General features: G+C 33.8%; 16 protein-coding genes across 22 annotated transcripts; 6 read left to right on the forward strand and 10 right to left on the reverse strand.

The window, feature by feature from the left end:
- Positions 1 to 341: 341 nt before the first annotated feature.
- Positions 342 to 9,466, reverse strand: LOC101250491 (ribulose bisphosphate carboxylase/oxygenase activase, chloroplastic). Of its 4 annotated transcripts, none has more exons than XM_004235825.5 (12): positions 8,795 to 9,466; positions 8,622 to 8,707; positions 8,509 to 8,518; positions 7,571 to 7,633; positions 7,022 to 7,135; positions 6,262 to 6,323; positions 4,907 to 4,961; positions 4,534 to 4,735; positions 3,437 to 3,543; positions 3,093 to 3,148; positions 1,481 to 1,573; positions 342 to 639 (listed from the first exon to the last, which is right to left on the reverse strand). In XM_004235825.5, the coding sequence occupies exons 1-12, from the start codon at positions 9,129 to 9,131 to the stop codon at positions 529 to 531; spliced, it is 1,296 nt and encodes a 431-aa protein (XP_004235873.1). In that variant the 5' UTR covers positions 9,132 to 9,466; the 3' UTR covers positions 342 to 528. The 4 variants fall into 4 exon arrangements, with proteins under 4 accessions (XP_004235873.1, XP_025885953.1, XP_069151727.1 ...); XM_026030168.2 differs by having other exon boundaries at positions 342 to 1,053; XM_069295626.1 differs by lacking the exon at positions 8,509 to 8,518 and having other exon boundaries at positions 8,615 to 8,707.
- Positions 9,467 to 9,603: 137 nt separating this feature from the next.
- Positions 9,604 to 10,775, reverse strand: LOC101250202 (E3 ubiquitin-protein ligase RSL1). Its single transcript, XM_004235824.5, has 2 exons — positions 10,093 to 10,775; positions 9,604 to 10,017 (listed from the first exon to the last, which is right to left on the reverse strand). The coding sequence occupies exons 1-2, from the start codon at positions 10,518 to 10,520 to the stop codon at positions 9,945 to 9,947; spliced, it is 501 nt and encodes a 166-aa protein (XP_004235872.1). The 5' UTR covers positions 10,521 to 10,775; the 3' UTR covers positions 9,604 to 9,944.
- Positions 10,776 to 12,425: 1,650 nt separating this feature from the next.
- On the reverse strand, positions 12,426 to 16,092 carry 4CL (4-coumarate--CoA ligase). The gene is given in 5 exon segments (NM_001346841.1): positions 12,426 to 12,745; positions 12,838 to 12,940; positions 13,050 to 13,263; positions 13,900 to 14,098; positions 14,843 to 16,092. Coding segments are annotated over 5 exon segments (1,638 nt in total). The 5' UTR covers positions 15,845 to 16,092; the 3' UTR covers positions 12,426 to 12,625.
- A 12,128-nt stretch (positions 16,093 to 28,220) lies between these two features.
- LOC101249904 (uncharacterized) lies at positions 28,221 to 31,512 on the reverse strand. Its single transcript, NM_001308289.1, is given in 10 exon segments — positions 28,221 to 28,518; positions 28,628 to 28,696; positions 28,815 to 28,920; positions 29,046 to 29,101; positions 29,420 to 29,479; positions 29,586 to 29,670; positions 29,766 to 29,860; positions 29,974 to 30,096; positions 30,193 to 30,250; positions 30,887 to 31,512. Coding segments are annotated over 10 exon segments (864 nt in total). The 5' UTR covers positions 31,036 to 31,512; the 3' UTR covers positions 28,221 to 28,455.
- Positions 31,513 to 33,729: 2,217 nt separating this feature from the next.
- LOC101249061 (mitochondrial protein pet191 homolog) lies at positions 33,730 to 37,096 on the forward strand. Its single transcript, XM_004235820.5, has 3 exons — positions 33,730 to 33,936; positions 34,019 to 34,123; positions 36,669 to 37,096. Exons 1-3 carry the CDS (start codon positions 33,868 to 33,870, stop codon positions 36,708 to 36,710), a joined length of 216 nt encoding a protein of 71 aa, XP_004235868.2. The 5' UTR covers positions 33,730 to 33,867; the 3' UTR covers positions 36,711 to 37,096.
- Positions 37,097 to 37,744: 648 nt separating this feature from the next.
- LOC101248961 (FRIGIDA-like protein 2) lies at positions 37,745 to 42,087 on the forward strand. Its single transcript, XM_010320383.4, has 3 exons — positions 37,745 to 38,872; positions 40,678 to 40,850; positions 40,949 to 42,087. The coding sequence occupies exons 1-3, from the start codon at positions 37,960 to 37,962 to the stop codon at positions 41,861 to 41,863; spliced, it is 2,001 nt and encodes a 666-aa protein (XP_010318685.3). The 5' UTR covers positions 37,745 to 37,959; the 3' UTR covers positions 41,864 to 42,087.
- Positions 42,088 to 42,275: 188 nt separating this feature from the next.
- On the forward strand, positions 42,276 to 50,121 carry LOC101248468 (protein FRIGIDA). The gene is made up of 3 exons (XM_004235818.5): positions 42,276 to 43,524; positions 48,786 to 48,961; positions 49,056 to 50,121. Exons 1-3 carry the CDS (start codon positions 42,585 to 42,587, stop codon positions 49,905 to 49,907), a joined length of 1,968 nt encoding a protein of 655 aa, XP_004235866.2. The 5' UTR covers positions 42,276 to 42,584; the 3' UTR covers positions 49,908 to 50,121.
- Positions 50,122 to 50,944: 823 nt separating this feature from the next.
- Positions 50,945 to 54,987, forward strand: LOC101248760 (U2 small nuclear ribonucleoprotein A'). Its single transcript, XM_004235819.5, has 8 exons — positions 50,945 to 51,219; positions 51,330 to 51,370; positions 51,459 to 51,588; positions 51,685 to 51,890; positions 52,992 to 53,162; positions 53,983 to 54,033; positions 54,166 to 54,339; positions 54,689 to 54,987. Exons 1-8 carry the CDS (start codon positions 51,138 to 51,140, stop codon positions 54,692 to 54,694), a joined length of 861 nt encoding a protein of 286 aa, XP_004235867.1. The 5' UTR covers positions 50,945 to 51,137; the 3' UTR covers positions 54,695 to 54,987.
- A 345-nt stretch (positions 54,988 to 55,332) lies between these two features.
- LOC101248184 (chaperone protein ClpD, chloroplastic) lies at positions 55,333 to 62,126 on the reverse strand. Of its 2 annotated transcripts, none has more exons than XM_010320381.4 (12): positions 60,958 to 62,126; positions 60,224 to 60,381; positions 59,920 to 60,149; positions 59,668 to 59,776; positions 59,464 to 59,594; positions 58,857 to 58,958; positions 58,496 to 58,777; positions 58,290 to 58,393; positions 57,882 to 58,176; positions 56,394 to 56,627; positions 56,040 to 56,276; positions 55,333 to 55,865 (listed from the first exon to the last, which is right to left on the reverse strand). In XM_010320381.4, the coding sequence occupies exons 1-12, from the start codon at positions 61,641 to 61,643 to the stop codon at positions 55,539 to 55,541; spliced, it is 2,895 nt and encodes a 964-aa protein (XP_010318683.2). In that variant the 5' UTR covers positions 61,644 to 62,126; the 3' UTR covers positions 55,333 to 55,538. The 2 variants fall into 2 exon arrangements, with proteins under 2 accessions (XP_010318683.2, XP_004235865.2); XM_004235817.5 differs by having other exon boundaries at positions 59,920 to 60,152.
- A 2,371-nt stretch (positions 62,127 to 64,497) lies between these two features.
- On the reverse strand, positions 64,498 to 74,516 carry LOC101248663 (uncharacterized). The gene is made up of 13 exons (XM_026030169.2): positions 74,484 to 74,516; positions 73,145 to 74,008; positions 72,829 to 72,963; positions 72,525 to 72,669; positions 71,688 to 71,990; positions 70,419 to 70,671; positions 69,762 to 69,928; positions 69,563 to 69,673; positions 68,081 to 68,132; positions 67,884 to 67,990; positions 67,669 to 67,797; positions 67,309 to 67,398; positions 64,498 to 65,357 (listed from the first exon to the last, which is right to left on the reverse strand). The coding sequence occupies exons 2-13, from the start codon at positions 73,891 to 73,893 to the stop codon at positions 64,800 to 64,802; spliced, it is 2,799 nt and encodes a 932-aa protein (XP_025885954.2). The 5' UTR covers positions 73,894 to 74,008; positions 74,484 to 74,516; the 3' UTR covers positions 64,498 to 64,799.
- A 1,287-nt stretch (positions 74,517 to 75,803) lies between these two features.
- LOC101247901 (poly [ADP-ribose] polymerase 1) lies at positions 75,804 to 85,363 on the forward strand. 3 transcript variants are annotated; one of them, XM_004235816.5, is made up of 20 exons: positions 75,804 to 76,207; positions 77,110 to 77,159; positions 77,255 to 77,438; positions 77,881 to 78,058; positions 78,157 to 78,496; positions 78,797 to 78,992; positions 79,142 to 79,306; positions 79,432 to 79,492; positions 79,575 to 79,638; positions 79,713 to 79,964; positions 80,547 to 80,784; positions 80,953 to 81,068; positions 81,139 to 81,215; positions 81,324 to 81,484; positions 83,142 to 83,333; positions 83,635 to 83,743; positions 83,893 to 83,975; positions 84,110 to 84,247; positions 84,387 to 84,569; positions 85,062 to 85,363. In XM_004235816.5, the coding sequence occupies exons 1-20, from the start codon at positions 76,064 to 76,066 to the stop codon at positions 85,107 to 85,109; spliced, it is 2,979 nt and encodes a 992-aa protein (XP_004235864.2). In that variant the 5' UTR covers positions 75,804 to 76,063; the 3' UTR covers positions 85,110 to 85,363. The 3 variants fall into 3 exon arrangements, with proteins under 3 accessions (XP_004235864.2, XP_010318682.2, XP_019068687.2); XM_010320380.4 differs by having other exon boundaries at positions 75,879 to 76,207; positions 79,557 to 79,638; XM_019213142.3 differs by having other exon boundaries at positions 75,879 to 76,207; positions 79,560 to 79,638.
- Positions 85,364 to 100,685: 15,322 nt separating this feature from the next.
- Wfi1 (whitefly-induced gp91-phox) lies at positions 100,686 to 106,421 on the forward strand. Its single transcript, NM_001247342.2, is given in 12 exon segments — positions 100,686 to 101,529; positions 101,669 to 101,831; positions 101,936 to 101,984; positions 102,104 to 102,217; positions 102,299 to 102,727; positions 102,847 to 103,230; positions 103,324 to 103,419; positions 103,724 to 103,839; positions 104,018 to 104,120; positions 104,363 to 104,436; positions 105,067 to 105,641; positions 105,833 to 106,421. Coding segments are annotated over 12 exon segments (2,817 nt in total). The 5' UTR covers positions 100,686 to 100,925; the 3' UTR covers positions 105,943 to 106,421.
- Positions 106,422 to 108,433: 2,012 nt separating this feature from the next.
- On the reverse strand, positions 108,434 to 114,692 carry LOC101248375 (uncharacterized). Its single transcript, XM_010320379.4, has 12 exons — positions 114,429 to 114,692; positions 114,124 to 114,258; positions 113,863 to 113,986; positions 113,585 to 113,724; positions 113,234 to 113,378; positions 112,397 to 112,575; positions 111,582 to 111,822; positions 111,135 to 111,218; positions 110,826 to 110,971; positions 110,232 to 110,339; positions 109,796 to 109,884; positions 108,434 to 109,175 (listed from the first exon to the last, which is right to left on the reverse strand). The coding sequence occupies exons 1-12, from the start codon at positions 114,495 to 114,497 to the stop codon at positions 108,680 to 108,682; spliced, it is 1,956 nt and encodes a 651-aa protein (XP_010318681.2). The 5' UTR covers positions 114,498 to 114,692; the 3' UTR covers positions 108,434 to 108,679.
- Positions 114,693 to 115,051: 359 nt separating this feature from the next.
- On the reverse strand, positions 115,052 to 118,118 carry LOC101247600 (inositol polyphosphate multikinase beta). Its single transcript, XM_004235815.5, has 2 exons — positions 117,739 to 118,118; positions 115,052 to 116,242 (listed from the first exon to the last, which is right to left on the reverse strand). Exon 2 carries the CDS (start codon positions 116,183 to 116,185, stop codon positions 115,301 to 115,303), a length of 885 nt encoding a protein of 294 aa, XP_004235863.2. The 5' UTR covers positions 116,186 to 116,242; positions 117,739 to 118,118; the 3' UTR covers positions 115,052 to 115,300.
- An 821-nt stretch (positions 118,119 to 118,939) lies between these two features.
- LOC101247307 (ribonuclease TUDOR 1) lies at positions 118,940 to 130,783 on the reverse strand. The gene is made up of 17 exons (XM_004235814.5): positions 130,481 to 130,783; positions 125,211 to 125,364; positions 125,029 to 125,103; positions 124,812 to 124,925; positions 124,620 to 124,721; positions 123,852 to 124,058; positions 123,554 to 123,769; positions 123,370 to 123,477; positions 122,482 to 122,652; positions 122,199 to 122,396; positions 121,758 to 122,111; positions 121,455 to 121,685; positions 121,188 to 121,376; positions 121,035 to 121,112; positions 120,710 to 120,904; positions 119,691 to 120,068; positions 118,940 to 119,394 (listed from the first exon to the last, which is right to left on the reverse strand). The coding sequence occupies exons 2-17, from the start codon at positions 125,346 to 125,348 to the stop codon at positions 119,212 to 119,214; spliced, it is 2,937 nt and encodes a 978-aa protein (XP_004235862.2). The 5' UTR covers positions 125,349 to 125,364; positions 130,481 to 130,783; the 3' UTR covers positions 118,940 to 119,211.
- A 2,367-nt stretch (positions 130,784 to 133,150) lies between these two features.
- On the reverse strand, positions 133,151 to 140,696 carry LOC101247006 (ribonuclease TUDOR 1). Its single transcript, XM_004235813.5, has 17 exons — positions 140,304 to 140,696; positions 139,562 to 139,715; positions 139,378 to 139,452; positions 139,169 to 139,282; positions 138,978 to 139,079; positions 137,775 to 137,981; positions 137,474 to 137,689; positions 137,291 to 137,398; positions 136,695 to 136,865; positions 136,414 to 136,611; positions 135,972 to 136,325; positions 135,666 to 135,896; positions 135,396 to 135,584; positions 135,243 to 135,320; positions 134,918 to 135,112; positions 133,944 to 134,321; positions 133,151 to 133,675 (listed from the first exon to the last, which is right to left on the reverse strand). The coding sequence occupies exons 2-17, from the start codon at positions 139,697 to 139,699 to the stop codon at positions 133,493 to 133,495; spliced, it is 2,937 nt and encodes a 978-aa protein (XP_004235861.2). The 5' UTR covers positions 139,700 to 139,715; positions 140,304 to 140,696; the 3' UTR covers positions 133,151 to 133,492.
- Between the last annotated feature and the right edge of the window lie 84 nt (positions 140,697 to 140,780).

Below are 140,780 nucleotides of genomic sequence, written 5' to 3' on the forward strand. Positions count from 1 at the left end.
TTCTCTTACCAAAAAAAATCTTATTCGAATTTCGAGAATGAAAAAGTCTTTGGTAGAGAGTGACTCCCTTTACGGTAGATTGCAGACAAGTGGATACCAAATACTTATTATAAAAATAAATTCAATGAAGTGAACCTAATGAAAGAAGGGCTCCATCCCAAAAGTACCAAGTACAGTTAGCATCATTCTATATTTCATCAAACAGTAGGGTTAAGGTGAAGTAAATGGTCCATTTATAAACTATCTCAACTTCCATTACAGTAGATGGGGACCTTGATCTTTAAGAAATGAATTTGTTAATACACATTGAATAGAAGAAAAGACATAAAACTAAAAAAGAATTTGTAAAAAGGATGATAACTCCAGTAAATGAATAATTTTAGTTGAGCAATAAAGATTGTGTCTGAGATGTTCAGATTTTGGGATTCACAGTAAAACAAAAAGATTATTTACTGTTATTCACTCAATGATATACACAAAACCAACCTGAAGCCTCTTTAGCTCACATAGTTGCAGCAGCACTCCATACTATTCTTCATCCATGTTCTTCATGTATTCTTTTGAGAGTTTGCTCTCCATAATCAGCATTTGTTCTTTCGTGAGAGAGTGTCCCGATTCAATTAAGGCTTCCAGTGTTTGCTGTTCAACAAGAGTAAAACCAGTAGAATAAGTGAACTATTTTACTTCTAAGAGATCGAGTAGCTAGTCCTCAAGTTGATTCTCAACCCTGCTTATGTGTGAAGACCTAAGCTAAAAGAACTTGATAAGTTACTCCAATCTCTAACTAAAAATAGAAGGGAAGAAAGAGATAAATGGATTAGATAGATTTCCTGTACATAATTGTAACAAGAAACTGTCTAAGTAATAGGCTTGACTTGGCCCGGTTGTTTAATACTAGTTATTCATTACATGTTTGACCCAACTACTTGAACACAAATAAACTTTGGACGGATTAAGTTACTACCCCCACACTTCTATTTAATTGATCTTCCTAGTTTTGACCGTGCCAGCTTGCGTGCACATCCATTAATGCCACGAGATATATGACACCTCCTGCCAACAATAGGTATCGAAGTTATTTTCCTCATTTTTAAAAAAACATATTTTCTTAGAGAATGTTTTCCAGATATTTGGCCAGGACAATTGAAAACACTTTCTAGCTAGACCAAATACATGGTCTCTTTAAATCTCGCTTTCCCTCTAATTCCTTCAGCCCCTTATCCTTATGACCTGATGAATGTTAGTGCTTATACCACGCGGCAAATTAATCACCCCCACCCCTCCCACCCCCACCCAACAAAACCCCTTTCCATTATTTTTATCATTTTCTTGCTTATGTAAGAAAAGAGATTCTTTAGTTCTCCGACAACTTTTCTGCCAAATCAACAAACATGAAAAACCTGAAAAATTAACTTACCAAGTGAAATTAGATTTCCTCCTGCCTTTCATGGAAAAGGAAGGGAAGCAGAAAATGCCTTACCTCTGGAGGAATAAAAACTGGGAGTTCTCCCTTCTTTCTTTGTCGAAGAAATCTTCTGCCAATATCTTCAGCACCTCCGGAGTCTTCAACCCACTACATAAACGTGGAAAGCGCAAAAAAGTAACTGAAATATTAATCAAGCCTCCGAAAGTTGGTGTTAGATTAGAAACTTGTATACTAATGTAAGAAGCAAACACAAATTAATTATTTGTAATCACCATTTACAAGCAACAACAACTGATGAAGCAAATGTGTTCACTAAGGAACTGCCGTTTTTTCTATTGACCGTTTTGAGAACCTTAAAAGTGGAATTGACTACCAGCTTGAAAATATGCAGTGCTTGCTGCCGAATTTTACAAGTCCGAGAACCAGCCATCATAGAGCAATACTATAGTACATTGAATCTGTATCTTATCTTATTCACTAATTACAGCAAAGCCTCCTTATGATTTTGGCAGCAAAGCCTCCTTATGATTTTGGCAACATCTATATAGTGACTACTGATCCTGAAAACAATGAGAATTGCCTCTATGGTACTGCAATAGACTAGAAAGGCTCTACTGCATTGTTTTATGACCAATCAATAACTTAAGTCCCAACTTCCATTATAAATTCAAATTAATCCTAATATAATATTGAGTTCTCATAAACTCACTTGTTCTGCAGCTCTTCACTTTCCAGAAAAACAATAAAGATTACTCTACAACAGTAATGATAACAACTACACCTCAATCCCAAGAGACTTTATTGACATATTACTTTAGTTTCAAGATTTCTACTATGGAACAAAGAACACCCAAACTTTGTAAATTGAGAGAAGTTGAAGAGAGTAATTAGTAACTACAGAACCATGTGAATCTACTATGGATTGAAGAACACTCAACAACAACAACAAACCCAGTGTAATTCCATAAGTTAGGTCTGTCTCCTGATAAGTTTTTACAACATTAATGAACTACTCTTAAGGATTCACTATTATAGTGGCAGCTTTTGATTTTCATGGCTGCTATAGTGAGGTGATGTTACTAGTATTTGACGTAATGAAAAATCGGTTCTGGAGAAAATCAGGCTGTTATAGTGAAATGACATTATAACAAATGATTGTTATAACGAGGGTTGAATATACACAAAAGCATGAACCTTTTTAGCTATACCTCAACATGGTCATCTAGTTTTCTTTCAGGGTAGAAGGAAAATGTGGAATGTCGTTTTTCTGAGGTTACCATGAAATTTCTTTATTTCTCTTTATTGATAGAAAAGCATCTTATAGAATACCCAGCTTCAGGAACACAGATGCAATGATCATAACTCAGCAACTTGACATTTCTGTCCACTGCCCCAGACATAATAATGTCATCATTCACCAAATTACATGTTTTTCCATCATCTGAAAACTAATTCTAAGAGCTAATTAAGTAGACAGTTAACCCTGACTTTCTCCAATGACTCTGATAAAGAGAAAATTTTAGCAACATTAGCCTTTCTTTCTTCTGACAAAATGAGAGAATGTTCTTTGACCAATTAGTTCAAGAAAAATCTCAAGAAGAAACCTAGGAAACACGCTAGGCTAAAGGTTGAATAAAGTAAAATGGCATAGCTCAAATAAGATTACCTTTAAGATGGACTGGTCGTATGTTCTAGATCTCATAGCTCCATAAAAATCCAATGCTGCCAAGAGATGAACAAGAAATATGAGAGGGAAAAGGCTTTCACATCTCTGCATTTTTTGCTCTATTTATATGACAATCTAGTGATATAAACAGTTTATGATCATTAACTGTAATATTTAACCAATTCTTAGCCAATCCATAGTCCCATACTAACATATGTAAACAATGTGATTGTGTGCGATCGCAACTCCTTATTGCCAGAAGTGTGAGCCAGCAAAAAAAATTTCAAACAATTGTATTAACTTTCATGTATTTATTAAAACAACTTTCATGTATGGTTGGTCACCTTGATTTGGGAAGGTATTAACAATAGTCGCAACCTCATCCTTTGTTATGCCATCTTTCTCGTACATTCTGCAAACAATATTCACGATGTCTTCTTGGGTGGGCTGCCTATATCATGATAGAGAAAGTAGTTACTACTCTCGAGAAATGTATAACAACAATTTGTTGTCCATGGAGAACATCTAAAAATTCATTTGCAACAATATACATAACGAAATCTCACAAGTGGAGTTTGGGAGGGTAGGATGTATGCAGACCTTACCCCTACCTTTGTGTCAGACCCTCAGCTTAAAAGAAGTGTAAGATATAGCCAAATAACGACAGAAAAATAGCAAGAAAACAAAAATGAAGCATTTAGTATAAATAAAATGAAAAGTAAGATACTACGTGAATACTAAATAATACTACTAAATAAAGGGAAGATGAGAAGAAGAGACTATCCCCCTTTCTAAATTAACATTATTAACTTTGATTGAACAAGAATTTTTAGTTCAGTTTCAGCATAATATTGGAATGATTTAAAATCAACAAAGAAAAAGCCAAAGTATATACATTAATCACTATTTTCCTGATAAAAACAACAATTGTTGTAGAAAAAGTATATACTTAAATCACTGCAAATATTAGCTTCAGTGGCACGGTCTTTTTCATAAACTTGAAAGTTAGAAGTCAAATTGTGTCCGCCAAATGGACCGTCAGGTGGTTCATAAAAACAAATAGGTATTCTACCCTTACTCTGAAGTGGCCCAAAAATTAAATCCAGGAGCGATTTCCTTAGCTTTTTGTTGTATTATGGACCTTGTAAATGATGTCGACACCTTGTTAGTTGTTACTGCAAAGCTAGAAAAAAAAAGTTCTGCTCCTGTGTTTTGAATGTAACCCTCTCAGCACCCTTAGATGCTAATGATGTTAATAAAAGTTAACCTCACATGTTCAAAAGTAAAAAGTAAATCGACTAAGGATAGAACTTTTGAGGTTTCTGCACTGCACCAAACCTACAGCAACTGATAAGTTGTAACTCACCCCTATATATACTCCGAAGTTGCAAGAAAGAAGCCAACGAACAATTAGAACACGCAAGGAGAGAAGGGGGCGTACCAATAGAACTTCTCCATTCTCCCATCACGAATTAGAGGAGCATACATTGTTGAAAAATCATTTCCTGTCACAATAATGGGAATCCTGTGTGTTATATCTCCTTCTCTCCAGTCCTGCCCCACACTTACCCTTGTAGGATTATCACACAAATTCATCAGAGTTCCAACAACAATTTGGTTGTTGACTGTCACTTGTGTGTTACCTTCATAGCAAAAAAGAAAAAGCAATCTCTTTATAGGATAATGTCAGTTCATTTAATTCTTGGTCAAAAAGAGAGCTGAAAGATATAGTCATTTAGACCGAAGAGATGCGTGATGGAAACTGAAAAAACACAAGTCTAGATTAGTACATCCAAGTAAAGATACTATCTTACCAAATCTACCAAGGCCAGCATCAATGTCGTTGATCATCAAAACACTCATTTTCCCCTGTCAAGCAATAGGAACCATAAACAGTTCATTAACAGTTCACTTAAACATTATAAAAAACTCCAGAGAGAATTATAGCAGGAATTAAAATGATGTTTCAGTAAAGCACAAAAGTCATGAACTTCAATCGTATCCAGAATTAAATACGCATGCGTTTGTAACATATGTTCATGAGTGAAACAGACAATGCATCCAAATGCTAAGCTGTGAAGCTACTCTTTCCCCAGGGGACTAAGTATACATTCTCAAGAACATGGCATATCATGGATGTCTTATTCTTATTGTTTTCAATTTTCATCTGCCTCTCGATCTAAAATTGGTCTCTGTGTGTGCACTTTTACTTCTTTTTCACCTAGAATAATGAATATAGTGTGGAACAAAGGAAGGAATATATGTTTTGCATTATCGGGAGCGCTCATATTGATCACACATATATCCATTTGGAACATTGTAAACATTTTAGAAAGAAGTAAAAAGTAGAGCTTGCTAGTCATTACATAAACAAAATAAAATACACCAGAAGCACAAAACTGGACTAAACCTCTTTTTAGGAATACTCTCTTTATATTTTCAGTAGCAACATTATTCTTCCATTAATATTATTAAAGAAAACGTACTCAAAGTAACACAATATTTCAACATAGTTTTGATGGTTTTAAAAAAATCAACAATTTCATAGTCAGAAAAAGGAAAGAGACAATAAGGCCATGCAAGAAGAAAATGAAGACGTAAAGGCAGCCGGCAAGAACAACAACAAAAAAGAGTGAATGCCAGATAAGAAGGGAAAAAGAAAGAGGTGAAAAGGAAGAGTGTTGGCACGTGGCAAGGAAAAGAATTTCAAAGGAAGCGGAGGGAAATGATATTCATAACTGAATGAAGTTGTTGCTGTAGCAGATGGCCTGAATCCTAGGAAAGAACAGAAAGTGAAAGAATGATTAAAAATAAGGGAAATAAGAAACCTGTGCATTGAGGATGAAAATAAAACAGGATACAGAGAAGAAGAGCTGCTTAGATCTATAAAATAATGGGGTTAAGTAGGGTGAAAGTTGCTGTTCACTATTATTCTTCTGTATGAATTTCTATTCACAGAAAAAAAGTAACAGAGAGTGATCCAGTACCCTATGAACAATTGTCAATGGAAACAAGAAACAAGAAAATGAATTAATATGTGTCAAAACCAAAACAGATAATAAGTTATAGCATATAACATAAATCATAACATGACCTATGTAGAGAGTAACACGACCCAGACATACTAACATATACATATACCGGTAATAAAAGCAGTAAAGCTTCTAACTTGGTTCTGAACCACTTGAGAAGCAGTTCTATAACGCTCACGTATTAACTTTCCCGGTTCTCCTGTTAGAGGAAAGATGAAAAGAAAAATAAGTAAATAACTCATGTAAAAGTAAAAGATGTGTATATATAGAATTGGAAAAAGGAAATAAATATGATCATCATCCTAGATGGTCGAAATATGAGTCCTCAAATTGAGTTGGGAAGAGTTTCTGCATGTAAGCTTTTGTGTCTCATTATGGCAATGTCATCTACCATATTAACCTATAAAATTGTTGGATGAGGGTGATCTCTTGTTTATGTTTATATATATATATATATATATATATATATATATATATCAATTATACTTTTATAAAACAGCAACAGTAAATCTTGGTTCCTCTATGAAAATTATTGCTTTACCTACGCATAGCTTCGTGATAATATACCATGGAAGATAATTTTAAGAAAAGGTAGTCAGTGTTTTCTTTCCTGATATGACAGTGGGAGCAATATCAGAGGGGGGACAACAACGAGTCAGTTTTGTGTCCACATCTTGCATCAAAAATCATCAAACAGATCTAACATTGACAGGATTTTTTACATCCTAGTGTAAATTGACACCCTAGCTTGTTATAGTTCAAAATCTTAGTTGCAAGGGGTTATTTTCTTTATGTTTCTTTATCCAAGGATGATGATAAATACTCCAGTTCGAAGTTTAGTCAATAAATTCCAAACTCATTCTTGAGCAATTTTTACAGTTAAAAAAATAATGCTACCAGCTCTTTCTGATTCTAGCTCTCCTGCAGACATAATGACAGGTTCAATTCCCATTGCCTGAAAGATCAGTTCGGTCTGAAATGTTTTGCCTTGCCCTTTTCCTCCCCAAACACCTGTTACAAAAATATCAACTTAACAATATCTTCTCAAATACTCCTAAAATTCAACTTAAAAGCTGATAGAGCATAATACAAAATCTTTTGCAGCAAAACTAACAGTGTTCATGGAATAACAAGATCATGCTAGCTACTGTACTGCATGACAAAACTATATTTTGGTCTGGCATTTCATGATTGAATTTAAGTGTAAAGCAATTATCATGTACAGGAAACATAAAATAAGAGTCAAAATGTCTAAGATAATCCTACACTAGGATAAAATATGAAGTATCACGGGTTTATTCTAAAAGGAAAAGCAGTGAACAAAATGTTGCTCACACATCTCTAGCAAAAACTAAAACTTGTACAAGAAATACTTTCGCATAATAAGGTACATTTATTAAGATCCTAAAGTTTCTAACAGCAGAAGGGGAAAGAGAAATTACTTGCCTAGAATCAGGGGAACTTTGGCGTTCAAAATATTAGAAATGTAGTTCTTCACAATGTGACACACTGCAGGGATAAGATTCCACATATCATTGAAAGGTTATTACCAATGTGTTTAAATAACGCAGCTCTGCTTGAAATAACAGCATAAAAGGTGCAAGGGGGAAATAACAAGTTCACATGTTAATATCTGCATAGAACTATTACATCAATTCGTTAATACACATCCAAATCAAAGGAAAGGAAGGAGGATTGTGAGAAAACATGTAATATACATAGATTAGTTCTTTGAGTCCTCAATCAGCCATCAAGACAAATTTTCTATAGATCCCATTACTATAGGAAATTTCAGTTTGCCCACTTATTACTACCTTAGCTGGGAAAGTGAAAACGCATATATGAAATGAAACAATAGCAACACATAAATTTTTATATGAATTTTGAACAATCAGAAGTTAAAAGATTATTTAAGTCATAGCTCTCTGCAGATTTAACCCAAACAAGAAAATGTAAAATAGAAAAGGTTGCCTTTCTACTAGTAATAATAACTGTAAGGAGAAGCCAAATAGAGCAGTACTTAATCCATTAACAAAATGGTATCAGAATTTATTTCAGTTGTGAAGCTACAAATTTTGTTAGGGGGCTGTTCAAGATTTAATATATATGTATGAAAAATATTATTTGACCTGTATAATTTTCTATGTACATGGTATAATTTTTCGACGAAGCCACCCTTCCCTACTTGTAGCTACGCCACCTGATCATAAAACAAGCTGATCTCTAGTATTGACTCCAGCAAGAAAGATACCAAAGAAAGCTAAAATGCAAGAATCAAACTCATACTGGCAGACAAAACACCAGGACTCATACACAAGATACAAAGATCGCGTAGAATGGAGCTGTTGGAAGACTAAAAAATGGCTGCACTGACTGTCACTTACCAACTTTATCCTGTTCACATCAAGAAAACAAAAAAACAAGAAACGGGTGAGAAATTCGTATTTGCTTAATTTTCTCCGAACAATAAGCAAAATCCTCCAAAAGAACAATGTACCAGAAACACAGGTGCAATGTAGTAATCGCCTTGAAGGTACTGAAACGACCTAGTCACCTTCTGCCGATAATCAAACACAATATCGGCTGGAAAAAACAACGATAATCGTCAATAAACACAACACAATTTCAATGAACTAGTATAATGATAAACAAAAAATCGAAGTTGATTACAATCTTTTCCAAGGAAATTTCCGGCGAATAGGCTATCAATGACGCCAGCCCTAGCACCAACAGCAATATTCATATTATCTGCCTCAGCACCAAGCCTATACAGATAATCTTTGCCATCAGAATCTTTCGTTTCCCATGAAGACTGTTCAGAGAGTCTTTTCTTCTTCTTTGGTTCATCTTGATCGGAATCTCGAACTTCATCACTCTGTTGATTAGTAGATGAACAACGAACAGAGATAGAAGAGTAATTGGGGAATTGCTTAGTAGAAGAAAGTGGAATTGAGTGGAGAGTGAGAGGAGCTCTGAGGAGATTAGTGTTGTTGAACAAGAGAGCCATTGTTATGAAGAAATTTGGGCCTTTAGTTTTCTTTTTGTTGTATTAGCCGTTATTAACTTCACACGCTTTTTCGTTTGACGTTATCGGAACGCTATCACTTGGAGGTTTTTCGCGCCACACACGATAATAACCCGCCCTTCCTTCTTTTCTTTTCTTTTTCTGTCTAAAATTCCTTTTTAGGTTCCTAAATTAGTAAATCATTAATTATGTTTTTCCTCTATTATCTTTGCAGTTAATTCATTTTAAAGCGTTTATTGTTTATAAAATTTAAGAAATATTTTGAGATATGAATTCGTAAAATTATTTTGTTATTTATAATTTCTTAGTAGTTCGTTTAGAAAATAACTAAATGTAGCATATTGATTGATTATTAACTGCTCGCCTTTTATTCCGTGTCCCTTCTATAACTTTTGACAAAAAAGGAGAAAGAACGAAAAGTCTAATAGCTTTTGACAAGAATGGAAAAGAAATATGAGTAAAAAAGTTTGGTACTCAATAAATATGTTACTTTAAAATGAACAAGTAATAAGCAAAACAACAAATTAACGACATATTAAGCATAACAACAACTCAACGAGTGACTGCTAAACAAGGCTGATCAAGTTTGTAATAATAATACTACAACTTGAATGGCGCATCAAATTAACGACATGATTAAGTAACTTTTGTATCATCAACTCACTTTAATTAACATGAAATAAATATGGTATCGTATTTTTAAAAAATCATATATAATGAAATATTACGACAGGTTTCATTGATAAATTTTTATTGTTTGTAGTCGTATTTGTCCATCTTCATGTTCCAATTGGATTAACGAGTCTGGCAATTCCAATGCCTTTTGCTCCAAGTTGCTCCACATGCGTAGCAAAATTCCTCATTACACCTGAATCCACAACATTACTCTCTTGTTAATGTAAATTTAAAAATGATCAATGGCATAAAAAGTATTGACACTAACCTGCAAGTGATGTGTACACAGCCATCGTCAACTTTATCAACAAGAGAATTGCAATGAGGGCAATTCTTCCATTTGTGATTTTCAGCAAGTAGCTTAACCCTTAAGTCATCTTCTCTGTCTTTTTCTTCTTCCTGAAACTGTTGACAGTCACGCCCAGTGTGCCAAGGTACTCTGCACCGCGCGCACAACAGTCCTGCGCACCAAGGACATTTCCCCTTCATAACGATCTCTTCATCGTCATCAGGATCATGGCTCAGCAATTTTGCACATTTTTTATAAGGACAGTATAATTTCTCTCGATTCGGAATAGCTGACTCAATCAACCCCCTTTCATACCTTGCGAAAATTTGTAAGGACTCTGCAATAACAAATTGCTTCTGCAATTCCTCTGCCAATTTCGCATCTGATGTCAGATAATGCAGAGACATTCTGAGCTATTATAATGGTTAATGTATTTTTTTGGTATTGGGGAAATGGGAATAGAGTCGGTATTTATGCTGAATTATTAGGGACTGTTTGGACATTAAAAAAAATGCAGAGACTTGGTGAAGTCATCACTCGTACCTCCATTATGACGAAGGTCAAGTCGGGGGGGAAAAATGACTAAAACGTGCGTGATCTTTGAATTTAGTTTAAATCCACAATGTATAAAATTTAAAAAATAAATGAAAATTGATTATATTAGGAATAAAAATGGAATTTTTGTTGTGAAATAAAATGGATGACCATGTCAACTTTACTGTAGCAAACTTGGCGTTCAAGTATTATTGTGGCAAAAGTAGTAGCTAAGTAATTGACTTAGTATATCTCTATCTTCTTATGTATAATATAATGTCAGAATAGAGATGAACTCTCCATCTCTTATTAATATATTTATATATATTCATATAACGTAAATAAAATTATGATTAGTACTTATATAAAAAAAAGATTTTTTTTTTTAAAATAAAGTAAATGAGAGTTTATACTGGGAGGAAAAGAGAAGATTAAAAAAAATGCGTAAATAATTGTTCAAAGCAAGAATCAAATCCAAAAATCCTTCAAACTAACTATTAGACCACCCACTGCATCCATCATGATATTTGTTCATTTTGGGTGCTGAAAATTTTATATATTTAGATTTTAAATAATTTTATCTCAAGGTTAATGAGTGTTCAAGTATTCTAACGGCTGTATGTGGGTCTGGCAATTGGTTATGCTTCTGATTTGTTTGAGATCTTTTTTATAGTTTAAAATTCAAGATAAGTGTTGAATTTTATTTATTCTTTATTTAATGAGGCTCTAATTTTATATTTTTTAGAAAAAGAATGTCCTTGATACACGACTCAAACTTTTCTTTTATTTTTGTTTTTAAGATTATAAATTTTTATAACATTTGATTATGAAACATTACGCCATTTCCTTGTTCACTTGTGCACATATTTCAATTTATATAACGATTCAACACCTACTGGAGAGATATGAAAAAAAAATAATTTTAATTACTAAATATATGATATAATTCCTTATTTAAAAAAATTCAGATGAACCCCTTGAATCGACGTGGTTCGGCCAACATGAGTCACAAATTAGGACTTCATGAATCATGATCAACATTATACTGTTTTAATTCATGCATCTCCTTTTTGTGTTTTGGATGCTTAGCCAAAATATGGGCCAGTATGAATACAATTCAGATTAAACAGATTATTGGGCTTGGGCCATCAGTATTGGATTTATTGGTCCTCAATGAGGTTCTAAAGTAGATGGGCAAGTAAGATCTGCAGTCTGCACACCCTCAAGTACAAAAACACCACCTAAATGATTGCATGTTCCTACTCAAGACTTATAAATGACCCAATAATGGACCTCAATAGATTTTTACTATATACAAATAGTAAGCAAATAAGTAGTACTTCATCCGACTCATTTTATTTGGTATTATTTGACTTGATATGATATTTAAGATTTTTTTTTTTTTGAAACTTGTATTTTAAAATAATTGATTTATAGCATCCATAAAATATGTCTTATTAAAGTCGTACTTGTTTCTACTATATAGTTGTTAATGACCACGAAAATTCATGGAGTGATCTCACCACAAAAATTAGAGGGAAAGAGAGTTTTGGTTGGTGTGAATTGTGATGATCCATAACTCAAATTCAACGCACTTAATTTTCTTCGATCACTAAAAACTTGATCTCATAATTTCATTTTTAATAAAATTTAAAATATTAAATCTCATGACTTTTAACTAACTTCATTAAACACTAGATCATCAAAAAGTCCTTTTGTGTTTTGTAATCAACTCATATCTACACCCTTAATTATGTATAAACATAACTATTATAATATAAGAAAAATGTAAACACAAACTCTTTATATATTTCTTTCCCACAAAAAATACTTTTGATACCTTATCATCACATAATAATTTGAAAAGATGAATAAAAGAAGTCATAAATTAATTTACAGACATATTTCGTCCGTTGCCAAACTGGAAATTATGTTGATCGAACATAAGGTACAAATCAAACAACATATAGTATCTCCATCAATTTGAAATACCAGCAGCCAGTCTAGCTCTTAAGTCTTTTCTCAGAATTTTTCCTGATGGAGATTTCGGTACCGTCTCCACGAAAAATACACGCTTTATTCTCTTATAGAATATCACCTGTTTGAAAAACGTATCAAAAATGAATCAGTTAATATTTACTATGTATGCATTTTTATTCAAACACGTAATTGTTTCGAGATGAAACAAACCTGCTTGGAGATGAAATCCTTCACTTCATCCTCAGTAATGGTAGATCCATTTGATCTAACAACAAAAGCCACTGGAACTTCTCCCGCTTGTTCATCTTTCATTCTGTCCAACACAATTTAACAAATTATCAGAATTTAGACTATTTTTAGAGCTAGCTACATCGTACATTATGCATTTATAGTTGCACATTACAAAAATATAATGTACTTACGGGACAACAGCAGCATCAGAAATGTTAGGGTGGTTGACAAGAAGTGCTTCGAGTTCAGCAGGCGCCACTTGAAATCCTTTGTATTTGATCAATTCCTTCAATCGATCCACGATGAAAAGCTCATCATCATCGTCAATGTATCCAATATCGCCAGTGTGTAACCATCCTTCTTTTTCTATTGTTCTAGCTGTAGCTTCAGGGTCATTCAAGTAACCTACAACAAAATAATTATTATTTTATTTAATATATAATTAAATAAATAAAAATATGCGATAACTTAGAATTTTTAAGACTCAAAATAGAAGTAGTTGGGCAGGTGGGCGAATGAATATACACCGAATAGTTCCACAATTTTATGGTAAAAGACCAGACATGTTTCAATAGGTAGAAAGGTACTCTAAACTTTTTTTCAACTTTTTCTTTGATCTTTTAAAAAAGAATATATTTTTTATTTTTCGACTATTTTTTTAATTATAAACTTTCTGATTTAATAATATCAATCTTGTATTCAATAAAGTAAAACAGTTTTTTCGCTTTTTTAAATTAAAAAAATGATGGGAGTGGTAGGTGAGCTTTTGATGATAGAATCATTTTTTGTGGCGTTTGAAAGATCTATCAAATCAATATAAATTTTACTCTATTTGAAATATGAATGGCCCCTAATGCATCTTGATCTAGGTTCACTAGTTGGTATAATTTATTATTCTTAACAAACCGTGCTATTATCTGTATAAGTATGTACCTTATAAAAACATGTATTTTGAAAATAAATGTAAATGGTCACCTGACCAAAATATTAATTTGACACATAACTTAAGTTTACGAAGAATACGTTAAGATTTTAACATACCTTTCATGATTTGATCACCTCTAATGCAAATTTCACCGGGTTGGTTACGGGGCAGAGAGCAACCCGTATCCGGATCCACAATTTTCATCTCTGCGTTCCTCACAACGGTACCACATGCCCCTGATTTAATATCAAACGGTTCTTTCGCAAATGCCAAACACATCGCCAGCACTGGACCAGCTTCGGTCATTCCATAACCCTATTTTAATTTAATAATTTATTAATTAGTCAATAAATTTAAATTTGAAAATTTATTCTAACAATAATAAAATAATACATTGTATCGTGGCTGGCTAGTCAATATCAAGAAACCATAATAAGGCAAATATATTGTTAAAAGTCAAAATCAATGTCCACAAAGGCGTGCAGTATTCTTGTACACATTTTTTAAGAATAGACGTTTATCTACCGATATTTACTTATTCAAACAAAATCCATTTCTAACTCCAAAATTTAGAAATCTACAACGTGTAATTATATTTAAATTTTTCTGACTGGATGTTATTTCAGGATAAGAACGTGAAAATTAAGGGGTCGTTTGGTACAAAGATGCATAATGTAGGGATTACTAATGCATGAATTAGTAATGCAGGGATTATTTTTTAGCAAGTGTTTGGTTCATTATTTCCTATCTAGTCTTATGTTTGGTTTAAAACTTTAGAAAAAGTTTATTTCCAATTATAACCTTTAGTTATTGTGAGATTATGGGGAAAATAGTACCATTCGTTATATTTTATATGATTTAATTTAATTTATTATGAAGTTTAAAAAATAAAGGATTCAATGGATTTATGTGGCGATAAATTATTTTATTAAGGATAAAATAGATATTTTATAATTAAATTATTACTATATATAGGAATGTGTTATTCAAGTCAGATAAATTGAGACAAAAATAGTAATAAATTTAAATTCTAACTCCGCGTAAGAAAATAATATTTACCTGACCGAGTTTAGCGTTAGGGAATTTGGCTCGGACGGCATCTTCAAGTTCCTTGCCTAATGGTGCAGCACCAGACATGACTGTTCTTACTGATGAAAGATCGTAGTTATCAACTAATGGGCTCTTAGCAATGGCGAGAACAATAGGCGGTACAAATGGCCCAATCGTCACTTTATGCTTCTGTATCAACTCCAAAAACTGAGCAATGTCGAATTTCTGCATAATCAAAATTGCTGCTCCGACTCTCAATGCACAGAGCAAAACAGAATTGAGTGAGTATATATGGAACAGAGGCAACACACACATCAACACATCATCACTGTGCATATACAAATTAGCATTTTCTCCATCAACTTGTTGCGCAACGCTCGTGACTAAGCCTTTGTGTGTCAACATCACCCCTTTCGGAAGCCCGGTAGTACCGGAGGAATACGGCAGAGCTACGACATCGTCCGGCTGGATATTCACCTCAGGAATTTCGTGTTCATCGGATTGAATCAATTCGGAGAAATGAACACAACCTTCCGGTGCGGAGTCGACGCAAATAACCTTCAAATCGTTTTCAATTGCGTAGTCCTTCACTTTCCCCGCAAAACAAGCTTGTGTGATAACGATCTTAGCGCTTGAGGCTTTGGCTTGTTTTACTACCTCTGCTGGTGTAAACAGAGGATTAGCCATTGTTGAAATTGCTCCTAGATACGATGCTCCAATAAACGCAAACACAAACTCAGGGCAATTAGGCAAGAGGATCATGATTGTATCCTTCTGTTGGATCCCTAATTTGCTAAGCCCAACAGCAACTTTTCTCGAAGTAAGTTCAACTTCAGCATAAGTGTAGATTCGATCATTTGAACCATCAATCAAACAGGGGCGAGAACTGAACTCCGAAAGATTTTCAAAGCAATAAGAATGTAAAGGCAAATGTTTAGGGATGTAAATATCAGGGAGCTTAGATCGAAAGATGAAATCTCCTGATTGATTTGTTTCGGTATCCATCGGCATCTTTGAGAGCAAAAAAAGGAAAAATTTGGAGCACACACAAAAGCTAAAAGAGAAAGTGGATTTTTAGCTATGGTGTACTGAAGATGAATGTACACATATTGATGAATATATATGAGAAAAAAAAACAAGCCTGTGGTAGGTGAAAGGGAGTTTATGGGTATTTAGGGTTGTTCAGGGGCAATTTCATGGAAAATTGTTACAATTTTTTTCCTTTTTGGGGGATACAAAAAAAATGGGAGAGTCTTGTGGTTGGTGAGAGTAGTTAGAATTTTAGGTTCTTATAGTTAGGTGATGGATAATTGGGATTTTAAAAGGAAAAATGTAATCTTCTATCTTAATTTACGTAATATAATTTTTATTTTTATACATTTTATTTGATAAAATATACGCCTCAATCTAAAAACATATGTATAAAATTAAGCAAAGTCTTTCTATTTTTCTCAAATATCGTGTTTCATCGAATTACGTTTAGATAAATTTGGACGGAAAGCAAAAAAAAGGGTCAAAATTGACATTCAAAGTTGACATTTTGAAGTCTAGTATTTTCCACGTAGGCTCTTCAGTCCTCACCTACCGCAACTTGCTGGGAACGGGGTTTTGCTGACGATCAGTAGAACGGGACACTTTCACCTAACGAGAATTGGTCATTGGCACTTTCATTTAAAAAAAAAAAAAACATATTAACGTGCGCATAATTTTACGTAAATATCATCGATATTTAAAGTAAATAAACGAATAAACTATTATAATATAAATAATTAATAAGTGCCGTATTCATATTTTTAATTACGAAGTGAATTTTGAGACAATACTTGGGGACTTCAATAATTAATTTAACAACCATATGTTGTTGAATACTTACTCATCAATTAATAGAGAATAGGACATAAAAAGAGTATTTATTATTGTTGTCCTGCTCATTAATAGTTGTCCTTCTTTGTTTGATCTTAGTGTTAATTATTTTGTTCCATTATTATTATTATACGTTTAAAGTAATAAAAGTCGTTGGAATGTTTATTATCCACTCTTGTGACTTCTTCTTTTTTTACTATAGAGGACATGGATTTCTTGGAATGCTACTAAAATAAAAGAATTAGAAGAAACAGTAATTTTTATCTTTGTATTATAGGTTTATTGTACTTTTGATCCTTGTATTATTCGATAGGTAAAATTAACTTTAATGAATAAACTGAAATGTTATAATGAATAGTATTAACTAAGAAAGAGAGGGAAAATTTGTGCAATTTTATCTTTGATTGAGACCACTTGATTTTTTTGTGCACTTACAATTTCATCTTTAATTGAGACCAATCGAACGATTTTATCCACTTGAAAATTTATGTAAAACGATATTAGTTCAATATGCTAATTGATTCTGTTTTTTTAGCTTTTATATTTAATTCAAAATAAATAATATTTACGTAATAAAAAAAGGAAAAATTATCCTAATTTAAATTAATATTATTTTACGTAATCAAGAAGCTATAGTAAATGCTAGTATATCCATATATAATCCTCCTTAACTTTTGTGATGGAAGAATTTACTCTAATTCCTTAAATGCCTTTCGTTTCATTTGGATTTGAATATTCGAGTTCCTTTAATGTACACATTTGGAAAAAAATAAAATAAAAAGATCATGCGAATTATGAGTTCATATTGGATTCTAAGCTGGTATATTCCCTAGTCCAAACTCAAACAAAAGAAAGATATTAAAAAATGACAAATTAGTTATATCATTTAAAATAAATATTTTTAATAAACAAGTCAAAAAATTATTAGGTGAAGATTAAAATAAAAAAAAGTATAATATTGTAAACTATAAGTAAGATTAGTATTGTAGAGCCAAAATTAACATGAGGGTCTCTAGAATTTATCTCTAAACATTAAAAAGATCATTTACTATCATTACTTCCCAACTACTATAAACTGTCAAAATAAAAGTGGTTAATTGTGACTTGATATAGAGATTAAGAAGCCATAAATGATAGAGGTAATTTTATTAAATGCCATAAATGATAGAGGTAATTTTATTAAATTATTTTTATTAAATATAAATTATTTAAATATTGAAAAAATAAAAGTACTAGTTAATAGTAAATGTAAAATAGATACAATATATATGGGGAAAGATGTTTGAAATATATTTGAACTTTGATTGAAATTGTCGTAACGATATCAAACTTCGAAAAAAGATCTTTAACCCAATACACTATTTAATAGTGTATTTTAAAGGTATATATATGTCCACATGGACATCATAAATATTACATAATTATGCAGAGTAATGTGTCTACTTGGACACATATATAACTTTAAAATACACTATTAAATAGTGCAGGAAAAAAAAGGTCCTTCATAAAATTTGATATCGTAACAGTAAATTCGATCAATATTTAAGTATTTTTCATACTCTTTTCCCTAAATTATGCATTGATTATAGATATAGACTAGATAATTGTTGTTGAGCATTACTCGTTTCATCCCATATAAATTGATCATATTAAAAATATTTGTTCCATATATATTAATAGTTGATCACCTTACTAAATCAAAAAATATTAAATAGATTTTTCTATATTAGCCTTACGATTATTTATTTTTTAACGTTCTCACATTTGTTTGTAAAATATCCAAAAAGTTTTTTAAGGAGTGAATAAATAAAATAATTTTTTTATTTATAATTTCTTAATGGAAAAAGTTCAAAATTGCCCCTGAACTATGTGAAATAGATCACTTTTACCCTTCGTTACATTTTGGAATCAAAAATGCCTTGCTGTTATCCTAAGAGACCACATATACTTTCAAGAGTCAACACCCCACATATTTATTGACTTGACAAGCCACATGAGACTAATCCTTCCACCTAAGCTTCGCCAACTAGGATTCAATACAAAAGAACTACATCTTTCGCGGCGACAATAGTCGACACAAAAGCCAAAAAAATTGCACTAAAAGTTTTTAATATTAAATTCTAATTTTGTCTTTTTTAAAAGCAAAAAATAAATCAATTACATAGGAGTTTGAGGACACTGTATGTTTTATTTTCATGTCATATGTAAATGTATAAAATGTGTAATGATGCATTATATAGTAGGAGATGTGTATCGAGAAGTAATTTTCATGATTTTTCGTAATAATATTGGATCACTTCTAGAAAACATGCCTTTAGCAACAATTAAATATGTGTTGTAAAACAGAACGTAATGAAACACTTTGAGAATTAAATCGTTGCATTAGTACTGCAAGTGTTTCCATAGTATCTTTATATTGCAACAGTTCATACAAAGTGTCGCCTTAGGTACTCTATGACAACATTTCCGCCAATTATTTTTCCCTAATTATTTTCCTCCACTTATTTCACTACACCGGTCAAAAGATTTTTTTTTAATTAAATGTAAAGGTAAAATGAAAGAGCCTCATTTTTAATCCAAACCGTTGATCTCTAGTATTTAATCTCAGCCTTACATCTCTTTAAAAATCAACGATCTAGATAATTTTTATTTACCTATTTTAATCTACCAAAAGCAAAAACCATAAAAAAAATTCCACTCCCCACCCTTCACCATAGCAGCGGCGCTCGCTCTCTCTTCTTAACCCCTCTTCATCCCTGCTTTCCTTTTCTCCCCCAGCGACAAACAACAGCCAGAAGCTCCAGCGAGCAGGCTCCATTGATGGAAACAACAAGCTCCAGTCAGCGAGCTAAAGGCAGTGTCGTCTCTTTCTCTCTTCCGGCAAAGACGAGAGAACAACAACACCAGCAGCCGGCGATATCCTTAGCGCCTCCCTCCATTCTTTTCTCTTTTTCTAGCAGCTCCGGCGATGACCAGCAGCAGCACGGAGATGACCAACATCTGGTCTTCTCTTTTCCATTCTCTGATCAGCAACATACGTGGAAGCAGCTCCGACGTTGCCGCCTCTCCTCCAGAGAGTTGATTTTATCAGACATGTGTATCGATAATTCTATCCTAATTTTTAGCTGAGTTGAATTTAATAGTCAAAGTTTTGCTCTTTAAACTATTTTGGAAGTAGAATGAAAAATTTTAGCAAGTATATTTTTTTCATGGTTTTTTGTTTGTTTGTGGTGTTTTATTTTTGAAGGAAGTTGCATCACTGATTGAAGGTGGAGCATATACAAGTGAAGTGCAGAAGATATAGAGGGCTATGAGATTGACCATGAAAGTTGGGAGTAAACTAAAGGCTTCAGTACTTTTTAATTTTTTGCCTAATTTTTTGAACTTGAATGAACGTCAATTCTTGAACATTCTAGGATTATTTTTATGTTTAGGCTTAATTTTTGTGAACATCAATGTATGTTAACTCTTGAATTGTAAATCAAGATTATGCGTACTTATCTTTAATATATGGATGCGACTAGTTGAAGTATATATTTGTTTAATATGTTTTATCATTATATTATAGTTTACCATTTAAAAAGTATATTGCAATAGCTTAATAACATTGTTGCAATAGTTTAGAAGAACCTTTGTAATAGAGTAGACCGTGTTGTATAATAAAGTTGTTGTTATAGGTCTTTTGAAACGATTCTCAACTGTTACAGCAACCGCAGAAAAGTGTCGTCCTAGACTAAAGAATAAATATTGCTATAGATAGTGTGTTGCAACAATTGTAAAACCGTTACTATAGACATATCGCAACAGGCTTATATGCAACACACCAGTTTCCGTTGCTATAATGTAATTGCAGTACTTTTTGAGTCTATAACAATGATTAATCTTGTGTTGCAATAGACCTATTTTCTAGTAGTGGATGTTTTTAGTATTGATATTGCAAGTTATTTAGTTTAGAAAGTAAGTTTGCAATCGAATATTAATTGTCATATTTTTTTTGTTGAAAAAGTAGTTTTACTAGCGAATGATTGATGGAGAGCCTTAGTCGCCACTAAAAATCACTCATAAGCTTTAGTGGCAATATTTTGGAGTTTGGGGGCAACTTTATCGCTATTAAATGTCAAGTTCTATTGTAGTGGATCTTAGGTGGCAATGCTAATTATGTGGAGAGATTAGTCCCATGTGGCTTGTCAAGTCATTAAAAAATTGGGTGTTAACTTTTGAGAGTATTTGTGATCTCCTAGAATAATGACCGGAATACTTTTTATTTCAAAATATAATGGAGGGTGATAATTATGTGGAGGAATTAGACCTTTTTTTCGTTTCTTAATATGCATGAAGAAAGAAAAATGATCGATTAATATTAGACGGAGAGAACAATTACCCTTGAGATCCATCCTGGTAGGGGATAATTGATGAAAATAATAACAATCAGTAATATTATGTTATGTTCTCTGATATTCTCCACTCCTCTGTCTTATTACATGAGGCTTTTTAAGTAGGACACGTTCTTTCATAAATTTCTCACCTTAATTAAAAGGAAAAAAGAGTTTTAAAATATTTTGTTTCGATTGAAATTATTGTTATAATATCAAATATTATGGAAGATTTTTTTTAAAAAAATATTAGTGTATTTTAATAGTATATATGTGTTTATATTGACATATTACTATTTATAATTATATAATATTTTTTTATATCCATATCAGTATATATATAATTTTAAAATGTACAATTAAATAGTGCATGAGAAAAAATATTCTTTTCAAAATTTAATATCGTAATAATAATGTCAATTAAAATTTAAATACACTTAAATATTTTTTCCTAATTAAAAAGTTAGAAATATTCTTAGTAAGTGGATGCATAGAAAAAGCTAAAGACTATATATTGAAATAATATGTGTTGATTTTTTCAATATAATCTTTTAGCTCGAGATTTGTGGATAATTAGATTATGAATAAAAAAATTTATTATATATAATAGCTGTTAGAAAAATGTATTTTAAAAATTAATTATTATTTTTTCAATTTAAACGCTTAACAATTTCAACAGGAACATCATAGATCAAAAGAGTGAACAAAGTTATTCATAATTCGACTTGTGAACATTTTTAACTTTAAGATATTCTTTGAACATATCCAATTAGTTATGTGCAACCGCATAATAATTTTGATATATATAAAATTATTAGCTTGTATTTTTTTGGTTCTATTTTTAATATTCAGATAAGTCTACTTTTTTATAGTAAAATTTTCTTGTTTTTTAAATATATTTTAAAACTTTTAAATTATTGTGACTTATAGTATGTTCTACATAATTTATAAATATATAAATATTATTTTTAAAAAATTAAAAATTTCACATATAAATTTACAATTAAATTTAAATTGTTTGACTCACAAAAAAATTAAAAATATCACATAAATCAAAATAGAGAAATTAATTTTAAAAGTTATTTATGTCATTATTTAAACAGAAATGATAAGATAAGTTATTTATCTCATTTATAATAGCGAAAAGAGCCAAAATTACCCTGAACAATAGGAAAGGGTCTAAAAATACTCTTTATCCATGTTTTGGTCTAAAAATATCCTTTCATTCACCTATTTGGCTCACATGTACCCTTCGTTTCACTTTTTTGGCTCACTTATATCATTTTATTCACCTTTTTTGACTAACTTTATACCTTTATAACGAATAACCAATTTTTTTATATATATAAAAATATTTATTATTTATCATTTTCTTCTTAGATTAAATAAAAATCTCATCTCTATTAATTATTTTTCAAAATTTATTTAAATAAAAAATATATATGCCTCTTCAAGATCCCAATTTTTTTTTTAAAAAAATAAAAAAAATCTAGTACTTTTTGTATTTTCTCTAATTTATTTATTTTTTTGAAAAAGCTTATTTTTAAGTAATTAATATATCATAAAAATATTAGTAGTGCCACAATATCTATCTTCCTTCTTTAAAAATAAATAAATAGAAAAAATTATTAACTTATTTTTTTTTAATGTTCTGTCATATAAATAAAATATGACCAAAAACAAAACTTTTTAAAGAAAAAGTTTCACAAACAATTTTATTTAAAATATTAACTTATTAAAAATAAATTTTTTAAAAAAAGAAGAGGGGTGTTCGTAACAATAGGGAAAATTTAAGTAGGAAAATAGAGAAAAATATGTATAATATATTTTTAGATAAAATTATATATTGTTATGAGTATGAAACAGTAATTTTTTTTTATAAAATATTAATATCTATATCATGTTTTGATTTAATTAATTAAATATTAACCGTTAATTTTTTCTTTTGTCATGAGTCAATAGTTCAAATAAAAAATTGAGGAAATGGAGAGGAATTTGATCTAAAAATAAATAAATAATAAAAAATTGTGATACTTTTTTATAAAAAATCCTTGATCTTGAAGAAGTATATTATTTTGATTTTTGATAAATAATTTAATTGAGATGGACTCTTTATATTATCCAATAAGAGGATCATACGTAATAAATATTTTTAAAAAATAAAGAAAAAATTGTTCATTTCAAGACTATAAATAAATTAAAAAATAAATAAAAGATATTTTTAGACTAAAAAATAAACGAAAGATATTTTTAAACTTTTTCCTATAATTTAAAAATATTTTTTTGACCCTCTTCTATTATAATATAATGAATAACCATTTAATCCTTTAACCAAATGCTACAAAATTGTACATTGGGAGGTGAGCACTTGAATATATTATCAATCTCGAAGGAGATATTTATTCTTCGAAAATTGTGTTACTGCCACATACAATTAATTTTGGTGTAAATATAAAATATATCAAAACAAAGCATATTCAGCCTTGCTTTCAGAACTCATAAAACGTGTTCATTACGTTGTCGTATTACAAGTAATTACTATTTCATTCATTTTCGCTTTCACATTTTGACTTTGTATACTCGTTAAGAAAAAAATAACGAATACATATATTTTATTAAGGAAAAAAATAAATATATTCCAAATTATTGTATATGATATGCACTCTATCATACTTGTGGAATACTAATATTTTCATACCATTCAAATACTAGAACATGTATAATAGAAAATGAAATAGAATACATATCGCAATTTTATCCATCAATTTAGTATCATATCGATAGATAAAATTATGGCGTGAATATATCTGTATATAAAAAATATATATACTCTAATTTTTAAACGATAAAAATATTAAAGTTCTAAAAATATGACGAATGGTATCTGAATACAATTTAAGATATTTTGTCTTTTTCCCTTATCAAATTTATCTCTTATTATAAATGATGCCTTGGAAAATAATTTAAAAAATAATTGTACGATATTGAAAGTAAAATATATATAAAAAAATATTATTTCTCTTGATGATATACAAAAAATGACAAGTTAAAAAATTATTTTAAAAAAGTGAAAAATAAAAGTGAAGTACAAGGAATAGTTAATGTGTTATTTGGCTCTTCTAATCTTTTCACGTTTTTACGCTTAAGTCAAGTAGTCATCAATCAGGGCCCGTTTGGATGAGCTTAATAAAAGCAGCTTTAAAAAAATACTTTTAAAGTGCTGAAATTTATTTTAAAATAAGTAGTTATGCGTTTGGATAAAAGTGATGAAGTTAAAAAAAAGTTGTTGATGTGTTTGGCAAATAGGTGCTGATAAACAGTTTTTTAAATCAAAATGTCTGAAATACCCTTAAAAGCTGTTAACATAATAAAAGTTAATTAATTTATATTTTACAGCCATAAATAATTATATTTTGCTATCATTCACATATTTCTTTCTCATCACAAATTATTTATAAGAGAAATATAAATTTATTATAGATTTTAAAGATATATAATTTGAATAGATCAAAGAACGATTTAAGATTTTATTTTAGTTTCATCCATAGGTAATAATAATAGTCTATCATTCACACAATTCTTTATTATCACAAATTATTTATAAGAGGAATATAAATTTTTATTTAAGTTATATGTGCAACTTATTTTACATTTTAATAATATATAATTTGAATAGATCACTTGAAAGATTTAAGATTTATTTTATTTTCATTCATTAGTAATAGTAATTGTCTATCATCCACACGTGAAAAGGGAAAAATAGAAGAAAGAGATGTTAGGGTTATGTGGGTAATTTGGAGATTGTATAAAAATATTAAGGGTAAAAAGGTAAAAATGTGGTCAACTTAAAACAGCTTATAAGCTGGAAAAAAAACACCCCTACCCCAACTTTTGGCTTAAAATAAATTTTTTTTTTACTTAGAACAAGTTATTTTGAGAATTGTCAAACAACTAAATAAGTCAAAAACCAACTTTTAAGTCAGTTTGACCAGCTTTTAAGCTGAGCCAAACAGGCTCTCAATTTCATTTTCATCTTATTTTAATGGGAAATCGATCCATAATTCACAGAACATTCACGTACTTCTTTGAGAAAATAAATCACATAAATGTCTGTATTAAATCAATCTATGTATTCCATATGTTGACAAATAAACCATCAGAGTTAGTGTATATTTTTATTTTACTAAATCGCTTTCATTTTTGGTGTATATATGTCATAAATTGTCTTTATTTAGTTGTTTATTTTAGAAATAATATACATATTAAGATAATAATAATTAACATAGTAAAGTTACAATTTTATCCTTATTAATTATAATTTCAAAAAGAATGAATTAAAACTAAAAAAAATTAAGAAATTTAAATGATGATATAATAGAAAGTTAATTTGTTCTTTCTTCATTTGTCAAAATGAATAAGTAAATACAAACAAAAATGAATATGAACAAGTAAATGAAGACAAAGAAAGTACAAAATTATTATTTAAATAGTATTCAGAAATACGAATATATACCCCTTTTGGGAGTATTTGTGCATTTTCTCAAATTTAAATTCATTATAATATATTATACCCCAATTAAACAACACTAACTATTATACTAACAAGCAAAGCAAGTCAATAGGTCAATTTTATGGAAACAGAAAAATTTGTTGTTGAGTTTAGCAAATAATGAAGGAATTATTTTTGTATGTGAAATGAAAGAGATTGAGAAAAGTTGTGAAATTATGTTGGATAGTTGATCCCCCTTAGGGTTATTAATTATTACACCCATCTTAATTTTTTTAAACTTCATTATTGTTTTGAAAGTCTACTTTTCGTTTTCACATTATATCTTGACATTGAGATAATATCTCATGTGAATTCTTAATTTAGGATAATTTTTTAGAAAAATATTAAATTTTATTTTATAGTATTTTTTTCAATCAAACTCAGTCGAGATGGTCATAAAATACTTAAAATAAGTATGTTGTTATTGACTTATTTCTAATAAAGCATTAGCTTAAGATAAAAGACTTAATAAAAAATTAAGTAAATTGATTGAATAACTTTCAAGATAAAATATTAATAATTGATCCATTTTAATTCTTTTAAGTAAACTATCTCGCCTTTGTGCGGCTTTTTGAATTATAGATAAATAGAGTGAATTTTTCTAGCCAACTATAGTAAGTTTTGAGTAGTCATTCAAATGCTATCTCATCCACATTCATCTTTGATAATATTAGTCAAATATATATTTAAAAAATTATAAAGAATATATTGGAGGATTAAAACTCAAAAGTTAACCTTTTATTTATTATTTTAACCAATAAATTATGGTTCTTTCTTCCCTTTAAATGTGAATGCAGTAATTGTCCAAACTAGGGGCATCAAAAATAATCTAAACATAGGTAATTCGCTCAGAATTTTAAGGGTCGAGCTCATGATAATTTGAATTTCTTTCAATCTCAACACATTCAAGCTTAACTCATTTGAAGAGAATTCTCAATTGAGCCCAATTCAATCTCCAATTTCAATCTGTTTTAAAACTTTTATTAAGATACGTTCCTATATTTTTGGCATGGATTATAATCTATTTAACATCTTTTGGAATTTATTTATCAATTTGTTACCTTTTTAACAAAAAATTCTTGAATGGAAATTCAAATTGTGATTATAAAAGTTAAATATCAATATGTTAAATTATTGAGATTAATCGGGTCAAATTGAGCGGGTTAGGATCCAATCCGTTTTTAGCGCAATTTGAGCTCAAAGTAAACTTGGGCGGGTTAAGACCCAACCCAATTTCTATTCAACCCATTGTAATAACTTTAATTTCAACCCTACCCGCCCATTTGACACCCCTAGTCCAAACTATTAAGATCGTCAAATAAATGGAAATAATTTGATCACGACTAACTAAATTCGACTCAACTTCCTTTTTTAAGCCATTCACTTTTCCTCTACCCTCCTCTTTTGCCAAAATCAGGATCTGAAGACTTCGAATGCACCATATATGATTTCTAAGCTAAATTTAAAATAAAAATAATAAAATTTAGTACTCTAACTTGATTCAAAACTTGATATTGTGGTAGTTCCTCTGCCTTGTACCAACAACACAAGAACATTCTACTTCTTATATGTGTATTATTAATTATATCATAATTTCCATCAATATATATATATATATATATATATATATATATATATATATATATATATATATATTCTGGCTCCCCTACCATATTAGCAAACATAGGTGCATGTTATAAAGAAAAAGTCATTTATAAAAGTGAGATCTTGATCATAGTTTCATTTATAAGTAAAAAAAACATTTTGATATATTTGACGTTATTTTAGTTTAGAACAAAAAGAATGAAAAGTTTTTTTTATTTTATTAAATTTTGTGTCAAATCAAATTGTATAGTTCTTTCCAAAACAAACTATATGTTATTGACGTTTATAATATCATCAACAAACGTTAACAAGAATATTAAAACTTATCGTGGAAGCTAAATATGGTATAAAAAAAAAATCCACCAACAGTGAAACTAATTATAAGTTGACCAAACTATTCTAGACAACTGAAAATTACAAAAATCAGCCAAAAGAAAAAGGAAGATGTTGATGATAATTGGTGATTATTAATAATGAGAAACGTACTGATTAACAAGGAAAATAATTTAATATTGGGCAGTTAGAACACATTATCAATTAATTAGTTCCTCTGAATTAAACTCTTTTGGATGGAAATATTCTAACAAAAATAATATAAAAGACTAAAGAGATTTTGGATTTCCAATTTTGCTTTAATTATGAAGGCTACTTATCTGTCCTTCATGGCATAAAATAGTGGTCCAACTTGCACTCTTATCTTCTCTCAGTTGATGAATTTCGAATACCAAAAATTCATCAGCCACTCATTCATTCAACTTTCTCGCGCGTACACAGGTAGATTCAGAATTTTAAAATGATAAGAGCATTATTAATAATTTAAATATTTGATTGATTTAATTTTTAAATTTTACACTGTTATTTTAGATACTCTTATTTATTTTTTGGTCTTTCCCAAAGCAATCGAAGATTAGAGTACTTATTTAGCCCTCTTGAGCAAGTTCCCTCCATTTCAGTGATTCAAATAAAGCTGAAAACTCATACTTCAGGGCAGTGATGATTCATAAGCCTTAACTGATACTGAGTTGTATATATCAATGCCTCTTACCAATTTGGAAATGTTTATTCAAAGACGATGATTAGATGGTAGCATTTTACAATGTTAGAGCAGTAATGAAATTATAATTTTTTTTTTCTAGATTTTTTCATGCATGTTTCAACATACGTTTTGTAGTGACAGTTAAAAAGTGCATTGTTAAGCCAACTGATTGTCTTATCTCTCATGCTGCGATGAATTAGAAGCTTGACTCGTTTGTTGTTGGTCTCCTCAAGTAATAGCGCAAGCTGTTTGCAAGAACCTGAAAGGTTACAGATTGAAATCTGTCAAGCCAAACGTAACAAGAGACAAACAGGTAAATATGACAATGACAATCATTGAAATTGCTTTCACACAACAACATTGCGAACCTGTTGAAGGGGTTTGATGAGAGCTTTGTTCTTGTAGCTTACATGAAATTTTGCCTTAGCTAGCAGTCCCTGTAACAGAATCGATGTATTAAATCTACACGGCCACTAATTCATAATCATCACAAGGAGTATAGCTAGCTTCATCCTTCAAGTATATATGATTTAAACAACCCTGTAAAAGTCTGACCTCGGTGTCAAATTCTCCTGATATAACATCAATGTTTATTTCAGTAATGATCTTGACGAGATCAACTATTAATCCAGGTCGATCTGCTGCCTCTACACACAGTAAGCTGCAAAACAGCAATGTTTTACTATCGTCTTTCAAGTTAGGCACGCAATGACATCTTATGGCCAAGCTACTTGTTTATCAACATTAGTCTGAGAGCAACAACTATGACAATATTATTAAACGGACCTTCGTTCAGGACCATCATCATAGACATGGATATGAGTTGCTATGTCCACATCTAGCTGAAAATTGGCACAATAAACAACAAAACATAAATGATTAACATTAGACTTTTAAAATATTAAACTACTGATGTTTCTGCATCAATCATGTGCATTAGGTAGAGGCATTATTCTCAATTATTGAGCAAGCACTATACAAGCCTAAGTAGAATCTGCTGAAGATGCATCACTAATTTTATAATGTATTTCTTGAAGGGAACAAAGGATAATGAGACGTAAAAGCAAGAAGTTCCAAATAAAATACACAAAGAATAGGAAGATTGTTTAGCATGGCCGCACATGGAAAATTATGAAAAAGAAGAAGAAAGGATTTACAACCTTTTGACTTGGTTGAAAAGCACCAAAGGCTTCACCCATAGCTAACTGAGAGCTAGATTCCTGCACCAGAAATTATGCAGTAAGAAGAAGCAGGCAGCCATAAAAGACACCACAGAGGTACTCTTAACAAGTATCCACTGTGTGATGGCTGAAATTGCAGTGCTACCGGATGAAACTCCATCAAATTGTTGATAATTGTCAATCGAATTGCTTCTAGCAGCTCTGGATCCTCAACCTTTCTACCTGTAGAACTGAAAAAATCCCCGATAACAGAACAATCAGAATTCCCAGATATAATTAGATCAAGAAATGACATAAGAGCATAAAGGAATCCGACATGACTTACGCATGTGTGATGCATAATTTATTGTGCTTCCCTGATGAATCTAGATAGACATTAGCCTTGACAACATTCAGTCCAAGATTTTTTAGTGCAGTCATCTGTAAACACATTCAGTAAAAGTTAGGCAGTACTAGAGAAAGATGTTCTGCCTAATCGACTCCAGAATTTCCAGCAATAGCATTGACTTGAATCAATAGGAGATGAATCCTACTGTGTCAAGAAGAGCCCCAAGGCGATCACCAAAGGTAACCTCCACTACAGTTGTTTCTGGATCCGAATCCAAATCTATTATGACTTTGGGCGTTGGGACAGCAGTATCTTGGGAACTTCCACCCTGATTACCAGTCCCATCAATCAAAAACAAAATATTTAGTAAACAAAAACAAGGGGAAAAAGTTATTTCAATGAATTAAGGTATGCAATTAGATACCTCAACAGCTGCAGTTGAAGATGCTTTTGGAATAATTGTACTCTCAGAAAAAGCTAATCTGAAAGAGCACAACATGTAGATTATATTCCCGGTCGAAGCAACACAAAGCACTTAAATTCCAGGATAAAGTAAATTTATGAACTTTAAGAAAGTGGGATGATGCTCCAGTCATTATCATTTTGCAAATTTTCCACTACTAAACGCTCTACCAATCCATGATTATTTCCTTTGTATCGCGATTTTAATCAACAATTCTTTATTAGATTTGGAATTTTATTTCACTACCTGTTTTCAGAGATCAAGACAAAAACTTCAATACTGCTAAAAGAGAAAACAAAAATTCTGAAATGAAGATTTCATAACAGATAGCCATCAAATTAACCCGAAACCTTGGGAAGTACTTGAAGGATTAAATTCCTTAAAGGACACACAGTGCAATCTGTGGGCTCGGAATTAATTTTTAATTATCTGTCTAACCATTACAGTATCTTCTTTTAATAATTCTGGTTAGGGATACAGAAAGTTAACATCAAAAAGATTAAAAGAAACAAATTTTAAAAAAATACATTGGGGATAGGGGAAAGGGAAATGATCGAAATAGTCAATCAATTAAGCTACTAAAATTTCGACATAAAAATCAATCAACAGATTTTCTTTGTTGGGTCTGCAACTAGTCAAACAAACTCAAGATTACCTCTTGGGAACAAGGCATATTCTCTGTACAGGATCCAAACCAAAAGAACCTCTGAAGAGAACTGAACTTGAAATGGGTATTTTCTCAATTGCATTTAAATTAGCATAAACCCCAGAAATGCTCCCACAAGAAGCCATAGCCACAGCCATATCAGTTCAAGAATATTGAAAAATTGAACAAAAGCTGTATAAAAGGAAAAAAAGTTTGCGTCTTTTTCACTTAGTGAAATAGTATACTAGTAAAGGAAGTAACCAAAGAGAATCACGGAAATGGAAAGATAAGAAAAGACGCAAATTTTAAGAGAAGAAGAAGCAATGGTGTTGATTGTTCTTCTAGTAGTATCCGCCATTATAATGGAAGGTGTCCTCTTTATAATATACGTAAAAAGGTATAAAATTATGGGCCTTGTTTGTCTTTGTTGATGAAAGCTGAGCCTTAGAAATTTACTTCAATTTTATCTCATCCTTTTCTCACTTTGCAGTGTTGTGAAGCTGTGATTGTATTGAGAGAGACAAGCCAAAGAACCAATGGGCAAGATATGAATGATCCTCAAAGCTACTTCCTCATCTTTTTTACTTATTCCTTTTTATTATATAAAAAATAAAAATTACCACCTCACATTTTATTTTATTTGAAAAATCTATAAAGTTATGCCGTTCATAAATTATAACAAAATTAATTTTATATGTACATATAAAAAATATAATAACATATTTAATGTAATTTTACAATTGAAAATTGGAGCACGTAAGAAACACATACATTAATCACGTTGATAGACTTTAAAGAGAAAATTTAATGCACTAAAATTATCATTATAAACAAGATCCGAAAAAAGAAATGATCATAAGGAATTTATTTTATAAATTTTACAGTATATTTTCGATAGACTCTAAAGAATATTTTTTTCAAATTGCAATTACAAAAAGTTAAAATAATGACAAGGAAAATTGTAAAAATAATATTATTAATTTTAGTTATAAAATAATTTTAAATTACCTCCTCCTCAACTAATGATAGAGACACTATTGGCTAGCATAAATGGGACCTTCATTATCTTCTCCTATGACGTGTTCCATTTTTAATTAATATTCTCTCTTTTTCTCTTTCTGGCAATGTGACTGAATGTTGAAAGAGCGCGTGCTGAAATATCAATATCTTCTCCCTCTCCGATTTTAGGCATAATATATAGACGTCCCTTTTTAAAATTATATTTATGTTCTTCAACTTTGGATATACACAAATAGACACTTAAACTTGTAAAAAGTTGAACAAATAAACAGATATGTCCTAAATGTCATCTTACATATTATTTTTTGTCATACGTGGTGTCCTACATGTATTGTGTCATGTAGGACTGATGTGTTTATTTATTTAAAAGTTGAATAGTTAAAGTATCTGTTTGTGCATTGTGAAAGTTGGAGATCAAATTAAAATTTAAAATCAAATTTAGAATCTAATATGCGTCAAACATACGGATATTTAAATTATTTATAAAGATATCATAAATTATAAAGTAAAATACTAAAATAAAATATATTGAAAATAAATTATGAACATCTGACACGTGATATATCTCTTTATAATAAAATAATTTTTGATTAATTCATTCAAAAATATCATGATTAATAAACGGTCTTGAAGGCTATCGAAATATGAATGATGATGATAGATTGTGACGGTTTCATAGTTGTAACATTTTGGTTCATAGGCTTATTAGTAACTAGTTTTTTTATTTTAGACATTTTTTTTATCATAGCACCCTTTCTAGAAAGTGGTTATAAGAGTAGGTGTATTTGTTATTTGTGTTTATTGGTTATGATAATATTTGAATTAGTTATCAAATAAAAAAATATCCTGTGAATTGAATAACTAAAAAAATATATCTAAAGTTTAAAATATGTAATTCGAATTACAAAAGGATTCATGAAGTTTATACAGTTTCCTTCTCAAATTAGCAAGTTTTCTTGGAGTTTCATTTCCACCGTTTCAAACTCTAATACTATATCTGTTTTATTAAATTTTAAGAGTCACTATAGATTTTAAGGAGAAATTAGTTAAATATACTCTCTTAAATGTTCTCGCTTGGATATATTTCTATTCTATGCATATACATTCCTCTCATGTAAGATTGTATCACTCGCAATCCGTGGACTATAAGTTCACAAATTTCTATTAATAATTACTTTGATTAATTTACTTTAGATATTTTTTCTTGCAAATTAACATAATTTTTCTCTTCAACTTTGTAAACACTTGCCAATCTATAAGGTTTCTAACGCCCTACATTGAATAATATTTGCATGCCATGCATTTTTTAAATATAGATTTGTAAATTCTTGCTAATATATGACAATTCTCCTCTTTTGCCATTATTATTATTTATTTAATTTTTGCACTCATGAATTCATATAATTAATTATAATTTAACGAGCTATATTAGCTAATATTTGTGTTTTTCTTATTAAAAGCTTGTGTTATGATTTTAAGAGAACATCTTAATTAGATTATTATAAAATAATAATTTTCTATCAAATTAGTTGTTTAGAGGACTATGATTTGTGACAATGATAAAGACATAATTTTGAAATTAATAAGTATGTTTATTTAATATTATTGAATTGTCTTATAGTTTTTAGAATTTATAACTATAAATCATATTTTGAAAATTTTCAAGTCAATCCTTCCCTTATTCAAATCCATATTTTAAAAATACTTTAAAATTATGATTGCATCTCAAATTAAGGCTAAACATTAAAAAGGGGACCCAAAAAAAGTGGCCAAACTGCTGAATTATCTCCTCGTTTACCTAGTAAAGCCCAGGTACTATATACGGCCCAATTAGAAAATTTCACAAAGTATTCAGAGACCCGACCCGACCCTCCCAACCCCCGCCCCATTGTTGACTGGAAACATCCAAAAGAGCGGAGGAGGAGGGGTTTTTGAAGAAGAAGAAGAAGAAGAAGAGACTAATCGAAGAAATGGCGAAGTCCTGTAAGGGCCTTGCTGTGGAGTTGGTCAAGTGTCTTAGCGAATCGGATTGCGTTAAGGTATCCTTTCTTTAACTTTTCTCGTTGATTTGTTTACTTAAATTTCTGAAATCGAAAGAGCCATGTGGTTTGATTCTTCTAGGTTGAGAAGAAGAGTTTCAGGGAATGCGCGAAAGAAAAGAGTCCATGTATTCCTAGTGAATGTGTAGGACTAAGGGAAACCTACTTCAATTGCAAGAGAGGACAGGTATACTTTATCAAAATTTGCTATATGTTTTACATCTTTTTACCTGCTCTTCATGTATTCGAGTGGTTCGATGAACTTGTCTTGTATAGCTTGCCTGCTTCTGCACTATTAAATTTGTGAAGAGTTAGTTATTTGCTCATTGCTTAATGCAATTAGTTTCTCTAGTTTGATCTTTGGAAATGGTTATTCTTGTGGAAAGTTACGAGGTGTGGCTGGAAATATGGTGTATTATCGAGAGAAGAATATAAAGAGGTGGCTAGAGAGGATTCATATTGCCAACTACAATTATTGTGTGATTGAAGCATAATTGAGTATGATCAATTGATGATTATTGGATATATTTTAACAAATAGATCCCTCCCATCAATTACTCCAGTTAGGTCTTTTGAAAAATTTACCCTACTGGTCAGATTTCATCCTTCGCCTAGCTTTTCCTGTATATTAAACCAGAGGAATTTTGCAGATAGTCCTTGTATCATACCTTGATCTTTGGTGGGGTGGCAGTAGGTGAAACACGTTTTTGCAAATAGTAAATAGAGAACTATTGAGAACTGAGAAGTGTATGGAGAATGTTTTCCTTCGGCAAAAACTCGACACAATTTTGGAACGAGCCAAGATGGGAAGTAGGTCACATAAATAGGAACACAAAGTGAGGAGAAACATTCTGTCTCAAGAGAGCGAACGTCATTGTTGTGTAGCACAAAGTAAATATCAAGAGGTTCATTGCTGTGTAGCACAAATTTAAAATCACGAGGTTAAATTTGAAATGGAAGGGATATTTGTGATGTTTGACTCTGGTATGGATAATGCATCCTTTGAAGTAGACAGGAGTGTTCCACTTTGTTATGATTGATAGGATAAGCTAGTTAGTTTGTTGATTATTCCTCAAAAGATTTTTCTTCTGAAAGTTCCATGATTGGAGAAATCCAAGAATTAATCTGAGCACCTTGTGGGGGTACTCTTATGGAAAGTGCTTCCAAGTGGCACCTTGATGGTATTCCTCTGTTCCTGTAAGTTGGTCGAAACCACTTTGATATAGTCCTCCTGGGTGATCTCTTTTTTTTTTCAAGCAATAAGGTTTATTATTATTAGTCTTTTCAATCACATGATAATTTTAAAACTGAATTTTGTTTTCTAAATATAATTTTGTGGGACGATGATAATTGCTATACTGATAGCTTTGTAAGACAATCCTTTGTCCCATATTTTCCTTTTTTGTGTGCGGTGGGCGGATTAGGCCAATTTAAACTACTTACTATCACTTAAAATACGCTTGCTTGGAAAACCAAAGAGTTGGAGTTTGAAGGTAGTAGTTGGATTTTTCAGGCTCAATGCTTTCTGCATATGCGAGTAGTGATTTGATAGGGGAAATATTAACCAGATAAAATGTCAAATCACTGTCCCTGAACACATTGGTTTAAGAAGTAGGGAGCATGGCTAGTGAATAACAAAATATAAGGATTATCTCAGTAACCTATAACCTTCTATCGATCCTTGATGTAAAAAATCTAAGACAGAGAGAATAGTAACTGGTAAATTTCAGGTTATGTGGCTTGATTTAATCTGAACTTGAATTCTGGAAATGATTTCATGTTCCTCATATTTCAGTTCATTCTTCAACCTAATTCCATCATATTCAGGATGTCAATGATGTTACATCAATCTCAACAGCTGTGTTGTTTGTGTCTTTAAGCTTTTGACCTGAATACAAGGTCTTCTGCTATCCCTGCCATTTTCTCGTGATCTTTTAGTGATAATCACTTTTAAAGTGGTGCCTATATTTTTTTGCACAAACCGGTGATTAGGTATTGGACAACCAACATACCATATGAGGATAAATCATTATGTAATTATCAAATTGAATAGATCACTTATGTGAAGTTCCAAATCTAATGCAGATATGCTAATGTTTGTTATACTGGCAATTTTTTACTTCATTTTTGCCGTTTGAAGTGTCCTCCAGAAACAACCTCTCTATCTCTACGAGGTAGGGGTAAGGTTTGCATACACTCTATCCTCCCTAGACCCCACTTGTGGGATTTCACTATTTATGTTGTTATTTGCTGTTAGATTTGTACTGCTTTGCGCTGTTTGCAAGAGAGAGATCATTGTGGATTAGTTTATGAATTCTGATTTTGGTGTTGTGGACGTGAATGCTATAATTTATTTTCTTGGCCTTGGTGGTATCTCATGGATTTGCTTAGTTGTCTAAACTATAAAGCATTGTGTCTCTGTTGAGGAAGGGTGTCAGATAGTGACGAATTCTAGATTCTTCTTCTTAGTTAATACTGGATTTTGTTCATATAACTTTCTTGTATTGCCTTATCAGAAGTAAAACTAAATAGAGCTTTATTATGATGGAGGATCTGATATGACACGTGATTGTTTAAGTTAATAATGCATGTGAAGTTGTGAACCACAAATGCTTGTGATAAGTTTACATGCTTCTTCTCAGCCTGATCCAACGTACCCTTTTTGCACTGTGATATTGACATGCATCTTCATCCTATCAACACTCCCTCTGACCAACTGTTTTCTCTTTCAGCTGGACATGAGAGCTCGAATTCGTGGAAATAAAGGCTATTAATTGGTAGGACTGGCGCAAATTCCACAAATGAGAAGTACGATATTTTCCAGACTGGACTGCATGTGAAGACTTGCAGTGTTCTGTACAAATTGCAATCTACCATTTTCTCAGCAACAGTGTCGCACATATACAAGTTTCTTGGATACACCTTTTACTTGACAAACTTTGTACCTGTTGCTTCGGCCCCTTCTTAATTTTGAATACCGTTGATATTGGATGTGAAATTGTGGAAGAGGGTTTAGCTCTCATTTTTCGTCATGAATGATTAATTTGTTTTACGTATCACTGATGTGCGATGCTGGAGAGACTATTTGTTTATCTATTTTTTAGCATAGTTCTTGGTGGGATTATTTGTCCTCAATTGAATAAAATCCTCTTTGAATTTATTTTTTCCTCTTCTTTTTCAAGCGCCCCCCTCCCCGCGCTCTTTCGATTTCGAAAAAAGTGCAACACATGCCTGCACTATTTATCTAATAATGTGCCATTTCCTCTTGCTTTTTCAACCAAAATTACAGAAAAAATGACACTTTTGAAATGCTTTTCGTAAGGCGCTTGTATGTGACTTGTGAGCAACGTAGAACCAATTTGGTTTGTCCAGACATGGAACATGATTTGTTTGTAACCTCACTGAAAGAGCCACCTAATGGGTATAGTTAAACCCAAATATGACCATTAAAATACTCGAAGTACCCAATTTCAAACAAATGTTTACCATATTTTCTTACTCCCAGTTTTTAGTTGTACTGTAATATGATTTTAAATATATAATATTTATTTTTCTAAAATGAAAGTTAGTGCTCCCTCTGTCCACTTTTGTTAGTTGTTTTTTTAAAGTTAAATTGACTAGTTTTTTAAGTTAAATTAAATTTTATATTGATTTGATATTTTAAATAAAAAAAATAAAAATTCAAAAATTATTCAAAATATAGTATACTACACTTTTTTTTTTTTTGCGTATCTATAGAATAAGAAAAACGTAAAAACTTATAATTTGACTTTAAAATAGAAAATATGACTCTAAAGATGTGGAGGGAGGGAGTATAAAAATGAACAAATTTAACTTCCATTTTAGAAAAACGGAATGACAGTGTAGTTGTGTGGTTCCTTAGCAGTTATCATTGCGCTCAGTAGAGAACCATTCAACTTCACATACAACACAAAAACAACGACGCTGGAAGAATCAGGATTGCCGGAAGAAGCGTCCGTGGATCACCAGTCCGGTACCGGAAAGTCCGTTGCGCCTTCATCGATGATGGCAGATAATGCCGCAACTTCAAGTGCCAATCTCCGCAAACTCTCCGACTCCCTCTTAGCCTTGCAATGCTGCTTAACCGAGTTAAACCAACATATCAATTCCGTTCGGTCTATAATTCCCTCTGTGATACCCGGACTTGCGACTAATATCAGTACTCTTTTACCCACCTCATCACCGCCAGCCACAGAACCACTCCTAAAGTCAGAATCATCTTGGGAATCTGACCCCTCTGAAGAAGAAGAAGAAGAAAAAGAAAAAAAAGAAGAAGAAGAACTGCGATCCCGTCGTAGCGAAGAAGTGCAATCACCTCATCGTTCAGAACTGAAATCCCCTCATAGTTCGGAGCTGAAATCTAGTCGTAGCAAAGAAGTGCAATTCCCTCATCGGTCAGAACTGGAAAGCTTCTGCAAATCAATGAATAGTAGTGAACTTCGGAGGTACATGGTGATGCGAGTCTCAGATACAAATAGACTCCTCGAAGAAGTCCCTAAGGCATTGAGGCTCTCGCCCCATCCGGCAAGGCTTGTACTGGACTCTATGGGGAAAATTTATTTTCAGGGGAGAAACTCTTATACTAAAAATTCACGCATGGTCTGGAGAAGGAAGGCTGCTGTATTAGTTTTAGAGTGCTTCTTATTGATGAGAGTTGACAAAGTTGAGATTGAGAAAGAGGTGAAAGAAGAAGCTGATAAGGCAGCTTTAGCATGGCGAAAGAGGATGATTGCCGAAGGAGGTGTAGGAAAGGCTTGTGAAATGGATGCGCGGGGTTTGCTATTGCTTCTGGGATGTTTTGGGATTCCAGGAGGATTCAGCAATGAGGATATCAGGGATTTGCTTCTCATAAGTCACATCACCAAGATTTATCGTGCACTCAGGAGATCAAATGTCCTCAAGGCTAAGATTCCAGGTATGTTCTTCATCAATCCAATTTGTCTATAAGTTACATTTGCATCGAACGTCCTCTAACTAGTTACCTAGAAGCAACTTATAAGTTTTGGGATTGTTCTAATATACTACCTCTGTCCCAATTTATGTACACAAGTTGGAATTTCAAGATTCAAAATTCTGAATGTTGATGTGAATTCAGATATAGAAACTTTGAGTTTCTTGAAATAAAATTTATATATATTTGGAAACTATATAGGAATTACTATGAATTATAATAATTAATAATTTAAAATATTTAAAAGGCATATAAAGAACCAAGAAAAAATTGGTTGTCTCTCGAAATTCAACTGTGCCACAGAAATTGTGAGGAGGGAGTACTTATCAAACAAACAAACAAAATCCTTTCCCTTTTATTTACTAGTGTCTTGCACTATTTTATGTTGCTTCTCAATAGCTTCAAAGGGATTTTGTCCTTTCCTTCGTCACGCCCCAAAGACACATGAAGAGCTCTCATCCTATTCATTTATCCAACCTGAGATGACAATTTTTATTTTATTTGGTAGCACCGAGTAACTGGTTGGACTTCTTAGATTTTCACAAATAGTTGTCTGAGCATCAGAATTCCCATCTGCTAGTACTTTTGGACCATACCTTAGGTCTTTGAGGACAACAGCTTCCAAGATATTCTATGGTCCTCCTACTGTTGTCCCTCAATGAATCATGATTATAAATTTTTGTATAAGAACATAGCTGTCACGCTTATAATCATATCTTTCCTTGCTAAGATCTCATGCATAGAACTTTTTACGATAAAATATTTTTCTTGGTTGAGAAATGGTATAGTTGTAATGAAATTGCAGAATTAAGGAAGTGCTGAAATTGTGAACTATATACAAGCGAGCAGAAAAATATAAGGGATGTCCCTTTCTAATCTTGCGGTGACTCGAATAGTAGTACTATATTGCGCTGTTGCTAGTTGATCAGACGGATCATGCTTATAAAGTTTGTGATCCTGGATGATCTAATGCTCATTTTTTGGTGGTTCAGATGCATTTCTTGGTAAGAATTAGAAGCTACTCAACCAATTGAACTAATTTCAAAGTCTGTACACAGTTTCTTGTTGTTTCTTCATTCACTTCATTGTGTCGCTTGATATATATTAGAAGCCACTCAACCAATTGAGCTAATTTCAATGAATTTAAAAGTATGACCTCACTTTTTTCTGATCTAAACAAGTAAAAGAAGTTTGTATAACACTAGTAGTTGTTTATTATTGCAAATAAGTGCTTATATGTGAACATGACTGATTTATAGGCCAAATCACAATCTGGTGGTGTTAAAAATTGTTAATATCTAGCCATGGGTGGAGGACCATGCTAATTTTATTTGAGACTCGGTGACACAGATACAGAATGGAGGTATATTCAGTGTCTGAATTCGAATAACCAAAATTTAAAGTATTTGTTGAACTCTCAGCATCATTATTGGAGAGATAAATGAACTAAGCTTTTTGAATGATTAAAATAAAAAAACGACATGTACAGTATCAAGCAGTCAGCATTGGGGCAACTTCTCAATTTAGGTAATCTTAAAGTTCAATTCAAGGACCTTTTCCAATTTTGTATCTGCTTGGAAGTTACAAGTCTCCTTTCAATGTTTGTTTTCATTGTTTGTTGTTTCAGAGATGAAGCCTTTAGCTCTAATATGATTCATTTTGCATATTTTCATACCTTCTCTTTATCCCAAGTATTGCATCTGACCTTGTCGCGTAGTTGCTGTAATTTATCTGCCTGCTTAACACTGGTTTGTGTAAATTTGTAACAGAAATAATTGAAGGGATGGTGAAGCAAAATTCGGAAGTTGATGCTGTTCATATTGCCTACACTTTTCGAATTGACAGGTTTAATCCTCGGAGAATTTTGACATCATTTTTACTGAATTCCAGAGAGTCATTGAAGAAAAGGAACGAAAAATCAGAAGGTTCACTTGCTGCTGTGGTAATTTTCTAATTTCATTCCAGCACTGATAGGCCCCCCCTCTCTGATTTCTCTCACGGTCTCCTCAAGTTAACCATGCATTTTGTTATGTTGTACAGAATGAAGCAAAAAGGAAACATTTGAATGATCTGACATCTGTCATCAAATGTTTGAAATGCCACGATATTGATCCTTCAAAACTTCTTCCCGAGTGGAAAATCAATGAGAAAATAATGGCCCTGGAGAAAGAAATTCGTGGATTTGATAAGCATGCGGAACGAAAGAGAAAAAGTGATGAAACTGAGTCGTCGAGAGGGTTCAGAAATAGAGAAGCAAAACGCTCATATAATCCCCCATGGGTACGACAGCAAAGAGTTGATGATCATGTCAATAACAATAACACTTTGCCAGAAGGTCGAACTACTGGCCATCTTCATGGTTATACTGTGTCCTCAACAGTATTGCATGGGCCTTCTGCAGGCTTAATACATGAGAATATTGCAGGCTCACTTGTAGGAACTGTGGGAGGTGTGGCCATGGGTGTAGCTGGAGCAGGTATATCACCTAGTGGCAATGGTATTCATGCAGGTATATCAGCAGGCACAGATGTTGTTCAGCAAGGAGGTCCATATGCTGGAGGTCATGGAGGGACTCTAGTTGATAGTACGCCAGGACAAGTAGGGAGTCATACTGATCAGTTATATGATCGGAGCGGGAATGCAGCCGTGAATGATAGTCTGGCCTCATGCAGCAATGCTTATGTGCCATCATCGTACTTGGAGGGCTCTAAAGGGTTGCCAAACACTACGCATACTGATGCTTATAGGTCACCACCATACTCGGAAGGTTCTACAAGATTGCCAAACGCCATATCCAGTGATGCTGCTGGCCGGAGTTTTGCATCTGATATCTACCAGGTTGCTGATACTGACAAAGCAAGTGAATTACACATGAGCAGTGGCGTACGAGCAGTTGATACTGTTTCATCTGCTGCGTCTGCTCATCCTTCATCCAACTTGCACCAGCCGAAATAGATTTACCTTGGGCAGTCACTACACCTTAGTTTTTTTGTCTGTAAACCCAACCTTAGAAGTGACTACTATATGGTCTGTTAAGGCAGTCTCAGAATTGTGAATATTAGTTACTAAAAACTCTGGCCAATTGTGTAGGCTTAGCATATTAATGTCTATAATCTACCAGGAAAAAATTAATTTCTCTGGTATATAAAACCTTCCTTTTGTACTCCATTCCGTTGAAACTTGTATTGTATTTGCTTTTATGATTTACCACTCAAAATGCTATATTTTCTTATTTGGAGTTGAAGATGGGAAGGGAAGCACCCAATAATTTACTTACCAACTGCGTATTGAGCTGTTGGATCTTATTTTTTTATTTGCAGAAGCTGAAGAACAGGCTAATAAACGAACTTGTGAATTATGTGTTTTATGGCTAAACTTCAGTTGCAATAATTGTTGTTACACATTGCTTTTTTACATAATTATATTTTAAATATCTCATAGGATGTAAATGTATATTTTTCATAGTACCGGAGATAAATATTTAGTTTTATTAAAATATAGAGATAATTTTCGAAATTGAGTCAAGTTAGCATGAGGTTAACTGTAATTAAGTAATTAACCCTAATTGATTTTCACTCCGGAAAAAACCCAAATAAAAGAAATATAAAATTCATAGAGAATTGCAAGAAAAAGGTTTCTCATTTTTCTCCTTTGTGTCAATTCTGTACGTTTCGACATGGTTGAACCAGCCGATGCTGCCACCGCTGCGCCGTCTCCATCACGGCCATTGCCGGCGGTAGAAGCTCAATCGCAACTCATAGAAACAGTAAATGCTCTGCAAAACATCACCAAACAGTCTGAATTTCTGCAGCCACCAACAAATGACGACTCAATTGCCAAATTCAGCAAACTCTCGGATGCTTTCTCCGCATTCCAGGTCTGCTTTGCTGAGTTACACCGACACGTTGTTTCTATCGGGACTTTAATCGACTCTATGCGACCCCTGGATACAACTAGTACTACCCCCTTATCTGTATCCTCACTTCCCGCAGCCGCAGCCCCAGGACCAGAACCGGCAATGGAATTCGGTCCCTCTGAAGAAGAAAAAGTGGAAGTGAAATCCCCTTGTTTAGAGCTAAAATCTACTCGTTCAGAGCTAGAAAGCATCTGTAAAAGGGTGGACGGTCGTGGTCTGCGGAAGTACATGATAACGCATATCTCAGATATAAATCTACTGCTTGAGGAAGTCCCTAAGGCATTGAAACTCTCGCGCAATCCGGCAAGACTTGTATTGGATTGTGTTGGGAAGTTTTATTTGCAAGGGAGCAGGGCATATGTTAAGGGTTCACCCGTGGTCAATGGAAGGAAGGCTTCTATATTGGTTTTGGATTGCTTCTTGTTGATGGGAATCGACGAGGGAGTTGAGATTGAGAAAGAGGTGAAAGAAGAGGCGGAGAAGGCAGCTTTAGCATGGAGAAAGAGGTTGATTGCTGAAGGAGGTTTACGAAAGGTGTATGATATGGATGCCCGGGGTTTGCTATTGCTTATTGGGTGTTTCGGGATTCCAGGAGCATTCAGTAATGAGGATATCAGGGATTTATTTCTGGCAAGTCCGTTCAAGAAGAATATTTCTTGTTCCCTCACAAGATCAAATGTCTTCATGGCAAAGATTACAGGTCCTATTTTCATGAATTCAATTTGTCTGTAAGCTACGTTTGCATAAATTGTCATTTGCTATTCATGTGAGATGGCGTGCTTTTAGTAAGTTGGTATCTTTTAATTAGTCTGATTGAACAAGATCACTGATACAAGTGGTTTGATTTGGTTGTATTGCTGTAGATAGAACTTCCCTAACTTAGGATAACTTTTAAAAATGCAAATAATTTTGACACTATGATGGACTTTACTCCTTGCATACTTGAAGGGACAACAAATTTGCTCACAGTTTGGAGACCATCAGTACTTGCTTGGTGTGTTCTTCTGTAAAAAATATACTCACCAAACTTAGAACTTTCCCTTCCTATTTGTTTACTGGTGTCTTGCACCTGTCCTTCCCTTTTTATTCATCTCATTAGATTCAAGGCTTTTCTCTTACCCTTATCATACCCAAAAGACATCAGGAGCTCCCACCCTTCCCATTTATCCAAATTGAGATGCCAATATTTATTTGGTGGTACCTAGGAACTGGACTAACACCAACCTCTGAAATTTTCACAAACTGTTGCTTGTGCATCAGAATCCCCATCCTCTATTACTTTTGGTCCATACATAGGTCTTTGAGGATTACAACTTCCCAGATTCTTTAAGATCTTTCTTGTGCACGGTGCACAATGAATCATAATCCATGGTAATGATTATATTTTTGTATAGGAAGTATGATTCTTTTAGTGCATATCTTTCCTGGCTAAGATCTCGTGCATAGGACCTTTGAAGAAAAACTTCTTTTTGGAGAAATACTAGTTCTATTGAAATTGCAGCACTAAGAAAAAAGCCGAAATATGTACAAGTGAGCGAAAAAACATAAGAAATCCTTTCTATTCTTGCAGGATTATAAAGCTTTTTAAAAAGAACTTCTGTGTAACCTTTATGAAATTAATGGCACTTGAAAACTTCCGCAGAATATGCCCACATGCATGATGAAAGTCTTTCCTTGTAGTTGTAATCCAACTTCCCTCCTCTTACTACTCAATAGGAAACTTATACTAGTTACTCAAAAATCATGCTGCTCAAACAACACTGGTTTTTTTAGTCCCTTGTCTCTGATAAGCTTTGTTAACTATAAATACCTTTTTGTTGTTACTCCATCATAATATACTTCCCAAATCTAAAGCCCATTAAAGTGTGTTAAGAAATTCATGAACTCTCATAATTTCCTTTCATTTAGCTGCCTCCTAAAGGCAATGTTCCACCTCAGTGGTGTTCATAACTTTGGTATGGATCTTTGTTGGAACAAAGTTAGATTGAAAATATATGGGAGTAAAGCTTCCAAATTGCTTTTTTCATGTCATTCATTCTTCAAAAACTTGGTCTTTCTTCCAATCACCACTTTTTGAAGAATGAATGACATGAAAAAAGCAATTTGGAAGCTTTACTCCCATATATTTTCAATCTAGCTTTGTTCCAACAAAGATCCAAAGCTATAGACACCACAGAGGAGGAACATTGCTTTTAGGAGGCAACTAAATGACAGGAAATTATGAGAGTTGATGAATTACTTAACACACTTTACACCTTTAATGGGCTTCAGATTGGGGAAGATATATTATGATGGAGTAGTAACAATAAAAGGGTGTTTATAGTTAACAAAGCTAACCGGAGATAGACCAACCTAGTAATCATAATCTAATTTGACCTTGGAAATAAATTTGGAAAAATATTACACCTTACACAATATCTTGTTTCATCTTGTTATTAGCCAAAGAAGTAGCTTTGACTCAGGACAATGTGATGAAGAGAGGGATAACCTTATGCTCAATATGTTTTCTTTGTAAGGAAACATATGAGACATTGAACCAATAGTTTATACACTGCACTTACACTCTGAAGCTATGGAGAATATTTCTAAGTCTCAAAGGCATCTCTTGGACCATGCCCAAGAAAGGCTCTGAAGAGTGGGGAGGAAGCAAGAGTACATGCTAAAAGCAGAGATAGATAGAGAATTATTTATGATAGTCAACCTGGAAAGAGAGGAATTCTAGGTGTTTTGAGAGCAGAGAGAATAATGTGCAGAAGGTTAAAATAATCTTATATCCGACTATATGTTCATCACCACAATGGGTGGTCGGTACATTCGGAGCATATGAAGTATCATAAAATATATACATATACAATAAGTTTAACTTAATCCTACATCTTTTATACAAAATAAGTATATTAATAAAATGGTCTTAAAACCTATCAAATTTAAATCTTATATTCGACTAATAATGTACATCATTACAATTACTAAGTACCAAGTATAAGTGCAAAATTGTCTTCTAAACTAACCTTAAAAATATTTCCATGTAAAGTATAAATATATCTTACATGCCATTTTATCATTCTATTCATAATTATTTTCAATGTTTTCCTATTTTGGGAAAAAGATTAATAGTATTATCATTGAGCACCTAAGGGTATGATCTAGTAGTTGATGAAGTGGTTGAAAACCATGAGGTCTCAGGTTCAAATCCCAGTGGAGACAAAAATACACTAGGTGGTGTTTTCCATCTGTCCTAGGCTCCTAGCCTTGGTGGACAAAGTTACCTGACACTTATTGCTGGTGGGAGGTGATATATATCCCGTCAAATTACTTAGAGGTGCGAGAAATCTGGTTCAAACACTAGTCACAGAAATAAAAATAAAAATAGTTACCATTGATTACATCAATTTTATAACCACAGGCAAATCTAGGATTTAAGAACATGAATGCACCACCGAAAGAAAGATGGAAAAAAATGCATCAAGTGAGAATCGATTTGTAGTCCTCTTGGTAAGTAACTCAACATCCAACCAATTGCACCATTTAGCCTTCATGTAGCATAAGTCCCAACAAATAATATTATTACGATTTTAGAAAATTAGTACCTAGTTTTACGGAGAGCCCACGGGTTGTCATGCAGTCGTGCCCATTTCTAACTTAAATTGTATAAATTGATTTATCTACAAAGTTAAGAAACAAATGTTTTCTTTATCCAAAACATGATGATGAACTATATTACGCCTCTCAACTTTCTCAACATCGGTAAGGTCACTCTACCATCCTCGAACCCACCTATTGAATTACATTGGGTTTGTTGTTGTAAACTATATTATATTTCCTCGTCTCAGAATTCCTAAGAGAAAAACAAAAAGGAGGAAAAATTACCATGGAAGTCATAAGTGCTTAAGATGGTACTCCATCGGTTTCCCCGTGTCAGAATTCATAAGAGAAAAACAAAAAGAAAAGGAAAAATTACCACAAAAGTCATAAGTGCTTAAGATGGTACTCCATCCGTTCACTTTTACTTGTCCACCTTGGATTTGCACAAAATTTAAGAAATAATGATTAATATGAGTATCTTCCCATATTGTTATATTAATTGATGTATTGTTTTAGGTCTGTGCAAATAATTTGGGGAATAAGTAATCAATTTTGAGGGTAAACCAAGAAAAAATCAATTGTCTTTTTCATAAATACTAAAACTGACAAGTAAAATCTATTTTTGGAATATTAGAAAAGTAAAACTGCACAAATGAGTAGATTCTAGTACTAGGAATGAAAACAAGAAAAGAAAAGGAATTAGATAAATGTAAGAAGAAAAAGAGAAGCAAAAAGGGAAGGAAAAGAAAAATAGTTGAAAAGCCTTAAATGCAGGATACAGACTTCGATCTCTTATCAAAGAGATCCAATTGACTCATCGAATACCTTTTCAACCAAAGCACCTGATGCCTCTTTGCGTCTCCATTGCTCACTTTATTATTTGAGTAGCTCTTATCATTTGTTTATATAAATTCACAGGTCCCACATCGGAAGTAATGGGTGCTCGAGCTTCCGCCAGGGCCTACATGGGCCTCCCCTGTTTTTTGGTAGTCATACTCATTTTTTTAATGAGGTAAAAGGTTTCATTGATAATAACAAGGTCACTTGGCCGTATACAAGTGATATACCAAAAAAAAGGAGAAACCTATCAAAATATGATTCTCTTCAATAGACACCTAGCCCTCTATACAAATAGGAACTACATGGGTGCTCCAAAAGAAATTAAGGGATAATAAACTACTCCTCAATTGAGCGAAGCTCAGCTCCACCCCTTCAAAAGCTCTCGTATTCCTCTATTTCCAAATGACCCACATCAATTCGATAGAAGTAACAGTCCAAGCCTCGTGCCTTCTTCTCCTAGCTCCACTCTTCCAGCTGGGCATCAACTCTTAACGATTCTTGGCATAATCCAATAAACTCCAAACCATCTAAAGACATCCTCCCATAACCTCAAAATTGCTATGCAACAAAATATGGTCCATGTTCTCACCCGTCTCATTACAAAGGAAACATTAGCTCATGTCAACAACCTTTCCTCCCTAATATTCTCCGCCATCAAAATCACTCCTTTAATAGCTAACCGCGTGAAAATGTACACCTACCTCGGCACTTCAGTATCCAGATCGAGACATATGGAAAACCATCCTCTGCCTGAACCATACGCTTCTCATATAGCAGGACTTAACCGTGAACACTTCATTATTCCCCAACTCCCAACTCAAAGCATTGGGTCTGTCAACTGGTTGACATTGCTTTTGAAGTAAACCTAGCAATCTCTGAAACTCGGTTTACATCCCAATCTTGGAAAGTTCTCCTAAATCTCAAATCCCATAAGGTCCCTTCCCTATGAGTCCCCCTAACTTGTTGAACGGACAATTCCCTTTGGCAAGAGAGTCTATACTATACTGGGAATTCAGCCTTAAGCACCAAACCTCCACACCACTTTTCCCCCCAAATCTAACCTTACCCCTTCCCAGCTTTGAAAGCAATGTTATTATCAAATGCATCCCACCTCTCCATGATTTCGTGTAGTTTGATTAATAGTATTATTTTGTTGTAGTATTGCTCTGCTACTATTTGTTGTTTGATTACTACCTGTTGTTTCTGTTATTTCTAGTACTTCATTTTCTAGACCGCTCTACCTTTGAGGTAGAGGTCAGGTCTGCTTGCACTGTACTCTCCCCAGATCCCCAGACCCCACTTTGTGGGACTACACCCTCTTCAACCTTATATCTGTTTGGAAGTTACAATCCAACTTCTGATTGTTTGTTTATGTTGTTTGTGGTTTCATAGATGTAGCTTATTATGTGATTCATTATTTCTTAATATGATTCATCTTGTAATTTTTCATACCTTATCTCTGGCCCAAAATATTACATTTGACCTTGTCGTAGTTGCTGTCTGCCTGCTTAACACTGGTTTATGCGTATCTGACAGAAATTATAGAGGGGATGGTGAACCAGAAGATGGAAATGGAGGCAGTTGATCTTGCCTATACTTTTGGAATGGAGGACAGATTTAACTCTCAGAAACTTGTGACAACATATTTACGAGAATCTAAAGAGCCACTGAAGAAGATGAAGGGAAAGCCGCAAGGTTCACTTGCTGCTGTGGTAATTATTGAATTTTATTCCAATACTGATAGCTCTCCTGCCCTGATTTCTCTGCTGATTTCCTCAAGTTAACTGTGCATTTTTTTTTGTATAGCATGAAGCAAAAAAGAAGCACTTGGCTGCTCTTAGATCTGTCATCAAATGCTCAAGACGCCATAACATTGATCTTTCAAAACTTCTTCCCGGGTGGAAAATCAATGAGCAAATAATGAGCTTGGAGAAAGAAATTGAAGTAGGTGAGAAGAAGATGGCACAAAAGAGAAAAAATGATGAAACTGAGTCATCTGGAATGATCAGCAACAAAGAGGCGAAACAGTCGCATTTTCCAAATCCACGGCTACAACAGGAAAGAGTTGTTAATCATATTGATAGCAACACAACCTTGTTAGAAAGTGGAACTGCTGGCCACATGTTTGGTTTGTCCCCATTAGTATTGCATGGACCTGGAGGTCATGGAAGGACTTTAGTGGATAATACACCCATGCAAATAGGAAGTCATCACACTGGTCAGTTATATGGACTGCATGGTGATGGAGCTGTGTGCGACAGACTGCCCTCCCATAGCTATGCTTATGGGCCATCATCGTACTTGGCAAGTTCTACAGGGATGCCAAACACCAAACTTGGTGATGCTTATAGGCCATCACCGTACTTGGCAGGTTCTACAGGGTTACCAAACACCAAACCTGCTGATGCTTATAGGCCATCACCATACTTGGAAGGCTCTAGGGGATTGCCGAACGCCATACCCACTGATGTTGCTGGCCGAAGCTCTGCATCTAACCCCTATCAGTTTGGTGATACTGTTTTAACAAGTGAACTCTACAGGAGTAGTGGCTGGCGAGTAGTTGATGTTGTTCCATCTGCTGCCTCTGCTCATCAATCGTCTTTTTTATTCACTGGACCAGATAGTTTTGCCTTGGGTAGGGATTACCTTCAACCTTAATCTCCCTTTCTTTAGTATAGCCAGTCTTGAAGTGATTTCTCTCAAGTCCTCAAGACGCCGGCGCTGAAATGTTTAGTTACTGTGGAACTCTGGGATATTTTTGAAGCTTAGATAGTGAAAGTCTATAGCAAAATTTCATTTCTCTGGAAAGACTTAAATTAAAATCTCTGACGAAATGACTTAAACCTGCTTCTCAAGTGTTTATTTTCTCTCATTTATTCTCTTTTTTGCTTCAATCCAGAAGGTAAAAGCTTCGACTCGTTATTCGTATGATCATATAAGGGGTATTCTTTTTGGCAAATTGGCAAAAAAATAATAATTTATAAGAACTTTAATAGTGTGACGTTGTTTTTGTGAGTACTAAAGCCAAAGTCAATTTGTATATATCCGTGAAAGAAAGTGACGTTGGAGCTGGAGGATATGACCTTAAATATGAGGCTTTGGAGGATATTAACTCGGGCAGAAGGTTAATAGACAGTGTAGTGTAGAGCGTTATTTTGTTTATCCTTCATTGTATTGTTATGTAGTTTTTTGTTCTCACATTTCTGTTATAATTTACTATCACTTGTAGTTTAATTATTACACTATTTTATATTACTTATTTATTTATTTTCAAAATATTATTTTTTCGTAATTTTCTTAATATTTGCTTTGATATACATTTTTATTGAGTGAAAATCGTCTTTATACCTCTAGAATAAGATAATAATCTTTCTACATCTTTTGAAGTAGGAGTAAGATAACAAATAGCAAGGCCGGTACAAATTATTATACTCCCTCTATTCTATATTTATTAACTAAATTTGTGACGCAACACACACCTCTCAAGAAAAATATTCAAGGACATAATTTAAATTAAATTTTTTAGTTTTCATTATTATCTTTTATAAAATTATAAATATAACATTGTAAGTAATTTTATTCATCTCCCAGAAAATATAAAACTTCAATAAATAAAATAAAGAATATAAAAAAAAAATTAAAACAAAAAAATATCAAATAACTCAGTTAATATAGAATTGAGGAAGTATTAGAATATAGTAATCCACTATTTAATTGAGTTTTTGCAGTTTTTCGGAAACGAGACGTAGCCCGACGAAGGGCAATATCGTAAACGTACCCTATTTTTTCTCCGGTATACAGAACCGGGCTTTCATAAACCTTTATGCACTTTGGGGTTTCTCTTGTATCGGCTACTAAGAGCTGCAAAAGAGAAGAAGTGACACAAAAATGGTGAGGTTAACGGCGGACCTGATATGGAAAAGCCCTCATTTCTTCAATGCCATACGCGAACGCGAGTTAGATCTTCGAGGTTTTTCTTCAACCCTAATCTCAACTTCTTTCAACTTCAATACATGGTTCTATACATAACTCTTGAACGGAGAAGCTTAATGTTTCATTTTACTTTGTTACTATGCACAGGTAATAAGATTCCGGTCATTGAGAACTTAGGTGCTACCGAGGTAAGTTTTTTGCTATTTTAATTTTTTCAACTTTTAAGGTTTTTAGTTATCAGGAAGTAGTTTCTGAAGTTTTATATTTTGGTTACAGGATCAGTTTGACACGATTGATTTATCTGATAATGAGATTGTTAAACTGGAGAATTTTCCATATCTGAATCGACTTGGAACTTTACTAATGAACAACAATAGAATTACGCGTATCAACCCTAACATTGGAGGTGAGATATTAGATAGTTGGAAGTAAGTATTGCACTTCAATTATACGTCTATTAACGAGACATTTGTTCGTGTTTTTTTTTTTCGTGATGTTGCAGAGTTTCTGCCAAAATTGCATACTTTGATTATTACTAGCAACAGACTTACGAATTTGGTTGAAATTGACCCGCTTGCATCTCTCCCGAAGCTGAAGTTTCTTAGTCTTCTTGAGAACAATATCACAAAGAGACCAAATTATCGCCTTTATGTCATTCACAAGTTGAAGTCCTTGCGTTTGTTGGATTTCAGGAAAGTCAAACAAAAGGTTGGTTTGCTCATTCCTTCCACCTCTTCAATTAAATGATGTAGGAACTCTTTAAATATGTTCGTAATTCAGCTTGTGGTTTTAGTTAACTTTGTATTTCTATTTGGATTGAACTAAGTGCCATCCAGAATTCTCAAATATTCAAGAAATTGTATAAAATTGTTTACATTTCTTGCAGTTGAATTTTAAAAAGAAACATTGAGTGGGTTCCCAATCTTGAAGAACGTTATTAGCCTTTTCTTCTTTGTTTGCAAAGGCTCCGTCAATTAAGTTGGAGGTGTTTGGTGTGTTTCTGAAGTAGTTGCATACATAGATGAATGACAGACCTTGTAAATCTGTTTGCTAGAATTTTAAATGGAAATGGAGATGACAGATATTACCTCCTTGAACAGGTCAAACCTCAAGATAAGTTGTGCCTAAATGAAAAATATTGCAGGTCTCCTTGAATAATGCTGTCTTTGTGTTTGACCTTCTTAATATGAACTTTATCACTTTAAAAAGCATGTAATTTATCTTAAAGCAAAGGACATGACTAGCTCTCCACATGTATGTGTAAGTACAATGACTATTATTAGAACTTGTTCAGTCCCACATCGGTGGTGGTAGGCAAAATTTGTATATAGTCTTGGACAATCCTCACCTCTTGAGCTAGCTTTTGGGGTTGAGTTAGGTCCAAGATCCATTTCTGTACAAAACTTAAATGTATGGTTAGAACAGTCTTGCATACTTGTCTTGAATTTAATCTGTTGTTTGCTATATGAGACTGCCAATGATTAAATGTTCTTTTTTTTGAGATATTCTGGGATTCGACGCAGAATGTCGACATGTATAATGTTACTAATATACACTCTTTTACTTCTCTATATAAACATACACTCTCTTACTTCTCTATATAAACATACAACTATGTTCTCCAGCAAAAATCTATGCTTGCTCATCTCTTCATTCACTGATGCTCTATATTTGACCAGGTGTTTCTATCTTCATGCTAGAATTTCTAAGGCATGTTCTTTAAATTTGTCTAAAGTGTGGTAATCAAACCTTGGTTTTGTACTTTAAACTGCTGCATATTGAGCTGTCTCATCTAACTTGTTGCTATAGGAGAGATTGGAAGCAAGTAAATTATTTGCATCACAAGAAGCTGTAGAGCAGGTCAAAAAGGAATCAGTGAAGACTGTACCTGTTGAGGTTGCGGCACCTGCTGAGGAACCAAAGGAAGCTCAAGCATCTAAGCCAGTTGCTCCTACACCTGAGCAAATAATAGCAATTAAGGTACAATATTCGGTTATCAGTTACTGTTTCTTCTTACCCATTCTTTCTTCCTCTTCTCGGATGCTTTTCAAGAATTAGGATGGTGGAACAGTTGTTTGGATACATGTTTCTATATTATGAGGGCTGTTCATCTTATGAAATATGGATAGGACCAACCTATTCACTGTCTCTGCACACGAAGTCAACTACTCAATATCTGCTTTATGTTTTTGTTGTGTTCTTGGCTGGCCTTCAGCTGCAAGTGCCAATCACCACCACCGCTGCCAAAAAAAAAATTAACACTTTTTGTCCAGAACTATGAAACAATTTTCTGCGCCTCTAAGGCTTACTAATCAACTAGTTTCAGCAACACAACCGAACATAAAATGAAATATTTTTTTAGAAGTCACTGGTAGGTTAAATAGAGCAGAACAAGTATTTAGAAAAGCAGTATCTTCTGTGGATGGAGGCTACATATTTCAATTTCTTTAAAGAAAGTCATCAGACTCTTAGACATTTCTTGCAGTGATTTATCGGTCTGAGTCAAACAGGTAGCTTTTTATGCTAATAGGAGCACCCTATGTCCGCTGATTTTCTTGCTTATGTCAATGAACCGTTGCCAAAGAGAGGCTAGAAGGAGCTTATACGTATTGGGCTTAATGCACTAAGATTTTCTCATTAATGGTAAATTTGGTCTAATTATGGAATTGTACCTGGTAAATTGAAGCATGATGAATGCCTCTCCTGTCACGGATATGTGTAAAAGAGACCACTCCAGAAATGAATAGAACAGTCATTTCCTTTTGCTGGTTGAATTAATTGTATTTTTTTGCATGTGCAGGCTGCCATTGTGAATTCCCAAACTCTTGAGGAGGTGGCTAGACTTGAACAGGTGATGCATAAAGTTTTGATTTACTGAAATTAGTGTATTTGTCATTTTTCCCCTTATGAAGACCTTGTTCAGATTCCTTTTCTTTCCCTGGCATGTTTTGTGTTACTTATGATGATGTGTAAAATTGTGCAGGCATTGAAGTCGGGCCAGCTTCCTGCAGATCTAAATATTGGTGATCATGATGTTACTGCTAAAAAAGAAGACGCCAAAGAAGACAAGATGGTTACAGATAGCGATGATAAAGCTAACAAGGTGGAGGAAAATGTACCTGAACAGACACCTGATGGTCCTACAGATATGGAGCAGGTACAAATTACTCTCAAAAAAATTTAACGACTATGTCTTCTCTTTTCTTATGTTATACTCCCTCTCGTTTAAGTTTGCTGGGTTTATATTTGCATTAGCTTACAAGAAGAATATCATTGGGGTTATAACATAGTTACATAACTGTTGCATGCTTTAAATTTGGAGCACTGTGCCAGGGTTATGAGAACCGTTCCTTGAATGTTTAATTTATAAATCTCCCAACTTGACGCCTCATTGCAATAGTTGACTTGTCTAATTGTCTATTGCCCTTTTGACTCACTCTGTATTTCAGAAAATTGCATTGTGTTGTATTGTCACCTGATTTCCTCTCCCTGCTTCTCTTTTTCAGGAGTAGATACCCTGGGGGTTATCATGTGTAATTGAGTTGGACATTCAAAAGACAGTACGTTCAGTCTTGCACCATTATCCGTGTAGGAGGAGCGCTTCTTTTTGAAGTGAGGGGATTAGTTAATCGATGTAACTGAAGCCATTGTATTCTGCTGTGTACTAAGACCTTTTCTTGCATTTTGATTCTAAAAGACTCAAGTAGCTGCCAAGTTTAGCAAATCGTAGCTTAAAAGCATCAGGTGACAAAAACTGAATTAGTGTGTGAAAAGTTGTATTAAACAAAAGAAAGAAGTTTGGTAAGCCTTGTCTTTTTATTTATTCTCTTACATGTGATGAACTGAATGGAAGTCTTTGAATAGCTGCTGACTTTATCAAATCGTAGCTTGAAACATGAGGTGATGAGCTGAATTAGTGTCAAAGTTGTACTGAACACCCCAATAAAAAAAGCTTGGCATTTATTGTCACTCTGTGAAAGTTGATGATGTCCACAACGTTAATAGATCGTATATCGATAGCCAAAGCTATCTTGGTTGAAACTTCATGTTCACAATTTCACATTATTAACAAATCTATTTCTTAAAATAGATTTGACAAAATAAGGTGAATCGTGGTTAGCTTCTCTATCTTTTAGTAGAAAAGATTGTGTAGGTTAAATACATGATCAACAATATTATACAATGATCATAAGAGTTTATACATTGTTGAAAGAATTCTGTGGCATGTCTTTACATGTATGAATGGGCTATATCTAAAACTATACAAAAAAATTAACTCATATACAGTGAGCTATATCGTGTTGTTATTACCTTACAATACAGTACAGATGTATCAGATAAATGGATATGCTGGCTTCACCTGTTGGTGACTACTGGATTTCCGTTTGTATCAGACAATTGGATACTCTGGCTTGACTGGTTAACGACGACAGGATTTCCAGATTCATCTAAATGGATCACAGCAACATCACCAGGCTTGAAATCCCCAGAAAGTACAGATTCACACAGGAGATCTTCAACCATTTGAGTAACAGCCCTCCTCAGAGGGCGTGCGCCATAGTTTCTGTCAAATCCTTGTTGGCATATGAGGTCCATTACTGCTTCTGATACCTCCAAACTTATTCCTAATGAAACAAGCCTAGCTCTTACCTCCTGCAACATCAGGTTTAATATCTCGAGCATCTGAAACAAAAAATACAAAGCAGTTACTCACAGTAGCCAATTACTTTCTCAAGATTTGTGCCAGAATAAAAGATCACCCTATGGTCCATTTCAGTTCTCAGATCAATGCAACTTCTTATTGAATCAAACTGGTCATCAAATAGGTTACAAGATGCAGAGGTATATTATACGAACCTGAGGCTTCTCTAGTGGACGGAATACCACTACTTCATCTATCCTATTCAGTAACTCTGGACGAAAGTATGTTTTGAGCTCCTCCATCACTATTGCTTTCATACCAGCATAGGAGGCGGCTGACTCATCTTCAGCAAGCAAGAAGCCGATAGTATTCTGTCTACCCTTTACAATGGCTGTTGAACCCACATTTGAAGTCATAACTATCAAGGCGTTCTTAAATGACACTCTTCTTCCCTGTTGAATCAAGTTCCATAATTAGCAATGCCAAGATCCAAGGATAAATGAATTCTTCAGCTATATTTATTCGAGACAAGTTTCACAATCTATCTCTTGGAATATTTAAAATCAAACCTGAGAGTCTGTTAGGTGACCATCTTCAAACAACTGAAGGAGAATATTGAATATGTCGGGATGAGCCTTTTCAATCTCATCTAGCAGCACTACAGTGAAGGGCTTTCTTCGGATAGCTTCAGTTAGAGTCCCTCCTTCTCCATAGCCTACATAACCAGGAGGCGATCCAATTAACTTGCTCACAGTATGCCGCTCCATGTATTCACTCATATCCAATCTTAGCATGGCAGATTCCTGGGCAACACCAAAAGATACAGTGAGTACATTGAATCCACAAAACCATGTGGAATTAGTCGAGGTGTGCGGTCATCAAAAAATAAAAACCCACAAACCAAGTGATCTTTTAAACAGAAAAAAACAAAAGAAAACAAATATTACTCTAGTTATCTGATGATAAACTAAAAAAATTAGATATCTATATCTCCATAATGAAATCTTATCCCCAATTTTGGATGAATTTATTTCATTATATCTTCGCACTAAAGTCACAAACCATCTAGAACCAAGAGATTCTAATTCAAAGTAATGAAAAGATTAAAAGCACATGTACAATTGAGCAGTAATTTTGATTTATTTTTTCCAAAATACGTGCCTCCACTCTAGGTGACTAGGGACTTATTTTTTGGTAGATAAGGTGATTAAAGACTTCTTAGGTTCTTTCTTATGGGATCGGTGAGGGGGGTGCAAGGATCTACTTAATGTAGCGGATTTTTCAGTTACATACAAAAATGCTATTCGTCATTTCATTATTGAAATGACTGAAGGAATAATCTGATCCTGGCAATGGAAAAAGAGATTTGAAATAATCCAGTAATAAAGCCACAAGTATGCCTAAACTTGAAGTACTTATTAGCGGCCACCAATAATCAGAAGTCATACTACAACAACATTAATTGGTGGTGTCTCCTACACTTCACGTAATAGCCAAAGAAACCTAGAATGACCACACAGCACGGCCTCCGCACCCTTTCCCTCTCTTTTCTTTATTACTTTACGTGTCCAGGACCAGCTAAAACACAATCACCAGATCATAAAATCATAGTTTAATACTTTCTTTATCAAAATAACCACTAGTACCAACAACCTAGAAAATACATCAGCATTAAAAAAAGGTCCTAAAAAAACACTACTGCTATCATCATTACCTAAACACATTGCCATAGAAGTGGCTGGACTACAGCTTTTTGGACAAAAACAACTTCAATGGCAAAACCTTGGTGACTGTCTGGTGAAAACTAAGGCATCTAGGATGAAAGATCGAAGCAGGTTTCTTATCCTAAATTATTCTTCTCAAATTCAGACAAACTAATAAAGGTAGACTTTGTTAGATCAAATTATGAAGCCAGGAATCCTGATCAATAGTTCTACAGTTAGAATTATGGGGAAGCAATTACAATTATAGAGTTTTATATTTCTACTCAATTGTTTAATCTAGAGAGATGTCTTTTTTATGAATAATGTGAAACAATTTATTATATAAATACTTACAGATCCAAAATAAGATGCTGCCAAAGCTTTAGCCAGTTCAGATTTTCCAACTCCAGTAGGACCACAGAAGAGCATTGCCGAAATTGGTCTATTTGGGTGCTTGAGGCCAGTTCTGGATCTCTTAACAGCCCGACAAATAGATGTAACAGCCTCATCCTGACCAACAACCCTTTTCTTAAGCTGCTCATCAAGACCAACCAAAAGCATTCTTTCATCAACTGTAAGCTGCTTAAGGGGAATGCCTGTCCAGAGTGAAGCAACTGCTGCTATATCCTCAGGTCCAACTAATGGGAGTCTAGAGTAAGATCAAAGAATTTAAGTTAATTTACTTCTGATTTAAATTTATGACTTCTGACTATCTTTTTTCTATCATAATGCCCTTTGTGGGACATGGAGGCGGATACGTACTCATGTTGATCAGATGTAGAAGACGAAGCTGGCTGCAAATGAAGTTCACTGTCATCATCCAAACGAGACGCATCAGCATTTTCAGTCAGCTTGCTAGCCAGGATCTGTTAGTAGAGTGGGCACAGGTTCTTGCATTTAGACCACATAAGTACAATCTTTTAACAAGCAAGATCTAAATATATTGTGTAATATTTAAATATAGTTACCACTTCATGCATGGTTTGAACAGCTCTAATTTCCTGCCAATAATCACTAGGTGATTGTGAAAGTACAGATATCTGCTGTTCCTTTCTTCTTTTGTGAGCTTGCATACGAGATTTACTACCAGCCTCATCAATAAGATCAATAGCTTTGTCAGGAAGATACCTATCCGGTATATATCTTGATGATAGTTCCACAGCAGCATTGATGGCTTCCAGACTGTACCTACACTTATGATGCGACTCATATTTTTCACGCAACCCCAATAGTATCTGGACAGCATCCGCCTATATAATTTAGGAAGAGGAATATCTGTTAGGACATTACATACTCACTTGTGCGTACATAGCATAGAGTATTATTCACCTGACTTGGTTCATTAACCAAGATGGGCTGGAACCTTCGAGCAAAGGCCTTGTCTTTCTCAATATGCAATCTGAACTCATCCATGGTGGTAGATGCAATACACTGTTACATGAAAAAAAAATTATGCGCGAAGTCCATAAAATCCAGATTTTAAATATCAAATGATCATTTGAATTTAAACTTCATAATATCAAAGGGTATGCATAGATGGACAACATACATAGGCGTATAACATGCAGATTAAGATATACGAGTGTAAACGGATAACCGCTGTTTTTTCAGCAGGATCTTTTTCTCTTTTTTGTAAATTTCATGTTGAAAGAGAAATTATATTTATAGGAACCTTAAAGACAAGGAGGAAAAAACAACAAGAGGATAAAAAAACATATTCTCAAAGAATACAGTTGAGTTACGCCAACCAACGCCCAAAAATCTAATTCATCATTGCTGAACGAACTATGCATGCACAACTGGTGAACCTTCTTCGCCTATCTATATATCAACCAATAGTTTATTTGACAAGTCTATTACACTTTTTACGTCTAAGAATTGAAGCCAAACTAAATGAACTGCATAGATTAATGCAGGGAACCAGAATAGGAATTACCTGCAGTTCACCACGGCCAAGTGTTGGTTTTAGCAAATTAGCAATGTCAAGACCAGAGCCCTTATTTCCCCGTCCAACTGTGCCAGCACCAACAAGGGTGTGGACCTCATCTATGAATAGAATGATATGGCCTGCAGATTATGTCACTAGGCTTAGCCAATGACAAAAGAATTTAACCAAATTTTACTTCCATTCTATGCTCACCTGACTCTTTTACCTCCTTAATTAATGTAGTCACACGCGCCTCTAGTTCACCCCTCTCCTTTGCACCTGAAATCAATAGGCCAATGTCTAAAGACATTACCCGTTTTTTCTGTGTACATAGCAGAAAACCTCTAGTTAAGTTGGTGCAGTAGCTAGTGGAACAAGAACATAGAGATGCATATTAGATGGCTAAATGGATCAAAGATTCCCAAAAAGGGAAAATCAGAATATGCAATTCATTGCAAAGCCAACCATTAAGAACGCAGGAATATTTCCTTCAGCAATGTTTATAGCAAGCCCTTCAGCTATCGCTGTTTTCCCAACTCCAGCTTGACCAAGCAGAATAGGATTGTTTTTGGTTCGACGGCAGAGTATCTCGATCATTCTCTGAACTTCAGTCTCCCTACCAATTACTGGGTCTATAAGGCCCTCACTTGCACGGGCAGTAAGATCTACACAAAATTGCTCCAGAGCGTTTTTCTCTGCTGGAAAAAGAACTCTTTTGAGATAGTTTGCCAAAACAAAAGTATCAAGAAGTGAGAGGAATCGGACGTACCTTTTGCTTTCTCAGCAGATCTGTCAATAGTTATTTTTCCAGGAAAGGATTTCTCACGTGATCTTTTGAACGAAATTGGGTCTCTACCATCTTTAGCAAGCTCTCCTTGAAGCCTGGAAACTGCCTCAGCTGCCAGACGATTTACATTTGCTCCTAACCTGAAATTAGGTCAGTCTACCCTTCATGCAAATCTTATATGCATTACGTGTAAAGACGACAGAAAGATAATCATATTGCAAGACAGAAGGCATATTACACTCAATCAGGAAGGTAAAGAGGCATATTGACTAAGCTGATTGCATTGTAGAATATAAATTTTACAACACACAAGAAATCAGCATGGATTGCTCTCTCTCTGGTATCTTCTATACCTAGAGAGCCAGAACAGCACTAAATGGAAGTGTATCCAGAATGTAAAATATGGTCCACTTTCTATTCTCCTGACTTCATTCCTAGTATGGTACTATAAGTTGTTTGACTCCGATTAAACAGTCACAGACAACCTTCCGTTCCTCAATTTTAGAGCTATTTTGGATCTCAAAATAAGCAACATTAGCTAATATATCAGTGATCCCAAGACATTTTTGCTGATCAAAAAGCATACTACTTTTGTTCTTACATATTCTCCTCATCCACTATTGCTTGCTCAATCAAAAAACGAACAGCTCATATACAGAAAACAAAAGTACTAGCTGGTAAAATGAAAGATCTCTTGAAGTAACTACAAGTAATACCTCTTGAGCACACGACCAGCGCTGCCATCATCAACAGTAAACAAACCAATAGCAATATGCTCAGGAGCAATATAATTATACCCCATGGTCCTTGAATACTCAACCGCAGCCTCAAAAACCCGCTTGGTACTTGAAGAAAAGGCCACATCAGTAGCTGAGGTAGCTGAACCGGAGTCCTGAGAACCCAATTTTGTTGTATCGTCCTCTGAGTCACCAAGCCATATGCTACGAACAGCTTCACGGGCCTTATCAATAGTTATTCGAGAACCAAGAAACCCACCAGGACTCCGATCCTCCGCGATAAGACCAAGTAAAAGGTGTTGGGTGCTCACCATATCTTTACCCAAAGCCTTTGCTTCCTTCTGGGAGAACATCACAGCTTTAATCGATCTCTCAGTAAATCTCTCGAACACCCCCGACACAATATACATAGAACGCTTGATTTTACGATGAACGGAACTGCTGGGTCGATGAGAAAAGGAAATCCCAAAAAGGGTCGAACTAGAACTGCTAGTACTACAAGGAGCAGAAGCAGTAGCTGTGGTAGCAACATGAGAAGAAGAAGAAGGATAATATGGAAAAAGGGAGAGAACACTTTGACATCTCCTATGAGGGTACACAGAAACATATCGATTGAAACTGATAGTAGAGTTGACAGAAAGCGGAGAAGAACACGATAACTCCATTGAAGAACACCCACAAAATTCTACAGCTAAATATAAATTTCAACTAAAAATCAAAAACAAAAAGCAAGAAAAAAAGAAAGAAAGAAGAAGATGACGAAATGGAAAGTCAAAAGGCAAGATGAAGTACTATTTATAAGGATATACAAACTGTGTATTAATTTATATATATAAGAAAAGTTATGTTAAATTTCTTTGGAGGAAAAGTTGGAATCGGAGATTGGAGAAGACAACACGTTAAAGGCAAGTTTTTTGGTGGAAAAATAAAGGAGAGAAAATGTGTTAAATTTGTGTTCAAAAGAGTCTGTGCCCAGAAAAAAATGACTTTTCTCTTAAAATGCCAAAACCTGTCTTTTTTTTGTACTACTGCCAAAATGAAAAAAAAAAAGAAAAAGAAAAAGAAAAAGAGAACAAATTGTATTTTCCTGTTAAAAAATTGATTATAGTATTATTTTTGTGATAATATATAATATTACACTAAACAACTCACACAATCTATAGTAATATAATTGAAACGTATATATTAAGTAAATTTTAGACTTCAATATTTAATTAAGTTAATATATTAATGTATACTTTCAAATCAATTTGAGATATATGTCCTTCAACTTTGGATGAAAATAAGTATATACTTAAATTTGAATAAAGTTGAACAAATAGACAAACATAAATGCTTCGTAGAATGTGAATTATCATATAAGACGTATGTATTTACTTAATTAATTCTACACAAATTTAAGCTTCTACTTAAACATATTCAAATTTAAAGGAGAGGAAATTTTTAAAAAACATATTTATATATTACACTTATTCATAATTTTTTTATCAAGTAAATTTATATATATCTCTAACTATATTCATCATTAAATAGTTGAGTGTTGTTTACTTCTTAATAGTATATTTTTTATTACTACGATCATGTTGGCTAATGTACCCTGAGGTCCCCAGGGTGGGGTCGGTGTGAATAGGGATGGAAATATAATTAATCGAGAGGTGTTTATATCAATTCAATATATGTATATGTTTCTAGATTTATAATTTATTTTATTTAATTTTAATTAATTAACATATAATTTATTTTATTAAATTATATAATAATAAAAATTACATTAATTAAATATAAACATTCGTATATTCTGTACGAATAAATTTTTTCTTTAATTAATTAATAATAGAATCCATTAGGAGCACGCAATTCTTTGGACACAATACAGGAGAAAAAGAAGCTTACGGAAAGGATGGCTTCTTTCCTTATTAATCAAAAAATAGAAATTCCCATTTTCCAGAGGCTTTCACTTTTGGACAAAATATGTCCATTTTTATTTCTCTATACACATTTTAAAAATGATATTTAAGGTTTATTGGCTTTCTTATAAATTTAATTAACTTCTCCAAATATTACTTGTTTATATTTATTTTTTTATTTTGGATAAGTAACATGTTAGCTTTAGATAAAATTAGGCATAACTTACGTTATAGGTGTATTGAATAGTTCAAGTACCTAAACACTTGATGAAAGTTTATTTAAAATACTACATGTAATTCCTAATTTAAGAATTTTGGTGTCAAAAGCTCCATTCATTCCATCCGATGTGTCATCGCATTATTGGTCTACCATGAGCCAAAGAAAATAGTTGATTCTTTTCACTTGATCAAGTCAAACAAAAACGTAAGCAAGATACATGAATGAAAAGGGCTAATTTTGAGTTTGACATGGCACACCACTAACAACTTGTTTGGATGATTGTTACATTATTAGTTCAAGTGAAATGTTTATTTTGATCCTTTCGTTATATCATACTCCCGCTCCTTTCATTTTATATGTAAAATAGTTAATCTTAATTTGTCATTCTCTTGTGAGTTATTAGTTTTGAAAATATATATTTGATCAAGTAAAAAAAGTTAAATAAATGATTCATATTTATTGATTAAATTAATTTATCAAAATAAATTAATTTATATTCATTAATTGAAAATTTAATTCCAAAAAAATTAAATAAGAATAGAAGGGTAAGGTCACATCATTTCTTAATGCAGTGCAAAATAAAATTATCAACATATAAAATAAGACGGAATGAGTATTAATTCTTATTATTTTTATGTGTTATCTCACTTCATTTCTACTTATTATTATTTAATAATTTAATTTTATCATTTATTACGTATTCTATATTTTTATATTAGCTCTAACATGTACATTGTCTCTCTTTTTTTGAGTAGATTTTCTTCACTATGTAACAACAAAAAAAACTATAAAAATCTATCCATTAAAACAAATACAATACACTAATTTAATATATGATCATCTACACGGCAATTCTGCTAATTTCCGTTGGTGTTCAGATGTCGAACAATACCCTTTTGTACTTGTTTTTATATTTAATCTATTAATTGCATAATACTAAAATCAAATAGCCAAAATTCCTTACGTGTTAGACCATTCCTCTTGCTTGCCACAGCCCCACAAGAATCATTTTTTCTTATTCATTTATTTTGGTCGATAAGAAAGCAAATTATACAGGAGTTTGTTTCTTAAATACCACTACTGATGCTGAAAGTCAACTGTAGCAAACCAGTTCAAGAAACTAAAATCAATAATTGTATAAAATATCTTCCGACTTACCAGCATTGATGAAAATTGAAGAATTTTGCAGTAGCACATTTAAATAAGTTTTACCTGAACCGAGGATTTGATGAAAACATTTTCTTTTGCTACGTGAAATAGCAGTAAGGTGTACATCCACTCCGCCCGGATATGTTGTTGTCTGCAGTACCAAATTTAAAGAAAAGGTGGCAGATTTTGACATCTCAGGTCAATGGTAGAAAAATCAAATAAAAGAAGCTGTCCAAACAAACGTCCTCAACAACCCTTTTTATGTTCATAAATGACTTGTACATTGTCATTTTCTCTACCTTTACAAGTACAATGATACATGTATTTTTCACATCATCGAAACTATATTATTAAACACTCTCTTTCAACTATAATCATACAACAATTTAAATATTCCACACCAGTATGTGACCCCCTAAAGTAATAAGAAAGGGAGACGTTGAACTTTGGTATCATCAAAATAGCTTGTACCAACCTGCCCCAGTATATCTAGTCCTACATTATTCTACCTGAATGTGATTCGGTATAAGATTCTAACAGATCTCTTAGGAATCAACTTGACTCCATAGTTTCTCAGCATAAGCCTTTTCATCTTCTTTCTCCTCAACAACAAATTCAGTAGCCTCAATTACTTCCTCTTCCTCAGGAATTTCTTCCTGCATCCACTCGTCCGCCTCTTTTGCTGCCTCAAATACATCTCTCCGGCGCTTAGTTTGCTCGATCAAAGCCTCCCTCATCTCCTGTGGGGTAGCAGGCTTGTCTACCGGTCTGTATTTTGGTGCAGGCACAACAAAGGGTAAGACTATATCATCTAAGTTCGTCCTTTGGTTTATCTTGCCTTGAGCATCTGGAGGGGGAGTAATGAATAGGATACCTAGTTCATAGTTAGAGACATGAAGTCTCGAACTTAAACTAGAATAACTTCTATTTGCATTGATTTTCTTGCCAACTAAACCAGAAACCTGACGCCCCCATGCAGCTTCACTGAAATTGTGTGATCCACTATAAACCCATCCGAAGGACGGTGCATCTTTCCTCGATTGGAATCTTCTTCGAGCAACCTGCTTATCTCTTTTTTTGTTATTAGGACTTCCAAGTGAGTACTGAACATGAATAAGAACTCATTATTAAAATCCACAACTTGACACTATTCTGAACTAGAGAAATTGTGAGAGTGGGTGGAGCAATGTGAGGTATGGGTCTTTGACAGACAATGATGATTTGCAGGTAAAAAGTGTCACTACCCTATTCCTCGAGCCGTGATGGCACCTAGTATATCCCACCCATAGATAAATCAACCCAAAACCCAGAACAACTAGTAGTGGGTAAAAAGTCAGAAACAATAACAAAAAGAAAAGAATAAGGCAAGCCAAAATAATACATACATAAGAACTGAATCCCTCCCAGAAGCCAAAAGTACAGAGTCATACTAAGAGTACAAGTCCCAAAAGTGAACCAACAATAGTGACAAAGAAGTTAAAACTAAGTTGATAATCAAGAATCAAGTGTAAAATTTTAATGACTTGATATATTATTTAGTCATGTTTTGCTACTGCTAAACAAAAAGTTGGGCAATATACATTAACTGTAATTTTCCTTGCTAAATTTTGTCTTATATTTTCTTCGATCTTTTTTTTAATTATATCATGAGAAAAATTATGAATTTCTGACTATAAATACTTCCTTCAATAGATAGAACTACGTAATGGATTCACAATATCTAAAATCTATTTCAGATTTAGTCAACTTTGACTTTCTTACAAAAAGAACGCAAGTAAATAAAGAAAGAAATTTAGTGATGAACAATTTCTTTCCTCTAGAAGTCCGCACTAAATTTTTTTCCATATTTACTTGCGTTCTTTTTGTAAGAAAGTCAAAGTTGACTAAATTTGAAATAAATTTTAGATATTATAATGAAGTCTATTATGTTGTTCTATCTAATGAAGTAAGTATTTATAGTCAGAAATTCATAACTTTTCACATGATGTAATTTAAAAGATCGAAGAAAATATAGAGCAAAAAATTTAGCAAAGAAATTTACAATTAACGTATATTGCCCAACTTTTTGTTCAGCAACAGCAAAATATGGCTAAATAATATATCAAGTCATTAAAATTTTACATTAGATTCTTAGTTATCAACTCAGTTCTAACTTCTTTGTCAATATTGTTGGTCCACTTTTGGGACTTGTACACTTATTATGGCTGGCTCTGTACTTGTGACTTCAGGTTCTGGGAGGTATTCAGTTCTTATGTATGTTTTTCTTTTAGTTTTCGTTATTCCTTTTTGTTATTATTGTTTCTGCCACTTGGTTTCTGTCTTTTTACCCACTACTAGTTGTTTTGGGTTTTCGATTTTGGGTTAGTTTACCTACTGGTGGGATATAGTAAGTGCCATCACAGCTCGAAGAATCGGGTCGTGACAAAAAGGCACTCTATTTGAGTCTGGAATATTCTGCTCAATTCAATTATTTAGTTTCCTCTGCTGTTAAAATCAAGAACGGAAACTAACAAGTCTTCTGATGAGATTCATACAAAAGTCTAAAAAGACTCGTCTATTTTTCCAATAGAAACCAACATGGGATAAAAGAGTACCCAAGATAAGATAAGCATAAACATCAAGTAGAAAATTGGCAATGGCATATCAACCACCCATACGACAATAAAACCCCTAATTGAGAGTTAAAACGAATGCAATTAGCATCAGGATTTTCCCAAAACGGCAGCACAAGAAATTAGCAAATAAAAACTTAGACCGCTAGTAGCAATTGGAAAGTCAGGCATGACAGAATTTAACTTGGTTTTATATCTCAAAAGGAATTTTGTCTGCAAAACAGCGACATCAGATAGTGAAGCAGCAATTGGACATTTTGTATAGAACAATAACTGATTTTCTCATTGTTCCTCAATGGAAAAACAAGCAAAAACTATTTCATGTAGCATTTTCAAGCAGACACCCAGTTTTTAGAAGAATCCTACTCTAGGGACAAACATAATTAACTGTCAGGCGCGTATAATAGAAGAAATAATCCAACGGTGTTCTGGTAGCTTTTACCTTGACATGCATGGGATGCCCAATTCTGTCGCCAGGATAAGGAACAGCATCATGCAGAAGGCCCTTAGTTTTCAACCGATGCCAAGTTTTCTGAGAGACAAAATATCAAGTAAAACCTTTTACTTAAGTTGGTGTAAATGATTGCTCAATAACATGATAAGAATGAGGAAATGCATTCTTCCAGTTGTCAGGCACAATCATTTTTAACAACATACCCATTGTAATTCCACAGGTGGGGTTCGGGAGAGTAGAGTGTACCCAGATCTTATACCCCTTGGGATGTAGAGACACAATAGTTTTTCTTTAACTAAAATGAGAAACATTGTTTAAGGACTGAAAGGGGAGATCAAATTAATCTACCTGTGAAAAGCACAATATGCGTCTGGATGCCAAGATTCCACTGCTCGCATTTTTCACTCGTTCAATGGTAGGAAAAATAATTCTAATAGATGGGTTCCTCAACTCTTGGCTCACACTCCAGCAGCCCCACTGCCAGAAAAAGTAAGGACAAACTCTGAACCTGATAATAACATATTACTCAAGCCAAATCATTCAATTTTGTAATGGCTACTCACATCTGGATCAGACTCCTCTGATTCAGTGAACCTTGATGAACGCTTCCCAGCTGCCGTGGAAAATGCAGCTAAAAATTTTGCATTGATGGCCCCAATCGAGGATGCTCCTTAACAGCAAAGATAATTATAAATGATAAAACTCAATAAATTTTGCAGGACTGAGCATGATAATCATCAAGTAATCATGAAACACTCACCAAATACAAAATCAGTTTCTAAATGTTCCGGCCATTTGAACTGGCCCAACACCTGAACGCAAGATGCAACGGAAGGAAATGTGAAAGTCCGTACATAACTGTTATAGATAAAGATGTTATCTATCAAACAAATTATCTGTCGAACTTTATGTTCCAGCTGACTGTTCCCCAACTTTATATCTTTTGTATGCTTCTAGGTCTGCTAACCAAGAAGCTACAGCTCACTGTACACCTAAAATACCAAACTTAGGTTCTTCAAGAAAATGATGCATATTAAAATGCTTGCCTTTTTCATTGTGAGATAACCATAACAGGTCAACATACTCTTAGTATACTTGTAAATGACATACACCTGGCAGCTCAACAGAATTGGTGTCTACATAATGCTAGTCAAACATTTCATAGGAATTCACAGAAAGAGTGAAGTCTTCAAATATACAGCAATCATGTGCAAAGTGCCATGTTTTAACCAAACACCACCCTACAATCAGACTTATCCAATAACCGCTAGATAGTTCAAAGAAAATTTGAAAAACTTGTGAAAGTGATGGTTATCTTGAGAAAATTGTGAAAGCAATGGATAATTTGTTAAGAATAAATACTATGTTGTGCCTAATGTCACGGACTTACAGTTTTTGCTAAAGCTCCGTGAGGCGCTTGACAACTTACTCACTTTTCTTGCAAGCTCTTGTAAGAGCAAGCAAGCCCTTTATGAAGATCACAAAGAGAATGAAAGGAAAGACTTAGAAAGAACAAAAGAGTTTTGAAGAAGCCTTTTGTATTAGCTTTAGAAGATTGTTTACGATGATTTACAACTGAATGGCACCTCTATTTATACAAACACCTAGGGGCTAAATACTAATTTACAATAACTTTACAAGTCCCTAAATTATTTACACTTTGGTCCCTTTCTAGAATTATCTACATTTATTAGGGAATTCTAAAGCTTTCCTAGAAAATATCTAGTCCTTCTAGAACTCTCCAAAGCCTTCTTGAAATATCTAGGGGCTTCTATAGTTTTCTATAAACCTCTCCAAACTCTAGACGCTTCCGCCCCTATCCAGATGCAAAATCTTACTGAGAATTGGCGGAACGTGACACTAAGCTCCATTAGCTGTTAGACCATGATATCCAAGGTAAACCATCACTTGAGCCCAAAAAAAAGCCCAAGCAGAACAAGGTAACACAGAAAATTTTCTTTTGTGATGTTAATTAGTTCTGTTTTATACTATTAACTTGATTACTGTCTACACAACCGCTACACTTAGGGTGGCAACATGAGAGAAGCATGGATTTTAAAAGCAACATTTATCACAACTACAATGCAGTGCCCTTAAGCCCATTGTTGAAAACTATATGGGGCTGACACAAAAACGGTGACCAGTAATGTCCACAGGCCCAAGACATATTAGTTATTTTTAAGTGCACCGCTTGAGAATCAGTTTAGATTTGACATATTGTCCGACCTTCTCAGAAAATTACCTCTTGAAGCCGCCAGATTCCCCAACACCTCTGAAGCGATGCAATTAGTGAGCAGATTGCAGAAACATTTTCAGCTCTAATAACTTCTGCAATGACTGAAAGGGATGGACCCTGCACGTTATGATCTCAATATGACTCTACTAGACACATGAAAAATCAGTTCAATAGAATAATCTAGAAGAGTACCACAGATGAATACCTGTGATACATGCAGTATCAACTGTACTTTGCTGGCGCTTCCCTCTAAAGCAGCTCTAAGAACTTCACTTGGGAAAATATATGCAGAAAACACAAAAATACCACTGTCCGAGAGTGGCGCAACCCACTTCGCATAATTCTTCGGAAGAAACCCAAGTTGAACACATTCTATCACACAATAAAGCAAAGAATAGTTTCAAAATTAATAACCGGAAAATAATTTGGCAATCAGAAAACCACAAAAGAAAATATTCAAATCTATGCACTATATGATTTAATTGTCTGCCCCTCTTACAAAGCAACAAAACAGTAAAATACTAATGAGAACAAGACTGAACACTTCATAAAAATAGGTCAAAGTGATATGTGGAATCCAGCTCTTACTAAAATGTTATCATCTGAAACTAGTTCTAGATTTTATCCTTCAAGTCACTTTGACCATTAGCATGTCACAGCCACCACCGGTATTTATAATAAACTCGCCTCTAATTAAAGGAATTGAACATGAAAAAAAGAATTGTTTGACAGGTAAAATTCTTGGAAATCAAACTGATCCTAGTGAAGATACTTATCATTACATCTCAATACAGATGCCACAAATAAAGTATAAATCGTGCTACTATTCAACTATTTATATACGAAGTGTTAAGTAATTTACCCCCTAAAGAAAGATCTTCAGGATTAGGAACATGAATGCTAACAGCATTTGCATCGGCTGGTATATTTGGGTCTCTCTTTAGAATAACCTCTGACATCCCATATACATCTTCACCGCATTTCCTAAGGTAAGTTGCAAGTTTCTTCAGCCGTGCTCCATTAAGATCCGCTGAAGTACGGAAGAGATGACTTAAACCAGCCACTGATGCTTCAACAGAACCCACTGACTGACATAACTCTGGTAAACAATCACCCTACAGTATTACGAGTAGTGCACTTCAAACTTCAATTCACCAACCATACCCCAATAAAATGCCTCCAGGTTATAGAAGTGCTAAAAAGAAAGAAAGCACTGAAGAAATATTTAACAAGTGGAACCATATACACGAGGGAATTTACAAAACAACACGGCTCATGAGATACGTAAGCCCACAAAAGAAGAACTTCTTTTCTGCTTATGTCAGAATTTTAAAATGGGTTTTATTCAGACAACTGGTAAACAGATTTTCTTAACATAAAACTCGAATGTAATGGGTGGATTTATTCAAATAATCTGCAGATGTATACCTTTTTCACCCTCAATCAACAGGGAGCTGTTCCAAATTTAAGATAATAGAACACGTAAACTAACACAATTGTCGGGAGAAACTCGGACCACTCTAAAATTTTATTCCCCAAGGGCTAAGGCAATGAAAACTATCACTCTTTTCTACAAGATTGTATGTACAATTCCTTATTTTGAGAAAAATTATATTTCTCAAATATCAACATTAAGATTGTACTGTCAGCTTGTCTTACCCATCATGTCTACAAAAGCTGGACACATGCATTCGCAGAGCCATGATTGGGTAAATGGAGATCACAAACATTTACATTATTTTGGGGAAAACATAGAGAAAAGGAAAAGAGATTGTATTGCTATTCAAGCAAAATTCATCAGTAATTATATTAATATTGATGTGCAAAGGTATCCAAGACATATTTTTCCCTGCACATCCACTGGCAATATCTTGTCTTACATGTACTGTTTATTAACACCACAAAGCACAAGTATATGTTAGGTGTAAGCTACAAACGTAAGAAGATCACTGTACTGAGACTTTCATGCAGTTACACACATAGGAATTGCTTTAAAATCCTGTGCAACACTACAAAAACATCATCAGTGTGACTGAAAATAACAATTAAATCAGGCACTTTACCATAAGAAAGACATGTAGAAACACTAAATCAGACAAGACACAGATTCACAAGGACAGAGGGCACTGACCCCTAAGAAATATTTTGGTTTGGATATACATGGAATGCGACTTGTGTGGACTCCAGGTACAGAGGCAACCAGATAGCCAACACTTCCTTTAAAGTCATAGTTTGTCAGCTCCAGGATCCAATGTGCCTGACTAGGTACATCAGCTACCAAAGAGGCCATGAATCCAGCTAATTGAGCAGCAAAATCAGATACCAGATGTCCATTATTTCTCACTGCAGAAATTGGTGTGAATAGTGACAAGTAATCTGGTATATCCAAGCGAGGGAAATCCTGCCACCAGATTGTGTTTGTAACTCTGCACCACTGCAGCATTTGAGTTGAAAACATTAGTACATCTGGACAAAGACAATTCATAGAACAAACACTCAGATGATTAACAAATATACATATGATATACGGCCCTTCTTAACCTATTTTGAACCCTCGGAAAGAACGACATGTCTAGATTACTACTTTCCAAAGTTGGGGACAATCTCTAATCTACTTTTTTCCTTGTTCAAGAATATCTGATGGACTCTTAAATCCTACTTTCCAGCCACTTGACGTTGCAGGTGTACAAAATTCTATATGCTCAATAAGGCAAACCTTGCTATTAACCATTTTGTGAGCACCAAAATCTTGTTCTTTTTCCTCTTCTCAATTTATTTTAACGGGTTATCAGGATTAACAAGAGTACTGACGAAAAAGGAAAGATGAAGAGGAAAAACTGAATCGCTAGGTGACTTGGTGCCAAAGTAACATGTTCCTTTCAAGTTCACATATTAATTTAATAGGTCATAAGAGAGAATGAGTTCATTCACACAAGACAACACAGAGGAAAGGTGATTAAACAAGCACCTGTCCTGCCACCAAATTAGCAGATGTGACCACAACACGGAGACTATCTCTCCTTTGCAACACAAGCAACTTTGGATGATGGCAACCAATGCCTGATTTCCTCAGGTCTTGACCAAATGCTATCACCTCAGGAAACGGAGGATAACTGCAATCATTAATTCACGTGATCAAAAGTTGTCTGTTGGTACATTCCTAAGCAGTTTAAGAAAGTCGACCATTTCTAGCACATGCTCCTGATAGCATACCATTTGCGAAGCAGAGTGGAAAAGAAAGAGGGGGAGGGGGGAGGGGGATGTCGACCTACACAGCAACTAGGTTTGGAAAATCTGGGTAAGGCTTTGAGCTTCTTTTATCAGGGCTCGAACTCCAACATCTTTCAGCATTGTGACAAGCAATGGTAACAGGTAGATCAGCTGGAATCTCGCAGTACGACAGAAACCTATAAGAAAAGGTCCATTCAGAATAAAAGAAAAGGACCACATGCAGTCCGGACATATACATGTATTCCAAGTTATATAATTGGCTATATTGACTATGTATAGTCAGTTGCCTTATAAGCTTCAAGGAACCCTATCTTAAACAGAAGATAATTAAAATGCAACCAAGAAAGTCTGACCTACCACGGTATATCAGCAGTAAATGTCGCAATAAATAGTTGTTCAAGATTCTCAATTGGATAAAGAATCTCCGGCAATGATACAGAATTAGGATCTTCTGGAAAATTTGGTGGCCCTACACTAGCCAGTCGATTCAATACAAACCTCTTTCCTGGAGATGGAACAGCACGAGTTCTGTCCTCTTCTTTCATTGTCTCACCAAGAAGACCGAAAACCTCCTTGCTTATAAACCTCTGAGATAAATTTTCCTCTATTCCAATAGCATTGACACCATTCTCATGAGATGCTCCATCATTATTGACTTGTTTTGCTCCCTTCTCATCGAGATGACATGATTCCACCTCAATAGCAAGTGCAACATCTTTGAGGAAATCAGATTCCAAATCCTGGACAGGTTCACCCTCAACAAGAAATACCTCTTTCCTACAAGCTTTTTGACCAGAATGTACTCCATGAACACTAGCCCCAGGGAAATTAAAATCCTCATTGGCTCCAATTTTACCATGACATCTAACTCCCCTTTCATAATCAAGCACGACACATTTGTGGATACGCGACAGAGGATGGTTGCTACTTAATATCTCCCTACACATATTCAACAACACATTTGCTTTAAAAGCAAGTGCATAACTTCCACACCCAACTGGAACACAATCTGTGGTTAATACATCATTTTTTCTAACTATATTCCTATCACCAACCTCCTGAATAAATACAACCTTTTGCAAACAAAATCCTATCTGTAATCCCATACAACAGATCCCTTGACTTCCACAACCAAGCGAAACTTGATCACCGACGCAAATCTCCACAACCTTGTCATTTGCAACTCTAACCCCATTAATAAACACCCCATTCAGCGAAGTCCTAAACTTAGTTGAACCAAAAAATAACCCGTCACACAAGTACAATTTCTTATTTAATGGATCAAAGAGAATCTGACAATGAATATTACTGACTCGATGGTCTTTGAATATAAAATCACAGCGGTTGTAATTACGGCCAATAGAGTAAGGTTTATAGGGTTGGAGACGTATAGTATCAGAGGAAGAACCAGTAGTTTTTTGAATTAGAGGAATTCCAAGAGTTTTTATATGTAAACATGTTGAATTTAACACATTTTCTTTAGGTTTCTTGCATGGAAGAAGTGAAAAATCGAGTCTATGGCGTTTCGAATTCGTAGGGTAACTACCATCTGAATACAATTTCATGAATGAAATAGAGAAAATAATAATTATCAATTGTATGAAAAAACATGAATAGTGAACATAAACAATTACAAAGAATTGAAATCTAATTGCAAAAAAAAAAATTATAAAAAAAATGGAAAGAATGGTGAAACCTGAAGCGTACAATGGAAGCCAAAAACTGTTCTTCCTTGTTCTAATTGAAAATTTCCCTCCAATTTGCTATTTATAAAAAATTTAATGGGCTTTTCTCAATTACTGGGCCTTCAACTATCTTAATTGGGCCTTGTGACGCTGATAACCGGAAAAGACTTCGGAGAAAACTAGGGATTATTTGCACTTTTTTTCTCTATTGTTTTGTGATTTTCTTTTGTAAATTACAAACAAGAAATATAGAGTTCATGTGTATTAGAGATTTATCTTCTAATTTTCAAACTATTTACTATGTCTCAATTTATCTTGGTATAAGTTAAACTTTTAATAATATTCTTTTTTTTGTGTTTATAGTTTTATTGATTGATGTGGGATATATCTGCAAAACACATATACTAAATTAGAAATATGTGATAAAAATTCTAAATGATAGAAATATCTATTTGCATATTAGGAAAATAATTAATAACCTAAAAAGAGTAGTGAATCGCAAGACTTTATTTGTAGTTTCCTATGTCCTCCTCCATTTCATTTTCTATTTTCTTTTATTAAATAAAAAATAAAATTGGTCTTTCTTTTATATAAAATAAAATCATAAACTCCTATATCTAATAGTATGAGATCTTGTGCATGGACGTTTTCTTTAAGTTCTCATTCTATAAAAAGATGATCAGATTTGTTTTTTAAAAATTCTATACGTAATAACATAATTCATACATACTATTTTGTTAATTTTATATATATATTTATCACCATATATCTCATATATGGGAGAATCATTTATTTGGTCCGTTTAAAAATAAAATAAATTGTGTTTGTTCAAGCTCATTTTTTGTTGCTAAATCAAGATTGTTATCATATATACAATTCTTATATACTTTCAAAATTACGTATCTCACCACTAATTAAGAGTTTTTTTATCTACCTTACAATCAAATATACGTATTTTTGCTACAAAATACACAAAATACGCAAAATGGCGGGCGAAATTGAAGAGAGAAGCGAGCAAGATTCTTATGTACCCAAAATATATGTGAATTACGGTAATTACATGTATTTGAGATAACAAAACTTAAGAGAGTAGCAAGTGAGATAAGAAAAAAGTGAAATAGGTGAACGAGATTTGCTATATACTTTAAATACAACCAAATTCACTTGAATACAACGTATCTAAAACAAATTGCACATAAATTTAATCCCATATATGCGATACATGTATAAAAATACATTTAAAGATACCATTATCAAAAATTACAAATTAAAATATATCTAAGTAATTAACTCAAATTTAGATATTCAGCCTCAAGAAAGCAAAATAATGAGAAGACAAAAAATCTGATGGTACCAAAAAAAAGAGGGGGTTTGGGGCTCAAATAGAGCCCATTAGGTCCACAGTCGAATAGAACAATGCCACAAGCTTCTCAGACAAGCTTAAAGATTCAAGAAATTCCCCTTGCGTCACTCCGGTGAGTGTGACACCACTCTTGATTCCACCATATATAATCTGCATCAACAGCGACACATAGAGAGAGCCAAGCAGGAACGAACATACAAACACCCAAAAGAGCAAATTGTAGCGGAAATGGCGAATCCTCCGAAGCCATGGAAAGCTGAGTATGCAAAATCATCTCGTTCAGCATGCAAAACTTGCAAAAGTATTATTGACAAAGAAGTTTTCAGAATTGGAAAAATGGTCCAATCTACTCATTTTGATGGATTAATGCCGGTATGTCGTTTTTTACCTTGCAGTGTTTGTTTTGAAATTCATCTCGACGGAAGTTTTTTTTTGGGGATCTTGTGTGGGTTTCTCCCATTTCGTTTTTTCACATGCTTGATGTGGGTACACACTTCATGGGGACATGATCAGTTTTCTAGGATAGGAAAGGTAGACACTAGACATTATGGTGAAAATCACTCTTGTGTGCACTATTTTGACTTAGTTAGTTATTGTTAGAATTAGAAGTTCGGTGGATGGTTACAACAACAAACTCAATGGTCAATGCGGATCTTAACTTTGCCTCATGGAGGAGGTAGAGCGGCTCTTTACTAAAGACCTTTGACTCAAGTAGTGAAAGCAGTTTGAAAAAGAAAATACAAAAGCGGACAAGACATAGTAAATAACAGGGAAAGCATTATATAGCATTTAACAACAACAAAGGAATGATAAAAACAACATCTAATGCGACAACCGAAGCACAAGTTGATGATATGAGTTGCTTCCATTGTAGTTTTGTAATCCACTAGGGTAACAGGGAAATTTCAACTACACATGAGACAAACGTATATGTATGCTATTGACGGAAGTATGATTATCAGTTCCATATGTGTTATGTCCTGCTGATTCTTGAGGTCTGAAGACCCTTAGAAAAATTAGTTTGCTAGTTGATGCCTCAAACACCACCACTTGCTGGGCATGTAGGCCTTATTCTACTGGTAAATTTGGTATCATAGATTCCCTTATGATACTCACTGCTAATTAGTTAAGAATCTTAAGATTTGTTGCTGTTATATTTTTTATTTTCGTCCCTGTTTACAAGCTTTTAGTTAAGTGTTGCTTTATGTTGTCACTGATTTTTCTTTTATCTCTCTATTTCTTATACATTTAATTGGTTCTTGTTATTTATTCAGATGTGGCATCATGCTAACTGCATCTTGAGGAAAGCAAAACAGATAAAATCGTATGTCGCTGCCATTTCCAAATATTACTGTTAAATTGTGGTTTGGTGATACTAGAAAGAACTTTTTTTTCCGTTGACTTGCATTTTGGTGTTAGCCTTGAAGATGTTGAAGGGGTTGACCAGTTGCGGTGGGAGGATCAGCAGAAGATAAGGGAATATGTACAGACTGGTGGATCCTCAAACATCCCTCCTCCGGCTGCAGTGGAATGTGGTATTGAAGTATCTCCAGCCTCGCGTGCTTCCTGTCGGCACTGCAACCAAAAGATTGTTAAAGGGGAGGTTGGTTTCGTCACTTAATATGCTTTACTTTGCTACTACTACTAATAATAGTAATAATTCTTTGTTAAATTCTGAATCTGCCGTAATTCCTTTCCTTTCCTTTCCTTTCTTGGGAATTATTAGTTAGTCTTGATTGAACATTGCCATAAATCATCAGGGCCTCTGTTCTTTTTGGTGCAAGCACCTGAACAGTATGTGCTTCTTGGATCATTTTTCTCTTCACTTTTAGAGAAAATGTTATTTTATGCAAAGACTAATATCTGGGCATTCGACAAGTTTTTTTCTCAAAATTAAATGAAAAATGATGAAGTTTAAAAGATCGTATGCAGATCTGTAACATTGTCAGAGCTTTGAATATCATAGCACCTGCTCATAAAGCATAAAATAAAGATAAATAGGACAGAGCACTATATTTTCTTAAATACTTGCTATCTGTTGTTAGGTACGCATATCATCAAAACCTGAAGGTCAACGTGCTAAGTCGCTGGCATGGCATCATGCAAAGTGTTTCTCTGAAATATCTTCGACTACCCAGGTTGAAAATCTATCTAATTGGGATAGCCTCTCAGCTGCTGATCAGGCAGCTGTTCTATCCCTGTTTAAGAGTTCTACATTGACGGGTAATAAGAACTTTGCTCTGTTGATTGCACATCACTGTTGTGGTCGAGTACTCTTTTCTGCCCTCTTTAGCAACTAATGTGTTTGGCAATTATCTTAGGTAACAAAACTGATCCCAAGGAGGAACTAGCACAGGAATCAACATCTAAGGCTGGTGCTAAAAGGAAAAAAACCAGTAACAACAGTGAGAAATCTAAGGTTGCTAAAGCCGAACTTGATGTTTCTACCGGCAAAAAAGTGGTTGACAGAAACATTGACAATGTGAAGGTTGAACTCTCCAAAGGATCTGAGCTGGAGAGCCAACTGGAGGCACAGACTAAAGCCCTATGGGCACTCAAGGATGATCTCAAAAAGCATGTCAGCACAGGAGAGTTGCGAGAGATGCTTGAAGCTAATGATCAGGAATCTTCAGGATCAGAGCTTGATCTTCGAGATCGCTGGTATGGTTTTTCTGCTGGTTAATCTGATATATCTTAATTGTGCATTGGTCACTTATGATGCATCCAATGTTTTTCTTCTCAATTGCCAACTTTAGTGTAGTTTGTACTAGTATAGTCTTGGATCTTGAGTGACGTGGGTTTCCTTTCCCTTTTTAGTTTTCCCTATACCCATTGTTCAATGTCACCTTCTCTTCCTTTTGGATTTCTTTGTTTGTTGAATGCAAAATAAGTATGCAATGTTGGACGGATCTTTTGTGTCGCACTCACACATTTGTTTATTCTTTTCTTGGATTTATCCAGTGCTGATGCAATGCATTTTGGAGGGCTCCCCAAATGTCCCCTTTGTTCAGGACACCTTCGATATTCTGGAGGCATGTACAGATGCCATGGCTATTTGTCAGAATGGAGCAAGTGTTCATACTCTGTCACCGACATAAGACGTGATAAAGGAAAATGGAAAATTCCTGAAAAAACCAGCAACGAGTTTCTTCTCAAGGTACATGGTTAACAAATTCTAAAATCTGATATAGAAGTATGAGCAGCACTTTAAAGATTCCCTTCTAGCCAAAATTTTATTAGAGGTATGGATCAATGTTTATGATGCTCTTTGATTGTAAAAATTACTGAACTGTTATTTCTGTTCAGTGGTATAAGGGACAAAAGTCAAAAAAACCAGAAAGGATACTGCTTCCGGCTACACCCAGCAAGGAAACTGTGAGCCAGGCTGGTAATGGGCTGTCTCAGTCTTCCAAGGGTGAAAACCTAGGGGATCTAAAAGTTGCTTTGACAGGATTGTCCAGAGATTCCAGGGTTAGACTTTTCCTTCCTTTTTCCCCAATTTCTCTTTAGCCTAGTGGGTCACTGAGTATTTGAGGTTATACTCTTTCTTCTGTGATTTTTTCCAGCTTATTAATACACTATTTTCAATTTAATAGGAGAACTGGAAGAGCAAAATTGAGGAAGCAGGTGGACAGGTGCATGCCAAGCTGAAGAAAGGTGCCTTAAAATCTTAGAATTTAGGTTTAAAATTTGTCAGTCCTTGTTATATTTTAAATGTTAGAAGTATTTGGACTTGCAGACACAGATTGCTTAGTTGTAATAGGGACATGGAATGATCAAGATTCTGAGATAAAGAAGGCCAGGTAAAACCTTGCAGGTTGCAACAATACATTTTACCCTGTCAAATTCTTCATTTCTATCTGCTTCATTCTGACAGGAGACTGAAAGTGTCAGTAGTCAGGGAGGATTATTTGGTGGATAGTATCAACAGAAAGAAAAAACTTCCTTTTGACTTGTATAAATTAGAAGCTAATAGTGAGACTCAAAGCATGAAAACTGTCAAAGTAAAAGGGAGGAGTGCGGTTCATGAGTCATCCAGATTGCAAGATACAGGACACATTCTTGAGGACAAGACCAGCATTTATAATACGACTTTAAACATGTCAGACCTCTCAAGTGGTATTAATAGGTGATGTATTTATATTTTTTTCCTCTGAAATATGCAATAGCAATCTAGTAGCTTTCTTTTTCTTTTCTTTTCTTTTCGTACATTATTCTGTGTTTCACTTTTGATCTTTCTGCATCACTAATTGAGATGTCTCTGGTATTAATAGGTGTTTCGCTTTTGGTCTTTCTGCATCACTAATCTAGGTTATTAAAAAAAGAAGGAAAAATATATTTAGTGGGAAGTGATCTCTAGTCCTTGATCTTCTTGTAACACGGGTCCTGTGGGTGCCAACAAATAATATTACATTAATTTTAGAAAATATATACATAAAATACATTTGGGTTTACGAGCCCCAATCTTTGCCTATAAATTTGCCCCTGGTTTGTAGCTACATGAGTATTAGGATATTCTTTTAAATATCATTTGGTTTTTGGAAATAGCTCGGTTTTCCATGCTGCCGAGGTAGTCAAACCTCTTCAATTTATACAGTAGCTCTATTATTATATTGGAAAGAATGATTTCTATCTGTAACTTTGCTCATGTGAGTTCCTGGTTTTGTTTGATCATATGGTGGTTTGACCTTTTTGTTTCTGTTTTTTGCAGTTACTACATCCTTCAAATTATTGAAGAGGACAAAGGGTCAGACTGTTATGTTTTTCGCAAATGGGGTCGTGTTGGAAATGAGAAAATTGGAGGAGACAAGTTAGAGGAGATGTCTAAATCAGATGCAATACAACATTTTAAGCGTTTGTTTCTTGAGAAGACTGGGAATTCATGGGAAGCATGGGAACAAAAGAAAGATTTCCAGAAGCAACCTGGCAGATTTTATCCTCTGGATATTGTTAGCCACCTTCTCTCACCTCAGATCTTTAAACATTTTGCTTTTATTTATTTTTGGGTTGCACCCCTAGTGTTCTCTAATAACACCTTAATTTTATTATTTTTGTGCCCTAGAAACGTCAAGAAACTTCATCAAGTACTCAGGTTGTCAAAATGATTTACTTTGTAGGATTATGGGGTTGACAAAAAAACCACCTCCAAGAGAAATTTCAATGACACAAATTGCAAACTTGCCCCTCCATTGATGGAGCTGATGAAGATTCTATTTAATGTTGAGACATACAGGTTAAATAAAATCTCGCTGTTGAACTCCTTGTATGTTTAAGAAATGCAGCTGAACCCACAAGTGATGCAGGGCTGCTATGATGGAATTTGAGATAAATATGTCGGAGATGCCACTGGGAAAGCTGAGTAAAAGGAATATCCAAAAAGGTACATTTGTTCAGCTATCTATTTCTATTGGGTATCTCCTCTGTCTATTTATGTGGTGTGTTTAAGCTCATCTACTGACTTGATCCTGATAATGTTTCTGGTACTTAGGTTTTGAGGCATTAACGGAGATACAAAATTTGTTAAGCGGCACTAATCATGATCCAACTGTCAAGGAGACCCTTCTTGTTGATGCAAGCAATCGCTTTTTCACAGTCATACCATCTATTCATCCTCATGTTATTAAAGATGAGGATGATTTTAAGTTGAAGGTGAGACCTCTTTACTTGATATCAATGTTGTTTAATTTGGCAACCACTCTGCCAGCTGTGTTGTGCCATTTTGGGTTTTTGAGGATTGCCACCAAGTTAAATTTTTTTAACCAACTGTCATGTCTCCTTGCAATTGTGATGTTTCCACTTAATGGAGGTGGTCTAAATCTGAGTCTAGATTTTAGCATTTTCTTTTTTTTCGGCAACCACTTATTAGCTGTTTAATAGATTTGAATCGTTCATATCTTATACAAAGTCTTAACATCATGAAGACCTTCCCTTAAAAGTTTCATTAATGTAACCTTTTACTGCTATTCTGTTTCTTACCATCACCATGCAATCATAACCGCCAACCACCACCGATTGCCTCTACCAGCTTCTACCGCTGACCTCGACCTCACAACCACCAGCATCACTTACTACCAGCAAGCCATCAGCCATCACCACCAACCACTTCCACCATTACTAGCCATCAGCCCATCGCCAACACCAAACACCTCCATCACACAAGCCATGAAGCCAACCACCTCCACCACCCACCTTCACTGCATAACCACTACCAACAACCACATCCACCACACAACTATCACCACACAACCACCAATCCATTGCTAGCCACCATTACTCTTCACCATCCACTGCAATCTATTTGTTTCTCCATATCCAATTCTACCTTTTTCCAATTTTGTCAGTATAAGAGTGATACTTCCCATTTCCCAGTCTTGTTAGTTGTAAGTTTCTTATAAATACTATTTCCAAACTTCATTACTATACCATTCAGCAACAGTTCAGTGGGGATTATTTTCGATACTGTATGGATCTGAGAAGCATTTTTAAAAGTATTTCGATGCATCCACATGTCTTGCTGCATTCTAACTTTTCTTCGCATCTCCAATTTCATTCTGAAGAGAGTCAGAACTCACCCCGGTCCTTTAGTTTATTTCCATTGGCCTGTTCCACGGGAGTTAAGACCTGTTTGAGCACTCTGCTTTTCCATTCCATATCTTGTTTTTATGACATCTTCCCACCGTTCCTCCTTTTCTGCACAACTTCATAACCATTTGTATAGTAGGCTTTGTTCTGTATTTGGTTTGTATACCTAATCACCTTCCTCTATTTACACCTGATTCTACTTGACAACTTTATCTTGATTTCCTTCCCATTAGAAACATCTTGTAATCTTGACTCAAGGCTGAAATGGAAGATATTTTGTATGAAATTTAAGTTAAGATTCAGATGAGCCCAAAGGGCGTTGGTCTAGGGGGTAAGAGGGCAACACTTAATGATTTGTAGGAAGAATGAGCCATATTTATCAACTGAGTTCATTTAGAAATTGCTTATAATTGCTTCTTTTTTCTTTTGACATTTTTAAAAGCCGTGCATTGCTTGTTTGATATGCTAGGTTTCCTCATCTTTTGGTATTAATCATAAGACTAATTGCTAAATCTGTAAGATCTCTTTTATGTTTATGTTGTAAGTTCATGTAGTGAGTTATAAGAGGACATGCTCTGACTGAGGTATCTGCCTCTTCAACATCCCACGCGTTGCTGTTTCTTTGGCTAACCTGCTGTTGGATATTTTACTCACCTTCTCTTCTAGCAAACCTCATTTGTGTGCCAAGATACCAGCTAACTAATGCCCATGTATTTGGTGATAGATAAAAATGCTGGAAGCTCTTCAGGACATTGAAATAGCTTCACGACTTGTTGGCTTTGACATTGACAATGATGACTCGCTGGATGAGAAGTATAAGAAGCTACAGTGTGATATATCTCCACTTCCTCATCAAAGTGAAGATTATCGAGTTATTGAAAAGTATCTCCAAAATACTCATGCTCCTACACATAAGGTGAATTCACGACTCCCCCTTCCTATAATCGTCTTTTCTCCAGGAGCTTGCTGGTTGTTTACTTCAATCTTCTTGTGTTTTTGTGGTTTGTACTTCTGGAAACCCAAAATGGATCTATAAGCATACTTTGGCTGGCGGTGGTGACAGCACTACCGACATAGATACAACTGAAGCCTCTCCCTGCCGTCTTTAAAACTTTAACTATCTACCTTCTTATTGAAGCGATTTGCAGAAAACATGTTTTATATTTTTCAACCATTTGAAAAAAAAGGGTATGTTCTAATGTTTGGAATTTTCTCAGGAGTGGGTTCTAGAAGTGGAAGAAGTGTTTTCTCTCGAACGTAAAGGGGAATATGACAAGTTTAAACCCTGCAGAGATAAACTGAAGAACAAAATGCTTCTATGGCATGGTAAGTTTAAACACACATCAAGGCGGCCTGTCAATGGGAGGATTTATCAGTTGAATGGCTCACAATTTACATTGTATTTGAAATTTAAGGTTATGAGACTGTTATCAAACTACGAAAAGTGAATTTAACTGCATCGAAATCCTTTTTAGGTTCACGTTTGACAAACTTTGTGGGTATACTTAGCCAAGGACTAAGAATTGCTCCTCCAGAAGCCCCTGCTACGGGGTACATGGTATCACCTGCCCCTTACCTTAACAATTTGTACTTTTTGAATTGACCTCTGTCTTTTAGCTACTCTTTTGTCCGTATATCACGGCATTTAAGCTTTAAACCTATCTGATGTGCAATGTCTTACCTACATTGTAGTTTGGAAAGGGAATATACTTTGCTGATATGGTCAGCAAAAGTGCACAATATTGCTTCACTGATCGCAAGAACCCTGTTGGATTTATGCTTCTCAGTGAAGTAGCTTTAGGTGAGGTTTATGAGCTAAAGGCAGCCAAGGTGAGTAAATGCAGTAGGATTGCCATACCATAGTGCTGTTATTTTGTTCATTCAGCGTGTTGTCCTATTTCTCTTCGCCTGCCTTTTATTACCTGGTCACTTGTGGTATTTATTGCGGCTTTGTTTGGCTTCCATGTAGTATATGGACAAACCACCTAAAGGCAAGCACTCTACTAAGGGTCTGGGCAAGACAGTACCCGAGAGATCAGAGTTTGTGAACTGGAGGGATGAAGTTGTGGTTCCGTGTGGAAAACCAGTAACATCAAATGTTAAGAACTCTGAGCTTCTGTACAATGAATACATAGTCTACGAAGCTGCCCAAGTAAGTGTTCTTATCAACATTAGATCTGTTTCTTGATTGAGTTTGGCGATAAACCTTAGAGAGTATTCAACAACTATTCTTGTTTGATGCAGCACCAACTCTATCCGTGAATTGGATGAACTATAGGGTTATGTATTTACGTTTGCTTCCTTCCTATAAATCAGTAGGTTTATGTATTTCGCGATCAGAATTTTATGCCACCAACATAAAGCAAGGAAGTGTTCCTAATGAATTAACCCCATTAAAGCAGTTTCTTATGATACAGAGAGTACTAGTTCAATTATTATTTATTTCACATTTTGATGTCAGGGTCGCCTAATAGCTGTGTGCAGAAATCGTTTGGGAGCTTTATCTTTTAACAATTATACATATTTTTTTACCATGTTCAAACTTCTTTCATGACATTCTTCAGTCATGGGGGTGGGGGTGGGGACATGAATGATAGATTAACATACTGATGGACTGACTACTTAAAATTTCTGTGTTCTGCAGGTAAAGCTGCAGTTCTTAGTCAAAGTGAGGTTTAATTTCAAGCGGTGAAGTAATGATTCAGACTTGTAAATATGTGTGTTTTGTAAAGATAGTTTCACTCCTTATCAGTGAAAACTGCTCTTTCTTACCCATTGAGGTTATCTTTTGTTGTGTATGGGGAGGGCTAGATCTCATTTTGGGGGTTTTAGGAGGAGATCGCTTCCTGAACATGTAAATTCCTCTTTGTAAGAGATGAAATCATGTTTCTACTTTTCGACTATGATGCTTAGATTTCTGGTAAAGATTAACATTAGCAGTATTAACTTGAGAGCAAATGTCCTCGACATTGCTTTGCGTCCTTTCTGCTGCTACTTTCTTACGAGTTGCAAACAAAGTTTGACATGAAACTAGTTAGAGGTGCATAGTTTCTCCTGTTTTTGCTTTCTTGCTAAATCGTTAACTGTTTGAAGTCGTAACAAGTTAACTAACTATGAATGGCTATGGTAATATTATTTTATGGATTTTTCAAAATGTTTATCAACTTTAACGAGCATGGAAGCTTTTGAAGCTGGCGGTGAAGCACATTTTTATTTAGAATTAAGTGTCAAAAATATACTTAAATTATTTACTTTTTTTATTTTCAAAATCGGATCGTTTGCACTTCCATCCCGATTATGTGTTGGTTTTAAGCATTTTTCCCTCGAGACAAATAATTTATTTTGATTTCACATCATAATTTACCACAATTTAATAAGTTATATCCTATGCCTCGAAAGAACTTACGTCTTGTTAGGCATAACATTTGAATTCCAAATTGCAACAACATCGTGATGACTGATGAAGATTAGTCGAAAATTAAGACAATATTGTGGTTTCAGTTTCTATATGATTGCATACCAAAGTTCAGATGAGTCTTGCTATAAAACTTACAAACGGAAATTTAGCTTTAAAAATTGTCTTGTAACTTTAGCATAATATATTGGAGTATCACCTTTAATTTTTTTGCAAATTTTACCAAACTATGTTGAGATAATTTCAAACTCCAACAGCAGTGTGACGAATTTTCACAACTCCATCATAGTTTTGTCCCAATACACATTTCTTTTTCGTGTTAAAAAGTTGCTAAACAATTAATAGTTTTGATGTGATGGCTAAAACTTAATTTACGGTCCAAAAAGTGGCTATTCGCCAAATTCTTCCCAAAATTCCTACAAGTGAAAAGAGTCCGAATCTCTTGGATTTACATGCTATTGGGCTTAATTGTGGGCTTATCATATATTGGGCCTATTAGATGATCCTTCACCAGATGCTTATTTGGTATCGTCACTGTCACTCTATATACCAACAGCAACATACGCAGTATAATCCCACAAGGTAGGATGTTCACAAACCTTATTCATATCATTGCGGAGTAGGGATGTTTTTGATAGACCGTTGACTAAATGCTATACCATATGTATAAATATTTTTGTATTCTATCTGTTTTACAGTGTATAATTACAATATATAATATTTATAGCACACACATACCTTAAATTTATGCATGAAATATGTGTAATTTTAAAATATGTTTATACATACCTTACAACATTGCCATTATATGTATGTATTTTTATATTTACATTATTAAGGAAAAGAAAATTATTTAACGAGAAAATATAAGGGATTTGCATTAAGTTGATAGGAATATAATTTAATTTTGTTTCTCAGAAATGTAGCAGAAATTACCGGAACAATGTCTGTACTGTTCATTGTAATTTTTTTGGTAAAAAATCTGAACAATCACACATTTAATCACATAAACTGAGAAACAACCGATATATAAACAATTTTTACATATAATATATTCAAATGTCGTCCAAATTTATCCACTAGAAATCTTTAGAAGGTCAATTTTTTAATTTGATATATTATAATATATAGCCATGATTAAAAAAATTTATTAGGTACTAATTTTTTTTATAGAAGAACATATAAATCAATTCAACTTGGTAAAATTGGATTGTAACCTAGCTTTAATATTTTAACTCATTTCAAACCTAAATAATTTTAGACCATTTGTAAAGAGCTAATAATGTAAATTAAAGAGAAAAGCTTTTTTTCCCCTCGGAGTCTGAAACCCACATTTAAGTTTGATTAAATTCAAATTTGCGTCGAAAAGTCTAAACCCTTAAATAAATACAATCTCTGATTAAGGATAAAAAAAATACGTACCACTTGTCCACTCCATGACAAGCCTTAGTTGGTAAGAGCAAAAGACATTACATCTATATATAGTTTTGTTCGTTGACGCGGTCGCGTCAATGTCATGCAATGAGCATAAATGTCGGGATTGAAATCCTTAGTAAGTTTGAAAGCAAATGGACCATAGGTAATTTTTTTTCGTATTAATATGATAAAAAAATACATTTTAAAATGTTAATCAAATTTTTGTAATTTGACTCTAAAAATAGAAATAATGACAAACAATATCAGACGGAAGAAATACCTACTATTCTTTTGTGATATGATTAACAAATTTTATGGTGTATAAATATATAAAGGTAAGCCAAAAATTCTAGTAACGGGTTCATTTCACATATGATTATGCTCTGTTTTACTTGCAAAATTAATTTTTATGAAAAAAAAAATCACTCAATATTATCATAATATCCCGAAAATCACTAAACCATAGTCCATAGGCATTGGATTCTCAAATTTGCGTAATTTTTTAGTTATAAGTTCAAACTATAACATTTGCCATATTGGAATACATACTTTTCTAAAATAAAGCCGCGTTTTAGTGAGTATTTTTGGCTTTACGGTAATGTATGTATGTATAGAGTAGCCACCAAAAGTCAATTTCTGTCCGTTGACCAGTCTATATTTTCATACTAATTTGGTCAACCTTATGACCCAATAAAGAAAAGTAGAGAAGAAATAGTCACTTTTATTTATACACAAGTATTTTACAATATCATAAATCATGGGTCGTTTTGAAATAAAATTAAGCACTAATTAGAATGTGACTAAGCCCCATTTTGTTTAGGACTGAGGTGTAATAGTTGTTAGTAGTATTAAATTTTGATGGAAAATTTTCTCTCTGTGTAAAATCTGAATAAGGGAAATTAGAAGAAAGGATTCTAGTGAGATACTGAGAGTAGAAGTCTGAATCAATAGATAATGGTTCGCGTGAGGTTATCCAAAATGAATTTCCATGTTAAATATATAATGTAATGATTTCCCCCTAATTAGAGTGATAAAGGAAGTGGACCATGCATTATAACTCAAAACTTAAAAATTAGTTTAAAAGATGGTGATTGTCTAAGACTATATATTTAGCAAGAATATTTTCATTTAGTTCATCGATATGGACTATTAACACTGTATTTAGAGTTGTCAATATTGGATAGTCCTCTTTATTTGGGTTAATTCATACATGTTTCGATATTTTACGGGTCAGACTGAGCTAGCCTATTTTTTGTGTGGGTCATAAAATGACCGCCCCAACCCATAAGTACGTGGGCTACAGGCTTGCCCGGACAGTCCACTTTATTTAAAAATTATATTATATTTATAATTATTAAATTAATTTATAAATTATAATTTAAAAATATTATCATAAATATCGACAAAACAATATTACATGATGTTAATGTTACTACTTTTTAATCAAACCACAAGTAAAATTATCTTTGTAATATTTATTAAGTTTTTTTTTTAAAGTAAAAGTATAAATATATAAATAGAAATATTAACCTAATTGTTTTGAGTTTGTACTCTCTTTAATTTTAAATTTTAATATTATACAATATTTTTTAATTAATTTTTACTGACCCACGAGTCGGCCCTACAAATATTTCTCAAGCTTCACAAATCAACAGAGTTATTCAGGTCGGGCTAAAAAACCCTTTTCTCAAATGAGCTTCAAAAATCATAGTCCAACCCTATTAAATCCCGGACTAGGCCAAGCTGACCCAACAAACATAACCGTACCCCTGCACGCCTAGGCCAACAAGTATTGGGTGAACACATTAAGAAAAATGGACTTTAAGACTTAAACTTTTACAGAAGATAAATATCCATTCACTTTCTAATATGAGATTACTACTAAATTGAGATACACCAGTAATAATCATTTCGGTGATTTAATTATGTAAATATATTTTATATTATCAGTGTATAAAAAAATCTTCGCTGCATGTGACAAAATCCACAAAATGACGATTTGCATGCGTCAATCATGAGATTGGTTTGATTTCGTTGCGTGCATGAAAACGTAATATCTTATATTTGCATATGCCAAAAGGATTACACAGTACTGGTCGACACTGCAGGCCACGGGCCGCGGCTTCTTCGAAAGAGCACCAAAAAGCTTCTAATTAATTCTAAGGACAACTTTTTTTTTTTTGGTCAATTCAAAAAAGTTGTATATTATATACGTGGTCAGGTCAACTTATTGGATCAGTTGAAAAAATAAAGGATCTATACACAAAAGTCAATTGCAGTTAATATAATTAGGTGTATTTGCAATAAGAAGAGAAATCAAAGTAAATTAGAACTTCTTTCTTTACTTCTTGAATACATATACAAGATTTTATATACATATATAAGATTATATATATAATCGGAAAAAAATTTGTATTTTAGTTGAATTTGAGTCTTGTGAATGGAAAGTTTTAATAGAGAATGTGAATCTGAATTATTTAAAAAAAAAAAAGAAGAACTGGAGATTTCCTTGAAATTCACCTACCAGCACTTTTGACTATTGTGTCCAACTTTTTTCAAAAATAGACCTGAGTCTATCGTAGAACTTTTGAAAGTTTATTTCTAGTTTATAGTTAATAATTTAACTAATTAAGGTGGTATGAAAGTTGTACTACTAGTCTAAGATAAAATTCTTATTGATTTATACATCTGAAAAATGATTTACTACAGCTAACTAGTATAATTATATAAAGTACTTTAGGATATGAAAATGCTCTTAATAGTTAACGCACTAGCTATTACGTGTTGATAAATTAAGTGCATGATGTAACTTGTGGTCTATTTTTAAAATTAAATTCTCATTCAGTAATTAAAATAAATAAAAAAGTAAAATAAACTGGATTAGTCATAACTAATAATAAATATTTTATTTTTATTCAGTACGTTATCTTGTTTAATTTTCTAAATTTATTGATTTCATTCAGGGGTTACAGACTTAATTTACAATTATAAGATTGATCATATAATAATACTTCCAATCTTATAATTGTAAATTAAGTTTGTTATCTCTAAATGAAATCAATAAATTTAGAAAATTAAACAGGATAACGTACTGCATAAAAATAAAACATTTGTTATTAGTTGGTAAAAAGAAAAGATAAAAGTATTACCTAATTGTCCTTTTCTTCGGGATTTCAATTTAAGACGCGGCTAAAATATTTATTATTGTTTATTGAAAATATTCCATAGCTATTTTTTATAGAGATTTTGATTGAATAGATAAAGGAGAAAAAAATAGTACTCTTACTGTTTTCATAATAAAAAATTAAGAATTTTTTCGATATTTCAGCATAAATTTTTCGAATAAGTTGGTTCAATGAAAAATGAATAAAAAGCATATTTTAGAAAATAATTTTATCATTAGTTCGCGATGGAGAAAAATTTATTTATATTAATGAAACTGATAAAGATGAAGGGTGTGTTTGGTATGATTTTTAAAAAATGAGTGAGTTTCTTCTTTTTTTGTATGTGTTTATTACCTAAGAAAAATAATTATTCTAAATGGTTGCTTGTACCGAGGGTGCACCACCTTATATAATCTAAATAATATTACGAAGATGAGGATGAAAAATTATAGAGATAAAGTGTGTTGGAGAAAGAAGACAACACAATTAAAAAAAATTATTTAAATAATTGAACCTATTCCTATTAGAAATCAACATTTTTCTCATTTTAATAACTTTTTCGTTTTGTAAGAGTAACTATTTTTTCAAATTTTTAAATCAAAATATAAAAAAATGAAAAACATTTTTGAATTTTTTTTCTTCCATTATGAATACACCCCAACTGAAAAAACATAGTTTACTCGTCATAGAGAAATTGAGGGGGAATATTATTTAGGATTATCTAATAATTATTTTTAATTAATTTATGCTAATATTTCATTCCATTTAGGTATATACCTGACATGTTTTTGGTATCGCAGAATTCAGCAGCACTGACTTAAAAGGGTATTCACAAATTAAAAATATCATATGTACGTACAATATGCAGGTCATAGTCATATGTAACAACTTTCATTTCATGGATCTAATTAATGGAATTTAGACCGTGCGAGCGGTATAAAAAATATTTTTATAATCAGATTTATAAATATTTTGATAAAATCACAATCATCTTACTATTCATTAATAATATAAAATTTTCGTTATAAAATTTTCTTTAACATTATCGATAGGGTGGCTGCTTTATACAAAAAAACTCCATAGGAGTAGCAACAAAAATGTCGTTAAACAAGTGGGTACACATTTTTTGACCTTATAAACCAAGTTTTTTTTTTTTTTTTGGTTAGAATTATAAACCAAGTTGCAATCTCTGTCTCCATCCATTACCCCTACTCATTTATTGTTTCCACTTTCCAGAAACATTTCAATTTTGGACTCACGTCATTTCAGAATATAATATTTTGTTAATAATATTACTATTTTTAGTATCAAATTATTTTTGATAAAGAAAAAACTATAGATAACTCTCAATGGTAAATATTTGTTATATTAATTTTGAATTTAATTCAACGCGAAAAATAGACTTAAAAGGGAAAATTGTCTAAGACTATACTAGGCAAGGAGACGACCTACTCATTAGTGACTAATAAGGGATATATATTTATCATCCACGCGCACCAAAATATTATCCGATAGTAGATGTGTATATACACCAATACTATATTAAATGAATCACCGATTTAAATAACCTAAAAACTAGTTTAAAAAGGAAAAAATTATCCAAATCATTCAGTTACTCGTAAAAAAATACAACTTCATTAATCATTGATATGAAATATCTCATTCATCAACATTTAAAAAGTATGACTAATATGGGATATTCATCATCCTCGCATACCAAAATATTATCCATAGTAGATCGATGTGTGTACACACCAATACTATATTAAATGAATCATCAATTTAATTTAACCTAAAACTAGAAAAAATTATCCCAAATCATTTAATTATTAGAAAATACTGCCTATATCATTCATCAACATTTAAAATGTATGAATTATTGTGTCGGGGTAAAATTTGGCATTATTGATTATGTAATGCCAGTCCATTTCCTTTAGTTGATTTCAAACCTATTATTTTTTTACTCTAACATGTTGGAACATATTTCATACCTTATTTTCTAAGTTAAGGAAATATATTAATTACGGACAATTAAATGTCATTGTCGTTTTGGTACTATGATAGAGCTGTAGTTTTTTTAATTACACCATCAATATAGAATTAAGTCATTTTATTTTAATAATAAATTAATAACAATATGCTCTATTATATTGCTTGCTAGTTGATGTTTTCTACTGTGAACTAGGACTTTATAAGACCCAAGTTGGAGAAAATAAATTGGGTTGCTCCAAGAATTTAATAGGTCACCTTCTAAAACAAACAAATAATAATATAATAGTTCACTTGCTTAATTGGGACGAAACTCAATAATTTTAGTTTAAATTTTATATTTAAATTAACCGTTATTATTAGGAGTATAAAAAATGAATCCAAATATAAGTAATCTGCCCAGAATTTTAAGGGTTAGACTCAAGATAATTTGAATTGTGTTTAATCTCAGCTTATTCAAACTTTAACCTATTTGAAAAGAATTTTCAATTGAACCCAATTCAATTTTCAATTTCAACCCGTTTTAAAACTTTTTTATTAAGAAATGTTCTTATATTAAAGGTATGAATTATTATCTATTTAGCATCTTTTAGGATTTATCTATCAATTTTTTACTTTTTTAATAAAAAAATCTTGAGTGAAAATTCAAATTGTAATTATAAAAGTTAAATATCAATATGTTAAATTATTGAAATTAACCGAGTCAAGATTCAACTCGTTTTTTAGCCTGTTTGAGCCCAACCTATAAGTAAACTTGGGCGGGTCAAGACCCGACCCAATTTCTATTTAACCCATTGTAATATTTCTAATTTCAACTCAATCCACCCATTTGACACCCATTATTATTATTATATATATACAATTATTTAAAATCTAATAAATAAAAAATTCACAAACTAAAAATCTTAAGATGATTCTATTAAAAAATAGGTCAAATTTATGATCGACCCAAAGTAATTGTTCATTGTAAATTAATGGGATTAGGTGAATGAATTAGAGGCTGCTACTTTGACTGAATTATAAGAGTTTCTTGCACCTAATATATGCATAAAAAAAATATTAATATATGGTTGAAAATATGACGATCCCATTTTTGTTGCGTCCTTTTTTTTTGGGTGTCATTTTGGGGAAATACAAAATTGGTGAAGATATTTTTGTCATTATTCTAATAAAGGTCAAACAGATATAAAAAGTCCCATAAGGCAGTAAGAAAGAAAAGTCCTAAGATGGAAGGTGACAAAACCAGAACCGTGTTCCCAGTTAGGACACGTGTTAAATGTAATTCTTTGTAGATTATTTTTATAACAACTTACTTTTTCGTTTAACTAATATTGTATTTATCGCATTGATCTAAGTTTTCGGATATATTATCAGTTTTGGCCTGACAAATTTTATGTATTTGTTCATATGATTATAGTTTTACGGAGTCCAATAAACGTGTAATATATTAATTTGTGTAATGTTGTATAAAAAAATCATATTCCTTTTTGATATTAACGTGAATCAGTCTACGACATGTTTTTTTTTTTCAAAAAACTTTGTTTACTTAAAGCATATCATTTTTTTTTTCTTTTACTAACAACCTTCGTCAGCCTGCTTTTTATCATGTGCATCATATATACCAATCCTTATAAGGAACTTAACGTCATCATCCAGAGCCAATTAGGCAACGCAATTATCCAAGTTCATGAAATATATTTATGTTAGTCCAACAAAAATCAAAGATTTGTTTTTGATTGAAACTACATTATCATCTTCAATTTCAATTATTATATATATATATATATATATATATATATATATATATATATATGGGCGTAGCTAGATGTAAAGACATGACACCTACAATCTCATATTCAGTGTTTAGTATTTGGTGCGTGAAAAATTTTGATTTGGGGTCCGCAATATCGGATGAGACGGGTCTGCTTTGATACCATGTAAAGATATGATACACCTCTGCCTAATTCACACTCCAAAGGGAGGAGAATTGTCCAAGAGTTACAAAGCGTTTACCCATCTCATTAATCACGGATGTGAGACTTTGTCATTCTTTAATACTAGAGCTATCCCAGGGTGTCAAACTGGACATCCTTCGTTGGAAAATTACGTTGTATATAATTGTCAAATTCTATATATATAAAGAATATATATAAAGTTGGACATCCTTGACAAAAGATATGTTTTTGATGTACCAGGAGTTTCGAGTTCGAATCACAATATTTTTGTTTTATTTTTGACAGTCACCCATCATTATTCTTGGACATCCTAGATAAAATTTCTGACTCTACCACTGAATAATATATATATTAAATCTCTTTTATGCTAATGTAAAATTCATATAAAATATCATGTGCGGGCAAGCTTCTATTCCTCCGTCTATTAAGAAAATTTTATTTAGAATTATGTTTTATTAAATTGATTTTATTAATAATGCTTTAGAACATTACATTTGACTACTACTTTTATATGTAATTGTTTAATACTATTGATTATATAAAAAGATATGATAAAACTTTCTAAATTTACTAAAATGAATAAATAAAATAAATATTTATTTATATTAATATAAGAGGTCATTAAAACAAAAGGCTTAGAGTAAAGTATATTACTAATATACATATAGACTATATATATCAACTAGTCTGAAATTGGTGCTCTAATAATTTCTACCTTTTATTAGATCTAGAACAAATATTCATATGTATGATACTATACACTGGAATTATACATATGAAAAAGACATATCTAATCTGAACACACTGCAATTTTTTTTGCTTATGAAGTTCTCTTTTAGAATTAGTCAACACATATATGGAACAAAAAATATATTCGATTTTATTTTATTTTTATAAAAAAAAGATAACATACACAATTAAAACTTGTTTTCTTCTCCTTCTTAAACAATTCAAGTTAAATAGACTTTGAGTTCGTGAAGAGTTCTCTAATTACCTAACGAATCTGGCTTACTAGTTTATTCGTGTAAAATAAGAATTAATTATAAAGAAGTTTCTGATCTAGTTCAAGTAGGTAGCTTCAAATCGATAATCACATACATTTATATGTTCATATTTTTTTTTAAAAAAATCAAACAATGATAAAAAAAAAGAGTCATAAATGTGAATGCTTTACTATTTATTCCTTTAACATAACAGCACATTTTGAGTATGTGAGTTGATTTTAATTACTTCATCAAAATATTAAAGAAATAAATAAAACATTACTTAGTAGGCATTTTTGATAAGTCAAATGATGTTATGATTTCAATTTTGAATATACAATTCATGATCACGATTTCATGATTCAAATACAATTTTTCTTTTTTTGAAAAAAACACGATTTAGACTTTTAGATCGTGATCTCAATTGTTTTAAAATGTGAAAATTTATCCATATGTTTATATTAATCATTTTAAATTTTACAAAAAAGACTTATATTCGAGGTAAAGAAAGTATTTGTATCATGTGAAATGTTTGTATCAAAAATTATTTATTTGTGTAACTTTATAAAATAATGTATATTAAAAGTTTATCACCGCGAAGGATAGAATATATAATTGTTATTCCATTCGTTTCACAAAGAATAGCCTAGTCTGACTTGATACGGAGTTTAAGAAAATAAAGAATATTTTTGATCATATGGCCCAAAACTAAAGTTATGTCAAATGTATAAAATTGTCCTTTAATCTTGTAGCTTTAAACATGCCACGTGGATAATTATTATAAAAAAAAATATTTTTTTGAAACAGACTAAAAAACAAATGAGATCATTTTCTTAAACGAAGGATGTATATGAAGTCATGAATACACTTTTTAAACAGTAAAATATATGTATGTTCTTGTGTCGTCGATGAGTCGATCAGCATACATAGAATATAAAATTGTAAAATATGCACGATTGTCAAGAACAGTAATCAAAGATTTGGTACAAGATGACCAATATTACTTGTTCACGTAGAAAATAACGTACTCTTTTTTGCTAAATGTTAGCCAATATTTTTTTAAAAAAAAATTAATTACGTAATGTAAGTATGTAACAGATAATCTTAGTGGGATAATAACAGTAATAAAATCTACTATATGCGACTTGTCGACCGACCATAGTCACCTCGAATTCATATTGTGTTAATTTTAATTTCTGGATGTTAATAATAACTTAATTTCCCCTTAAGTATCACAGGAAAAGTATTAAATTATTTTTTAGTAATAAAAAAGTCCTTTAACTTTGTTCAAGTAGTATCATATAAATATTTTATTTTAATTATTTTTTCAGGTAACTTTACGTGATATTTAAACACATTTAAGTGATCTTATTGTTGGATTTATTTGTCCCAATTTTTTTACAATAAATTTAATTTTTAAAGAAAAAAGCTTTAATATTTTGAGCAATTCTTTTGTTGTAGGGAAGGTTTTAGGATTTAATAAATATAGACTTGTTCATTTTAACTTAATTAGCTAAGAATATAGTTCTAGGGTTTTGAAAGTCGTGATTATGAGGGAAAATTTGTGTACCTCCTTATATTTTGAGTGAATTGATTGAGGTTCTTTCTCTCTACATTTTGTATTCTCATTTATAGTGGTTTGCTTCTTAGTTATGATCTTTTGTTCGTCCTAACACGTGTATTAATGTGGATTACTGTGCAATAATTTACACATCAAACAATTCTACGCAACACCAGTGTTTGGAAGTCTTAAAAATAATTAGTCGTTATTAAAAATTGGTCAAACTGACTTAAAAGTCAGTTTTTAAGAGCCTGTTTGGCTCAGCTTAAAAGCTGGTCAAACTGACTTAAAAGCTGGTTTTTGACTTATTTAGCTGTTTGGCAATACTCAAAACAGCTTATTTTAAGTTAAAAAAAACTTATTTTAAGAGCCTGTTTGGCTCAGCTTAAAAGCTGGTCAAACTGACTTAAAAGCTAGTTTTTGACTTATTTAGTTGTTTGGCAATACTCAAAACAGCTTATTTTAAGTTAAAAAAAACTTATGTTAAGCCAAAAGTTAAAAGCTGGGGTAGGGGTGCTTTTTTTTTAGCTTATAAGCTGTTTTAAGTTGACCACATTTTTATCTTTTTTGTGTTTAATATTTTTATACAATCTCCAAATTACCCATATAACCCTAACATTTCTTTCTTCCATTTTTACCTTTTCACGTTTGACATAACAACTTCAGCACTTTTATCCAAACGCATAACTGCTTATTTTAAAAATAAGTTTCAGCACTTTTAAAAGTACTTTTTTAAAGCTGCTTTTATTAAGCCCATCCAAACGGGCCCTACGCCAAAAGTTAAAAGCTGGGGTAGGGGTGTTTTTTTTTTTTAGCTTATAAGCTGTTTTAAGTTGACCACATTTTTATCTTTTTGTGCTTAACATTTTTATACAATCTCCAAATTACCCATATAACCCTAATATTTCTTTCTTCCATTTTTCCCTTTTCACGTTTGACATAACAACTTCAGCACTTTTATCCAAACGCATAACTGCTTATTTTAAAAATAAGTTTCAGCACTTTTAAAAGTGTTTTTTTAAAGCTGCTTTTATTAAGCCCATCCAAACGGGCCCTAACTCATTAGAGTGTATGACAAATATTAAAGTAAAAATGACTATTTTAAGTCAAAAGCTAAAAGGTAGGGGAGGAGTGCTCTTTTTTTTTTTCAACTTAAAAGTCATTTCATGTTGACCAAGTATATTACCTTTTTGCCCTTAATTTATTTTTATTAATATTATTATTATTTTTTATTATTATTATTATCATTATTGTTGTTGTTTTTATTATTATTATTATTATTATTTATTATTATTATTATTATTATTATTATTTTATTATCATTGTTATCCCTATTATTCTTATTATTATTATTATTATTATTATTTTATTATTATTGTTGTTGTTGTTATTATTATTATTATTATTGTTATTATTATTATAATTATTATTATTTTATCATTGTTATTCTTATTATTATTATTATTATTATTATTTAAAAAATTTGTGATGAGAAAGAACTATGTGAATGATAGAAAATATTATTACTTATGAATATAACATATAAATTAATTTTGTTTTAATTTTTGTAAGTATAAAAATTTTAAGTTAATCAATCTTTTTTACCATGTTAACAGTTTTAAGGATATTTAAGATATTTTGATAAAAAAGTATTTAACACCACTTATTTGTCAAACACATCAATGATTTTTTTTCTAACGAAGCACTTTTATTCAAACACATAACTACTTATTTTAAAAATAAGTTTTAATACTTTCAAAAGTACCTTTTAAAAATTGTTTTTTTTAAGCTCACCCAAATGGGCTCTAAATTTAACTATCTTCAAGACCACAACAATATTTTGCATCAAAATTTAATTTAATCGAAGACCACGTAATTCAAAAGCTAAATTTGAAAATGATATATGGTGATCATTTATGGAGAAAAAATTGATAGTGAGATTATTGGCTAATTACCCACTTTAGTGTTTAATTCAACTTATAATGTTGTTAGTCAATCTGATCAATAATTTTACTTATTTCTTATCTAAGTTCAATCTGTTCACATGCATTTCCCCGTGTCAATAATTAAGTATAATCTACTGATCAATGATACTATTAACGGTTTGTTTAATTTATAATTCCAATGATAATAAGTCACTACAATTAATATATAGTATATATAAGAAACTCATCTTTCTTTTTTATTCTCACTGTATTTTTTAACAAAGGTCATTATTCAAAAGATTAAATTAATTATATTAAATAAATATCTTAGTAAAGTTATTATTCTATCCATTTCAAGTTAATTAATTATTTTTTTTCCAAATTAACTTAATTGTTGAATTTTCAAGGATACTTTAGAATGTTTTTCCAATTTTATTCTTCATTAGTATTTGGAATTAGTTATTAATTAATGTTTAATTATTTTGATCATTAATTTGATGATAATTTATAAGGGTAAAAATAGAAAGTTATGCCTAATTTATGTCTTAATCGTTTTTCTTAAATGGTGTGAAACACTCAATAATTCAATTAATTTGAAATGGAGGGAGTATTATATTAGTTATTTTTAAGAGATGTGTCAAGTTTATAAACAAGTAAAAATAAACAGAAAAAGTATTTGTCGAATAATCATAAAAAAAAATCAACAAAGTTAGTTATTTTTTCCTTTTCGAATTAAAATATAAGTAATTTATTATTATTATTATTATTATATTATTATTATTATTATTATTATTATTATTATTATTATTATTATTTTCCTTATTCAGAACTCCTAGGGTGACTAATTCATATTTCCCCTCTTTCTTCTTCGGGTTCTTCCGTTTTTGTGCTTTTGTCTCTAATATTTGCCACTTGATCCAAGAGCAAGGCCAACGTGTGAAAATTAATTACTAATATTTAAGGACCAATTCAATAATACATTTCTTTGCTAAAAGTTAAATTCCTTGAAGTTTCAAGTTCAACTCTATGAATTATTAGGTAGTTTATTACTATCAAATGTTGTATTTTCTACCTGAAATTGTATTCCAGAACAAGTCCTAATAAAATCATACATTATTAATAAAATATGATGGAAAAAATGTTCCTTTCCTTTTTTAAAATAATTAATTATAATCATATCATATATAACCCATCTTCCTCCTCTAATTTCATGGTTATATTTTAAAATTGTTTTTGGACCTTATGTTGCTTACAATAAAGATTTTTTTTCTTTGAGAGAATAATCTTAAAAAATTACATTTATCGCCTAATTTTTTTCATCAAATGCAAACAAAGATAGAAATAAGATATGAATTTTAATAACGAATTTAAAATAATATACTACATAAATTTCTTGATACTTTATTAATGTTGTAATTTGTATGTATGACTTTAACAAAATTTACTGATTTTTTTGTTAATCATTATATTACACTCTTAATTCCCCTTTAGATATATAAACACAATAATTATTAAATTTTCCAAATTTTGACTCTCTAAATTATAAATTTTATACGTAGAAAAATCCGCGGGTGGGTAGTTGCGGCGATCTAGTTTAATTATTAATGATAATAACATACGTCTTAAAATAATTATTTGAAGGAAAATAATTAAAAAGGTTATATAAGGCCATGCAATGTACCGGTGAAATAATGCAATATTACATAAAAACAACTCTTTTTTGGGTCAAACAAAGACCAGCTTCATTTTCCTAGCTCCCCTCCTTTTTTTTTTTTTTTTTAATTTTCTTTTTTTTTTAAAAAAAAAACAGTGCGGCTTCCTTTTGCCATTATATATAAACCCCAAAGTTGAACGCCTAATTGTAGAAGAGAATTAAGGCATTACCACCACTTCTGAGTTCTGCTTGGAAGAAGAAATCCTAAATCTTTTATTTGTTTATTGAATTTTGAGTCTATGATTTGAAAATCCAAATTAGATTACTTTTGTTATCTTTTTTCCATATATACATCTTCGTCTACCTAACTTACCTTCATTTTGAAAAAAAAAAAATTCAAATTCCATTCATTCATTTCATTTTTCCACGAAGAAACTATTGTAGCGATGCAAAATTCGGAAAATCATCACCCACACCATCACCATCATCACTCGGATACGGAGGTTATAGGGAATGATAGAGCGTCGTACAGTGGTCCTTTAAGCGGACCGCTGAACAAACGAGGAGGAAAAAAGAGCGCGAGGTTTAATATACCGGAATCTACTGACATCGGAACTAGTGCAGGAGCCGGCGCCAAGTCCAATGACGATGCTTATGTGGAAATCACTCTCGATGTTCGTGAAGACTCTGTGGCTGTCCACAGTGTGAAAACTGCCGGCGGTGCTGACGTGGAAGATCCGGAGTTGGCTTTATTGGCTAAAGGTTTGGAGAAGAAATCTACCTTGGGAGCTTCACTTGTACGAAATGCTTCTTCGAGAATCCGGCAAGTGTCTCAAGAGCTCAAGCGATTGGCTTCCTTAAATAAGCGCCCAATTCCTACTGGAAGGTTCGACAGGAATAAATCAGCTGCTGCTCATGCTCTTAAAGGTCTTAAGTTCATCAGCAAAACTGACGGCGGCGCTGGATGGGCCGCCGTCGAGAAGCGGTTCGATGAGATTACTGCTTCAACTACTGGCTTGCTTCCTCGGGCCAAATTTGGAGAATGCATAGGTAAATTAAATGAATTATAGTCACAACAGACAATTATTTCGTGTTGTATACTTCATTTTAGTGTTACTTTTTCGTGTAGTTTTATTTTTCTTGAGCTTGTTAAAATGGAAAATGAAAATAAATTGTTTTTGAATGTTAGGTATGAATAAGGAGTCTAAGGAATTTGCTGGAGAGCTATATGATGCGCTTGCTCGAAGGAGAAACATCACAACTGATTCCATTAACAAAGCACAACTCAAAGAGTTCTGGGACCAAGTTGCAGATCAAAGTTTTGATACTCGACTTCAGACCTTCTTTGACATGTAAGGGTTAATTATCAGTTACAGTTCAATATTTATCTCATAAATTAAGCATCTCAGATTCAATCGTTCAGATCTAAATCGTGTGATGAATTTAATTAATACAGGGTTGATAAAGATGCAGATGGTAGAATCACAGAAGAAGAAGTCAGAGAGGTATTTCTGAATTCTGTTTTTTAATTTTTTTATTGTACGTCAGAAACTCGGTATGGCATTGACAAAGTCGATCATATATTATATTTTTTTTCTTCTATAATTTGTTTTGCGATTTGCAGATTATCGGCCTTAGTGCGTCTGCCAACAGGCTGTCAACTATCCAGAAACAATCTGATGAATACGCGGCAATGATCATGGAAGAGTTGGATCCTAATAACCTGGGATACATTATGGTAATTAAGAGGCATTAATAGTAAGCTTAAATTTATAGAACTAAATTGAAAATTAACTGTTGATGCTATGATATTCAACAGATTGAGAACTTGGAAATGCTTTTACTGCAAGCACCAAATCAAACGGTGCAGAGAGGAGGCGAAAGCCGGAACTTGAGTCAGATGCTAAGTCAGAAACTTAAGCACACACAAGAGCCAAATCCATTAGTGAGATGGTATAAGAGTTTTAAGTACTTTTTGCTGGATAATTGGCAAAGAGTTTGGGTATTGTTGTTGTGGATTGGAATCATGGCTGGTCTATTTACTTGGAAGTATATTCAGTATAAACAAAAAGCTGCATATGGTGTTATGGGTCCCTGTGTGTGTCTTGCTAAGGGTGCTGCTGAGACAATCAAGCTCAACATGGCTATCATTTTACTCCCAGTTTGCAGAAACACAATTACCTGGCTTCGTAACAAGACCAGATTAGGTTCTGCAGTTCCTTTCGATGATAATCTCAATTTTCACAAAGTAAGTTGATTAATTGTGCACAAGTCTAATGTCCAAATGATTATAGTTTTATCTATAAGACGTTTGAGTAGTCGATGGCTCATTACAGGAAACTAATTGGTTCGTTTTCCTCTGTTTAGGTGATAGCAGTCGCGGTTGCACTTGGGGTTGCAATACACGGACTAGCTCATTTAACGTGTGATTTTCCTCGGCTTCTGAATGCTAGTGAAGAAGCATATGAACCAATGATATACTATTTTGGAGAACAGCCCGAAAGCTATTGGTGGTTTGTTAAGGGAGTTGAAGGGGTAACTGGAATTATAATGGTGATCCTAATGGCAATAGCTTTTACCCTAGCAACCCCATGGTTTAGAAGGGGCAGAGTCAGTTTCCCTAAACCATTTCACAAGCTCACTGGATTCAATGCCTTTTGGTACTCACACCATCTGTTTATCATTGTCTACACTCTACTTATTGTCCATGGAGAAAAACTATACATAACCAAAACTTGGTACAAGAGAACGGTTAGTAAAATGTTCAAAACCTTTTATTTTCATTTAAGTTTCTAAGTTGATGAATGTTTGCTAAAATTTAAATTGATTATTCATAATTGGCAGACATGGATGTACCTTACTGTCCCACTAGCACTCTATGCTGGTGAAAGGTTGCTTAGAGCATTCAGGTCAAGCATCAAAGCCGTTAAGATTTTGAAGGTAAATCCAATCCGACAAAAGTGTCGTGCTCTTAATAATTCAAGATAAATTTACATTTTAGTCCCTCAGTAATTAACAAATTTCAGTTTTAGTCCAAATGATACACAATTAAATTATTCAGCTTCCCATATGTTTTATATGCTTAATTTATTTTGTTACTTCACAGTTGGGATGATAAAATAAATTAAATAATGTAATGTATTTTCTATATAAAGGGATAAAAAATGCAATTATCTTATATTCCATATAATCGTGACTTCATAAAAATGAAAATAGACAAACTAATTAATTGTGGAATTTGTAGGTGGCTGTGTATCCAGGAAATGTGTTGGCCCTTCACATGTCAAAACCACAAGGCTACAAATACAAAAGTGGGCAATACATGTTTGTCAACTGTGCTGCGGTTTCACCATTTGAATGGTAGGTGAAACTTTTTTTATTTAATTATTAAAATAATGGAATCAACCCATCCATTTTTTATTATATATTTCTCATGTCATAATAAACGTGACCAAGTCATGAATTTTTGGTATCCTTTAATTACTTCGTCTCTGCAGTATTTGCTGACTTATGGATAAACATTAATATAAAATTTCAGGCATCCATTTTCCATTACTTCGGCCCCAGGAGATGACTATCTCAGTGTCCATATTAGAACTCTTGGTGATTGGACCAGACAACTTAAAACTGTTTTCTCCGAGGTAATTACTAATTAGTCCATTTAAATATAATTATATATTACTTAAATCCTTAAACCAAAATATCTAGTTAATTAAAATAGTGGAGGCATGATTGTTCCACTTTGGATGACAGCTTTAAAAGCCGTCTCTTATATTTTTTCTTTATGTCGTTTTTTCCCAAAAAGTAAATGTTAATTCCACTATGTTAGTTTTAATTATTGATCTTCCTGAATTAATTATTAGTAATTTTTGGTCTTTGTTAGGTTTGCCAGCCACCACCTAATGGGAAAAGTGGACTCCTTAGAGCTGACTACTTGCAAGGAGAGAATAATCCAAAGTAAGTCCTTTTCCATTCTATAATCATCTTTTTAAGCACACTGAAATGCAGAATTAAATTAAAAAAACTCTCACCTTAATATCCGGGGATATTATTCTTATAATACAAACTTTTTGATAATTTAATACTGCAAATGTAATTAGTTTAGAACTTAAAGTGATCGTGATTGGTCTGGTCTGGTACCTATAACAAACCTGTAGTCAGTTTTATCCTAAAGAAATCTGTACACGTTTTGAATGGACCACTTCTTAAAGTACTACAGGATTATTATTTTGTGAAATTACCGGGATAGGGACAAGGAGGGATAAAACAGAACTCAATTATTGCTTGATATTTCTAAGGACACAAAAAAGAACCATTTGCTTGCAAGATATTTTTCTAGTTAAGAATTAATTTTACATATATCTACAATTTTTAATATGCTATAGAAGGTTACTTGTTTAATTTCTCAAATTACAAAATTTTATTATTATTATACATAATTACTTCTAATTGCCTTCTAGATAATTCAAAAAATAGTGCAATAACATTTTTAAGAGTCCAAATAACATCATATAAGGTGGAAGTTAAACTCTACCATGAAAATTTAATTAAATGGCATAGCTAATGGTAATCATATGTAATTGGCAGTTTCCCAAGAGTGTTAATTGATGGACCATACGGAGCACCAGCACAAGACTACAAGCAGTATGAGGTGGTTTTATTGGTGGGTCTTGGAATTGGAGCCACACCAATGATCAGTATCGTTAAAGACATTGTCAACAACATGAAGGCCATGGACGAAGAAGAAAATTCCTTGGAAAATGGGCACGGGATGTCCAATGCAGCACAAAATGCTAGCCCAAATATGGCACAGAAGAGGGGTAAATCAGGTTCAGCAAGTGGAAGAAATAGCTTCAATACAAGGAGGGCATATTTCTATTGGGTCACAAGAGAACAAGGTTCATTTGACTGGTTCAAAGGTATAATGAATGAAGCTGCTGAAATGGATCATAAGGGAGTAATTGAAATGCACAATTATTGTACAAGTGTTTATGAAGAAGGTGATGCTCGTTCTGCTCTTATTACTATGCTTCAGTCACTTCATCATGCCAAAAATGGTGTAGACATTGTTTCTGGCACGAGAGTTAAGTCACACTTTGCTAAGCCTAATTGGAGAAACGTCTACAAACGCATTGCTCTCAACCACCCAGAGGCTAAAGTTGGTGAGTACTATTAATCAATCTTCTTTCTTTTGACTTTGGTGTCTTTATGTCCTTGTGAGAGTTGAAAAAAGCATGTTCAATTGATAAGTTTTTCTTTGTGAAAGCAATTGGCACTAGTGTCATTTTCAAATCCATTTCATGACATATATTGTCGATGGCTAACTCGTTTTCCCTTTTTTGACAATTTGCAGGAGTGTTCTACTGTGGGGCACCGGCACTAACGAAAGAGCTAAAACAACACGCATTGGATTTTTCACACAAGACATCCACCAAGTTTGATTTCCATAAAGAAAATTTTTGATCCATCAAAGAATTCCTCAAAACTGCCACGGACACTAAGTTGTTTTTCTAGAATCCACCACCTCTCTCTATTATGTACAGATAATGATGCACACCAAGTTGATATATATTAATTGTGGTTGTAATATTAGTCTATTACAAAAAATAAGATTTTTTAAAAGTATATAGATAAGATGCTGAAGGAATTAAGAATGTTCTCTTGGAGAGGCAGGCAGAAGATAGTGGAGTTGAACCTGTTTTAATGGGTGCCACCCACCACTAAATTTGGATTTTACATTATAATTGCATAGAGGAAGGTGGTTGTCATCATTGGTTTTTGTTATTGTTTATTTTTTGTACTCTTTTACGTGGTGGAAGAGAGAGTCAACTAGTCACCTACTTAGTAATTATTGACCATGATTTGTGGATGTTTAATAGTTTCCAGTAATAATTGTATACTAGGCCTTCTTGTATAAAACAGAGCTATACAGTTTGAATACCATAACTTGATTTCTATAAGATTATTCTTTTTAGAGGCACGTGGATGACAAATGCAGTGATAATATGGATCTTGAATTGCTTGGTTTGCTTTTAAAAAAAAGTTAGAACCCCAATCATGCACACCAAAAAATGAACTTCATACAATCTAAATTTAAATATCTACGGCACACACTTTATATATAATATATATACAATAATAAAAAGTATAATCTCTTTTCTTATTTCCCGAATACTAAGGAGACCATGTTATTTGATTTGCTGCAATGATAATTGGTATATAAATTATCCTAGAAGTGAAAAGATTCGTAAAAAGAAGTAATCCGATTATTTTTACACAAAAACAATATCTCATATGTTTCATTATACTGCTAAAGAGGAAAACTGGGGTTTTAGCGTGGGGATGGGGGGATAAACTTAAATGAAGACAATAAACCAATAGTTTCACAAAGTTGAGTCCTCAGAACTTTTAAACTATGAGATATTAGAAATATTAAACACAGGAAGAAAAAAAATCCGAAATTGATCATTTATCCAACTACCAGATATTGACAATGAAAGCAAAATTACAAGATAACGGCGAAAACGGTAATATTATAACATGAAAACAACAACAGAAGACAATGACAAATATTACTGCAAGTACAGAATATGAAACATGATACTTAAATTGTTTTACACTAGCCTATAATGTGGTGTAGTAATGAATGATTGCTTCCCCAAAAGAATATTGAAGCATTGTGCGCCAACTCGGATTCAACAAATTTCAGCCGGAGGACATGCCCGTTTGTTGTTCGTTTTAAGATTAAAATTGTATATTTGAATATAGTATGATTCTTGAGAGAGTATATTTAAATTTGAATGCTAACTTATTAAAATTATTTTCTTGTACTACATTAAATTGTGTATAATTAAATGCACTCAGTGTTGTCCCATAATCATATACAAAAACGTAATTAGTCATGGGACAGATGGAAGTAAAGGGATATTGATAGTGCTTCAACTTGACCTCTAATTTAATTATTTATTTATGACTAAAGACGTTTAAAAAGAGTGGATATTATCATTAAACCCCACCACTCGCACAAAGATATACCGGTGAATATAGTGGTACTCCATCCACCAACTTCAAATCATAGATTAGTTGGTCTTTTGACGTCCCACAACAATATAGAAGCTAAAAGATGGGATACAGGAAGGCTTATAGTGGCTTTTCACACAACCGTTTGGTGCCGAACGGCACACAAATGCAGAATAGACAAAATTGTAGTTTCGAAGGACATGTTTTCTACAGCACCACTAAGAATTTCCTGCACTGATGAGCAAAACTCATCAAAAACTGATTACTTATTTATTTGATGGGTCATCATATACAGCGGTGGGCCAAAAGACTATTTTGATGCACCAGGAAAAGGAACGAAGACTGACCAAAACTGAAGCAAAGGAAAAAAAAAGTGAAGAATATGGTGAAAGCTTGCAAACTAGCTAAAAGCCATATTTCCCACTAATATTTGAGGAAATAATGTCTCACTCTTCATGAAGTAAAAAAGAGGAATAAAGAACTCACTAACAAGTCTTTGGCTTTCTAGTCTAGTCTATCATAAAAGTCTCTTTACCTCACGCAAGGTAAGGTAAGGTCCGCGTACATTCACCTTCCCCAAACCCCACTTATGAGATCACACTAGTGGGGGGTATGTTGTTGTTGTACTAACAAGTCTTTCTAGTCTCTCGAAGTGTACCTATGTAATCTCCTCCCTGAATGCTAGGTGGACGATGATACGTCAGTACATCACTCTTCTTGAAGTTAGAACTATGGTTTGATGTACTCATCTTTCAAAATGTAAGGATGCATCAGAATTTAACTAATTGAACTTGTCGTTCCTGAGTTTGGTATTTCCAGTTCATTTCCCGGCACAAGTTCATTCTTTATAATGTGTCACTGTCAACTGTCAAAGATTAAGCTACAAAGACCTTTCCCAGACAAAATCCTTAAATCTTTGATAAATTGTAGCATATATAGTTCAAAGCTCTTCATTTCAAAATCTAATAAGGCATATCACAAGGTATGGTGGTAATCATGATCATCCAGAGTTGTTAATAGTTCAAGACTGTTAGGATTAAAGTAAAATGTAGAACATCTTATGCACAGTTATCTTATGAAAAGACAGCATGCTAGAGAATTAGAGATGCCAAAACAACATAGAACGAGAAGACGGACCTCTGCATACTGAAAGCTTTCTGCTTGAAAAGGATTTTCCTAGTTATCTTTTCCTCTTTAGCCTCTGAAAGTTTGGTTTTATGGGCTGGCTCAAAACAATTACCTGACTGTCAGTATTACTGGGTCCAAAGGGGATCAAAGGCTTCTTTACTGAAGAGATTGACACTGTTTGGAAACTTGACAATGTAGGGGAAGCTGCTTTTCTTTTCAGCTGCTTTGGTATCTCCAGTCTTTCAAGGATTCGTGAAGTTTTATCATCAAGTTTCCCAGTACTTTGAGGGGGAGATGAAACCTCCTTATGCAACTTCGGCTTGGAGAGACAGGCGGGAGAAGACATCTTTGGCATCTCTAATACAACCAGCTGTTCCCATTCTTCTGTAATTTTTGCACCAAGTTTACCATCAGCCAAAATGCTATCCAGCATGTTTTCTTCTATAACCTCCACATTGTTGGCTTGTACTGATAAATCCTCTACCACAGGGTCTTGCAGAGCTGTGTTTGATGCAGTCACCAGTTCTTTAGCCTTAGCAGGTATTGCCCTGAGACAGCCGAACTATTAAGATGAAGGTCCATGACCAGCCAATGAAAATATCGAAAAGAAGCAATTGACTCAATGCCTATATAATGCTAATGTACATGTGATCATCATGGATGGTGATTAGCAGATGGTGATCAGACTGCTAAGGCTAAAGCTAAGAAGCTAAACTTGTTATAAGAGTTGAAATGAAATTTGCTGTGGATCTTACTAAAAGCAAATAGCTCCTGATCGAAGTAGCTGACTTCTTCCATCTCCCTAATGCAAACGACTAATAAGATAGCATAGTTCTTTGCGAAGAATTAGTATGCGCTATAGTTCACCTAGATCAGAAGAGTGTAATTAAGGTTAAGGGCTTGAGAGGATGCTAGCTGAACAAATTAGCTACAATGATGCCCTATCAATAACTAAAAAAGGCAACAAGCACCTAGAACTCAAATGGATGCTGTGAAGTAATCAACAGTACCATCAGCAAGTTAGGGCAGCTCTCAATAGACCACCAGAAATCTTTCAGGTCTATTATTGGCAGAAGATGAAAAGGAATGAACTTCAAGAAACAGCCAATGCTATATTGTATGTGAACTATATTGAAAGAACTCTACAGGAGAGAAAAAAAAAAGTTACCCAAATTGTAGGCTCTCTTTGACAAGCAAGTTTAGTCTTTGATGGAACCCCCTGTCGTGCTGAACTGGATCGTAATTTCTTAACTCGATCTGGAATATAATAACAAAGAGCATCAATTTAACTCGAGATGTACCAAAATGACTTTCCTCTATGCACCAAGGAAGCACACTCAGCCCTTTCTTAATGCCTAGCAAAGTGCAAACACATTAGAGATAGAGCTACATTATCATTAATGAGAAGAATGTGTAACAGCAAATACTTCAGAGAAATAAAAATGAGATCCAGTTAATGGCGCTTGATGTATTTACAGATGGATGCTACTTCATCTTTGATCTCATGAATGCATGTAATTTGGCATTTCTCCCAGTAACAAATGAAGAGGCATTGGTAGAATCAACAAAAAGTATAGGAATAGAATATCCCTAATGAAACAGACCTTAAGCAAAGAGGCCTGCAGAGAATTTTCAATATCCTTGTTGACTGGGATGCAAGCAATATTAGTGATGTCAGGAATAGGCAAAACTTCCTCTGATCCAGCAAGCCTCTGCAAATAATTATGCAGTGACATCACAAAATAAAGAGTAGAGAATCATCTAGTAGGATAGATGAACATGTTAAGACAAAAATAATGCAGAGATCACCGGAACAAAGTAATATTCCCACTGCAGATTATAACGATGGTGACACATTGGACTTGAGTACAACAACAAATCTAGAAGGCAGAGAGGCTTTTCCGATAGACATTGGACTCCAGTGTCAAACAGAAAACAATAAGATATTAAACGAAAAAAATATCATCATCAACAAATAACAACAACAATAACTAATTGCATGTTCTCCTTGGTGGCATACTGCAAGTTAAACCTAGTAAGAATTATCGGTCACATGATTTATTTATTTTTAAACGAGAAGGAAAGAAAGCACTAATGCTTGATTAAAATGAAGAGAAGCAGAAGAGAAAAGCAGATGTTGTTGACTTCTTTTTCGAAGGAAATTAAAGACTCAGATGTTAAAGGGACAGTGGACTTACTCTTAGAATCATCACTCCTTTCTCTGAAGGTAAAAGAATATAATAGCACAGGAAGGAAGTTTGCTTTGCTGTCTCTATATTACAATTTGATGAGCAAACTAAACCCTGGTCAAGGGAGTGCAGTATACCACACAGCACGCGAAAAACTGCCAAATCACAAAGTCAGATGAAGATCTCTTCATAGTTCATGATGGAGTATTCACAGTTTAATCTCAACGACTGAGTAACAGAACATTTTATAAGCTGAACAAGTATATATAATATATATGTAAATACATCCCAAGAAATGATGGTAGGACTTCTGCTTACGTTTAACATTTAGCTCTGATACATCAGTATCAACCAACTCAGAGAAGGCTGGGGTAACAATGTAGGAAGCACCTAAAATAATCCCTGTCAAGTAACAAAAGCTGATATTGAGTGTAGATCACCAATGATCAGAAAAGGTAACAAATGCATGTTCAAATTAGGTGCCAACTGATGAATCACATGCACCATGAGAATCTCCAAGTGAGGTAATGAATGCAAAGATAGGGTATTAATATGAGTTTTGTCTTTGTTAGGACTTTGAATTCTCATAACTAATATAGTTCCAATTGAAATAGACATGAAGAGTCGAAATTCTTAACATTGGCATCAAAGTCATAAACTAGATCAATCATATATTATCATCTCAGAAATAGCATATCTTGTATTCTTTTATTTTTAGTATGCAAATTTTAAAAGAGAATGCTTTTTATTCTCATCCAAACTTACCTTCATCAAGTGAGCTCAAGTTAGTTCTTTCAATGACATTGAAGTTAATTGGTAAAGGAACTTTCTGAAGGTCCTGGCAACACTGAAAAGAGGGCATATAGAGGATTGTATGTTCTCCTATCTTCACTGAGCTATCAACCAAATCCAGTACTCCAAGCTCAACACCAGTTACTGGACAAGAAGGCATATCGGTCGGGATTGTTCTTGAGTTGTCAAATGGAATGCCATGACACCTGCATGACTGTCAAAAGAGTGATAACTCTAAGAAATTTCACCAAAGAATTACCGCTAACTACAAGAAAATAAATGATGTATACTCCTGCAAACCCAGGGGAAGTAAAAGAGGGTTTTCTGATGCAATTAATGGCAGGGATATCAATAACATTCAAAGGTGGGGTAAGGTCTGCGTACACCCCTTTCCCCAGACCCTGTGAGATCACAATAGTATGTCGTTGCTGTTGTATCTAATGGTCAAAATCATAGAATCTAAAATATCAAATGTTGTCTAACCAACTCATTAGGCCATCACAGAACAGATAAGTAGTTTAAATACATCATAAAGCAAATCCAAAACTTAACAATTACCAATCAGTTAAAGAATGTAACTTTTTATTTTATAAGAATCAGTAAAAAAATGTAACTTAGCAGTAGGAAGAACCCTAAACAGAGAGAACACAGCGATTTTACTGAAGAATCAATAGTTCTTATAATCCAACTCATCAAGACTTTCAACTTTAAAATAAGAAGGCATTCTTATGACCTATTTAGAAATAAATCAATTGTTTTGCATAATATCCTAATGAACTTATTTATACCTTACAAGGAACGAATTCATCAATTATCTGATTGAAAGAGGTGCACAAGTTGCAGGATATCTGATTTGTTGAGCCTAAAAGATTGATCTTAAAGACAAAACGAGCCTGTATTTGTTCTTCCAAGCCCTCCTTCAGTTCCTGAAACCATTTCTTTACCAAGCCAGACAAAGCATGTGCATCTGCACATCTATTCGTTATAGATAATAAGAAAAGAAAAATTGACTCTCCCAGAAAATTACACAATAATGTGAACTCATGCATTGAACTAAATGAAGGAGATTTAACCTTTGAAGATCAAATTTATGAAATCAGTCGAGGATATTTGACCTTTATAATCCATCAAGGGCAACATTAACCCCTTAGAAAACTCACGGAAGTACTAAGTTTAGGCTGCTTTTGTATTACTTAACAAGGATCCAAAGACATAAGGAAGGATGCGAAGAAGCACACATGAATAGGAAAGCTTGTCAGAGTATTATTTTTTAGAACTAAATGAGCATTAAAATCATTGTCACTGTTAAGTAGCTTGAATTACCGACAATTTTGGGTCTTATACAATCAGGAAGAATAGAATTGGCATTTCTGACGTCTTATCTAAAAGTTCACTTCCTACCCACTGAAAGCGTTGAGAACAAATTGATCTCTATGGTAACTTAGGTAACAGATACGATTCTAAGAATTTGGAATATAGAACCAACAAAGATAGCCCTTGCTCAATTAGATAATTTATTATATTTACCCTTGACAAGATGAAGATGAAGTAAATCATAAAATGAAATCACAGTGAACAACTCATCTAAAGATCCCTATAGGGAAGGATTAAGGAGTATTCATAACCTGGAATGTAGTTTTGAAAAGAACAGTTCTCGAGATCACCAATCTGCTTCAAGAATTTGTTAATACTTTCAGGAATATCAGCAAGATGACTTGAATTTTGCTCCAAGAAGACAAACTCTATTGATATACAGTTAGCTGCTGCATCCTGTCAGCAAAACCACAAGTTTTCTCAACCAAAAGCTTGCAGCTTAAACGGTTCATTTTCTGGCCACAGGCAAAACATTACCATGTGTTCATTTTCCTTCTAAATATAGTAGTGAAACTGAGCAACTAAGACATCTAACACTTGAAACACCAGAGAACAAAAGTAGAGTTGATAATGATAGAAATGCAGAGAGCAGATGCCCTCACCATGAGAACCTTTTTGGTAGCAGAGTCCAGGGTTTCAATTATGCAGGAACTGATCAAAACCACCTTTCTAGTAATATCTTTACTATGACCTCCCCATGAGTACAAAACTTTGTCATTTAGGATACTGCTAAGTTTCAAATCTGCAAGCGCCAAAAAGTGTCCACTCTAATTGTAACAAGAGCGATCAAATCGAATTAAGTGTGCGCATGTAGCAGCACATAAGCTTCAATACATTTACATTATAGAAAACTATAGACAAAAAAACACGTAAGAGTTACCGCTACAACATAGAGCTCCAGAACCGTTGAAATCAGGTAAAAAGGCATCAGAAGGCAAATTGTTCACAGCATGATGGAAATCTCGGAGACTGAAGTTTCCTCGTGGACTATAAGCTACCTTAAGCTGTGTATTACACCACTTATCAGTTCAAATGAATATTTTTACAAGTTTACCAGGTAAGCATGGTTGTAATTCGCATTTTGGACTAAATATGCATACACTAATTCGTACTAGAAATAGTGAAGAGATACTATGTTTACTTCATCAGTTCGTGAGAGTCGATTTTTGTACAAATAGCAAAGTCCAATGCGATCGAGCAGCGGTTTCGATCTCGAACTGCTTGTACTACTAGTCGGTGACGATATAGCATAGAAATTTGCAAGCTGTAACATCGACTGGTAGAGAAGAGAACATCGATCAGAAATTACAATGATAAGTATGCGACTTCAAGTGAAATTCGAAGGTCAAAGAAAAAACCGAAAACGCAATGTTTTGAACCAGCGAATCATTCAACAGATTGAATTGCCGTATAGATATTGTACATACGTAAATGTGAATATCTCACCTGCTTCAAATCGCGAAGCAATGGAGGAGATAAGCTCCGGAGATCCAACACGAAGCAAATAAACACCATTTTCTGGATTTTTCACTCCTACCTGCTACGTGCTCGCTCCTCTTTCCCGCTACGTTTTTCCTACGCCGCTCGCCTATTTATAAACTGGTTTTGGCGCCTAACCTCTCATCACCGGATTGTGTTTTTGAGGATTAGTAAATATCAAAATGACCCGATCCTTCAAATAAAGTTCACATGATCAAAATAATGCCTTCTAATTATAAATCATAAAATGGTTTAATTAATTATTCCCTCCATTTTGATTTCATTTTTTATGGCTTGACTGTAAATTTAAGAAATTTTAAAAAGTCAATTTAATATATATATTTAATAATATCAAAATGTTATTCAATCTTGGATTTTAAACAAATTGAAATAGAAAAATATGATTTTTTGACTAAAGAGGGTAGAATTGGATAGCATACGAGAGCATTGATTTTTTTAGGATTAACAATATTAGGATAAAATGCAAATTTATTTTATTTTGTGTTTAATTAGTAATACTTAATCTCGAGAACCATTTTGTATTAAAATGATGGGATTAACTATACCCTATAGAAGGTGAATAAGTAATCTCTGTCCAACCAAACGATCCTTTTAACAATTTAAGAATAACCCCGTCCACTCATTTAGTCGAAGACGTGGGTAAGGTAAAATGATAAATGTATCAACTACACTTCTACAAGTACAGAGATATGCTTTTGAAAAAATGAAGTTGAGAATATCTTATTCTGTTGGGTGCAGTAAAGATTAACAATTGGGTTAACACCATCCCAGAATAAAACTACCTACAAAAAGAAGTTGCAATTTGCAACTAGCTAAAATTAGTTGACACCATTAATAGAGGAAACAAGGCTCTTGTGTTCACTTGGAGCAGTAAGAATTTCAGATATGAACTTGATCAAAGAGCAGAGACCCCCTAAGAAGTTATGATCAATTACGCCTCTTCCTTCAATAACATGAGCAAAATCAATTAACTTGATTTGTCCACCTGGATTCTGTCCTTCCAATGCAAGTCCCTTTTCAAACATTATCAGAATTGAGCAAGAATAAAAATGGTACATTGTTTGATCCTCGAACCATGCTTTCATCTCTAGTAGCTGCGATAAAATGCCAGTAGAACCGCCATAAACAGTTGCTGCAAAAGCACAATCTGGTTGCATGTCCATGTCAGTCGATGTGTTAGAAGAAACAAACCTTTTCAGGATTAACTTGACTTCCTCTGCAGGAAGGTTCTGCACGGAAGTTCTTTCGGGTTTCCAGTAACCTGATTCTTTGTTTCCATATATTTGTATCCCTGATAACCTGAATCCTAAGGGAAGGCTCGATGTCTCTCTATCTTTTTTCAAGCACTTCTGGATGTACTCCTCAGATGCTTCCGGGCCCCAGGTTCTTGAACCCATTTTTATATCAACAATTGATGGATTGTCTCGACCAACAGAGAGATCCTCTAAAACTAAGTGGGGTTTCAAACCAGATCCATCAGATGCCTCTATGAGCTGAGTGCCAAAAAAGGTAGGGAAGAATTTGGAGATGTGTTCTGGAATCCTACTGTCAGAAGAGAATGATGTGTAGAATTTGAGCTCATTGGACCCTCGTTCATCGCCTTGGAGAGGTTTGTAGAAACGTCCTGATTCATCCACAAGTGGACCAAGCTTCCCATTGCCTGCTTTGTGCCCTGCAACTTGGTGGGGTGGGATCTTAAGCATCCTCACAGAAAGTGAAGCACAATTTAACAATCAAAATCTCCAATGCAGACGCCTTTCCTGTATATTGTAGAATAAGTTACAGTCAAAAAACCAAAATCTCGACTTTACTGACTTGCATTATTTTCAACAATAAGGAATTCATGTAGATTGAATTTCAATTTTTGGTATAGGTGTTGTTAGATATGACATATTTTGAATTAACTTTCATCAAGATCGCCATTAAAGTAAGGAATATATAAACAGCTGATTCTTCCATTAGCCACAGATCCCAATTCCCCCCAGCATAAACTATGTCATTGCTTCTCCTAAATTATAATAAAGGGAAGCAGCAATGTTCAGAGATAGGACTGCTTTCAGAGCCAAGTAATAGCATGACACACATTGTTTAATAGTCCATTCTTTCAAATTTTCTTTCCTCTATCTTCAACAAGGTAGGGGTTTGGTCTGACTACACACCATCCTCCCCAGACCGCACTTGTGGAATTATACTGGGTATGTTATTGTTGTTTCAATCTTCCTTTCCCCCAATTTCTACAGACAAAGTAGATAAAGAAGCTGCTTAATGAAACCAACTACACAAGTCAATGCCCAGACAATCATAACCGCATCGCCAATGGAAAATCCCCAAGTGACTGTAAGCTTGAAAAGCATAGGCCACCCAAGCTCTAGTCTTACCATCTCCATATAAAAATCTTGAAATGAGTTAAACTTCTCTGCTTACATCCAAATATCTCTATCAAATGCACAGTTTTTTCACAAGACAAACAACAGATAGTCATCATACAACGCTTGCTTTTTTCAGATAAAACATCTACAACATTCCTTCAAATATTCTCAAATGTTAAAAACAGGGGAATATTTTTTCTTGGAACAAATTTAACTTCAAATTTCATGATGTTTTTGTAAGTTGTTATTACATATGTTACCTAATCTCATTGCACATCCTAAAAGTAACTAAATTCTCTTATTTATTTAATAGCATCATATTTGATACACTAAAATTTCGGAGTGTAGATCATGAGTTCAAGCCATAGAAGCAACCACTAGTACTTGCATCAAGATGAACATGGGATGTTTCGTGCACGTGACTGCCCTTCCCCTTTACCAAGTGCTTAGATTAGTCATTTCATAAAGGTTAATCACAATCGATCTTATGGATATGTGCATGCTTTTGAGTTTTAATAAGTGTTGGCATATGGAAGAGTTATCCTTCTAGAAATGTAAAAACACTTGCTAAATAAACCAGATGGCAGATATGTCCCTCATTTCATTATAACAAAATAAAATCCAAATTTATTAACAGGAAAAAAAAGGTAGCGTAAAGTTTAGACAATACAAATCACCAAACCAGAAACATAAATAAACTCAATTCTGCTTATAAAATAAGAAGATCGCATCTAAGAAAAAGCAGGATTAAAGGATCTGCGATGAACAAGAGATAATATACGCCAAAGATTAAAACGAATTTCAATCCAAATAACAAAATTTCACCATATCATCGACAGCTTAAAAGAAAAACAAATCTGCAGAATGGAAAAAGAAATAATACTTACAGATTAGAGAATTTCGAGCACCGACTGAGCTTCGTATTTTGCTGGAGATCCTTTTATTTAATAAGAAAATGGGATTCCGATTAAGGGCATCCTACATGCAATTTATAGTAAATTGAGATAACTCGATGCTTTGGAAACTGCGATTTTCCAGAAAACGTGTCTTTATAAGGAAAAGGGAACTGATGTTGGGTCCTATTAGAGAATCCGCATCCCGTGAAATTAGAATCTGATCCTACATGGCTTTTTTCTCTTTTTAAAAAGTTCATTATTAATATTCCCCATAAAGTCAGATAAAAGATCTTTCAGTTTTTCATAACCACTACATCTTAACTAACTCTTAACTGTTTTTTTATTTTGCAATTGTAGAATATTCCTTGAATAAAGTCTTAAAAGATGGCTACTTGTTTAAGTGTTAGTTTTTTCCTTCTTTTTTTCTTCTAAAGTAATATTTTGACTCTTACAAAGGCAGCCACGTTAATTAAGAGAAAAATTAGGAACATTATTGGAAAATTGATGACATTTTGTGACAAAGTCAAAGCAGTGACGGCTTCAAAGAGAGGATCATTTGAACAAAGGAGAACACCAAGATTAGCTTTGTCATTTCGTTGGCTTTTGTAAAAAAGTTGAAGCAGCCCTTGTCTGTTCTTTTGATCTGCTGCAACGAGAAAATAAGGAGCTTTAAGGGCTCTGATCAAACAACATTTGCACAAATTATAAATTTCTGGATAACCTAATTAGTAGAGTAATTGCTAGGTATCCCAAGGAATTAGTTGACTTTTACGACTCCATTTCTAAAATTAATTCGATTCACAATATTGTGATAATTCAAGAAAAATACTCCGTTGAAGAATTTATAGTATCTTTTTCCAGAATCAAGAGGCAATTTGAAAGAGTCCTTACAATAGACTTTTGACTTCGACAAAGTCTTAAAATTCTAAAATGACTTCAACTAAGTTTTAATTTTAAAAATGACTTAATCTATGTCTTGAAATAAATCAATACAGAAATTGTAACCTTGTTGGGATAGGAGGCAAGTGCAGATCTTAAACCACACTGGTTACTTGTTTTCTCAAAAGCAGTATTTTTAACGTTGCATAGGCATCTCGGGATGGTATGCATAAAGAGTAGTTCGGGGGACACAGGGTGTGTGGCAGATTTGCCCAAATAGAAAGCAAAAGATAAAAGAATCGGACACAAAAGATATTGCCTCACAAGAGGCCAGATTTTTCAGTCTAATAATTTAATTTTTCTATAAAAATATTTTAAAAAGGAAAACAAGAGAGAAAACAAAGTTTCTCTCACCTTCTGAAGTCTATTCTTTCCTAAAGTTACATGTGAACACCACATTTAAGCTATCTCGAACTTTAACCTCTCTATTTCCTTGAGACAGAAAATTGTTTTGTTTGTATGATGGTTGAACTTTAGCCTGAAAGGCCCCAGGCAATTGCCACCAGTTCAACTCTGTTGCAGCATTCACCGTTTCCCAGCAGGTTTCCTAGCAGGGATATCCTCCTCATCTGACTCGACATCTCCATACTCCCACATCGCACGTCTCTTTTCTCGTGCTTCTGTTTGATGCTTCTCCAATTCATCCAGAGCCTCTTGTTTGTCCTTGGGCACCCACCTCTTCCTTTTCTCCATCCTAGCAAGCCCTTCCTGAATTTTACAGGTCCCTCATTAGAACACCGCCAGCAAACCATAAAAAACATAACACTAGATATTTTAGAACCCAACTCAACCAGAAAAAAAAAAGGATAATCCAGGTAAGCCTTAAAGTTTTTAATCAATTGGAACGACACAAATGGATTGAACAGCCAAATGCAATGTACTTGGCAGGGCAGAGGGTAGAGAACAAAAAGAACCTAGTGGCTATGGAAAAAAAAAAGCAGAATCCAAAAGCAATAGAAATGAGTAAAACAATAACTAATATAAAAACAGCTATAATTTCGAACCTTGAGCAAAGTAGCATTCACACTGACATCACTTTCGGGATCAACCAAAGTCACCAAAAAGATTGTCCCTGTTCCTTGACCTTTAACTTTTCCACCTGAAGTGTCTTTCTCCTCGATGACAGCTTTAAATTCCTTTGGCCCACTTAGAAGAAGCTCACTTAGCCGATATGCCGCCTCCTGGCCATAATCATCTTCTAGTCCAGGAACTTTAACATGGGCAAGACTGCAGAGCTGAGCAAGACCAGGACTGGAGGACACGGATGCTTCGAGGGGCCGCAATTGACTGTACGAAACAACTTCTTGGTTTCCATAATCAACATAGAAAACTTCGAACTTGTCTTTGGAAGATTCCACAGCACCACGAGGGGCATTGACAATCTTAAACATATTTTGAAGTGAGAAATCAGAAAAAGAATATAATATGACAAGCAAAAATATAACATAATAAATCACTTATATCCTACAGAAGACATAAAATTTCTATAACCTACAGTAATGACCCAACAGAAATATGCATGCATTGGTTGACTATAGAAAGAAAGGCTTAGGGGATGACAACATGATACACAAAGATCATTCGAGACAAGTGCAGCAGACCAGAGAAGCTCCAAGAAGAAGTAATGAACTGTTCAAAGAACTAGGAACATTGCATGTACAGGGAGGGGTGTGTGTGTGTGTGTGTGAAGTACCAAAGAAAACACTAAATTACCTAGCAATGTTTATGTGATGACAAGAAGAGTAGTACAGTTTAAGCAACTAGTTCATTTGATTAATAGAAAACACAGTAATTGGCATGATAAGTGAGAAGTAGCAAGTCTAATACTTTGAAGTAAAAAGCAGCAAATTGGAATTTTGAAGATTAACACAGTTTGACCTCATACTAGTAATTCCCATTCACATTATAGAATACACAAAGTTAGGGTAACTCAGTAATTCAAGTCTATCTTCAACTGTTTAAAGGATTATGGAACTACATAAATAAAATAAAGTAACAGATATAGAATTGTTGGATCACATACCATTGCTCGGTTCCATGAATTATCAGCACTGAATTGCGCTAGAACTATATCACCCTTCTTGGGATTAAAGGCACCAATTACAGGAGCCTCCTGAAGATTTAGAGAAGCAAGTTGCTTCTGAATGGCGGCTACTTTCTGGTCGGAAACCAGCTGAACATAAAATTTACCCTCACCCAAAATTTCAGTGACAGTGACCTGAGAACATAAGCGTGCAAAAGTATAGAAGTCAAACAATCATAAGATGAAATAGTATTCACAATGAATGCAGATGGTAAATTGTGACAAACAATTATTAACTGAGAAGCACTAGGTCTAATTACATTACCTTCAACTCTTCCTTTTGACGTCTGTCAGCTGCTCCACTACTGACAACTTCCTCTCCCTCGACATAATTCTCCCATATCTATATCAAGGCACTTGTTAATAAATAGTAAAGAACAAATACATGACTAATAAGTATAACATAGCTTGCTCTTGCCTTCAATTTCTGCCTTTTGGCAGCCTGTTCAGCTTGCAAGAGGAGGTGAACTTCTGGGATTCTATCAGCTCCAAAAGAAGTTTGAAGCCTTGCTAAACCAGCTTCCAGTAGGGTCACTGCCACATTAGATCTTGATTCCCATAATGTTCCAATGAAAGTCCCTGTTCTATCAACTGTTTCTACCTCGATCTATGTAGATGGCAATAGGAAAGAAATAAGAAAAATTCATATGTAACACAATACAATGTAAGAGAGAAACAATATTACCTCGACATCTCTCTGCATTATCTTCCGCCTCATCAAGGCAATGGCTTCCTCAGAGTAGGGTTCTTCCCGACCGGGGCATCTCACTCCAGAAATAGAGAAAGCAATGCTGCAAGTCTCCTTGGGAATGAACAGTTTGAATCTATGACCACTGAGGACATACTCAACTACAGCAGACATCCTCCTGTTACGCTGCAGGAAAGGCAAGAAGTCTCTAGCTTTCTTTGACGCTGCCTGAAAGTATAACAGAAAAGATTAGTTGTTCCTTAGTGTCACATAAAAAGAAACCAGTGAAATGATACTAACCGTTAGCAGGTCCGTTACATGCATCACCGGAGCTTCTTTAGGAGAATGAATGCCCTTTTTCCCAGAAGTAGCACGTGATTCCGCTGAGAGAAGCGCATCATAATAGTTTGAACGTTCTTCGAAATCACGATGTCTAACAACAGTTGCAAAACCACGGGCAACCAAAAGCTCAGCAACATTGACTCCAGCCAACTGGTTGCCTGCAGCAGATGGAGCAGGCGATGCATCATCCCCATCTTTGGATGCCAGGAATACAGTTCCAAAATCCATCACCCTTGAATCTGCGCTACTGGCGGGAGCAGCAGGTCCATCTGCCATGTTGACCTTCCGAGAGTACTCCATTGAAACATGCACCTGAATAGATATAAGGTCAGTAATCATCTCTTTCTGATTCTGTAACACTAAAATCAGAAGAGGAGATATCAGAAAAGATAGCAATACCTGTTTTCCAATGAGGCGATTTCTCAAAAATTCCTTTGCTTCACGAGCATATGGAGCAGGTTTCTCATCTCTACGGGGATTTCCCATTTTAGGAGACCTAATACTTGAAAGATTAACTCTTCTCTCTGCTGATGGATCTCCAAATGGCAGAGAATCATCAGCTATAACAAGACAATCTCCACTGACAACCTCAACCACCTTAAAAATCCAAGCAAAAAGCATTAGAAGAGAGAGAGAGAGAGAGGAGAATAAGAAGGTAAACAACCCTTTGACTCATAGCTACCTTTCCTGTGAAATTTTGATCATGAATAGCCTTGGAATTTGTTGCTGGAGCTACATAGTTCGTCCAGATTCTTAAGCGTGTCTTTTTGGCCTCAAGCTCAGCATTTTTCAGCTTCTTCTTGGCTTCACCTTCCAGCATGTTTGCACTCCAATCAACATATTTAGCATAGCCCTATGCAAAAGGAAAGGGGAGGGAATAAACAAAGATTAGATTGACCTTGAAAGTTCTAAAACCAAAAGCATGTTCTTTTCTAGAATTAGAAGTAACTAGACAGTCCCCGTCAAGTAAGTTTACTAATTGAAAATTAGAGATGAGCCTAATTAACAGTCTTTATTCCACAACTTCAATATTATATTAAGTGACAAAAATTACAGCAAGAGAAAGTTAATACATTTAGCTGAAGAGGATCGCTTGCTAATCCACATAAAGAAACCAAGAGATGGTACAAAATGAGAGACAGATAATGCCCACTGAATGTAATGGCAGTAAAGACTGATAGGGAGCACAAACTAAATGTACAGGTAATAGAGACTATGATAGGAAAACAGTACATAATGCACACATATGCATAATATTGAAGACTGCATTTGTACCAATAACAAAAAGAGGGGACAAACTGTGTTACTAAACGAGATATAAGCCACTTATGTTGAGCATATTGATGCATAAAATTCCGAATTACAGAAAATCTAGAGGTAAATAAATATTCTTTACAAGACACAATCAACAAGAAAGCCCCATCTATGGTTAAGACTGTTTCCAATTTCTTGCAGAAACGTATCATATACAATGTACGCCTGTGTAGCAACTACAGTGACCTTTTAACAACTTCAGTTTCTTATTGGACACATGTTCTAAAATATCACCAGTAGTATGTCTATCACGTACATTTTCAATAAGCTCCAATCCCAGGTCCTTTGCTGATTCTCCATCAGGGTAGTACACTGAGCCAATTAGATTGCTATACTTGTCAACACCCTCCAGGACAATTCGAACCTGTATGTTAAACTACATTACGGAAAGGGTGAACAGGAAACAAAAATCATTTAAGAGCTAACAAATAGAATCTCACATCTCTATTTAAGACACAGGTTTCAGTAAAATGCTTTGCTTCTCTGCCATAAGGATCAGGAGAAACTTCTGTTACAGATGCTGCTGAAGACGCCAACCTCTGTGCTGATGTCGGAGTTGCACGAGGTTCAGTAATTGATTCTCCATTTGGTTCATCAGAGGTAACACGAGTATTAATAATAGTTTCTGATGTTGCTCTTCTTCCCATAGTTGGTGCCTGTTTGTTGAAACAAAAGGGTAAACGAACTGGTAAACTAACAACATCTGGTCAAGAAAAATTTAACTTGTATTGCGTTAACCTGTATTCCAGCAACAAACACTTGAATGAACTGGAACTCTGGAAGCAAATACACTCGCAGCGTACTTCCATCACGAACCTGCTCAACAAATGCTTCTATAAGCTTACCTTTACTTCGCTCCAATAGACCCATTGCATCAAAGTTACTAGCATCACCAATCGCAGATGGAGGTAGATTCCTAATAGATGCCTCAGAAGCACCAGGTGCCTGAAAACAGCAGAATGCCAGGAATTTATACGCTTGCAAAAAGAGGAAGCCAAAAAAACAAGCTCGATCGCAATATGTGGACACTGAATTAAATGGACAAAGATACTATGCAAAAGATCCACCAGCCAACACAAACCACAGTGACAAGAACTACCCCTAAGAGATTACAGTTTGGATTAGATCTAGAAATTTAATTGATAGTCTTTCTACTTGAAAGAATAACAAGTAAAAGAAAATGAAACAGGATTATATGGATACAACCCACTGTTGCAGCACATCCTGAAGTGCTACCATCAAAACTCAATACATTCTAGATTAAATCTTGTAGCTCCAGGAGAATTGCAGAAAGAAGCAGACACAACATGGAAAACAAACATGCTCAAAAACAGGTCAAAGTGTAAGGGGTCAAAAAAAGGAGAAATAAACGGCTTCAGTGTTTCAGTCTACAGAAAAATATCATCTTTCTTGGCTCAACCCATCTCATCCAAAAGAAGATAAAATGGTGAAGTTCAGTAGTTCACGATAATCCAGTAATAACATCAGAGACAATGAGAAACACACCCTACTCCAACGACCTAGACCTTGTTGCTTGGCTTGTTCTTCAGCATCTTGCAGCTGTTTTAAATAGGGATTCGCGTCTTTCTGTTGACCCTGCTCCCTGACCTGGTTCCATAAAAAATAATCATTTCATGATTTGAAAATATAATGGGAAACAAGTCACCAGAGAAACAGAAATATTAACACCAATCCAACCTTGGCCCAGCCTGCAGCAACAACTAGCATGGAAACGTTCTTGTCACCAACAAAAACAGTGCCATATTCTCGCCCTATGGAAGGTACAGCATATTCCACCTTGAAAGTGACCTCCTAAACAATAAAAAGGATGCATTTAAATCTAATACTACTAAAAGAAGAATATATATATATATATATAGAGAGAGAGAGAGAGAGGGGATCAATGCAAGGACACCTTTCCAATGCAAAGCTTCCTCAAGAAGTCTCTGCTTTGCCATGCAAATGGCTCATCCACTCCACCACGACGTGCCTACAAGTGAAAAGCCAGATTGCGTAATGAAAAAAGAGATAAAAATATAGCAGCAATTTAAAAATATGGATCATAAAAAAGGTAAGTTTTATTAGTGCATGTCATACCAATCGTGGAGCCATTAGAGATCCTAAGGTAATAGATTTTTCAGGGGGGATTTCAGCCTTGGAACTACCCATTATAACCAAACTGTCACCAGAGGGAACAGCTTTCACTCTTCCCTTCAACCATCCTGTTGATGCCATTTCAACTGCTAAATGCCTGAGATTAACAATCCAAGTGAGGAACAAAATTCAATCGAGACAGGAATCATACTGCTGACACCAAATGAGAAGTTCTCATCAACCAGATAGACATGCAAAAACAAAAGCCACACTTCTCAAGGGCCTTCTCTTTTGGTAAAGAAAAATCAAAACCTTTAATATGAGTAAGGCCTAATAACTAATAATTTGGTGGGATAACAAGATCTTACATGGACATAGTAAATGAAAACAAAAAAAAAAGAATTTTGTTATAGATCTCTGCAGAAGTAAAGTTGTTCAAATTGCTAAATAAATAACAGCCAACTTAATTATTTTCTATAGATTTCAACTAATCTTTCATAACATCTAACCATAACTACTACTTTCAATGACTCCTTAAAATGAAACTAGATCATTATCAATTCTCAAGTCAATTTCTGACAAAGGTAGATATACCAAAATAATCATCTGAAATAGAAAGTCTACTTTGTCTTGCAGGAACAACAATTTTTAAAAAGAAGTGCAGGGTAGAGGAACTTGCACCCTAAATTCTTTAATTTTCACATCACGTGGTTCATCACTCCCACTAACTTCACCATTCTCAATGAACCCAACATTTCTAGTTTCAACAATGCTCGAACTGTGATTAGGACAGAAAATTTATACCCCTTCGATTTTTCTGAATAACCAATAAAGAAACTAATTGTTTTTTTATCCAATTTCTTTCCTTGTGGATGGTCAATTCACTAGGAAACCTCAAACGTGCAGGTGCCCTCAACTAGGTTTCCTTCGGATCCAAAGTTCAAAAGGTGTCTTTCGGTCTTTCTTACTAGGTAACCTATTTAACAAATACACAACCGTTTTAAAATCACATATACAGGGAGATGGGTAAAGATGAACTACTAAACATACTCCTGATTAAATCATTTGATGCACGATTATGCCTTTCTACCACTGTTTGTTGTGGTTTCTGGCATTATGCATTGAGCATATATGCCAGCATCCAAGAATTTAGCAAGTGGACCACTGTTTGTCCAGTTTCATCATATGTTCCATCATACTCACGATCTCTATTTGACCTTTCTATTTTCACCTTTTTATCTAGTTCTCTTTCAACATCATTAATAAATACCTCAAACATATTTATTGCACGAGATTTTTTGATGCAACAAATAGACATATCCATGATGTGAAAAGTCATCAATAAAGGTGATAAATATTTTTCTTTATTGAAAGGAGGGTGAAGGGTCAAATATGCCCCTAACTAAGCAAAATGAAATAGATTTTCCCTCCGTTAATAATTAGGGACAAGTATGCCCTCCTCGCTAAAATCAGCCACATTTTCCCTTATTTTCAAACGGCGAGAGTCTAGCACTCAATGATGCCATATGTCAGGATTAATCTATTTAAACAGCGTGTAAATATGAACCTTTCACATAGTTCAGGGACAAATTTAACCTTTCTCCTTAATTTTGAGTTTAAGATTGTCTTTTCTTTTATTATTCCTCCTTTCTCTCTTCCCTCCACTACATCTATCGTCAATCAATCTTTCTTCCTCCTTTGTCCCATATGCAGCTATACACCTGCATTAAATTGATATTATATGTTGCATGTTCAAGTCGTTTAGCGTATTCCCTCCTAGTGGTGGAGGTGATGATGGGGTAGCGTAGGAAGTGCAAGAGAAGATGGTGGTGGAGGTAATGGTAACAATGTTGGCAGGGAGTTAAGGAGGATGGAAGAATAAAGAGTGATTGTTGATAGAGGTAATGGAGAGGAGGGAGAAAAAAGGAACAAAAAGAATTAAAAAGTCAAAACTACAAAGAAGGTTCAAGTTTGCCCCTAAATTATGTGAAAGGTTCATATTTACCCCCGTTTAAAAAGATTAATCATTAATCGCAGACCCATGCATCATCGGGTGCCATTTCATTGTTTGAAAATAAGGAAAAACTTAGCCCATTTTAGTAACGATGAGTCGCTCCACTCCATAAATATTGCATGTATTATTTTGTCATTTTCCATACCTTTTGGCTTGAAAATGCGCACGGCTAGTGGGGTTGTGCCAATTTTAGCATATTGCCCTAATTATTAACGGAGAGTAAATTTTTCCATTTTGCACAGTTCAAGTGCAAATTTAACAATTTGTCCTTGAAAGAATTTACTTCAAAATGACCATGTATGTTGGTGTGTATAATTTCTAGAAGTTGTTTGCTTCTTGTGGCTCCTTTCCTTGTTTGTTTGGTTTGTTCTTCTCTAATACAATTAACACCAAATATTAATGTTCCATAACTTCCAAATTCAGAAGGATTCCATTCTTTCTTTGGATATGTGACCTAAAGGTTCATGCAACAACTAAGCATAGTGTTCATTCACCAAACCACGTTTAGGTCTAACATTATGATCCAAAGTTGAAAAGGATTTTGGCAAGTACTATCAACATTTGGTTTGTAGTTCGAGTATTTGTTGTGATGGTTTGTACAAACCATCACAACAAATACTCGAACTAATGAGATGATTATATGCTTAGACAAACTAAAGCATTCATTGTCTAAATTTAAAAAGTATTCAACTTTCCCAACTTAGACATGAAAATTGGATTTCTTAAAAAAAGGGTACATAATAAGTTCCAAACAAGTTTAAGTGATGCTAGTGTCTAGTTTTAAATGAAAAGACTTGATAGCTTCAACTAGAGTGTTCACTTTCTCCGTGTATACGGATCATTCATCTTGATTTGTGATCTAGGTTGTAAGGAGTTCTTGCATTGTCTTAGAACCATGAATGATAAACCAAAGTCAAACCAGTATTGTAAGGTGCTTCAATTAGAATTGACTTAAGACACGTAAAAGCACTAGGCTAACCTTTTTTCTCATACTGAGCATTACGTTTCAAGTAATATTCTGAAACTGTCTAGGTTCTCTATAGAAACGACACTCAACATTCATGTGTTCCTTCTTACATAATTGGAGAGATGACTTATTGCATTACATTGCCTCTGTTTACCCTTGTCGTGTTTTGTCCTCTTTTTAACTCCTTAATGGCTTACAAGGTTAATAAAGTAAGCTCTTTGATTCTTTAGCCTTGTTTCCTCCAACACCAACATCTTGTGAATTCCATGCATGTTCCATTAGTCATTAATGATATAGTAGTTCATTTAGAAAAACCTAAACAATAATGAATTTCACTAGGAAATTCTCATCTACCTCCATTTCCAATGTCTTAAGTCTTATTGTTATATTTGTCAGTGCAATGACGTGCTCATGCATGGTACAAACACCATAAACTTCATGGTGGTCAAGGTAGCCATTAGTGTCCTGGCAAGAGAGATTTATCAGTTGTTTAAAAGCATTCATCCACAAGTGTCAAATCTATCTTGCACTTACAGTTTTGGAAAGAGTTTTTGTTTTCTTTAAATAGGTAACAACTTAGTATCAGTAACCAATACTTGGGAAACCAAAAAACCCTCTATAAAAGAAAGTGCAAAAGAGAAAATAACAAAAACAAGGGGAGACGGGATATAATTCTAGCATGAATCAAAAACTAGGATTGTCTATGTGTCTTCAGGATATGACTTTAGACACCAAAACAAATAGTTGAACACCATTGAGCTTGATCTTCCATATAATGCTACTTTTATTCTCAAAACATCTGCAATTCCTTTCTTTCAAAATGGTCCACCAAATACAAGCTAGAATCAACCTCCAATATCTTTTGCTCATTACCCAGACTAATTTTGCTCTTAGTCCCAAATGCTTAAATGGTAGCCGATCCCAATGCGACTTCCCATAACAGTTGGATGCTCATTATACAGTGCGGCATCAAAATCTAACAGTCCAACGTGTAATTTGATCTATTCACATCAATGTTGGAGTTCAGTTAGCAAATCAAATTGTAGTTTCCTTAGGTAGTCACCGATCTACAGTTATCCTTAACACTTTTGTGCTTGGTGGAGAAGAAAAGAAGCGAACAAAAGACGCTCGCTCGTTGTTTTGTTCTCTATCACAAACAAGGATCGCTTACCATCTAGATTAGATTGGAGAAAATTTTTATGAGAACACATTCCCCGTATCAGGAAAGGTCAGAACAAAAGCAGAGTGTGAAGAAAGAGCAAATGCTACAAATAAAATATGTTAATTTGTTAATGCTTTGAGTTATAACCCAAACATACTATCAGATTTAGAAATTTTATGTTTATTATTAAATGTATAGTGATATGGAAGTACAAGTTTAAACATATGCTCAATAAAGTTAAAACATTATTTGATAATCAGAATCTATAATGCGCCAATTAGTAATATTACTATCATTTGATAAAAAACAAACTAATGGCACATTAAATTATCAACTTTTAATTCAACAATTATATGAACAAACGATTAACCATGTAGCATTTCTTGGATATCTTGAGCTTTCTAGTTCTGAGAAACTAGTTTCTGTCCTTCGGATTATCTTCTTCCTTGCGTATGTCGATGAAAATAACTGTTAATTGCAACTGAGAGAGGACCAGTTTCTAAAGACCGCTTTATACTCCAATTACACATAAAGTAAGAGTATATAACTAAGCTACTCTTTTCTTACTAAGCAGTTCAGTGAATTCATTATGAGCTATTTATAAATAGCAGGCTTGTACAAGCATGACGTGTGTCATGTTGACGAGGCACGCAAGCTAACTGTGTCATGCTTAGCTGTCAAAATTTATCAGCCACATTATCTTACATTGTGAATGGATACCATCTAATCATGGAACAGTCACATAATATTCACCTTCCATCAATGGGGAGTTATTCGATTCTGTTACAAAGTTGTGCTATAAATTCTAACCAATACACTTTTATCAGCCCTTTTATTCATTAAACCCAATTTAAACACATTAAACATATATCTAACTGAGTGAAAAGCAAATCTTCAAATCAGTGGTTTGATTAAACCAGATTTAAACACATGGAACATATATCATACAGAGTAAACAACAATTCTTCAATTCAGTGATTTGAATTCATTAAACAACTGAGAAAAAAAAGCATCACATGAAAAAACATCCAAAGGATTGCATCGGCGAAACATTCAATTGTAAAAGCAAGTTGATTTGATGCATAAACAAACGAAAGCGGCAAATAAACATGAACAATTCGAAAGCATACCTGAATGACTAGCGCTGAATGGATCGATCGTAGACAGAGGAGAAGAGAGAAAGCAGATTAACGTACGAAACAAAAGCAAATCAGCTACCAAATCATGTGAATTGGATTGCTTCAGAACGACGGTAAACCGGAATCCGGGCAGAGACGAGAATGTCAACGCTGTGTTCGGTGGCGGGCGGCGGATCGAAGATTTTTTTTTAGAAGAAAATCCGTAACAGTAATAGAGTGCCAATTGATATGTGAGCCCGATATAGAAAGGGGAAGTGAAAAGAAAATTCACCTCCTTTTTGGGTAAAATTACTTAAATTGCCAGTTACATTAAAATCTAGTAAAAGAAGGTTCTAATTTGATTAAAAGAAAATGACTGTACTTGGACCTGATTAGGACAGGCAGATTTTCCTATTTTTGTGACGACGACCATGGGACACGTGCGATAATCCACCAATAAAATACTGCCACGTCATTAGGGAAATGTTGCTGTTGCCAAGTCAGCACCGTGGGTTTTTTTTAAGAAAAAAAATTAAAGTAATACACTTTAAATCCTAGCTACTTGCTTTAATCTTTGAACTTCTGAAAAAGTTCTATTATTCCTTCGATTTGCTTCCCTTTTTTGGTTGGTCTAAAAACAATTAATTTATTTCATTTTTAGTAAAATGATATCTAGTTATATAAATATTGATGACTTATCATAGATCATTAAAATACTTAATTTTATTTAAATATATAAATTGAGACAGAGAAAAAATTAAATAGAAGTCAAGAAAAACTATGGGAAGAATTGGACAAAATATTTATTGGGTTGAAATCTCTTGTCAAAAATATTAGGAAAATTATATAAAAGTAGCAAATTATTAATTCAAATTAAATATTATAATCATAATTTCATTTAATTTCAATTTGTAGCAAACACTTGTCATTCGTCTCTCTCCCCAAAAATATCGTTCGCCTCTGTCCCTTGCCTCTTTCACTTTATACAAACATAAATATATAAATTGTGTTTGTGTTTGTATAAAGCGAGAAAAAATTGTACATATAAATACAAATAATATATTTTCGTCTTATACACTTACAATTGCACAATAAAGATCTTCCTCTACCAATATTCCTTTGCCTTTATATCTTTCTTGATTTATACAAACACAAATTATACAACTGTAGAATTTGTGTTTTATAAAGCGAGAGAGAGATCTAACGTATTTTTTTTATTTCGATTCAACTGTATACAAATTCAAATTTTATGCAAATATACGAATACAAATATTGATACATATATACACAAAAGTTAAATATATACAATTATCTAGCCAATATACATACACAATCATTGCGTTTTTATACAAAGGAGATACACATACAAAGATGATGAGTATAATTATACAAACTATATCTACAGCCATAACATACAAATATGATTTTTATGTTTACCAAAATCTAAAATTTCCTCAAATAACTTTGACTACTGAATGGTTAGTCGGCACATTTTATTTTCAGCCGAAGTGCATTTAGTTGGACTAATCTTCTACATCTCTTCCTTTGGTTTTCTTTCTTTTGCTTCTACTTTGCTTCTTTAGCCATTAAACCTTATTTAAAAGGCCCCTTTTAAAATTTGACATGTTGTAGATATAAATATTTCGAGTGAATAATATTATCATAACGCATGAAAATATTGAGATGAGCTTATATGTAACATTTGAGACTATTTAGAAAAGATTTTGAATTAGTTGAGATTGAAAAACTATATTAGCCATTCGAAGTTCTTCAAAGCTCGATTCTAAAATTTGATTTGCCCCAAATGGAAATCATGTCATGAACAATATATCAAGACTCAAACATTAAAAAGTATTCATATCTATATTTGAGTTGATCGAAAAATATGTATATGAAAAATATTGCATAAACAACATATATGAATGTATATAGATAGCTATACATATACAAACGGTTATAATATTGATATATGATTCTAACATATTACATGCATATACGGTTATATACTATTGAATATACATTACATATACGTGTGGCCATTTGTTGAGAGAAAATTGTCACATGTAGTAAGAAGCCCAATACGGTTCCCCAAATAATTTGGCCCACTTATGTTGAAGCTTGGTACGATAAATACGTGTAGTGAATTGTCTATTTCTATTTGAAAACCTGGGTCTAATTTTTTTTTAAAAACTAATCTAACAGAGATGACAGATCTTATGCTCATAAGGCAGTGACGTTGAATAATATTTCCACATAAGACTCTACTCTCTTCTATCTTTCGATCATTTCCACAACTCACGATTGCATTTTGACGTGACAACAATTTTAAATGTTTTTTTTAATCTCTGTATGTCTATATCCTAATGGTATATGTTTGAATTTTTTTAACTTAGTTTGCTTCTAAAACAAATCTTATTTCATGTTCCCTAATTTTCTGAAATAGTTATGGAGTGGAATGAGCTGCAACAGAAGATGGATGGGTGACAGAAAAGGGGGACGAGAAATGGTGAAGAAGTAAAAGTCCGGACTCTGGACTGTAATGGTCCAAAGCGTTGGATTATAGAGTAATAGCGGTCATCTCCATCTCATTTTTTGGTAAAATCTTACTTGGGATTTACCAGCATAACATTCAGTAAATTTATGAAAACATTTGGGTTTTTATCCTTCTACACAAAAAAAATATTGAGATAGTAAAACGATCACGATAAATATTGCCTCTCAATTCCGATAAAATTTAACATATCCCCGATGAAAAACGACAAAGGAGGCTGGTTTATTCAGTCATATAGATTTAAAGTAAAAAATTAAGGAAAAAAAAAGGGGGGGGAAAGAAAGAGAACAAAATTTCACTCACCTCCTGAAGTCTATCTCTCTCTCTCTCCTAAAGTTACATGTGAACAACGCATAAAGCTAACTCAAACTTTCACCTCTCTATTTCTCTAGACAGCAATTGTCTGATTTTTAGGCTGACAAAGCCCCATCCAAATTTTGTCAATTGCCACCAGTTCAACTCTGTTGCAGCCTTTACCGTCTCCCAGCAGGTTTCCTAGCAGGGATATCCTCCTCATCTGACTCGACATCTCCATACTCCCACATTGCGAACCTCTTTTCTCGTGCTTCTGTTTGATACTTCTCCAATTCATCCAGAGCCTGTTGTTTGTCCTTGGGCTCCCACCTCTTCCTTTTCTCCATCCTAGCAAGTCCTTCCTGAAAATTTATGGTCCCTTGTTAGAACACCGCCAGCAGAAAGAAAAAAAAACATAATGCTTAAAGGGACAGAGGAAAATGGCGCCGCATTAGGAATTTCAAACCCAACTCTACCAGATAAGAGATGATCTAGCTAAATGGAATTTGAACAGCCAAATACAAGGCACTGCTTTACTATGATATTGTAGGGGGTATTAAACAGGTACCTAGCAATAGAAAAGAGTACGTTGAATCGTAATTAAATTAAAAGTGGCTATTAATTTCGAACCTTAAGCAAGGTAGCATTTATGCTGATATCACTTTCAGGATCAACCAAAGTCACCTGAAAGACTGTCCCTGTTCCTTGACCTTTAACTTTTCCACCTGAAGCGTCTTTCTCCTCAATAACAGCTCTAAATTCCTTTGGCCCACTTAGAAGAAGCTCACTTAGCCGGTATGCTGCCTCCTGACCATAATCATCTTCTAGCCCAGGAACTTTAACATGAGCAAGACTGCAGAGTTGAGCAAGACCAGGACTGGCGGACACAGATGCTTCAAGAGGCCGCAACTGACTATATGAAACAACTTCTTGGTTTCCATAATCAACATAGAAAACTTCAAACTTGTCCTTGGAAGATTCCACAGCACCACGAGGGGCATTGACAATCTTAAACATATTTTGAAGTGAAAAATCAGAAAAAAGAATATGATATGACAAAGAAATAACATAATAAAGTCACATATATCCTTCAGAAGACATGAAGCATCAGTAATCTACAAGAATAACCCAACAAAGAAGCGCATCGGATGAACTAAAGAATACGGGCTTATGGGACACAACTAGAGGGTTAACAGAGTTCAATTCATCAGACAAAAGCAACAGCAAGACCAAGTAAGGTATTTCTAAAGAGCTAGGGACATCACATGAGCAGGGATCTACTAAAGCAAACACTAGATTAACTTATACAGTTTGTATGATGACAAAAAGAAGTAGTTCAGGTCAAGCCACAAGTTTATTTGATTGGAATGGGTAAACACACATTCCAACTTCCTTTGATACATAAAAGGTAGCAACTGTAATGTTTAAGTGAAGCATACCAAATCGTAGTTACAACTATCCAAACTAGTAATTTACATTCATATAATAGAATAACACAAAGGTAGGGTACTCAGTAATTCAAGTCATATCTTCAACTGTTTAATGGCGTATGGAACTAAGTAAATAAAATAAAGTTAGAGCAATAGAGTTATTGGATCACATACCATTGCTCGGTTCCATGAATTATCAGCACTGAATTGAGCAAGAACCATATCACCCTTCTTGGGATTAAATGCACCAATGACAGGAGCCTCCTGAAGATTTAGAGAAGCAAGTTGCTTCTGAATGGCAGCTACTTTCTGGTCGGAAACCAACTGAACGTAAAATTTACCCCCACCCAGAATTTCAGTGACAGTGACCTGAGAACATAATCGGGTAAAAGTATAGAAGTCAGAAAATCATAACACGAAATAGTATTCAAAATGCACTCGGATGGTAAATTATGACAAACAATAGTTAACTGAGAAGCACTAGATCTAATTACATTACCTTCACCTCTTCTTTTTGGCGTCTTTCAGCTGTTCCACTACTGACAACTTCCTCTCCCTCGACATAATTCTCCCATATCTATATCGAGGCTCTTGTTAATAAATAATAAAGAACAAATTCATGACTAATAAGTATAACAGATCTTGCTCTTGCCTTCAATTTCTGCCTTTTGGCGGCCTGTTCAGCTTGCATGAGGAGGTGAACTTCGGCAATTCTATCAGTTCCAAAAGAAGTTTGAAGCTTCGCTAAACCAGCTTCCAGTAGAGTCACCGCCACATTGGATCTTGATTCCCATAATGTTCCAATGAAAGTCCCTGTTCTGTCAACTGTTTCTACCTCGATCTATGTAGAAGGCAAAAAGAAAGAAATAAGAGAGAAATTCATGTGTAGCACAAAACAAAATTAAGAAAGAAAAAATATTACCTCGACATCCCTCTGCATTATCTTCCGCCTCATCAAGGCAATGGCTTCCTCAGAGTAGGGCTCGTCACGTCCTGGGCATCTCACTCCAGAAATAGAGAAAGCAATGCTGCAAGTCTCCTTGGGAATGAACAGTTTGAATCTATGACCACTGAGGACATATTCTACTACAGCAGACATCCTCCTGTTGCGCTGCAAGAAAGGCAAAAAGTCTCTAGCTTTCTTTGACGCAGCCTGAAAGTTAAAACAGAAAAAATTAGTATTTCCTTAGCACCACATAAAAAGAGAGCCAGTGGCAAGGATACTAACCGTTAGCAGGTCTGTTACATGCATCACTGGAGCTTCTTTAGGAGAATGAATACCCTTTTTCCCAGAAGTAGCACGTGATTCTGCGGAGAGAAGGGCATCGTAGTAGTTTGAACGTTCTTCAAAATCACGATGTCTGACAACAGTTGCAAAACCGCGGGCAACCAAAAGCTCAGCAACATTGACTCCAGCCAACTGGCTGCCTGCAGCAGATGGAGCAGGTGATGCATCATCCCCATCCTTGGATGCCAGGAATACAGTTCCAAAATCCATCACCCTTGAATCTGCACCACTGGTGGGAGCAGCAGGTCCATCTGCCATGCCGACCTTCCGTGAGTACTCCATGGAAACATGCACCTGAAAGGATGTAAGGTTAGTGAATCATCCCTTTCTGATTCTGTAACTCTAAAACCAGGAGAGGAGATATCAGAAAAGATAGCAATACCTGTTTTCCAATAAGGCGATTTCTCAAAAACTCCTTTGCTTCCCGAGCATAGGGAGCAGGTTTCTCATCTCTACGAGGATTTCCCATTTTAGGAGACCTAATACTTGAAAGATTGACTCTTCGTTCTGCTGATGGATCTCCAAATGGCAGAGAATCATCAGCTATAACAAGACAATCTCCACTGACAACCTCAACCACCTACAAAAAGCCAAGCACAAAACATTGAAGAGAGAGAAGCAGAGATTAAGAAGAACTTTAAAAAAGCTTCGACTCATAGCTACCTTTCCCGTGAAATTTTGGTCATGAATAGCCTTGGAATTTGTTGCTGGAGCTACATAGTTCGTCCAGATTCTCAAGCGAGTCTTTTTGGCATCAAGCTCAGCACTTTTCAGTTTCTTCTTGGCTTCAACTTCCAGCATGTTGGCACTCCAATCAACATATTTAGCATAACCCTACCGATGAAGGGGGGAGGGCATAAAGTTCAGATTAGATAGACCTTAAACGTTCAAAAACTAAAAAAATGTCAAACATTTACTTTTCTAGAATTCGAAGTAACTAGCGGATCACTGTCAAGTAAGTTAACTAATAGAAAAATTAGAGATGAGCAAATTGAACATTTCTTTTATGCTACAACCTCAATTTCATAAAGAAAAACTAAGTAGAGAAAGTTACAGCAACAGAAAGCTAATAAAGTTATGTGAAAGAGGATCCTAATCCATAATATCTTATCTTTACAAGAGAAAATAAACAACAAAGGCCAATCTATGGTTAAGACAGTTTCCAATTTCTGGGAGAAATTACAGTGACCTTATAACAACTTCAGTTTCTTATTAGACACATGTTCTAAAGTATCAGCAGTAATATGTCTATCACATACATTTTCAATAAGCTCCAATCCCAGGTCCTTTGCCGATTCTCCATCAGGGTAGTACACCGAGCCAATTAGATTGCTATACTTGTCAACACCCTCCAGGACAATTCGAACCTGTATGTTAAACTGCATTAGAAAAATGGTAAACAGGAAATAGAAATCAGTAAGAGCTAACAAATAGAATCTCACATCTCTATTTAAGACACGAGTTTCGGTAAAATGCTTTGCTTCTCTGCCGTAAGGATCAGGTGCAACTTCTGTAACAGATGCAGCTGAGGATGCCAACCTCTGCGCTGATGTCGGAGCTGCACGATTTTCAGTAGTTGATTCTCCATTTGGTTCATCAGAGGTAACACTGGCATTGATAACAGTTTCTGATGTTGCTCTTCTTCCCATCGTTGGTGCCTGTTCATTGAAACAAAACGGTAAAACAAACTGGAAAAGTAACAAAATCTGGTCATAAAGAAAATTTAACTTGTATTGCATTAACCTGTATTCCAGCGATGAACACTTGGATGAACTGGAAGTCTGGAAGCAAGTACACTCGCAGTGTACTACCATCACGAACTTGCTCAACAAATGCTTCTATAAGCTTACCTTTACTTCGCTCCAATAGTCCCATTGCATCAAAATTACTAGAATCACCAATTGCAGATGGAGGAAGATTCCTAATAGATGCCTCAGAAGCACCAGGGGCCTGAAAGTAGCAGTATACCAGGAATTACTACACACACAAGAAAAAACTGAATCGCAAATATATGTGAAGATTGAACTAAATGGACAAAAATACTATGCAAAAGATCCACCAGCCAACACAAATCATAGTGACAGGACTTGCTCGTAAAAGATCAATACAGTTCAGATTAGATCTAGACATCTAGTTGCTGGCCTTTCCAGTTGAAAGAATAACAAGTAAAAGAATTTCTATTTATAACGTAAAAGTTTATTACTAAAATCAAGAAGGTACTGAGAAGTAATTCCTAAACAGACAACCCCTTATAACAATCCTAGTTTACATATTTCATGGTGAACACAAAAATTCCATGTACTGATCCATACTCTAATATACTCCTTTTACACCCAAAAAAAAAGAGAAACAAGAGAAATATAACAGGATAATCTGGATACAACCCACTGTTTCAGCACTTATCCTGAAGTGCTAGCCATCGAAGTCCAACACATTCTAGATAAAGTCCTCGTAGCAAAAGGTGTTTTGCAGACAGAAGCAGACCACAAAATGGGACAACAAATACATAACATCTAAAACTGTAAAGGATAAACAAAGAATTGAACACCAAAAGGGAAAAAATCTATAAGAATAGATCGGCACCAAAAAGGGAAAGGTAAACGCCTTCTTAATATACCAGTCAGCAGAAAATTTTATCTTCCCTGGCTCAACAACCCCCCACCCCACCCCACCCCACCCCCCCAAATCCAAAAGACAATAAAGCATCTATAAGAATACACCGGCACCAAAAAGGGAGAGGCATACGGCTTCTTAATATACCGGTCAGCAGAAAATATTATCTTCCCTGGCTCAAACACCCCACCCCCCTCCCAAATCCAAAAGACAATAAAACTTGGAAATATATTGCTGTGAAGTTAACAGTATCTGATCTTAATAAGGTAAAAGGATGAAGTTCATAATATTTGCCCAATACAAAAAACACATCAGAAAATATGAGAAACGCACCCTACTCCAACGACCTAGACCTTGTTGTTTGGCTTGTTCTTCAGCATCTTGCAGTGGTTTCAAATAAGGATTAGCATCTTTCTGTTGACCCTGCTCCCTGACCTAGTTCCACCAAAATTAATCATTTCATGAAACTATATAGAGTTGGAAACAAGACAGCTGAGAAACAGAGAAATTAACACCAAACCAACCTTGGCCCAGCCTGCAGCAACAACTAGCATGGAAACGTTCTTGTCACCAATAAAAACAGTTCCATATTCTCGCCCTATGGAAGGTACAGTGTATTCCACCTTGAAAGTGACTTCCTAAAGAATGAAAAGGATGCATTTAAATCTTATACTACTAAAAAAAGAAGATAAATATATATATATACAAGTTAGAATGATCAATGCAAGGACACCTTTCCAATGCAAAGCTTCCTCAAGAAGTCTCTGCTTTGCCATGCAAATGGCTCATCCACTCCACCACGACGTGCCTTCAAGAGAAAACTATAATGAGCAATGAAAAAAGAGATACAAATATAGGAGCAATTTGAAGATATGGATGATAAAAAAAAAGGCAAGGTTTATTAGTGCATGCCATACCAAACGTGGAGCCATTAGAGATCCCAAGGTTATAGATTTTTCAGGGGGGATTTCAGCCTTGGAACTACCCATTATCACCAAACTGTCACCAGAGGGAACAGCTTTCACTCTTCCCTTCAACCATCCTGTTGATGCCATCTCAACTGCTAAATGCCTGAGATTAACAATCCAAGTTAAGAACAAATTCAATCGAGGAAGGAATCTTACTGCTAACAACAAATAAAAGGTTCTCATCGATCAGATAGACATGCAGAGACAAAAAAGGCTTCGCCACACTTTTCAAGGGGCCTCTTTTGCAGAACTTTTAACATGAGTAAGGCTTAATAACTAAAGATTTTGGTAGAATAACGAGATCTTACATGGACAAAGTGAACGAAATCAAAATTTAATTTTAAGAAAACGAATTCGTTCATAGATCTCTGGAAAAGTAAAGATAACCTCCAAAATCTCAGCCATGTTAATTAAACAAATTCAATACAGGCGAATGTCAAATCGGTCTTCTCTAAAAACATGACCAAACGGCTACTTGTTTGAACATATCAAACAATGTGAATACTCCCTAAACATACACGCAGTGTAACCCAAATCTCCAAACCAGTGATATGAATTCATTATGCATGTACAAAAAAAAATCACATAAAAAATAACGAAACATTGAATTGCATCGGCATAACGTTCAATTGTAAAAGCAAGTTGATTTGATGCGGAAAAACATTAAATAAACAGGATCCAATAGCGATACCTAAGTGATCAGCGCTGAATGGATCGAGAGAAAGCAAAGTAACGCACGGATCTGATAGCAAATAAGCTAACAAATCATGCAAAATTGAATTCCTTCGAAAACAACGGTTGCCGGAATCCGACGAGGGTCGTCAATGCAGAAGCTGTGTCCGGAGGCGGACGGCGGATCAGATCGAGAAAAATAAATATAAGAAAAAAAATCCTAATTGTAGTGTGTATTTATATGGGACTGGGGGCATACATGGGGAAGTGAAAACAAGATTCACCTCCTTTTTCGGGTAAAATTACCTAATATGCCATGGTAGTTTGTGTATTGTACGGTAATTTAAGATGTACCACTTTGGGTTTTCTGAATTTGTTAAAAGAAGGTTAGTTGAAAAGAGTGACTGTACTTGGACCCAATAAAGACAGGCGGATTTTTCTATTTGTGACGACGATGTAGTGCCACGTAGGATTATTCCACCAATAAAACCTTGAC

This window comes from Solanum lycopersicum, chromosome 3, assembly GCF_036512215.1.
Source record: "Solanum lycopersicum chromosome 3, SLM_r2.1".
NCBI classification, from domain to species: Eukaryota; Viridiplantae; Streptophyta; class Magnoliopsida; order Solanales; family Solanaceae; genus Solanum; species Solanum lycopersicum.

What these genes read in the sequence shown, in the direction of transcription:
- LOC101248961 (XM_010320383.4), top strand. Translation starts at nt 37,960, where the DNA reads ATGATGGCAGATAATGCCGCAACTTCAAGTGCCAATCTCCGCAAACTC. An exon ending in CCTCAAGGCTAAGATTCCAG is followed by an intron (nt 38,873 to 40,677) that starts GTATGTTCTTCA and finishes AATTTGTAACAG; the next exon opens with AAATAATTGAAGGGATGGTG. An exon ending in AAGGTTCACTTGCTGCTGTG is followed by an intron (nt 40,851 to 40,948) that starts GTAATTTTCTAA and finishes TATGTTGTACAG; the next exon opens with AATGAAGCAAAAAGGAAACA.
- LOC101247600 (XM_004235815.5), bottom strand. Translation starts at nt 116,185, where the DNA reads ATGCTTAAGATCCCACCCCACCAAGTTGCAGGGCACAAAGCAGGCAAT.
- LOC101248375 (XM_010320379.4), bottom strand. Translation starts at nt 114,497, where the DNA reads ATGGTGTTTATTTGCTTCGTGTTGGATCTCCGGAGCTTATCTCCTCCA. An exon ending in ATGAATTCGTTCCTTGTAAG is followed by an intron (nt 111,823 to 112,396) that starts GTATAAATAAGT and finishes CTCTTTTGACAG; the next exon opens with TCATGCAGGTGTCATGGCAT. An exon ending in AAGGAGTGATGATTCTAAGA is followed by an intron (nt 110,340 to 110,825) that starts GTAAGTCCACTG and finishes AATTATTTGCAG; the next exon opens with AGGCTTGCTGGATCAGAGGA.
- LOC101248468 (XM_004235818.5), top strand. Translation starts at nt 42,585, where the DNA reads ATGGTTGAACCAGCCGATGCTGCCACCGCTGCGCCGTCTCCATCACGG. An exon ending in CTTCATGGCAAAGATTACAG is followed by an intron (nt 43,525 to 48,785) that starts GTCCTATTTTCA and finishes CGTATCTGACAG; the next exon opens with AAATTATAGAGGGGATGGTG. An exon ending in AAGGTTCACTTGCTGCTGTG is followed by an intron (nt 48,962 to 49,055) that starts GTAATTATTGAA and finishes TTTTTTGTATAG; the next exon opens with CATGAAGCAAAAAAGAAGCA.
- LOC101248760 (XM_004235819.5), top strand. Translation starts at nt 51,138, where the DNA reads ATGGTGAGGTTAACGGCGGACCTGATATGGAAAAGCCCTCATTTCTTC. An exon ending in TATCAACCCTAACATTGGAG is followed by an intron (nt 51,589 to 51,684) that starts GTGAGATATTAG and finishes GTGATGTTGCAG; the next exon opens with AGTTTCTGCCAAAATTGCAT. An exon ending in TCAGGAAAGTCAAACAAAAG is followed by an intron (nt 51,891 to 52,991) that starts GTTGGTTTGCTC and finishes TTGTTGCTATAG; the next exon opens with GAGAGATTGGAAGCAAGTAA.
- LOC101250491 (XM_004235825.5), bottom strand. Translation starts at nt 9,131, where the DNA reads ATGGCTCTCTTGTTCAACAACACTAATCTCCTCAGAGCTCCTCTCACT. An exon ending in GCTAGAATCAGAAAGAGCTG is followed by an intron (nt 6,324 to 7,021) that starts GTAGCATTATTT and finishes TTCCTCTAACAG; the next exon opens with GAGAACCGGGAAAGTTAATA. An exon ending in AGAATGGAGAAGTTCTATTG is followed by an intron (nt 3,544 to 4,533) that starts GTACGCCCCCTT and finishes ATCATGATATAG; the next exon opens with GCAGCCCACCCAAGAAGACA.
- LOC101247901 (XM_010320380.4), top strand. Translation starts at nt 76,064, where the DNA reads ATGGCGAATCCTCCGAAGCCATGGAAAGCTGAGTATGCAAAATCATCT. An exon ending in AGGATGATTTTAAGTTGAAG is followed by an intron (nt 81,485 to 83,141) that starts GTGAGACCTCTT and finishes ATTTGGTGATAG; the next exon opens with ATAAAAATGCTGGAAGCTCT. An exon ending in ATGAGCTAAAGGCAGCCAAG is followed by an intron (nt 84,248 to 84,386) that starts GTGAGTAAATGC and finishes GCTTCCATGTAG; the next exon opens with TATATGGACAAACCACCTAA.
- LOC101248663 (XM_026030169.2), bottom strand. Translation starts at nt 73,893, where the DNA reads ATGGGATTACAGATAGGATTTTGTTTGCAAAAGGTTGTATTTATTCAG. An exon ending in TTTACTGCTGATATACCGTG is followed by an intron (nt 72,964 to 73,144) that starts GTAGGTCAGACT and finishes CTTTTCTTATAG; the next exon opens with GTTTCTGTCGTACTGCGAGA. An exon ending in GCATATTGTGCTTTTCACAG is followed by an intron (nt 67,399 to 67,668) that starts GTAGATTAATTT and finishes TTTGTCTCTCAG; the next exon opens with AAAACTTGGCATCGGTTGAA.
- LOC101249061 (XM_004235820.5), top strand. Translation starts at nt 33,868, where the DNA reads ATGGCGAAGTCCTGTAAGGGCCTTGCTGTGGAGTTGGTCAAGTGTCTT. An exon ending in GCGAATCGGATTGCGTTAAG is followed by an intron (nt 33,937 to 34,018) that starts GTATCCTTTCTT and finishes TGATTCTTCTAG; the next exon opens with GTTGAGAAGAAGAGTTTCAG. An exon ending in TCAATTGCAAGAGAGGACAG is followed by an intron (nt 34,124 to 36,668) that starts GTATACTTTATC and finishes TTTCTCTTTCAG; the next exon opens with CTGGACATGAGAGCTCGAAT.
- LOC101247307 (XM_004235814.5), bottom strand. Translation starts at nt 125,348, where the DNA reads ATGGCATCAACAGGATGGTTGAAGGGAAGAGTGAAAGCTGTTCCCTCT. An exon ending in ATGTAACGGACCTGCTAACG is followed by an intron (nt 121,686 to 121,757) that starts GTTAGTATCATT and finishes TTATACTTTCAG; the next exon opens with GCAGCGTCAAAGAAAGCTAG. An exon ending in TGAATGCTACTTTGCTCAAG is followed by an intron (nt 119,395 to 119,690) that starts GTTCGAAATTAT and finishes TGTAAAATTCAG; the next exon opens with GAAGGGCTTGCTAGGATGGA.
- LOC101247006 (XM_004235813.5), bottom strand. Translation starts at nt 139,699, where the DNA reads ATGGCATCAACAGGATGGTTGAAGGGAAGAGTGAAAGCTGTTCCCTCT. An exon ending in GGAAGCTTTGCATTGGAAAG is followed by an intron (nt 139,283 to 139,377) that starts GTGTCCTTGCAT and finishes TTCATTCTTTAG; the next exon opens with GAAGTCACTTTCAAGGTGGA. An exon ending in GATTGGAGCTTATTGAAAAT is followed by an intron (nt 136,866 to 137,290) that starts GTATGTGATAGA and finishes CTTCATCGGTAG; the next exon opens with GGTTATGCTAAATATGTTGA.
- LOC101248184 (XM_004235817.5), bottom strand. Translation starts at nt 61,643, where the DNA reads ATGGAGTTATCGTGTTCTTCTCCGCTTTCTGTCAACTCTACTATCAGT. An exon ending in ATATTCCTGCGTTCTTAATG is followed by an intron (nt 59,777 to 59,919) that starts GTTGGCTTTGCA and finishes CTATGTACACAG; the next exon opens with AAAAAACGGGTAATGTCTTT. An exon ending in TGGTTAATGAACCAAGTCAG is followed by an intron (nt 58,778 to 58,856) that starts GTGAATAATACT and finishes TAAATTATATAG; the next exon opens with GCGGATGCTGTCCAGATACT.
- LOC101250202 (XM_004235824.5), bottom strand. Translation starts at nt 10,520, where the DNA reads ATGTCTCTGCATTATCTGACATCAGATGCGAAATTGGCAGAGGAATTG. An exon ending in TGTGTACACATCACTTGCAG is followed by an intron (nt 10,018 to 10,092) that starts GTTAGTGTCAAT and finishes TTGTGGATTCAG; the next exon opens with GTGTAATGAGGAATTTTGCT.